Source organism: Hirundo rustica, chromosome Z (genome assembly GCF_015227805.2).
Source record: "Hirundo rustica isolate bHirRus1 chromosome Z, bHirRus1.pri.v3, whole genome shotgun sequence".
In the NCBI taxonomy this organism is placed as follows: domain Eukaryota; kingdom Metazoa; phylum Chordata; class Aves; order Passeriformes; family Hirundinidae; genus Hirundo; species Hirundo rustica.
This window is the reverse complement of record NC_053488.1, coordinates 80968155-81112333: the sequence shown is the minus strand read 5'-3', so window position 1 is coordinate 81112333 and position 144179 is coordinate 80968155. Positions and strand designations below refer to the sequence as shown.

The following is a 144179-nucleotide window of genomic DNA, read 5'->3' as shown; positions in this document are numbered from 1 at the left end:
ATAGTCACTCTAGATATCTCTAAGGGGGAATACCATCACATTTTTAATCACATGTAGCTCCTATTTATCCTACCCACATTTTTAATATTCCATTTTAAAGAGCTCTGTCTGCATGGAGTGTTCTCAGTGCATCCCTATATGTGATAGGCTTTCCCTCCCTCCCCTATGACATCATTTATTTTTCTTTTTATGGTTTTTTACTTTCCTCTTTTTGCCCAGTAACCACAGGCAGTCAGGATTTCTCCCAAGAGCACTTGAGAGTACCACAGGGCATTGGTTATTCAAGGCCAAGATTTTAGCTGTAGCCATGAGTTTTAATGAGGGTTTAAGGGGCCTCAAAAATTTGAGGTTCCTGTGTTAATGCTGTAATAATTATCTGTCTACGAGCTGCTGCTGACACCTATTTTTATCATACTGAAGGAAGTGTATATCAGATTTTATCCTCTGTTATTATCTACTCATGTTATTAAGCCTTCATTAAGATTCATGTCCAAATGAAGCAGGGAACCATTAAAGCAAGCTGGGGAAAGATGTACACACTGAGAAATTCAGATGGTGAGAGCTGAGATCTCCTCTCTTGGTAAAATGCCAGCTCATGATTGGAACCAATTATTTTAATTACTAAAAAAATGAGGGAAACAATGCAGTGGTTCAGGGGCACAATCCTGGATTGCTCAAATTCCTTGGGAAACCTTTTCATCCACGTTGGTTTGTGAGGATTTTTCCTCTTTCCAAGTCCCATGGGAGTTGCTCAAAGACAAAAGCTTGGGTAGAGTCATAACCACAGTGTGCTGGGCTGGCTCTAGAGGCAAAGCAAAGTGCAAGGACAACACTTAATCTTTCCAGAAAATAAAGAAGTTTTTGGTGCAGCTTCTGTAGAGCCATGGCCTGAGTGGCTGTGAGTTCCTGGGCTGTTGGGTAAGAGAGCCTTGCGTGTCTCCAGCTTCTCACAGCTCCTACTCAGCTTTGGAAAGAAATATCAAGTCATGTAACAACTTTCTTCCAGATCTGGGGCCAGAATCTCAGCTGGTGTAAGTCAGCAGAGCTCCACTGACATTATTAGTGCTCCAGTGATTCACACCAGCTGTGGATCTGGTCTTCCGTCTTAATTTATGAACTAAATGTCAGGAAATATGAAATGATCTCTTATAGTCAGCAGTTCTCCAGATGTGTTAATGGAGTTTAAGTTTACCAAAAGGCAAGACTTCAAAAAAAGATCCAACAAAAGAATAAACTTTCAGGAAGAATGCCTTACTTACAGGCTTCTTGGTAAGAGAGGGCTGTGCAACTCGCTACAATTTAAAGAAGTTAACTCAGTTATGCATCAGGATATGGTAATACAGCCTTTCTGAGAAACCCAAAATAATTTCACAGCACAAAGCAGGCTGTTGGCATTCAGTGAGCAGCTGCCATGCGAGTGGGAATCACCAAGTCTTAAGACCAAAATTAATTTTCTGATGAGCTTTGTGCGAAGAGCATAATGCTTCCTCTCTGCAAGTGGGGTTGGGTTTATTCAGAGGCACAGTGCTGCAGCTTTTGGAGATTAAATGACGACCATGTTGTTACAAGGACACAGAAGCTTAATAGTTCTCACTGTGCAATGTGAAAACTCAACAGTGGCTTGGCTTAAAGATGTGATTTCATGGATGGTGTTGAAAACTGTTATTTTAGCCAATGAGGATGGAATGGTTGTTGATGCTGCTTAAGCCCTGTCAGGCTTCCTTGTCCAAATCAGAAAACTCTGGAACAGCTGAAACCTCACAACCAACAAATGTGGGATCTCAGAGGTCTTTTGATTCTTTTGAATGAATAATTCAAATATATAATAATATATATGGATGATATGAATATATATGAATAATATATGAGCATATGCTCCAAAAAAACCCCCAAAGCCACCATACCTGAAATATCCTGTGGTGGCACAAAGGCCTCCACAGCCTAATTTATTTGCTAATGAGACCTTTCAGAATTAATTTAAATGATCAGTGTGTGGCTCCACACTGTGTGGTTCACATATGTTGTTCTCATTGGGGATAAACTTGAAAAGGTAAAAAAACAGTACACCTTCAGTGATTGAACCTGATAACCCTCTGTTGGGGTCTGGTGCCTGTCTTTTATTTTTAAGTAAGTTGCTGCTCTAGCCACCAGAGCAGCATGGGAGGCTCTGAGGTCATTGGTGAAGGGTCCAATTCCTGCAAGTCTGTTTCACAGCTAATCCCAGTGACTTTTGGTGAGGCAAATACCTGCTTTGGTGTCACTGCATGCCAAAAGGAATATAAAAGGTGTTTGGCACAATTAATTCAGGCCTGAAAAAGAGTGTTTTGGAAGAGTTGTCAGAGAAAGCTCGTTAGATTTTCAGAGAAAGTAATTACCATAATCTGACTATAGCAATATATTGAATTTAGAGGGGTGTTCAGAACTGGAGTGGCAGAGAGAGTGGTGAGGAAACCCTTCTGCATGCTGAAGAGCTCTTAGGAAGTGGCAGCATCCAAGGCTCAGCATTTACTGGGCTTTTGCTGATTGCTCTGGGGCACAATGGGGATGAAATGAAACTCATTCCCCAGATCCAGGAAACACAGAATGTTCAGAACTCTGAGTCTCCAAGGGCTTGATGAACTTGAAGTGGAAGTCATGCAATGCCTCGTGTCTTGGAGACCTCATTCCTTTTGAAATTGCTGTGTTTTACAGACATTTCTGCTCCCTAGAGATTCCTAAGCAGGAGCTATGGAAAAATTTGGTTCTGAAAACTGCTGAATTTGACCAACAGTATTGACTTTATCACACGGAGCAGTGGAAGGCAAATGCTGGAATCAGTCTTTCATGAAATCAGGATTTCATTACATGCCTCATTTCACTGAGTCCTCACAGGGCAACACTGGAGGGTAGAACTCTTTACCACTTCTGTCTATTTCTTCCCATCCTAGGTAATGTATGATTTTTTTCACCTTTTTGTCAGTTTTGCAGCAGTGAAATAAACCTGGACATGAACCCTCAACTGCTGTGAAGCTCCACCCAGCCCCAAATCCTGCAGTACACCACACCAAGTCTGATCCCTGCTTCCCTTACCCATTTCCTGCATCCAGGTCCTGAGCCAAGGTCAGGAGATTACATCTTATTTTCAAGGCAGTGACTATATGCTGGAATTCCAGTGACTGATTCTGGTCACACACACCCCTGTAATTGATAAATCTCCTCTAAACTCACAGAAAAAAAGATTTCTCTGCAGGATTCAGTTTGTTGTGGGTTTTTTTTTTTGTGGTTTCAATAATATATAATAATATAAGAGTGTAATTTATATAAGAACAATTCCTACAAGGACCAGAAGCTGTTGCAAATGCTGCTTTTTTTTTTGGAAAACACAGGATACATCACTTTTGCAAGGCACAAGGGCAGAGCTGTTTTTACTGGAATCATGTCTTGGAGAGAGAGCAGAAATAGGGAACGTGGTCTTGTTGCATGATTTCTGCATCTGTGCTGCTCTTCCTAGCTCTCCATGTGGAAATCGTGAGTGAAATTCTCAAGGTGTTTAAAAAACTTCCAACAGAGCAGCTGAAGCGGTGACATTTATAAACTGAATTTCCTGTGCTTGCTTTGCCACTGCCACCCCAGCGAGTGATTAGGTCCCACAGAAACCACTTTTCTCTTAGATGTAACCTGAAAAAACCCAAAATACATTGGAATTACTTATATCTGTTTCCAAATTTGTCTCACACCCTTCTGCTTTTTGTTTCCAGGCCTGGCCCGGCCTCACAGGCGACGTCGGGGCAGCGTTGCCCAGATTGGGATCTGGAAACCCTGCAGAACTCCTGTGAGCCAGAGGACCTCTTCAAGGACATGTAGCCACATGTGGACTGGGGGAAGGGGACACTGGTGCTTCCAGCATGGAAATGTTATAAACTAAAACACATTTTTTTACAAAGCAAAGCCAAAATCTTTGCTCTGGGGCTCTAAACCCTCCTGCACTGTGCTTCTATTCTTTCAGACCCTTGGCCTGCTACCCCTCATTTGGGTGGGGGTCTAAAAGTTGAGTTTAGCCTCTGTGTAGACCTTTTATCACCTGTATGTGAGAAGGGAGTGGATGTGTTTTTGCATCCTCACAGCTTCTGACTGTGTTCAGGAGCAACCATTTCCCAAACACCAGGCATAAAGTGATTCCAAACTGTTGCTGTACTCAACCCTTCCCAGCTCAGCCCAGGCATGATCTGGATAAATCAGCTTTATCTGAGGTGCCGGTGTGACTTTAGAATGGTCTGTTTTGATTCAAAGCATACAAGGAAATGTCCTTTTACTTGAGGGATTCTCTGTGGCACTATGCATTATAAGGTATTCTTGCTTTTGGGTGTAAAGTGCTACTAAAGTTGGTATTGACTCTATTTTAACTTTCTGTAGAAACCCACAGTGTTTAAAATTGTGATTTTTGATAATTCAGCTTTTTCCTTAAGGTGATTTCTAAAAAAACCCAAACCCCCCAAAAATTAAAATGCACTTGAAAAATAAATTTGTCTTTATTTGTTAGACGTTATGAGTAAAGGTAGTAGTTACCAAAGCATGTTAATACCTGAGCTTGTCTTGCCCCAAACTGATGCATTCCTTTAAATTTAAGGCTTCACCAAAAAGACAGAGTTAACATGCATTTACTTCCAGTGGTGAAAAGAAGAGCTAAACATGGACCTCACGTTTCTGCTTTGCAGTTTCAAGAGCCTGAATCCATTCTTGTTTAAGACAGAAGGATCCAGTTCTTTCTGCAGGAGGAATCCCGCTGAAGACAGTCATAGAAATCTTCTGTGCTCTGTGGTTTGCAAAGCTCTTTGATAAAATTCTTGATATTTTTGAAGTGGCTCTTATTCTGCCAGAATTCCATCTTATATTCAATTAAAAGCATCCCTGTCAGTATTTGCAGGCTTCATACAAGAACATGGGGATCTGGGAATATTATATTTAAGTATTCCTCTCTGAAAAAACAAGGTCACAGCGTTTTAAATTCTCAAAGGGCTTTGGGACAGTGTTATAAATCACACGGCAGAAATAAGAATGGCCAAAATATTTTGCTTGCTAAAAAGACTTTGTGCCTGGGAAGTGACAGGGCCACAAAAGAGCCATTCATGCACCCATTCATAGGCACAGCCTGATTTAAAATCTTCCAGTGCTGATCTGACAATGCTTTCAGTAAAAGCTTGTATATGGTTTCAGTTTTAAAGTGAAAACGTTCCATGATTTAACCCAGAGTGCCAGAGCTTGGCTTGATTGTGCCTGCAGCAGAAAATGGAGGTAAATGGAGCTGAACATCCCACAAAACTCCTCACTTTCAGGAAGCTGTTGGGATTCTAATAGTAAAATGTTGTTGTGTAAATAGGAAATGGTACACGCTGTTGGCACGTGTAATAAGGTGTGTGTCAGAGTGGGGGGAGGTGTTTTGTTTTGTTGGGGTTTTTTGGTTTTGGTTTGGTTTGGGGTTTGGTTTTTGGTTTTTTTTAGAGGTTTGCAAAGTCAGGCCAGGAGCTGAGCAGAAAATTACATGGTGGAGGATACACACCTTGGTCTGTGTGAGCTCAGTCTGGGGAGGGAAGCCCTGGTGCAAAGCCAGTTTCCACCCAGCTGAGGCTGTTTGCACACACACAGGCACCTCTTCTCCCCGGGAAGCTTCCTGATAATGTGTCAGTGTCCTCAGCCATGTGGGAAATGGTGGTGAAATCCTCCTTTCTTAAGATTTATTTGAGAAACTACTGGGGTTTTTTAAAGAAGTTTCCATTTTCCAGTCGACTTTGAAGGGGAAAAACCTGCCAGTCTCAAAATCAATTCAGATCTGTGTTGGTCTTTCATTGTGTGAGAGCAGAGGTAGTATTGCAAAAACTGCAGGAAATCAGTGAAACTTCTTCGGGGAGTGCCTTTGTCTGTGACAGAAGTGGGGATATCTGCTTTTTCTTGAAACTCTTTTCCCACTGCATGTAGATAGACCCAACAGTCCAATTGACCAAGACAGGTGAAATCTATGTCAGATTGACTCATGTTCTTTTGGAAGGCAACTCTGTGCTAATGCCTCATAATATGATTTTTTAAAAACCTACTAAATTAATATAATACTTGATGTTGCTTGGTTGTCTCTGAGAAATGCCAAGGTCTTTGCCAAACCTCCACAAACCGTTCTGGGTTTAATCCTCACTCCATTCACCCTCCTTTTTAGAAGATCTACCATATTTAGACTTGTTTTGTTTTGTTTTGTTTTGTGAACAGGGTTCTCTAACTCAAGGTTTATAAGACCATGTTTTCCAGGTGCGCCAGTGAAGCTGCCAGTGAGATGTCACATCACTCAATTGCCTCTCTCCTACCCAAAATGACAGGAGACAAAATAGAGAAAAATGCCCAGAAATGAGTTTTTCAAGGCAGGAACTTAACTAAAGTTAGGATTCTTAATTTACATTTCTCCTTGATATTGATCTACAAATGATTTCCCAGGTAATATTTTTTTTTCACTAGTTTAAACTGTATATTTGGGGGAAGATAAAACATGCAGTTGTTTTACAGAAGGAAAAAACATGTTTTCAGTAAAGGTTTGAACTCATCTAGAGTTTTATACCTTTAATGTAACTGCTTGAACAGAATGTATGTTGTCATGCAAAACAATTTGTTATTTGATGTCTGAGTTCATCCAGAAAATTTTGAAAAGCACAGCTCAAAAATATTTTTCTTCAAGCGAAGAACAAGAAAGTTCTGGACCAAAAAAGCCACCCGAAAAACCCCATCAATTCTTGAGGAAGTGCTGCATAAAGTGTTGCCTTTGGCATGATAATGTTAGTTTGATTTTGAGATAATGTTTTGACAATCTGTATCACTACTTTAACTACCTTCTCACTATTATTCCCAAAAGCAGACACTCATGTGTGTGTCTGTGTGTGCATCATATTCTCCCTCTCTTTGTGTCTGTGATATATAAATGACTGTGTGTAAAAATGTGATTCTCTGGAAATATTTAGTGTGGTGTGGCTGGCTCTGACAGCTCCTGCAGTTTGATCCATCAGCCTGGAGGTGCTTGATGAGAGAAAATGTCTTTACAGGTGGAGATTCAGGTGCTGATAAATGTTTAAGGCAAAGCTTCTTTTTTTCTCCTGTTTTTCTGGGAAAAATAAAATATGGGAATGGTGAAGTCAAAATGGAAGGAGAACAAGGCAATAAAAACATGTCCAGGCTGCTTAGAGACTGAAGGTGATACACTTGAACTTCTTCTGAGCAATCCTAATTGAAAAAAATGCCCAGGATCTGGTTACCCTACTGAGAGAGGATCAACCATCTACCCTCTCAGCAAGGGCCTGTACCACTTTCTTACTAAATATTTTCCTGCTCTAATTTTATTATAATTCCCTTTGCAAATTCTGCCTTCTCATAAAATCTTTCTCCTAAATTTTCTTTTGATGATTTGTCATCCTCCATCTCAACTTTTTTTTCCTTATAAAGTTGGTCAACATCTAAATTTTCATCCTTTTCTGACCATTAAACAATTTCTCTGCTGTTAGAATTACACTCCAGAATAATTTTAATTCATAAAAGTCGTCAGGATTAATATGCTACTGTTAGGAAACTGAAATGATATTTTTAAAGGCTAGCATTTTTAAGAAGGAAAACACAGCCGGAGGAAGATTGTTTCTGGAGATCCTCAGGGGTGAATCTTGAGGTCAATCTCATTGAGCATTTTTACCAGTGACACTGGAATAAAAACTAGGAATTGCAGTAAAACCTCTTGAAAATGTGGATATGGGAAGCCTGGCATTTTCTGGTCTTGAATTTTGTGCTGTCCCACTAGGCAGAGGTGACAACAGTAACCACAAATCACTTTTTTTTTTTTTTTTTTTTTTACCATTTTACTTTCAGGTTCCTTCTTGGGAAGGAAACAAAGCTCAGTTTGGGGTGTTTTTTTTTCTGGCTCTGTTTGCCTTGTACAGAAATATTTAACCAAGGAAAATTTTGCCATCATTCCTGCAGCCTCACAGAGTCACTGGACGGGTGATTTTGGAAAGGGACTGTGAAGATCGTCTCTGTAAAGGCTTTCTTGTGAGTCTCAGCTTTTTGGGAATCAAACCAGTGGCTCTTCATTGGAACACCCTTCCTGGGTAGGAAACAAACACATGAAACCACTTTAATAGTGAAGCTGAAAGTGCTGTTCTTAGTATCTTCCTCTCACACACAGAGCTGTTTGTTCATTTGAGAGAGGTAAAATTTGATGGTAAGATTCATGTCCAGAGGTAGACATCACTCTGTGAAGGGCATTTATGCATTTAAATATCTGTTTTTATGCAGCTGTTACTGTAGTACTGATTTAATAATCATCAGTACAGCATGTAGCACCCATGTTGCTCTGAGTAAATGATATAATACCACATTGTCCTTCTTTTCCAGCTTAATTAATTATGACTTTGAAGTCCTGCATCTCATTTCTAGTGCATGGTTCTGATTCCTATTGGTTGAGAGACCAGGGTTAAACTCTGGGTTTAATCAGTTTAATCTTAATCTTAATCTTTAAACCTACCTCAATATCCTCATGTAGTCCTTTCTTTCTGAGAAAGACCCTCCTTGGCTTCCAAGGTAGTTGAAAGATGATGTTAAAACTCAATTTTAAACAAAAGCTAGAGTTCTAGGCAGAAAAGGCTGGAGAAAAACCTGTCCTCCAGGCTCACATCCATGTAAAAATAGAGAAAGGCAATAAAATATGTTTACATGATTATTTACAAGCCTGCTCACCTCAGGTTTATGAAGACACTGGGAGAGCTTTTTATGCAGCAAAGAAATGAAGTGGAGGAGCACAGGAGTTCTTACATTAAATAGTAATTTAAAATGTATCAAAATGTGCAATACTGTGCTTAAGGTTTTGCAAGCAGGTATTGGCAATACTCTCTGACAGCATTTCCACACAGTGAGCACATGGTTAATTTCCCTTACTGGGGAGGGGAAAAAATGATCTTCAACCTGTTGCCACATTCTGTGAGTTTTGTGAGATGTTTACAGTTCTGTAGCTGAGTTCTCACGTTTGTACCATAAACAACCATTGTTTTTCACGTTCCTTTCTGATGAGAGTCAACTGATTGACTTCTAGCTCGGCCAGTGGGATGGAGAGGTAGTAATCTTGTTCTCCAATCCCCTGGTCATTGTTTGGAATCTACATAAGTGAGGTCTTGGTAAATAGTGAAGTTTTTTCTTCAGCCTTCTTCTTGGAGTCAGATTGTGTGACTATCCATGTCCTCTAGTGATATCACCCTTCCTGGTACCTGGCAGGCCCTGGTCAGGCAGAAAGCGTCACCTCATATCCCTGAGGATGAATGTGCCCTTTACCCTCCTGTTATCCATGAATTATTCACATGGGAGTGGGGAAAGCTCTTGGCTTGGGTCAGGCCATCCCCAACTCCTCTGCCCTGAAAATTGCAGTGGGGTGATTCTAAATCCAGGGAAAAAAAAGCGAAAATTCACCATGGAATGGATCCTTTCTACTCGTGAGTTGAAGGCATCCGTGTGCTCCATTTTTTTCAGCCTGTCTTAGCTCAGCTTTGTTCGGCTGGTAATGTTCAAGGCTTGCCTGGCTAACCACATTTATTTTACAAGCTGTGGCAGGTCTGTGGGAAAAGAACAGCCTAGGGTCTGGTCCTGAGCAGCTCCTCGTGGTGGAGGAGACAAAACCCTGCATCCTACTCCCTGTGACTGCCTTGTTTCAGCCTCATGACTCCATCCTTCCCACCACAGAGCCAAAACCCAGAGAGATGGGAAATGAAATCAGCTGTCTACGAGCTGGACTAATAAATATCTATAAAAAACAAGAGCGTCTTCCTAAGAACAAAAGAGCAATTGAGACATTTTAACCCAAATCTCCACAATAAATTAATCAGAGCTGATTTAGGGCAAGAAATATTTTTTTGCTGCAGAGGCATGGAGGAAGTGAAATAATTTCTGCCTAGCACTTGGCCTCTTGCAGCCTGTCTCGTTCCTGCTCATGCAAGCCTTGGAAAGATTGAACAGGGCTCCTCGTGACAGCTCCCAGGAATGTTGTGTCTTCCACTTTGACTTCAGCTGAGCTCCACAGCCAAGCTGGATGATGATTTATTATAACTGCTCCATAGTAAGATGCTGTGAGCCCAGAATAAGCTGTTGTTTTGCAATGTTGGGTTTTTTTTCCTCCTTCTTAAATCTTGATTTTGCTTTCTGTTTTGTGTAGAGGAAAAAGCTGGTGATTTTCTCCAAGTGGAGATGCTGCAAGGGCCTTTTCTGTTGCAGTCTCCAGTTTCAGTGGATGGCTCAGCTGCCTTCAGATGAGGTTTTCTTCATCTTTCAGGAGGTGTATTTGCTCAGTTAAGCCTAACCAGAGGTGTATGTGGACCTATGTTCCTCCTGAGTAGCACGGGTCCTCACCGTGAAACCTTCAGACTTGCTCAGGACTCCTGCCAGAGGGAAACCTCTCAAGTCAAACTCCCCAAATTAGAGAGCCCAAAACAAAGTTTGATGCACAAAAGCCACGGGCAAGGTCTCAAAACAATGAAATGTGTGAGGCTGACCCTATCTGATTTTATCAGTCAAGACCCTAAAATGAGAAATTTAGCTTAAACAGCAAAAGAAGATGCACAAGCCAAGCCAAGCCAAGCCCTGCCCCGCCCCCCCAAAAAAAAAAAAAAAAAGAAAAAGAAAGAAAGATGTAGTCTCTGGTTTCACAAAAAATATATGTAGGTTCCACACCACAACAGGTTCTTCATATCCTTTCCCTTCTCTTCAGTGGAGGATAAGAGGATAAGTGATTTGGAGGGAAATTTTTAAAAATCAGGCTGAAACAGAGGTAGGCACATTCTGGCCAGCTTTTTACTGTTTTGTAGTGATTTCTGTTTCACAGCTCAGGGGGAAATTCTCAGATTGATGTTCACACCTCGCAGGGCTGGCCCAAGTCCCTTTGTTCCCCTATTGCTTGTGACTGTGGCACCCTCACCCTGCCCCTCACCGGGGCTGAGTTGCCAAATAAGTTCCTCCACACCCAGCCTTGAAATTACAATTTGAATAGAAAACTGTCTCATAATGAAATCCCTTTGAGGCCCTTGAAAATGTCTCTATAAATTCTACTGACAGGGGTGTTTTTTCTTTATTTGCCTGGTTAGATTTTTGCTGTAGCCCTTTTGTAATGAATTGCTTTCCATTCTGGCACAAAATTACTTGAGAGAGTTTTGCTGGGGAGGGAGATGAATGAGTCAAGTCCTCACCACACTGCAGTCAACCCCTGTGCAGACTTCAGGGGAGCAAGGGTGTGAGCTGTGTGCTTTCTTAAGAAAAATAGCATCTTTAAAGTGCATAAAACTGGCCAAGGTGGCAGATTAGGGTGGTCGGGTGATGACCCCTCTAAACAGGTAAGCCACTCATGGCTGGAGGGCAGTGAAGTGGTTCACCTCAAATTTACAAAGACATTGGGAGAGCTTTTATGCAGCAAGGAAATAAGGAGACAGAGACACACAGGTGTTCTTACATTAAATAGTCATTAAAAATATATCAAAATGTGAAATACTCTGCTCAAGTTTTTGCGTTCTTGCTGTATTAGAAAGGCAAATGCCTAGAGGCACTTTAGGGACAGGAGGGCTCTTGTTGTTTAGGGTGATGTGTGGCAAGGGCTTTGCCTTTGCTGTCCTTTGGAGGTTTGGGTTAATCCTTGAAAAACAGGAAGCTGATCGTTTTATTTGTAGGAGGGAAGAGCCCAGGCTGAAGCCTGTGGTACCACAAGTGGCCCCAGTCCTTGAGATGGGCACAGTTCTAGAGATCCTCCCTCTCCTCCTGATCTCTTTGCTGAGGGATGTCTACGTTACCCAGGTGTGGCAAAAAAAGGCCTTGGGATGACTTCTGGGTTAAACTCACCTCTTAGTTTCCCTCAGTTTATTTTAATATGGGGTTGGCTGGAGACCCGCACAACATCCCACCAAAACCTCCCTCCACTCCAAATCATTTGATGGATTGTTCTGTGATTGTCCAAAATAATAAGCAGAAATGCTGGGCCCCATTTTGATATCCCCAGATGTCTGCCATCCACAGAGGGGGTGTGAGAGGGCTGTGGCATGGACAAAACAGGTTTGGAAGGCAGCAAAAGGCAGTGGGAATGCTTGAGGCAGTGACAACAAAGCTTCAAGCAGAACTGAAGGGGAACAAACAAACAAACTGAGCAAATGAAAACAAACCGCAGGAAGCAGCTCCTGGTGCAAGCCCTGGAGCTCGCTGCCAGCAGGCAGGGTGGGTGCTGAGAGCCAGCACAGCTCCCACAGGGAATGGGACAAGTGCTCTGGAAAAGGGTCACCAAGTGACGGCCTGGGAGGTCCCTGTGGCTGGCAGTGTCTGGGGGCTAGGAGAGCGCAAGGGGAGAAGTATTCCTATTCCTATTCCTATTCCTATTCCTATTCCTATTCCTATTCCTATTCCTATTCCTATTCCTATTGCTATTCCCATTCCTATTCCTATTCCTATTCCTATTCCTATTTATTGTCCTGCTGTTGTGAGCAAATATGAGTAGGCAGTGCCTGTCCTGTGGGTAGAGATCACCGACAGGTCACTGTGTGCCCTGCCTGGGGAGGAAAGCAGCTGCAAGAAAACCAGGAAATTCCTAAACACACAGGTGTTGTGATGGTCCTGGGAAATGCTGCTGGGTGGATTTATGGGAAGGTGGGTGGTTATGTCCTCCCTGCCCTCCTCTCACCTGTGTAGCCCTCTCTGGGCCATACAGCAGCACTGAATGTGGTCCTTGTGTCCTTCTATTGAGGTCAGAGCTGAGTCTAGATTTTCACCAAACAATCTCCTTTTCAGCCCCCAGAGATTAAAGTACTGCTGTGACAAGGTATTGGACACAACAGTGAGTCGTGTTCCAGCCAGGGCCAGAAAGTTTCATATTCAGATATTTAAATGTGACATTTTCAGGAGATCATATAATCGCTTTTTAAATTGTGTGTGTGTGTGTTTTCCACCACTGCAGGAGAAAAGCCTTTGCTATACAAGTCAACACCTGGGCAGCTGCTGCATGAACAGGTTTCAGCCCAAAAAAGAGAGATATCAGGCACAGATCAGGTTCAGAGAGCATCCTTAGGCTTCTTGTTGTTGGTCAGCAGAAGGAAAATGTGGTTTTTATTCCAAGAGCTGCAACCTTACAGCTGGACAAGGTCTAACTTGTGTTACAGTCTCTTGTCTACCAGTATGTCTTGTAAAACATCTTGGTCTCCACTTACTTTTTACACATTTCACAGAATCACAGAATGTCTAGGTTGGAAGAGACCTCCAAGATCGTTGAGTCCAACCCATGCTCTAACACCTCAACTAGATCATGGCATCGAGTGCCACATCCAGTCTTTTTTTAAGCACATCCAGGGGTGGTGACTCCACCACCTCCCTTGGGAGACCATTCCAGTATTTTATCATTCTTTCCATGAAAAACTTTTTCCTGATATCGAACCTATATTTCCCTTGGTGCAGGTTGAGACTGTGTCCTCTTGTTCTGTCAGTTGCTGCCTGGAGAAAGAGACCAACCCCCAGCTGACCACAGCCACCCTTCAGGAAGTTGTAGAGTGTGATAAGGTGACCCCTGAGTCTCCTTTTCTCCAGGCTAAACAACCCCAGCTCCCTGAGCTGTTCCTCACAGGGTTTGTGCTCCAAGCCCCTCACCAGCCTCGTTGCCCTCCTCTGGACTCACTCAAGCATCACAACGTCCCTCCGAAACTGAGGGGCCCAGAGCTGGACACAGCACTCGAGGTGTGGCCTCACCAGTGCCAGGTACAGGGGAAGAATGACCTCCCTGCTCCTGCTGGCCACACCATTCCTGATCCAGGCCAGGATGCCACTGGCCCTCTTGGCCACCTGGGCACACTGCCGGCTCATGTTCAGCTGCTGTCACCAGTACCCCCAGGTCCCTTTCCTCCTGGGCACTATCCAGCCACACCGTCCCCAGCCTATAACATTGCAGGGGGTTATTGTGGCCAAAATGCAGGACTTGACACCTGGGTTTATTAAACTTCATTTGCATCACATTGTGTGGTGCAAAAAACATTTCTTGTGTTTCATCCTGAGAGACACATTTCAGTAATTGTATTTGGTTTGTGTGGCCAAGTGCTTTTGGACTGAAGTGTGGTGTTCTCGAGACTTTGTTATTATGGCTGTTGATTTAATCGTAGATGGGTAATAACAAGCCTAGTCCCAGGGAATTAGCCCCACCCAGTAGCTGCCTACTCTCTTTTAGAATCACAGAATCCAAGGATCCTTGAGGCTAGAGAACCCCTCTCAGACACTGAGTCCAAGCTGTGCCCAATCCCTACCTTGTCCCCAGCCCAGAACACTGAGTGCCACATCCAGCCCTTCCTTGGACACCTCCAGGGATGGGGACTCCAAACCTCCCTGGGCAGCCCCTGTCAATTCCTGACCACCTTTTCCATGGGGAATTTCCTGCTGGTGTCCAACCTGAGCCTCTCCTGGCCCAGCCTGAGGCCATTCCCTCTCCTCCTGTCTCTGTGCCCTGGGAGCAGAGCCCGACCCCTTCAACTGTCCCCTCCTGTCAGGAAGCTGTGCAGAGCCACAGGGTCCCTCCTGAGCCTCCTTTCCTCCAGGCTGAGCTCCTTTCCCAGCTCACTCAGCTGCTGCTGGGGCTCCAGACCCTTGCCCAGCTCTATTCCCTTCTCTGGACATGCTCCAGCCCCTCAGTTTTTTGTTGTGAGTGGCCCAGAGCTGCCCCCAGTGTTCCCCTTGGCAGTGCCAGCACAGGGACAGTCATTGTCCTGTTCCTGCTGCCCCCAGTTCCTGACACTCCCCTCCTCCCAGTGCCCTCCACACTGTCACATCAGTGGAGAAGGTGTTTGCAGTGCAGTTGTTTTCTGAGCTGCCTTCACTGACATACCTGAGCCAGCAGCTCAGAGAGGAGGATTGGTCTCGGTGCCTTGCTCTCCTGTTCATATCTTGCACAAGTTCATCAAAATTATGAACATGTTGTGAAATGAAAATATATATAATTCCGGCTTATCTGGTGTAAAACTAGCTTAGTCATGCTGAGATAGGGGCTGTCTACATCTGTTAATTATACCCTGACAGGCCTCAGCTTGAGACTCATGAGACATCACAGGGTTTTCTGAGATCTCTTGATAGAAACCTTTTTCCCCAAAGTGCAGGAGCAGGGGCCAGAAGGATTTTTTTGTTCTTTAGCACTGTGTTGGGTCTGTTGTTCAGAGGGTGAGTTACACCTGACCAGGGCATTGGTTTCTCTGCCAGGCAAGTCACAGAGCCCCGTGCAACCCAAAGGCCTAACTTTGAGGGGAATTTTCATTGCAGAAACTCTGGGAAATAATATTACCATTTACTGGTTAAGCATTTTTGCTGTTCTGATTTTAAGAATGCTGTGGAGAGTCCAACAAGGAAGTGTTAAACCTTCTGTAAGAGACACATATGGGAGAGGGGTTGCAAAGCACAAGCCAATGCTGGATATCTAAAGCCCAGAGAGAGAACAGATGTTTTACCACCTGCACACTCTTTCCTACCAGAAAATAATTCAGATTTAGATGCTCCAGACTGGATGAGTTTTTATTTCTTTATTTCTTTTTCTAAAAACTGACTTACAATCTCCATAAAGTGTAAACAGAGGAGGAGGGGAAGGCTTTAGTATTATACCCTAGGTTTGTACAGTGCTTACAGAAAAATGTTTAAATGAAGTTTGGGTCTCCTGGGGTTAATAATGTATGGTTAGTGTAGGGTTGTTATGAAAAGAACATAGTTACAGTGAGAGCATATGGCCAAATAAAAGAAGGAATCCAGCCTTTCAGAGATGCTGTTCTCATGGAGTGGGAAAAGCAAGGCTGATTGGAGCACAGAAATGCTGTAAGCTGCTTGTTTTCCTCCCAGAATATTAGGATTCTGCTTCAATGGTGGTTTTTGGTGGGGTGCAGTATTTCAGTTCCGAGGGGAGAGGTTTTAGAGAGGCACCTGAGGGATGTGCAAGCAGTGTAACACAAAATCCCTGATCACTAAAGGGGTGAGGAAAAATTTAGACTGGGGTGAAATCCAACAAGTGCTCTTCCTCAGGGAGGCAGGAGGTGATGGAGATCGTTCCAGGGGGATTCTTCATTCTTCTCTGTGTGCTGGTGGATCAGAATTCAGGAGACTGGCAGGAAAGTCAGACACAAAGAGATTGAATGAAGGGATGTGGCATGATCTGCGAGTGTCGATCCGAGCAAACAAGCAAAATTAATTTTACATTACCACAGACTCACAGAATGATCTGGGTGCGAAGGGACCTTAAAGGTCACCTGGTCCAGCCCCTTGGAGTGGTCAGGGACACCTTCCTGCTAGGCTCAGGAGAGCCCACCCCTGCCTCGTAGGGCACAGAGCTGCGGAATACTCCCAATCCCAAACAGCCAAAGGAGAGTTTACTTTAAAGAGATAAACAGGAGGAGGCAGCTTTTAAAAGAATTCCATTGACCACTGACCTGAAAACATGTAGCTTTCCATAAAAATGCTGGCAAGCTAAAGAGGAGCGAATATTTAAATTCTGTGAATATACTTCCTGCAGCACCGAGAATAATAATTAATTTGGGGGGGTGTTATGCAACGGGGATGTGTGGGATAGGGAAAGGCCTGGATTTCTAGGTTGAATCACCACACAGTCCACTGTTACTGTGTGGACAACTTTACCCTCTGAAATGAGCCCAGAGCAGATGCCCTGACTGCTGCTCACTGTTCAAGGACTTCCTAAAGACAGATTCTAACTCTGGCTACACAAAACAAGCCCACACAGAATAGAAAGCTCCTATTTCAATGCCTCAAATTTAAAGTCTTAGTGGCATAGCAGTAGTCTGCAAACACTGAAAAAGGCGTGTAAGAAAACCAAATGTGGAACTAATCATGATTTTGTTGATTTTTTGGAAAGTGGGGGCTAGGTTGGTTTTTTGCTTGATTTAGATCAGTTTTGATGTATGTTTAAGACAATTGTGTGGGAGAGTGTGTTAGTGGTTGCCCTATTAGTCAGTTCTGGTTTTCACTGGCAGAGACCAGAAATTAATTTAGTAATATCTGCAGTTAATACGTGGAAATCTAACTCACTGATAAAATAGAGCTGATCTGTACCTTTCCAGCTAATAAAATTAATGTGGTTACTATTTTTTTTTTTTTTTAATCTTGATCCTACCTAAACACCATCTTAGCAACAGGTAACTGAATTCTAGCCAACTTCTTATTTAGGTAAATAGGCTGGTAAGTGACAGATATCTTGGGCATTGGAGAAGATGCTGCCCTACAATCAAACAGGGAAATTGTTTCTATTTCCCCTTCCAACTGCTGGATTCATTATTAATGGGAAATAACCCCTTTCTGAGCTGTGTTTATAACTATAGCTGTCCACAAGACATGAATTAGTCAGTTAAAACTGGATAGTTTTTTTTTTCTATGAAACACAGAGATGTGGTGACATTGTAGCATGTTAGAAAGCTAAATTTAATTTTTGCCAAGTCATTTGTCTTAAAAAAACAAACAAAAAAACCCCAACAAAGTCCAGGAAAAACTGGAATCAGGAAAAAAATCGAAATCCAAGCATTACTTCAGATTATTTTGGGGATTTCTATTTAGGCAGGATTTTTGTTCCACATTTCCTTTAATTTAGGAGCCTAAATCCAAAGCAAAGTAATTTTTCAGGAATGAGAACATATTGCTTAATCCCAAAGTAATTTTTGAGTTCACTGTGAACAGCTGAATTTGGATCAGCCTGAAATGAAGTGGTTTTGTTGTTGTTGTTGTTTGTTTGTTTGACTGGGTTTTTGTTTTGTCTGGTTTTTTTTTAATTTGTCCTTTATTTTTTTTGTTGCAAGCCATCAGTTAAAACCCAAGGGTGTGTTCTCTCTTCAGCTCTGGTGGCAGGTGGGAAGTGTCACTGGAGGTGTGGGGATTTACTCATATGGAGAAGTGAGGAGAAGTTGATTTTTCCCCATCCTCCTCAGCCACCCTGACTCTCCTGCTCTCGAGGACTTCTGAATGTATTTAGGAAAGGTGAAGCACAAAAGCTGCTGCAGAGGTGAGGTCATCTTTGAGGAAGAGTTGCCTTAAAAGTTACATCTTCAACACCAGCTGAAGTTTTTTCAAAATAAAATCTTAATTTATTGTTTTTATACTTGAAATAATTTTGTTGTTGTTGTTTGCATTTTTGTAATTTTTTTTTTTCAAATACCCTGAAGTAGAACTCGCATTGACTAACAGCGACTGATAGAAATGCCATGCTTGTAAAATGGACGCTTCCTGGTGGCAAAACATCAGAATTTTGGTACTTGACCTCTGTCTGGTGGCCAGTTATGGCTCAGCAAGGAACCCTTTGGGACCCTTTTCATACCTTTCTTTAAATGAGCAGAGCTTTTGCTGGCACCACCCAGACTTTTTCCATTGGAGAAAAACTACATCATCATTAAAATTAAAAAAAAAAAAAAAAAAAAAAAAAAAATTCCAATGCCACCATATAAGTGGTATTTTTTGTTATCTTGTTTGTTAGTTGGGTTTCTAAGAGTTTCTTGGGGGGGGGGGGGGTCTGGTTTTTTGTTTGTTTGTTTGTTTGTTTTTTCCTTAAAAATTCAGTCCCAAACTGGCTGATGAATATTACAGTTGCTTTCAAAACATGGAACAAATGGATTCTACAAACATCGGCCAACAGCTACACTCTAGTATTTGTTTTAAATGCAAGAGAGACAAGTGTGAGCTGAGAAATTAAAGCCCATAAATCTACCCTGTTCACATTGCCAGTTTATTTAAGTGATACACTGTTATGTTAGTTGAAGTGATCATAGAAGAGTGCTAATAGCAAGTGATTAGTTACCCAGGCATATTTATTTAAGAAATATAATGGATTAAAAGTCTTCTGGTCAGAGTAGATACTCCATCATCTTTAAAGTAAAATAATTCCTGCAATCTGTGACTCCTTTTGTCATAATTCAGGCTTTAAACCCATGAATCACGACTGAATTGCTGTTGACTGAGCTGTAGGCAGAGAAATTTCTAACGACGATAAAAAGGTGGAAATTTATGATTGCTGAACTTATTTTCCTCTGCAGGTTTGAAAAGAGAACATTACAATGTTCATTTCTAATGTGTGTGTGTCCCTTCCATCCCCCCACCCCCACCCCTAGCCCCCGTCTCTGACATTTTACAATTTAAAATTACTCCTCAGCACCTGAAAGTACTACGGCACTGTATGTAATAAAACCATTTGCTTTGCATTTTGGTGGTTACTCAGTGGAAAATGATACACGTGAAAGAGGCAGCAGTAACATTTCTGTGACCACTGAACATTAAACTCTTTTTTCATTGCATTGACATTCTGCATAAGGGTTGTGAATGTGAATGTAATTCTGGACCATAGAGTGGTGTGTGTGAGGCTAATTAAAATAACAGAGTATAGAAGGAAAGAGAACAGAAATTGCAGGTACCGTGTGCTGATGCTTCAGCACCCAAGCCTGCAGAAATGGGGTCATTAAAGGATGATTTTGGTTGTCAGGATCTGAACTATTTCCCTCATGTTTCTCATGGCAGTCTTTTTGACTTCTTTGCCAGGACATGCCGTCGGAATGGCATCTCTACAAGGTTTATTATTTAATGTAATTCTCAACAGACACAGAACCCAATCAAGCTCCAAATGCATCCATTTGAAAAGTGATAATCACAGAATCATTCATTGGTTTGGGCTACAGGACCTTGAAGCCCATCCAGTCCACACTCCTGCCACGGGCAGGGACACCTTCCACCGTCCCAGGCTGCTCCAAGCCCCAGTGTCCAGCCTGGCCTTGGACACTGCCAGGGATCCAGGGGCAGCCACAGCTTCTCTGGGCACCCTGTGCCAGGGCCTGCCCACCCTCACAGGGAACAATTCCTTGCCCATATCCCATCCATCCCTGCCCTCTGGCACTGGGAAGCCATTCCCCGTGTCCTGTCCCTCCAGCCCTTGTCCATTGTCTCTCTCCATCTTTCCTGCAGCCCCTTCAGGCACCGCAAGGCCACACTGAGGTCACCCCAAAGCTTCTCCTGTCCGGGCTGAACAATGCCAGCTCTCGCAGCCTTTCCTCCCAGCAGAGCTGCTCCATCCCTCTGCCCATCCTGGAGCCTCCTCTGGCCTGGCTGCAGCGGCTCCAGCTCCTTTCTGTGCTGGGTCCCAGGTAGGGACCCAGGAAGGCAGAGAAAAGGAGGAGAAACCCTCCCTGCCATGATGCCCACACTGGTTTGGTGGAGACTGGGATGTGTTGGGCCTTCTGGGCTGTGAGCACACACTGTTGGCTCAAATCCAGCTTTTCACCCACAAGAACCCCCAAGTCCTTCTCTGCAGAGCTGCTCTCAGTGATTTCTTCCCCCAGTCTGTGCTTGGGCCTGGGATTACCCCAACCCAGGGCCAGCACCAGCCCTGGCCTGGTTAAACCTCCTGAGGTCCCCATGAGCTACTCCTGGGGGTGTCCAGGTCCCTCTGGATGCCATCCTGTCCCTCAGGGGTGTCACTACACCCTCAACTTGGTCTCACCTGCAAACTGCTGGGGCTTTGCTCTATTCATCTCCTTTGGTGAAGGTGCTGAGTGCCAAGACAGAGCCCTGAGGACTCCCTGGACACAAATCTTTGGTGAAGCCACACTAGCTGTCTCAAATCACCTCCTTCTCTTGCACATACCATAACATTGCTTCCATGGGGATATTTTCATCTCCTTCCAAGGCACAGAGATGAGGCTTTCTGTTCTGTAGGTCCCCAGGTCTTCCCTTCCCCCTTTTCAAAAAGATGAGTGATATTTCCCATTTTCCAGTCACTGGGGGCTTTACCTAAGTGCTGTGACTTTTCAGATATGATGGAGGGTGGTTTGGCAACACCAGCCAGCTCCCTCAGGGTGCTGGGATGCATCTCATCAGGCCACAGAGATGTTGTCACTGTCCAGTTTCATCAAGTGATGCCCAAATTCTCTTTGCTAGCAGTGGTAGGGGCTTTGCTCTCTCCTTGGCCTTCCTTTCTCACTTCTGCACATACAGAATCTCATCTTGTTACCTGTCACATCCCTTGCCAAGTCCTGTCCCGCCTGTGCCTTGGCTCTCCTGACTCCATCCCTACACACCAGAGCCATACCCCTGTTTTCTTCCCCATGTCCCTGCTCCCACTGGCTCTGCATTTTGTCCTCATTCCTCTGTGTGAGGGGTTTAGAGAAATGAAATTACAGTTGTTGTGGTCTTGATTTCTTTGTGCTGGAGTGGTGAGGTGTGTTTTATGCCACGTCCACCTCTGTGTTTTTTCAAGATACTGAATATTTACCACTTATGTTTGTCCCTGGAGATGGGTCACCCTTTCAGTGCCATTGTGGGTGCAGGTTAAGAGTGGGTAACTGAAAAGTCTTTTAAGAATGAATGATAAGATTGATTGGACAATGCCTCAGGCCAGGAAGTGGCTGCAAAATTAAAATATCTGCTCTTTTTTCATTAGTCTGGCTGCTGATAGAGTGTCTGTAGCTCTAAAAAAGGGGCTGGGTGTACAAGTTTTAATCTGAATAGGTCATTGTGTGAGTCCCTCTCTGTAAGAGCTTTCATTTGCTATCTGGGACCCAATAATGGAACTGCTCTGTGTGTGGGAGCTCTTCTGGAAGTCAGGAGTATGAAAAACATTCTTGTCTGCCTTGCTGCATGGTGGTGTAAGTGTTAATTTATGGGCAATATGTGAGCAGAAGGTCTCTAATATCAAATCCTCGTGAAGGACACGTGATCTGTGGTGAAACTAAAGCTCCTTTACACTGAGCACCAGCAGAAGCTGTGGTCACAGCTTCTCAGTTTTGATCCCACCTGTGCAGAACCTTTGCTGGAGTCTGTGGAAATTTCTCCTATCTCTCCAGATGACAATGCACAGCCCTGTCTCCTAATGAGAAGATTTCAGTCCAAAACTGACCATTCTCCTGAGTCAGTCATCAGCAAAATGCTCACAAAACTACAATCCTGTTAGTCTCCTTCCATTAACCCCCACTCAAAAAACACCTCACCTGTATGCACAAAAGTGTATTTGTAGGGTTACCTACATCAACCCTAACAAAGAAAAAAACCCCACAACCCAGCTCATTTAGATTATTAAGGAATTATTAAATAGGGTTGTATTCCTCTGTGTTTAAAATAATATCTATTTTTGCTGTCCCAGGGACAAAAAAAAAGAAACAAAACAAAGAAACAAAACCAACCAACCAACCAAACAAACAAACAATCAAGCAAAAAAAACCCCGAAAAAACAACACCAAAAAAACGGATTCTGACATTTTGTAGAAGCAGCAAAGGTACCTCCTACTCGTTTTGACAAGCTATTGTATACAAGCTATTAACACACTGATTTGTGGCCCGATAGAATGAATGCCCAGGTGGTCTCTGGCCTCCCAAAGGAGCTGCTGCTCCCTCCCTTCAGGCAAAAAGGGCCACTTAGATTAATGCTGCCTTATCTCAGCCTCCTTCAAAGCCAGCCCGAGTCAGAGCAGGGCTCAGCTTTCAGCTGGCAAACCCAGAGCTGTGGACTAAGCCCCTGGACTGGATGTCAATGCTTTTTTTTTTTTTTTTTTTTTTCTGAGGGTAATGTCACGGTGTGTGGTGAACGCCTGCATGGGCACAGGTACATGAACTCACACAACCCCCCTGTCCTATCTGAGCCTGCTAAATTAATTGTGACATTAAACGAGGAGCTTATTACCAGCTTCTGGGAAGGCTTAAACATCTGGCCTTGGAAACATGCATTTCAGAAAGATAGCATTTTTCTATTTTAAATGCTTTCAGGTTTCCTTTTATAGAAGCCTGCGCAGAGTCAACATATTCCTTTTGTCTGACATTTTACTGAACACACCACAACATAAAGCTCTTCAAGGTTAGTGGAAGATACCTGAGAAAGTTCAAAATACTTCAGATTAAGACCTAGATATACATTCAAAAAAGAAACAAGAGATAAAAATACTTTCAATGTTTTCTTCTTTTAAAAAATTAGGCTATTCTATTACTCAAGTCAAATACTGAACTCTAATATATAAAGCCTAATAATAAAATCTAATAATAACCAATACAACTGCAATGAAAACAATGAAAATGTGGTAGAAGTGTAAGTTCTAGCTGTGTGGTTACATATACTCATCCCACAAGCAAAAAAAAATTGCAAATTAAATCTTAGGAATCCCCTTGGCTTCTTGGGAAATGAGAAAAATTGAAGTTAAGACTTTGATGACTCCATGGCAGTAGTTGAGGGAGCACCCTCCTATGAACCAATGAATACTGAAGAATATAAGAAATAAAATATTTTTTTCTTGATTTAAAAGTTTGCCGTCACTTTTCTGCACAAATCGTTAACTCTGATGCAAAAATTATGTCAAAGTGCTTGAGAAAGGTATTTCTATCCCTGTTATGACGGTTGACTTTCAGTCCTAAAAGTCAATGAGTATCTTTGTAGCTTTTCAGCACCCAAGGATCTTCTATAGTTGGGTAATTAATACATTCCAACAGCAGGACAGGAGCTCAAATGGATGACACTTATATATCCCACAGGCATTTTAACTGTGACCCAAACCATAGTGAATGGCTTTTTATTACTTTATATCTTAGGGGGAATTTTTAAGCTACCTCCTAAAATTATCTCTATTATCTATGCAACAGTTTAAAGATTTCCTCGACTTTCCTACCTAAGAAAAGAGCTTTATTGTTCTTAGCTGTCTGTGCTGAGGCAGAATTGACCCCGTTTCTGTGTCAAAGCAAAAAGTTTTAGCACAAGGCAATGAAAGTGTAAATCTCTTCTTCCTCTATTTGCCCTGCTCAACCCTCCCCTCTCTTTGGTTTCACAGTTGCTTAATACAATTAGGAGGAACAAGGTTTGTGGAGCAGATACCAGCAGGGGTATTAGCACCCATGAGTCAGTGCCCCTCGTGCTGATGGATGCGATCGTGATTCCAGAGGCAGGTTCAGTGCGGTTGAGTGCCCCTCAGACACAATCAGCCACTGGGAGCTCTGGGCATTTGGGGAACCACCCTGTGGAAGCAGGTGTTGACAAGACCTCAGATCCTGCTCTCCATCAGTGCATGGTGATACTGTGAGGGTTTGTGTGTGTGGGACCTCAAACACTGCCCAAAAGCCAGGATTTTCTCAGCTTTTGAGTCAAATAGAAGGAGTGTTTGCCCAAGAGAAGGAGAGGCCCTGGCAGGAAGCAGGGGTGTTGTACATTCAAGAAAGACATGTACGAACAGAAGGGGCTGGGCAAACTCTGCAAGGAGAAGCAAAGCTCCATGGAAACATTTCTATAGCTGCTGCTGACAAGGGCAGCAGGTTTTTCAAGGACTAACTGGGCTCCAGGACCTTCACTGGCCCCAAAGCGCCTTTCCAGAGGGTCTGCTGATTCAGTCTGCATCCCTACAGCCCTGTCAGGCATCCAGAATCCCACTGCCTGCCCAGGGAAAAATCACAACCACAACCACCAGCAAGTCGTCAGGCCCAGAGCACTTCCCAGGGACCTCACCAGTGACAGACTCCCCGGTTTCAGCCCCATATTCGCAATCTAGAACTCGCTTTTTCTCTGCAGCTTTCAAATAGTGTAGGGTTTAAAAATGCCCTCACCTTTTACCCACCCAGAATTTTGCACCAAGCTTTTATTATTTTTTTATTTCTTGCACACCTGGGTTCCATATAAGGCCATTATTGCTGACTGTGGCCGCTGTGACATAATTAGTGTTTGCTCATAAGGCACTGGCCCTGCAGTACAGAGTGGCGCAGTGAAAGTCCTCAGTGAGATGCTGAAAGCAGCAGAATGGGCTGGAATAAGTTAGGAAGTTTTAACAGGCATTAATCCTGGGGGATACTCGGGGGCAGAAACAATCCAAGCCTCTGTGAATCGGAGTGAAATGATTGCAGGGGAGCAGAGGTTACGCTGCGTGGAAGGTTTTGCTAGAAACCACTCAGCCTTTCAGAGCATGGAAAACAAAATTGCAACAAAATGAGCAAAACCTGAGAGGAATTTTTCCAGCCTCTCTTTGTGTTCCTTTAAGCCTATGAGAATTTATTAAATGGTTCCACAAGTGGGAAATTGTGTCTTTCCGTTTTTTATTAAAAAACACACAAACATCTCTGTGAAACTGAGCATCTCGAGGTACTCAACAGAAAAATATACAGACCTGCTCTGAAAACAAAAGTCTGAATCCTCCTGTGACAGCATGAGAATAATTAACACAGCTAAACATGGAGGAAAAGGGCTGGGCACAAAAACCATGCAAGACTTGGCAAATTCAAGTGTTGCAAAGTTGAAAGCTACAATTTGACCAAAAAAAAAAAAAAAAAAAAAAAAAAAAAAAAAAAAAAAAAAAAAATTGAGCTGGCAAAGATGCATGGATAAAAAGTGAAAGGGGCAATGGAAGTGTGCAGGTATGAGTGGATATCTGGTTGCATCACACATGATAAACATGGTGATGTACACTTTGAAAAAAAAAGTGGGGGGGGAAAGTAAAAATCCTGTCTGGTTCCCTTTTCCCATTTGCATCCCACATGCTTCCGCTGAGCCACTCAGAGCTGTGTAAAAGAGCCTACTGTTCAGCAGTAACTGGGGAGTCAGGGGCGGCTCCTGGGCCTGGAAAAAGCCACATTTCACTTATCTTTCCTCCCCTCCTCGCGCCCAGATGCTTTGCAAAACAAACAAACTACATATCTACATATCATAGCCAAAACTGCATATCAGACTACATCCACTGAAAGCCTCACTGTCTGGGGCTGTGGGGTTCAGCAAACCTTGGCGAGGCTGTCCTTGAGCCTGCTGCTTGATTTATGTTTTCAGATGGAAACTATATGAAGCTCTTAGTTATGCCTGGTCTTCTGCCAAAAAATAAGTTTGACCCAAACTGGGCTTTATAGAAACCTAAAGTGCAAGGTGAAGTGTCACATAATCCACTGTAAAACCTGGGTGTATATATATATATATATATATATATATATATATATTTTAAATAAAGAAAGCATACATTTTTCTTAGACTGAATTGTGAAGTTTTCACTAATTTTTAGGCTTTCTCAGTGGCTGCTGTGAGAGGAGTATCTGGAAGGCCCAAATCGGCTTTCCTGTCTTGTCTTTTTTCATGTCACATTGGTGGAGTCTGATACCAAGGCAACAGAGTGAAGTGAGACCAAAATTCGTCTGTTTTCAGTAACAAGCACTATCTCTAGAGGAAAGAACACAACTTTACACACATGTAGTAGGCTAAGAAATTCCAACAGAGGCAAAGAAATCATTGTGAGGATCAGAGCATCTTAAAAAAAAAAAAAAAAAAAAAAAAAGAAAAATGCGGGCACAGGGGAGATAAGATGAGACAAAGAATATTCATCAGTCAGTCGTGCCTTTAAGAAAATATACTGTGCATCAGGTTCCGTGCCCTGTAGCCGATTAAACAGAGAGGGTGATGTTCATTAGCGGCATCAGACGAGCGTTAATTACTGTAATTTGTAGGATAGGAAGTGCCACCTAGTGGCAAGGAGCGCGCCGCCACGGGAGCGCATCCCGCATCCCGCATCCCGCATCCCGCATCCCGCATCCCGGCTGCCAGGGGTTCCCCAAATCTGCCAAAAACTCCCGACTAACGCAGCCTATTAATGGTTTGTCAAGTGCCAGTGGGAATCACAGCTCCGGACAAACACAAGGGGCCTCCTAGTCTAATTTAGCCAGGACAATAGGTCCCAGAGACCCAAGATGGATATCCCGGTGCAGATGCATTCCTTTTAATTCTCTTTGGTTTACCAAATAGGAATTCCTCTAGGAAACCTCAACAAAGAAGTGGATTAATGAGAACCCTAGCAAAGAGTGTTTGCTGTATAAGCAATTCCGAGCCTAAGTAAAGCAAGGGGCAAAGTCTGATCAGCGTTTAGTACCAAACTCAAATAAATTCTGACAGAAGTGGGTGAAAAATGCACCAGCTGCAGGTCAGCAAGAAACGCTAACAACCCTCAAATGCTTGCCTGCCTACTTTCATTAGAAAGCAAACAGGGAGAAAAACAAACACTTATTTTCTTCTGTTGTTCTGTGGAGTTTGTTTTGACACTCCTCCTCCCTCAGCTGTAGTGTTCCCTGGTTTCCCCTGTTTTCATGGCATCTTGCTGTTCCTCAACCCCCTTTTCCTCTGCCTGGGCAGCTCCCTCTGCCAGGTCCATTCCCTATCTTTGCTGTGCCAAAGGCTCCTCAAATTTCCTGCTTTGCTTTCATGCATAGAATGAGGAAGAGTCTCCTGTCCCAAGCTGCTTCCCTGGAGTGTGGCAAGGAGATTCTCTCTCTTCTTGGACTGCCCTGGGTCTGCAGTGCTAAAGCTTGCTGAATGGAACAGAGGGAGGTTGTTGTGCTTCAGAGAGATTTGTTGTAGCAGCTTGGTCATAACCATCTTCAAATGGTAAAGCTGTTTGTTTCACTGGACGCAAAACGGTGAGATATCCTAGGGTGCTGGTGGTCGTGAAGCTGTGAAACAGGGGATGCTGCTGCTGGGTACTATTACTACTGGTTTCAGCAGAAATATTTCAATCCCACAGCTTCCCCTATCCCTGGTGCATCTGAGCCAGGGGAAGAAAAAGATAAGGTGATCAAACAGCTCCTTCCTGTAATATGCTGTGCAAGGGTGTAGCTGAGACCAAAGACAAGAAAGAGAAATACATCACCTCCCCATTTGAGCAGACCTGGACCACCTCTCACCCTTCAAAATCAAGCACCAGGCAGGTCGTGTCATCTATATTTATGGTTTCTTGGCTCACAGGACTATTGGGAAGGACCAGCAGCCATCACAAATTTCCACATGGCAGAGTCTAGGGGAGACCTTGAGCCCCCAGTGGGAGAGCCCCTTATCTGCTTGCCATCAGCCCTATTTGCAGATTCACCACCCCAAACAGATAGCAGCAGCTGCTTTCTGGGCACTCCTGGGCATGGAAATGTCCGAAGCCTCTGGGACCATAGTGCTGAAGGGTTGTGCTCAGCTAGGCAATGGGAGCTGTTGCACTCATAGCAAGTATGGGTATGGAAAAATCTCACAAAGTTTATGGTACTTCTGTCTGCTTTTATACTAAAAAAAGGTATTTTCTAGCTCCTACGGCTGATGCAGTGAATGTGACCATTGTTCCCATTTTCCCTCATCCTGGGAGACACCGCTTGCGGCAGCAGAGAAAACCTTTCACTGAACGTCTGAATACTAGAAACACTTCTTTTCATCCTTCCTTTAGCAGGGTAAAATTGGCATGTGTGTCACCAAAACTTGGTGAGAAACCCTTGACGGCAGCCAAGACCAAGTAATAGCAGAGAACTGGGAATGGTGTGGGGAGAATATGGAGCTTGAAGCTCTTGGCGTACATCACAAATCAGTTCTCATTCATTGACAGTCCTGGGCTTCCCAAAACACTGAGCCCATCTTTCTCACAAACAGTAAAATTATATGACTTTTTTTTTTTTTTCTTTTTTCTTTTTTTTTCCCCTCTGATTATTTTTGTTTGGTGTTTAGGTCTTCAGGGCAAGGTTACATCCTCTTTCCAAATTTTCTCTGCTCCCAACACAATTCATGTTCTGTGTAAAACTGAAACAAGCTTCAAGAATGTTACATTTCCTTAGCTGAGGCCTTCAAAAAACGAAAAAAATAATTAAAAATCAGAGAATATTCAATGAAGTTGTGTAGTTTCCAACAGGGAAGGACTGAGTTTTTCTCTCTGCTTTCATACCCATTCTTTCACTACTGAACAAAAAACTACCATTTCCTTTGTAGGAAGTGATAGGGTTTTTTTTTGTTGTTGTTTGTTTGTTTTGTTTTGTTTTGTTGTTTTTTGTTTTTGTTTTGTTTTGTTTTTTGTTTGTTTTTTTGCGGGGGGGGGGAACAAATGTTTACAGCTACCCCAAGAATCTTAGAAATTGTGCCAAGACATATTTGCAGATATGTCTGTCTCTTCTTCTTTTTTTTTTTTTTTTTTTTTTTAATGTGTTATTTTGTTTGTTTGTTTTAAATGGCATTGTATATAAAGATATTATCTTGGACATGTCTGAGAGCCAATCAAAGTTGTGAGATGCCAGGACAGGATCAGATCTTTCAACCCAAATTTACACTCTTTTACCCAAGGGCTGCTATGACTCTTCCTGCAGACATGGATGTTTTCACCTTTCCTTGCCTGTTAACAGCTACCAAGATTTCCACCTTTCCATTTTGTTCAACAAAAAGGAGTCCCCAGAGAAGAAAAGCAGAGATTTTCCTGCATGGTGTGGGGTCAAGGAAAAAGCCTAAACTCCCTATTTCCTCCACTTTTTAGGGTGTTCCTGATCTATTTAATTTCTTTGTTTCCCCTTTATACGTAGAGAAGAAACTGTTGACTGACACTCGTGGAATCAGCAGGATCTTTCCAGTGACTTCAGTAGGTTTTGGATTAATCACATTGTGAATGTTTGTTATTGCTTTAGCCAAGGATGAGAAGGCCCAGGAAGAAGAGATTAGTTAAGAAAATATCTCCTAATCCATTTCAGGAGTTTGCCCTATCAGTGAGGAACCAGACCCAGTGAGTTTATTCTTTGCACAATGGTGGTACCTTCATATCATGAAGAAAAAAACAAAATGAAACAAGAGTATGAAAAGCCCATTTCTTTTGGTAACAGTAAGAGAACAAACCCACATTTGATTATTCAGGATTACTTCTACACTCAATTTTATGATGCAGCCACAGAGTTATCAAAACAAAAATAATGCAAGGCCAGGATGGAGTTTATCAGAGGAAGCTCAGGATTAGCACAACACTTGACTATGGCTCAAGCCACCCTGTGCTGATAAGTTTCTTGGTTTCTTTCCCCCTTTCTTGCCTTGTGCTGCATTTGGTCCTCACAAGGATCAGCCTTGAGAAGGACCTTGGTGGTGGCCTGCCCACACTGACCACTCCTCCCCAAAATCACAAAGCAGCTATTCTTTGAGGAGCCAGACCCGGCTGTGGGAAGCAGACTGCTCTTTCAGCCTGACCTGGAGACACAGCCTGACACTTACACCAGCCAGAAGCAAACACCACCAGCTTCCTGACACAGCTTTTGGGGGGATTAGCCGTGGAAACATAAAACATCCCAGTCTGGCCCCTCGTCCTTGGAGTCAAGGCAGAAACACTGAGTCAGAACAGAGGGCAGCATCAGAACACAGGAGGAAAACGTCATTGCCTTAGTCATCATCATCCAGTGCTGCTGAAAGCCTGGACCTTCTCATGATAAATCCTGTCCTGGAAACTGACTATCTCAGGGCAGATAGTGCTGTGTCTGCATCGTTACATTTAATGCAGAAATAATACCTAGCCATCAATTGTGGCTTGTTCTGCTACCAAATGAAACACTCTATTCCTGGTTTTTCATAGCTGAGTGCTCTCCCCTCTGCTGAAGAAATATGGAGTAAAAATAGGTGGAGAAGGGTTTTGCCACAAAAGAAACATTGACATAAGCCATCAAGTGTTTTGTTTGAGAAAGTGGTTGTGTACACTATGGTTACTACTGCTGCTAAGCCTGACTCCTTTGGAGAGTTTTAATTTGCCTCTGAAAATATATTTAACTTTGTAGGAAAGGGAAGTACCAGGGAAAAAAAGCTTTTCTTAAATGTGGAATCTGAGAACTTGCAAAAACTCTATTGTTTTGGGAGATTTTATGGTTTCTGAAAGCATGCTGGGTTTTAGATAACCGAATCACTGCAGAATGAGGAAGGAGCCTACATATCTGTAGCTTTGAGAGGAAAATTGGGCCAATGGACTCATTTTCAGCACAGCTGCCACGGCACAACCCTTGGCGAGTAGATGGGAGTGGGAAGTTGGATCGTCAGAGCCACTGGCCAGGTGGAATAACTTTGAAAGGATCTTTGATTTTGCCCAAACTGACCTTAGTACTCTTGACATGTAAATTACATTAATTACTTCCTTTACTTTCATGTAAGGATTTTTTCATACACAGCAGCTCAGGAGGAGAAAAGAACATAGAAGACACAAAGAAAAGGTGATTGTGAAGCCACAAAAGATGGCTTAAGAAAACCTATGCCAGACAAATTAGTTTTTCCTTGAGAGACTGTGTTTCAGATCCACAATATTCTTTCAAGTGACGGGAAGCGGGTTTTTTTCCACAGATGTTCAGTTTGATATTTGCACATTGGCTGTAGCCATGGTCTAATTAATTTCAGATATTTGAAAACAATGGTTTCTCATAAAGAACCATTTAGGGCCTGTGTTTCACATTTAAAATGATAATCACTGTTGAGTCAGTAACATAAAACCTGCTTAAGAAGTGTGTAATGAAAATAGTATTTTTCTTCATCTCTGGACTAAGATGTAGCTGGGAGGATTATTTTTTTTTCTCAACTGATATTGCTTTAGGATGGGGACAAAGCCTAAACATTTTCCCTTTTGTTGGGTTTTCTCACACAAATCCGAACATCTGAAAACAATAATTTGTCATGGGAGACTTTGGCAGCCTCAGTAAAGGTTTACTTTTTCTATTTTGCCTAAAATATTTACAAAGAAAAATATCTGACATTCACAGTAAATCAGACAATATTTCAGGCCCCTGACATAATCCATAGAGGCAGTTTGCGTGGTCTCCAAGAGGAGGAAAGGAGATCCCCTTTCTGGACAGTTTTTTGGTCCGGTGCAGAAAGCTTGGCTCCCGAAGAAAGTGGGGAGGGTTAAATAAAGTGGGATGAAAACACCGAGGGGTTGCAGCTGTCTGTTTTTCCAGCTTGATCCTTTCCTCACTTTCCTCACTTTCCTCATCCTGAAAAGCCCCGAGGGTCTGCGGTGTAACACACCCTCCTTCCGCCGGGTTTTTCTCTCTCTGGAGGGCTGGGGATGCCCAGGAGGAGTTCCTTATCCCTCCCTCCCTTCCCAGCCGCACAGGAGCCCTGCGACCACCTCTGCCCGTGCCTTTGTCTGGCCGGCCCCAAAGCCTTCCCCGTGCCCAGGAACCTCCATCCCACCGCAGGAAGGACTTGGGGGAGCGCGGAGCCCCCTCCCGCCTCCTCTCCTTGCGGCCCCGCCGCCGGGAGAGTGAGGAAAGGGAAGCTCCGCGCCTCCAGCCCCGGGGCCCCGAGGCTCCGCGGGGGCTCCGGGAGCTCCGTGCCGGGCGGAGAGGAGGAAGAAGAGGAGGAGGAGGAGGAGCAGGAGCAGGAGGAGCAGGAGGAGCAGGAGGAAGGCGGGGAGCGGGTTTGGGAGGAGAGGGAAGGGGGTGGGTTCTGCATCCTCCTCTTTCTTCCCAGCTTCGAGACCGAGCGGCTTCGGCCGGCCGGTTCTCATCAGCGCTCCGGCAGTCCGGGGAGGTGGGAGAGAAAAGGGGAGGGGGGGAGTGACTTTTTTCTTAAAAAAAAAAAAAAAAGAAAAAAAAGGAAAAAAGAAAAAAGAAGAAGAAGGAAAAAAAAAAAAAGTCTATTTTCTTTCCCATCGTGAGGAAAAAAAAAAAAAAAAAAAAAAAAAAAAAAAAAAAAAAAAAAAAAAAAAAAAAAAAAAAAAAAAAAGGGGTGCCAGCAGCGAGCCGACCCGAGGCTGGTTGGCCCCAGTCTATAACTACTGGTTTCTTGTTGGTGCTTCTAGGGCAGAGAGCCGCGCTACCACCCGGCCCTACTCCCTGCTCAGATTTCTGGTCAGACTCAGTATCCCCCCATCCATGCCCTGGAGAGGTGGTCAGTGCTTCAGCTGGACACCAGCACAGCCGTTTCCCAGTGGGAGCAGAAACCTGCAGCTTCCCTCGTGGAGTTATGCTGTTGCAGCCACAGCCGCGAGAGGATGCTCCAGAGCAGAGCAAAGATCTCCACAAAGCAGGGGCAGCAGTGTCACCCTCTTCTCTTCCCATCCTTTGCCAGGAGAAGTTGTTCAGTCTCCAGTGGACAGGAGTCAAGAAGTGATGAAGAAGCAAGGTCAGGGCTGCAGAAGTGGCTCCTATTCTGTTAAATGTCACCCCTCCTGCCTGAAGCCAAGGCAGGGAACAGAGTAGGTGAAGCTGGGAAGTTGGGGCCACGGAAGGCATGAAGGGCGGCTTGACTGTGGTGTCTGGTCATTTAGAAGTTCCTTGTTTGTCCTGGAGGGTGGCCTGGACAAAGGGAGACACCCAATGCCTTGCAGGATGTCCTGCTCTCCTTTCCAGAGGCAGGGATGGAAGCAGGATGGTCTCCCACCTCTTCACCTAGAAAAGGGAGTGGGCCAGAGAGATTCCTACCTTACGCATATATCTTCAGAGGGTTTGTCTGCAGCCTGGGAAGGCTGAGATTGTGTGAAGAGAGGGAACAGTGCCCTCACCGTGCGTCTCACCCAACCCCCTTATGTCTGCGGGGGGCAGAAGAGGCTTGTTTGAACCAGTGTTGGAGAGATTCAATGTCAGTATCCTTTCACCACAACACTGTGCGGAGGAAGTGTGCACTGCCTCAGCAGTGACACTGTACACGGCAAGGCAGGCAAGGCTGCCAGAAAGAGAACTGCAAAGCCTCTGTGTGAAATTTGCATCAAACACCCTCAAAAACGTGCCCCACAACAGTTTATAGTGCCTATTTGAAAACAGTGTTGTGTTTCTGTCAACTCTTCTGATACACGAGGTTCAAGGATTGAGAAACCTCGTCCCAGCATGGGCCAGGTCCAGTGTCTTTAGGTGTGGCAGTGCCCAGGAGGCACTTGCACCATGCAGGGGCTGACCCAGGCACCAGGGGCTGGGGCGACCGGTGCTGCTGGGAGGTGGCAGTGGTGGGAGAGAAGTCTCTCTTCGACATCCCAAGTAAGCAATTGTGTCTTTACTCCGTATAAGGAGGAAAAACAAACAAGGTCTGCAAGCTAAGGATTTATCCAGCTCTGTTCACCCAGACCACAGCTCACACAAAGCTGATCTGGTTTAAGCCTCCAGGTCTCCATTTCTCCCTGCTTGGCTGCCATTTCTTCCGCCTCCCATCCCTCCAGCTTGGCATCAAGGTTTGTCTTTGGAAACAAGGGCTTTCGGCTTGTCTGAAACCCTCTGTCAGTATAACTCTGGGGACACATCAGTTGCAACAGTAAGAGTAAGAGTAGCTGAAGAAAAACTCCTTCTGCCTTTTCCGAGTCATACCTGGGGCTGCCAAAAACGTGCCCAGAGCAGTGCAATCAGACACACCTATTTCTCCAGGCTTTTCTTTTCTGGCTCCAGCTTTACACCTTCTTGGAGGGGGACTTCTGGCATCTGCTTCTCTGAGAGGGAGCAAGCCAGAGGAACTGCTTTTGCCAGCACTTGGTGCCTGGTGAGGGTGCCTTAATTGTCTCCCACATACTGAGATAGGTATATTTTGGGATGGGGGCTGCCTGGAGAGCACACCAGACCCTTTATTAACTGGTTAACATCCCTCGTAAAAGGGTGGTTTAGAGTTCTGCTTATGACTTCATCTCTGAGAAGTTTGGACAGCAAATGCAGAGTCTAATCTTAAAAAAAAAAAAAAAAGAAAAAAAAAAAAGAAAAAGAGAGAGAGAGAGAGAGAGAGAGAGAGAAAGAAAAAGTGGCTGGAGATACATGGGTGGAGAAGCTTGGCTCGGGCGGCTGCCGATGTGAGGCTGCTTGTGAATTGGCATCAGCAGGGGAAGTTTGGAACCAGCACCAATTTATTCTTTCTTTGCAACCTCCGCTGAGACTGGGGAGGCAAAGGAGAAAAAGGCATTTCGGTCCCAGTCACTTTCCCCATTTCAACCGGCTTCGGGAGCCAGGGTGGAGGAGGTCTCTCCATTCTCTTCCCGGTTAATTGTCTAATTGGGGAACAATGCGCCTCTCGCACCCGCCTGCTCCTCTCCGGAGGGCTCCGGGCGAGCTCGGAGGGACCCATCCCGCCGCACCGGGCTGCGGGTCCCCGCTCCGGGTCTGGGGACCGGGGGGAGCCCCGAGGGGGCGGCCGGGCCGTGCTGGGCCGGGCCGGGGGCGGGGGGGCCCCGCTCCGCGGAGGCAGGCGCTGGGGGCTCTCCTGCGCCCAGCAGCTGCGGGAGCTTTGGAAATTGCAAGGAGGCTCTCGCAGAGCTTGTGAACCCTCCTCTCCCCGAGCCAGCGCCCCTCCTCTGCAGCGCTGACGGTACAACGATATAATAATGATGGGTGGCTGAGGCTCGCATTTGAACTTGCAGGCTCGCTCCCTTTGCCCACAGCTCGGTCCCGGCTCCGCGGCTCGGAGAGTCAGGTGCTCGCCGGCGGGAACCGAGCGAAGGAGGAGAGACCGAGCTCCGGCACAAGGGGAGACCCCGGAACCACCGACTCCTTCCAGCACCAACGAGGGGATTTACTCTTTCATGCGGCCACTGGGATCTCTGGACTAGCCCAGCCACCACGTTGTGATTTTTTGAGATCTCTGCGATACGCTACCTTTTAAGGTAACTGTAACTCTTTTATTGCGGGTTGCTTTTTAGTGGTTTTTTTTTCCTCCCCCCTCCTCCTTTTACATATATATATGTATGTATGTATGTATGTATGTATGTATGTATATGACCGCCAGCAAACACCTAGTCTAAGATTTAAAACAATTGTTTTATTGCTTATACCAACAAAGAGTTTGAACTGCAAATCTTAAGAGGGAGGAAATAGCGATGATTGGCGAATTTAAACAACCTAGGGTAAGTTCAACGACACGCCAGGGAAAGAGGAGAAGGAGGGATGCTCGGGGGACCCCCCCCAAAAAAACCCCCAAACAAACAACAAAAAAAAAAAGTGCAAAGAGGAGAACAAAGAAAACTAGGGAATGGAACACTTTGGGGTGGGAGCACTGACAGAATTGTTCGGTGCTGGTGGTTGGGATGGCTGGGAAGGTAGAGCCGCACCTTGGCGTGCGACGAGGCTCCGGAGGGAGACGAGAGGAAGCTGGTCCTTACGGGTGTTAAGTATACAAAGCGCCCGTGTGGCAGGAGCGATGAGAACAGACCTTTCTCCTCGGCCACCAGTATCCTGGCGCTAGGAAAAGGGTGTGCTCTGTGTCCTCCACTCCTGTATGCTCCCCACATCCTTTTTTTTTTTTTTTTTTTTTTTTTTTTTCCCCCACAAATTCCTTCTCCTGATGTTCCTGGAAAGCTGCTCGCAGGGCAGAGCGGCTCTGAGGTGCTCAGCATCTTCTCTCCAGAGGAGCGGAGAGCAGGGTGCCCCGAACCACATTTTCTCTGCGGAAAGGGGGGCGGTGGGTGAGGAGGATCGCGAGGTCAGTGGAGCAAAACGCCCCCTCTTACACCCACGTCCAGTTTCTGGGGCACGGGCTTTGCCTTCCCCTTCCGCTGCCCGGGATTTTGCCTTTGTGTTACAAAGGAAAAGTGATAGCACGGTGGAGGGCAAGCAGGCAGTTAGTTCCGACGGCGGGAAGGAGCAGGGGTGTGCGCGGGGACGGCAGCGGGACCGCGGGCAGCCTCCGCCGGCCCCCGGCACCGTCCCCACACAAAGGGGCGGCGGGCGGGGGCCGGGGCCGGCCCTCATTGTCCCCCTGGTCACGTCCTCCCGGCCACCCCCTCTCCCTTCCTCCCTGCACCGGCTCTCGGGATTAAGCCCCAGTGGCTTTTTTTTTTTTTTTTTTTTTTTTTTTTTTCCCTCTCTCTCTCTCTTTTCCCCTTCTCCCTTTTTATCATCCGCTTCCTCGTTTTTTCTTGCTTTCCCCGATTCTCTTTCTTTCTCTTTTCTTCCTTCTTTCCCTTCTTCCTCTTTCGCCCTCCTTCCTCCTTGCCTTCTTTTTCCCGGTTTTCCCCTTCTCCTTCCCTCGTTACTCCCCTTTTTTCCCCCCTTCTTCTCGTTTCTTCCCCCTTCGCTTTCTTCCCTTTCCCCACGTTTTTTCCACCTTCCCCCGTTTTTACCCTGTCCCTCCCCTTTTCCTCCCTTTCCTTTCTTTCCCTTTCCTTCCCCTTTCCCTCTTTTTTCTCTTTCTCACTCCATCTTCCCCCGCCCCCGTTTTTGGTGGTTTTTTTTTTTTTTTTTTTTTTTTTTTTTTTTTTTTTTTTTTTTAATTGAGTCTTGAGAGTTGAAACGCTCTTCAAAAAGAAAAAACAAAAACCCAAAAACACATCCCAGGATGGGAGACGTAAATGTTGGGTGGCTTCAGGGATTGCCCTTATTTCCTCGCTTTTTTAATTTTTTTTTTTTTTTTTTTTCGCCTTTCGGTCTGAGCGAAAGGGGAAGTTTCCTCCCCCACAAGGAGCGAGCGAGTCCCGGCGGGGCGAGCCCGGGACGGGCGGGCGCGGTCCCGCGCTGCCGGGGCGGGGGGAGGCGATGCCAGGGCTGGGCTTTGGGCGGGGAGCCTGTGTGTCGCGTGTCCGCCGGGGGCCCGCAGGTTTCGTCCTGGTTTTGGGGCCTCGGGCTCGTCACCGTCGTGGGGCCTCGGGCTCGGTCCCGGTTTGTGGTCGTGGGCCTGGTCCCGGCCCAGAGGCGCGGCCGCTGTCGAGGAACGGGGCGGGCGCGGCGGGCTCCCAGCGCCCCCTGGCGGCGAGCGGCGGCATGGCAGCCCCCGCTGCCGCCGGTTTCCCGCCAGAGGGCTCCGGGTACGTCAGCGTGAGGGGAAAAAAAAGGCCAAACTCCCCCAGATCACCGCTGTAATAAAATAATTTTAAATACCCAAGGCCTCCTTGAGAAAAGCCCCTGTAGCCGCTGTTTGTCGCACTCCCCATCCAACCCTGGGAGTTCTCTGCGCAAGTAGTGGGTCCCGAGGAGGCTCCAGGATGAGCAGAGGGATGGAGCAGCTCTGCTGGGAGGAAAGGCTGCGAGAGCTGGCATTGTTCAGCCCGGACAGGGGAAGCTTTGGGGTGACCTCAGTGTGGCCTTGCGGTGCCTGAAGGGGCTGCAGGAAAGATGGAGAGAGACAATGGACAAGGGCTGGAGGGACAGGACACGGGGAATGGCTTCCCAGTGCCAGAGGGCAGGGATGGATGGGATGTGGGGAAGGAATTGTTCCCTGTGAGGGTGGGCAGGCCCTGGCACAGGGTGCCCAGAGAAGCTGTGGCTGCCCCTGGATCCCTGGCAGTGTCCAAGGCCAGGCTGGACACTGGGGCTTGGAGCAGGCTGGGACAGTGGAAGGTGTCCCTGCCCGTGGCAGGGTGTGACACTGGGTGATATTTGAGGCCCCTTCCAACCCAAACCATTCTGTGAGTCTGTGATTCTGTGGCACAGGAGCAGGCAGTGCTCGATGGGCAGCGCTGGACAGCAGGGTGGGATTGTCATGTTTCCAGCTCTGGGCAACCCTCAGTACCTGTACTCGAGGTGTGAGGTGGTGCCAGGGCTCTGGGGATGGCAAAGTGAGGTGAGGGCACCCACAGACACCCTTGTGCCCAGTAGTGGCAGTGGGTGAACCCCAAGAGGTGCTGAGGAACCCCTGTTTGAGCCCACAGCGGGTCCTGGTGCCTAACCCCATGATGGCAGTGCACCTATGTGCGCCATGAGTAACACCTTCACCTCTTTTCGACCTCTTCCTCCCTTCACCAGTGCGGGTGCTTGAGAGACGTGGGCAGGAGAGGCTCTCAGTTCTCCTGGAACAAGCTCATCAGGGCACCAATCCTGGCAGAGGTCAAGGTGCACTCGGCGAATGCTTTCCATGACAGGGTAGAATTGTCAGAGTGTCCTGTGCAGGGCCAGGAGCTGGACTTGGTGATCTGTGAGTGTCCAGCTTGGGCTATTCAATGTATCTGGAAGGCAGGAGCGGAAAGGTGGAGCTGGAGGGATGCAAAAGAAGCGTGGTGTGCTCATTGCTCCTCCACGCGCTGCCTCTGGCAGTTTGCCACTGTGTCTCTGCGTGGCTGTCCCAGAGCCTGGAGCTGCTCTTGGCATTAAAGCATGGAGCTGTGAGGGATGTCCTGAGGCAGCAGCTGCTGAAGCCAGGAGCTCCAGAACATGCTGTGCTCTGGTCATTACTTCTGTCTGTGCTCCAGCTTGCAGGCAGCACCGCAAGGGCTCAGTCTGGAGGAGTTTCCCCCACAGCTGCTGGAGGTGATGAGGCAGGGATGACGCAGACACCCCAAAGATCTCTGCGGCCTTGGGAGGGCCTTTCCAAGGGATAATGGGCCAAGCAGGGGCCCTGATGAATCGGATGCAGGCTGATGTGCCATGTATTGGCACAGTGGGCTAATTAATCATGCGGCAGAAAGGTGGTGAAGCTGGCAAAGTTAAGTAGGCAGCACTGATGGTGAGGTGGATACATGTCAGCAATTAACAGTACCAAGACTGCAGAAGTAAAAGAAAGCACAGAATTTGAGGAAGGATGGCACCTGTGAAGTTTTCAGAGTTTGGAAGGTAGCAAGGGATGTGCTATGCCTGGGATTGGTAATTTCCAGCTTGTTGGGGTTCCACTGGAAACTGTAATTTACTGTTTTACCCATTACAATGAGCAGCCTCCCTTCTCTAGTGCCAGGTTCTATCAGGTCCCACTTTTTTTTTTTTTTTCCCCCCCTTTCCTTTTTTTCTCTTAATCTTTTATGTCATTCTGACTTTCACTATGAGGGTCAGATGGGCAGAGGCTGCTTTTTAAATATTTAAGAAACATATCCAGATTTCTCAATGCAGCTGTAGAACATGTGCAGGACCAATTTCAGCGTGACCTGAGAAGTTGCAGGCTTTAGAGACATTGCTACCTCTATGAAAATGGCTAATTCCTCATTGTCTCAGAGAGAAATTGTCTTCAGAGAAACTGGGAGTATTTTTGGATGGTAATCTTTAGTCTCTTCCACACCAGGACACTTCACTTTCTGAACCTGGAGTTTTAAACAGAAAGAGAGACATGATGTTCTCCCATCTGGTTAAATTAAAATAGCATTGGTGTGAGATCAAGCTTACACTGCAAACTAAACATAAGCTTGAAACTGGTCCACAAGTTTACTGCTCATGTGAGTTTTTGCTGTAGTAAGGGAAGGTAGCAATGCCTGCAAAATTAGGAGCTGTGCTCTTTCCCCACAGAGAGAACCCCTACTGCTAGTTTTTAAAGATGTGACATTTGTCCAGGACTTTGGCATCTCTTGGTTAAAAGATGCTGCACTCAGCTTGCATCCCATTTAGAAATGTAACACAAATTCCTACTGTAGATCTATTTGCCTGTAGTAGCTCCTAATAAAATGGATCAACCCAGCTGGAAACCAGCCAACGTGCAACCCAAGTTTGGTCACGTCAAGTGAGGTACTTTTTTAGCAGAAGGTGGAAATTAAACACTTACTCAAGTCTTGCAGCTTGAGTTGGCAAGATTTGCTCACTGTGTCCGTTGTGTTATGGATTTCTTTTACTATGGTTGTAGTGACACCAAGGGGAAAAAAAAAAAACCTTGTGGAAAAAGATATAGTTAGATGGATTTTGGCTAATTGTAGTGGATTTAGGGGCAGTACAGCAGACTCCTGTGAAGCACAGAGTGTGGGAATGGGAAACACAAACCTGTTTTAGAGCAGGGATTTGGCTCTGAAGGCTACAAGAGAGGTTGCAGCCTCTGCCAGCAGAAGGGCAGGAGGCAGGAGCAGTCACATCCAAGAGCGTGGAAATGTGAGCAGGAATCAGGGTGAGGTGTAATCAGCAACCTCTCTCTCACCTCTGTGTCCTGAGGAGGATTTTTGGCACCAGGTCTGCAGAGCTCTGTCTCCTCCTAAGTCAGGCTGCCCTGTGGGGCTGAGCAAGATGCCACTGTTATGGTCTGCGTGTTTGGAGAGGATGGCAGGGGTAATTGCACGTTTAATTTTGGCAGCTGGAGTGGAGCAGCACTCGGTAACCCAGGAGTGTTCATGGGAACACACCAAGGCCTGGAGCATGAAAACCATAAGGTGTGGAGGGTTGTGTGGGGGTCACAATCCTGACTGACCCTAAGGGCTGAAAATCAGACCATTCTTCCAGGGTTTTTCATTGCTTAAGCGAGCATTTCAGGATAAAGAAGATTTATAAAAATTTAAGAGGTGGTTTTCCAAGAGTGAAATAAAGATTTTTGGCTAGTGTCTCATATTAAGCTTTGTGCTCAAACAGTGTGATTTTTTTGGAGCTATCCAAGCCCTTGGTGCAGCAGGTGTAATTCCTGCCCTAATGGGTGAAAGGCCAGGAGCCATCACAGCCAGGAATGCCCTCTTCTGTTCCCATGGATACCTTGAAAATTCCCCCTCCACGGTTGCCTTTTTGTCCCTGTGGCTGTGCATGTTCTGTTGGGCGACTGGAAGCATAGCAGCAAGGTTTGTGTTCTTACTAAACATGGAAACAGTGGTGTTATAACAGCAATTGCAATGAGCTTCCAAGGGCAACAGACTTCCACTGGCACAAGCCAGGCACCCAGGTACACCAGGTCAGAGCCAGGGAAGTGAGCCAGGTGGTGGCTGCAAAACGTAACCAGCCCCATTGAGGTGCAACACCACCATTGACGTGAAAAAGAAAACACTTTGTTCTTTTTCTTGTCCAGTTTCTTTGATTCTTTTGATGCTGGTTCCAAAAGGCAAGGTTGCCTTAAGGGGAAGGAGGGAGATAAAACTTATGGGTAAACATGGAGAGCTAAACTTATAAACATTCTGTTCTGGACCTTGGCTTCGCTGTGGATGTGGCCAGTGTATGACGCATGGGAGCACATGTGGGCAGAATATCTCAAAATTTCTGGAGCAACTTAGCTCTCACAAGAACCAGAACTTTGTCTTGCAGGCAGGTCCTTCACTCAGCACCTTGGAAGGTGGAGAATTCAGTCAGTCTTCTTTTCAAACTCTCATCAGAGCTCTTGTGTTACTGTCGTAATTTCACTGCAATGGTTTTTGTGCTTGAGGCTTCCAGCATTTTTGGGACACAAGGGTTGCTTGAAGCTCCTTCTGCACATCTGTATGCTCAGACTGACATCACTTTTTCTTTCAGTTGTTGTGTAGTAATGAGGATCATTTAAGTGTTTATCTAAGCAAGCATGTGACTGTATTCCAGAGCTGGTCTATTGCATTCAAAGGATTTGATGTCTGCCGCTCTGATCTTGTGCAACCTCCTTGCTCATAACAACCTTCAACAGGGAGTTTGCACCAGGGCACAGTATAGAATTTTAAAGTTAGCTAATAAATAGTCACTTTTGTTTTCTTCGCATGCAGCTTGGCTTGTGTAAATGTAGGAAGACATAAAAGTCTGGCTGAGTGGTATTTGGGGGTAGGTCAGGGTCTTCAGAAGAAGTTTTATGGCATGTAAGTCTTAAACTGAATGAAGTCCTCGTTCTAGTTTTGGACTCAGTTGAGAAAAGTGCAAATTCCATGAAGTTCATGTTGCAAAATAAGTGATATCACTCTCTACACTCAGCTGTCCTGAATGGCTGCAACAGAGATGGGGCGTCCTTGGCAGCGTGCAGCCTGCTCTGTGGAAAGCAGCTGCATTTCTCCCTCCACGCCCAGGGAATAGGTTGTAGCAAATGTTTCGCAGTGCAACCAGCTGGGTCTGGCCATCCATATACAGGGAATGAAAGGCTCTGGGGTTTTCATCCCTGTTGGACGGGAATTTTTAACTTGCCTCGCTGGAAGGGCTTGGTTGGAGATGTTTTGCGCCTTTCCCGTGCTACTCAGACGTTACAGGATGTCTGCCAGTTCACACAGACTCATGCGGAGTTTGGGCTGCAGCTGTGAGCTGTGGAGGGAACTGTCCTGAGGTTGAACACGTCACCAGGAGTTTTCTGAAGTTGCCTCTCTGTGTGTCTTTGCTGTCATGTTCAGTGAAGTCTGTGGAGTTTTTAAAAATGGAGTTTTAAATTGTACATGTGTTCAGTGCAGGTTCCTTTGTTATAACACAGACATGTACATATCTATTAAATTTCTGCTTCATTAATTTTTAAGGCAGTTCAACTGCAAGCTCTCTTGAACAGGAAAGACCTGTAAACTTGGTTACTTGTCCAAGTGAAGAGCTCAGGTAGCAGATTTTGCAGCAATATCAGGAAAATCAAGGTCATGATAAAAATTTGTTGGTGTTTTGACAAGCTGCTGCTGAAAGTAATTTCTTACGTCGGGTTGTTCATAGCATATATGTGTAACTATATGGATGAGGGCCTATTTGTAATCCCTTTGTAGTTGTTGGTGTTTGTGCATCTTGCAATACTTTTGTAACTTTGGGGATATTTACAGGTTCAACATGTAACTATGAACTGAAATGAAAACTGAGAAATAATGTTGTGAATGTGCAATTTATTATTGCGTACATATGATACATGTGAAGGGCTTTCCAGCTCTTGGAAGGTGAAAAGGAAGGTGAGAAGGGAATCCAAAGGGAACTGACATGTCAGAGAATTGCTCAGGATTCAACAACCTGAAACCCATCATAAATCTGTATTCCATAGAGGCTTGTGGTCATTATAACCAATTTCCACCATAAATTGTTAGATGAAGGTGCCCTGAAAGTAGGAAGGACTGCTTCTGATACCAGTGACAAATATTGATGTGCTGAGTTACAACCTTTGCTAAGGACAATAAGTGCAATAATAACCACTTGCTCCTTTGTTCTTCATTCCTAGGTCAAGATGTTGTTAAGTATAAAAAGTATCTTATGGATGTGCTCTACGTTAGTTATAACATATATGCTACCTAAAGGTAAGTCTTCTGTACATAGAACATTTAATTAAAATTAATTTAGTGGTCTAATTGGTAGAGCATCTCACAGGACTGAGGAAACAGTCAAAACTCAGGAAATTTAATTTCTTTGCCTCTGCCATGATGCATCATGTCACTACTTTTGTTTCTGTGTCCTCCTCAAGGTGTTAATGATTTAAATCTGTTGTGCTTGGGTTGCCATGAGCTAAGCTGGGGCAGGTCCCTTGGCTGCTGGGGTCTGGAGCAAAGAGGTGTTAGGGCAGCTGCAGGTTTGGGTGGAAAGGAAGGAGGCCTTACTACCTCTCTTGGTGATTACATGCTAGAACTGAAGTATGTATCAGTGTGTGGTTGCCATGGTTATTTGAAAGTTTAGATCAGGCCTTCAGTAAGGAAAATATCCCAACAGCTGCTGCAGACTCACAAAATTGGGAAAGCAGCTTTCTCAAGTCTCAAAGCAAGATTTTTCTTTATTTTCTTTCTCCCTTCTTTCCAGGAACTCCTCAAACTGATTGTAGCCTTTGGGAAAATCAAATTTACCACATTTTTTTCCACCTAGCTGGAACACTTGCTAGTAACATCTTTAGGTAGCCCTGAATGATAAAGAAAAGGACTGGTTCATTAGCAGAACCAAGTAAAAAACCAAACAAAAAACCCCAAACAAAGAAACAAAACAAGCAAACAAACCCCCCCCCCCCCCAACCCCCAAACAAACAAACAAACAAAACCTCAACAAACAGATTTAGATTGGATATAAGAAAGAAAGGTCTGGATCTGACCACAGACCTGACTCACTGCCTTGCACAAATTCAGTATACAGGGATATGGGGACTGTGAGGGTAGCACTGTATGTGGGGAGAAATCGCATAGATCCTTGGAGTTATAGAATGTGGGATGTCATCTTTACGTGTCCTCTCTCTTACTTCACATTTTATTACATTTTAAATAGCTCATCTTATCTTCAGAGTGGAATTTTTGGTACTTTGGAGGTTTTTTTTATGAATGTCCCATTCTTTGGAATGTAGATAAGGTGGTAACCCATCCTTATCTGCCCAATTTTTATTGAAGAAATTCAGAAGGACCCTGATGTTCCTAGAACACACTGTGAACTTTGTGGGGTTTCCTTTTTAAGCTGGGGGCCATTCTTTTGCCCTACAGAGTCTTAACCATTTTCAAACTATGGCCATGGTGAGGAGGACAAGGGTGAAAAGATTTTCCTTTTCCATGGATTGATCTAATTCATCCCAAAGAATCTGTGGGATCAACTCATACCCTTACCTTTTGTAAAAAAGTCAGTTTGTGCAATAATACTTTTGAGGATGAGTGTTAGAAAACTACACACAGTCTTTATTAGTATGGCTTTTTTTTTTTTTTAAGTACTCTAACAAGAAAATATGTATCAGCATTCTGAAGGACAGACATCCTAGGTTTCAACCTCTTCTTTTTACATCCTTAGTTTGGATTTAAAATTGAAGCCTTTAAATCTTTTGTGAAACACCTATTCCCTACTTATCACTATGTGGTTTACAAGCTGAACCTCGTGGTTAAAACTCCTCGTGGTAGGAGTTTTTCCTACTTGATTTGGGTGGCCATTTGTGGCATAATGTTGAGTTGTGCAACATTAGAGAGATTTACTTTTGCCTGGCTCCTTGTGAGTGTCTTGCAGGCTATAAAAGTAGTTCTTTACTCTGTGTGTCCTTCTCTTATTCTGCTTGCTCAGACCACAAACCACCTGGTAAAGGACTCAGGGAATGTTTTTGTTTGGTTTCAGCCCATTACCTGTCAGTGTTTCCTATAAGTTAAACTCATTTTAATTCATTATTTTCTTCACAAAAAGAATTGCGGTAAATAGAAAAGCTTCTCTTAGGCTCAATGCTAGTAGCTGGATTGACCAAACATGCAATCTCACTGATCCTTTCTCTTTCTGCTGCTAGACAGGGCAATTTATCATATGTCCCAGTGGGTTGTTGATGAACTGAAAAATGAGATGCAACATTTTTCTTTTTTTTTTTTTTCTCACATATTTAGCTAAAAATAAATAGAATATTTATTCTTTCAGCATGTGGGATTTGTCTGCATAGTCAGTAGCAACATTCTGTTCAGTTAAACTCAATTATGTGGCAAATTCACTCCTCTAAGCAATGTCACACCATGCAGGTCACTCTTTTATTCAGACTGCTTGTCCACTGCAGACCTACTGGCCTGGTCATTGTGGTTAATGTGATAGAGAAGGGCAGAAGTCTGTCCTTTTTAAAAACTATCTAGACTCCTACTTTAATAATTTTGTAACATTTACCACAGAACAAGCCTACACAATTTGGAGAAATAGACTTTGTTCTCAAGCAAGAATTCCTTTCTTCCCACCTCAAAAGGAAGACATCCAGTGATGTGTCATTGGCCTATCACATCCCATTGATAGGGTCAGACATGGAATATAAGCTTAGCAAAAATGCTAAAGGGAAAAAAAAAGGTTGTATGGATTACTATAAGATACTGACAGCTTCTGCATTGTTCAGTAAATTCTGCTAGACTAACTAATTTGGACTTCTGCAAGAAATCAAGCTTTTTGGAACTGTGCAGGAAAAACATTTAATATTGTTTTTCAGATGTTATGTCAGCCATGTTATTTTTCTGTAGGGAAGAACTTTCTCCTCCTCCTTTCTCCTTCTCCTTTTCTTCCATCTCCTCTTCCTCTTCCTCCTCCTCCTCTTCCTCCTCCTCCTCCTCCTTCTTGTCTTCTCCTCCTTCTTCCCTCCTCTCACCACAAAAAGTAGGTTTTTATAAAGTGTTATCGCACTTTATTAATGCTTTCTAAAGTTGGACAGAACTGCAGCTACACAGAATCTTCTGTTCTGGGAAGTAGCGCTCAGGCAGGATATAGTTTGTGTATCAGGATGCTATGTGTTGTTTACCAAGGCTTCTAGCTGGCTGATGTGAAGACATGAATTTTAAAAGGAGGAAATTTCCTCAGGGTTCAGCACTGATATTCCAGGTCACTCATAATCAGAAACAATGTTCTTAAAAAGTTTATTAAAATTCTGTCAGTCAGTATAATTATAATTTAGTCATTCTTCATTTAAGAAGAAAGTTCCCGTAAGATGTATAGATGACAAGAGATCATAATAAGTTCTAAATATTTTGAGACTGATTTTAATCTCCCACCTGTGCAATTTGGCAGTAATTCCATCACAACTGATACAACTGAGAATCCATTCTGTTTCTTTATCTCTAAGCACTATAACTCTGTGAAGTTTCAACAAAATAAATGTGAAATAAAAGATCTCTGGTTTCATCAGTTTTGATACTGCCATCCTGAATTGTGTACCCAAGGAATTATAGTTTGGTAGGCATGGATGGGAAGGACTGGCAACTTCCATTCAGAATTCTGTGTCTTACTTGTCAGTCCATTTTTCTCTTTTTCTGACTAATAACCCTTGTACTGAACTTGTTTCAATAATACCATTAAGACTGACTTTGTCTTGTGGAAAACCATCTGTCTCTGCTAAAAGTAATCAGGTTAATGAGCAACTTTCCTTTTTACTTCTTTCTCCCCTCCCATTTTTTTCTGTTTTCTTTTTCTTTTTTCCTTTTTTCCCCCCCCTCCTTTTTTTTTTTTTTTTTTTTTTTTTTTTTTTTCCCTCTTCCCTTTTTGCTCCTCTTCTTTAATTCTCTCCATCTGCTCACCCTTCCATTCCATCATCCAATCTTCTACTCTTTATGGAGAAATTTTATTTTTTATTGTAGAGAAACAGGTAATTTTCATGTGCTGATGTCTCCTGTTTCATGTATCACCCTGTCGATGGCTATTGTTACTATATTTCTGAACTTTATGAATCCTAGCTCCCTTTAAAATAATGGTGACCATGTTCTACCTTTCAAAAATGTTAGTGAAAGACTGTGAAAGAGGTAAAACAGTTACTGTTGTGCATCAGCTTTTAATCTTCATTAAGCCATTATGGGTGATGAAATAACATCACATAAAAAAGGTAAATCCATCAGAATCCCTCTCTTCAGTTGCAGTGTGCAGCTTGGATGAACAGTAGTCTACTTCGCCCTCGGGATATTGTCAGATGGAAGCATTTCACTGTGAAATGTTTGCAGCTGGAGATGACATAAAAAATGATAAAAGTCCTGATCATGTCAAGTCTAAACCAAGTAGGGACTTTCTGTGTGCTTTACTTCCTCCTTTGCTTTTACATCCTGAAATATTTCATTTCTGCGATGTGTTAAAGGCCCTGAGGCTATAAGGAAACAACTTTGAAAGGGTGACTATTTGTGAGACTCTCACTGGAAAGGCTTTTGTTTCAACATGTGTGCAATAAAAATAATTAACCCCTGAGAGAACGCTGGGGTCAGGGGTGACAAGGGTGCAAAGCCATGGGCTGTGCTTCCTTCTGAGGTCAGTAACAGCTGCTGTGAGGCGAGGTAAGGTGTGAACTCCAGCAGCTTCCCTGCATTCAGAGTTTTGGCCAGAGAGGTAACGCATCATTTTTCCATCAGTGGTCTTCCTTCTGTGAATTGAAGAAACAGCTCTTACAGTTCATCTGTAACCTAAAATTTCAGACCAGTTTCCGAAGTTTAATTATTTGGTGACCATATTAAATGGAGAAAATAAGTCAGAATTAAATTTTCTCAAAGAGAAACGTGCTCAGTCATCAGCCCAATGTGTACCAAGATTGATACAAACTCTTTTTCAGCTTATACTCCCCAGCCCTGTTACAAATCAACTAATATTCATGGATTTCAGGCTTTGCATTAGTGAATCATTAATTAACAGTGAAATATATCTGTTTCTGATTTTGCTGTTACACTAATGTGATTTCTCCTTTCTCTCTCTTTTCTCTCTCCCCTTTTTCTAGTTAAAGCAGAAAAAAAAACCTTGGTCAAGGGATCTCTCTCTGGAACTTCAGTCCTGCCATGCTTCTTTTCAACCACACCCACCATATCCTCCAGCTACGCCGCCGAGTACCTCCGGATCAAATGGTCCAAGGTAGAACTGGACAAAAGTGGGAAGGATGCCAAGGAAACCACGGTCCTGGTGGCCCAAAATGGCAACATCAAAATAGGCCAGAGCTACAAGGACAGGGTGTCTGTCCCTAGCCATTCGGAGGAGACCGGGGACGCCTCGCTGACCTTCTCCAAGCTGCGTGCCAGTGATGCTGGGGTCTATCGCTGCGATGTCATGTACGGAGTTGAGGACACACAGGGCATCGTCTCTCTGGCTGTTGAGGGTAAGGATCTGTGTATTTCATTTGTAGCCAACAGTGATTCCAGTTAAAGCAGCAAAACTTAATAATTTAAAATTAAATTAAAATAAAAATTAGAGAAGATTTAAAGGAATGTCTCTAGAAATTTGCCCTTTGATCAGGGTGAAAAGAAGTAACTTATGATGGAAAGGATGAAAACTCAGGATGAAAACTGAAGCTTTGGTTGGCTTGTCTTGATGTCTCAAACAACACCACCAAAAGTGGTAGCAACTCTTTCTGGGAAAGGAGCATCAAACATGAAGGAAGTGCTTCTTTTTGCCCACTAATTAATTTTTGATGGGCAGAAGAAAAACTCACCTCGGAGAAGCTGCAAGAAAAGAAGTAGGGAGGTGTTTGCTAAATGTGTGGCAGGCAGTGATAACAGTTTGCTTGTCATCTCTATTAGGAAATAGCCTCCAAAATTTTGAGAGGGAGAAGTCTATGTGTTGGAAGACAGAAGAGACAGGAGTTTCAGAACTGTTGATGTTGGAGAAGACATCTAAGATTATCAAGTCCAAGCATTAACCCAGCACAGCCATGTTCACTACTAATCCAGGACATCCAATGCCACACTCAAATATTTTTGGAACTCTCCCAGTGATGATGACACCCACCACCTCCCTGGGAATGTATTCCAATGTCTGACCACACTTTCAGTGAAATTCTATTTCCTAATGTCCAACCTAACCCTCCCCTGGCACAGTTTAATGCTGTTCCCTCTTCTCCTGTCCCTGTTCCCCGGGAGCAGAGCCCCCCTGGCTATCCCCTCCTGTCAGGAAGCTGTGCAGAGCCACAGGGTCCCCCCTGAGCCTCCTTTTCTCCAGGCTGAGCCCCTTTCCAGCTCCCTCAGCTGCTCCTGGGGCTCCAGACCCTTGCCCAGCTCTATTCCCTTCCCCAGAAATGCTTCAACCCATCAATTTCTTTTTGTGAATGGCCCAGAGCTGCCCCCAGGATACAAGGTGGTCCTTTAGCAGTGCCAGCACAGGAACAGTCACTGCCCTGTGGCTGGGACAGCCCACGGGCTATTGGCCTTTTGTCCCCCTGGGCACCTCTGGGCTCATGTCCATCTGCGGTCACCAACACCCCCTGGGCCTTTCCCATCTTTCTGGCCCTTCTGCCGCAGCCTGGAGTGTTCAATGGGTTTAAGCAAAACAAAAGAGTGAGTGGCCAAAGGAGCATGTGATGTGTAGGTGTTTTTCCCCTCGGAGCCTGCTCATGGAGCATGGCACAGAGGCTGCCTCAGAGCTCTGTTGGGCTGGCACTGAGCCCGAGCTAATAGACAGTGCTGAAAGGCAGGGCATTAACCCAGGCTCTGTGCTGTGCACACGCAAGTTCTGGACCCAGGTTTCTGCCTGTGCTTAGAACAACACTAAGCTGTGTGGATGGATCTCCTAATAGGAGCCTTGCTTTGGGCCCTGCCTTGCACACTCTTTGCAGCTCGGTGTTTTTTGGAAGTTCAGTATTTACTCAGGTGGATGAATCCCAAAACAAACATTAATATCTGCTGCTGAAAATCATGGCTTTGGCTAAGGCTTTTTTAGTGAGCTTAATAATATATTGTTCTTCCAGTATGCCTAACCTAATGTGAACAGTCTGTTGGCATTGATTTGACAAAAGGATTTGAAGGTGTGGCCTTAATTTGGAAATACAATAAATCAGCGTAGCCATTAATGCCTGCATAACTTCATACACTGTCCTAATAACAAAAGCAAAAGAAATCCTGGTTTGAACATTACTTTTCATAACTAGTGTACCTGGAACTCCTCACCCCTTTTCAAGTGTTCCCTTGACTACATATCTATATCCCCGAGCAGCAGAAGTTTATGACAATAAAATATCAGCTGATTTATGGTGATACTGTGGCTTTTGTAGTTGCTGCTCCTGCAAAAACACTGCAACGTGTTGAACTGATTAGATTTATGATTTTACCTCAATGAAAATTTCACTCCATTTTCTTTCTGCAACTGTTGTTTTCCATGACTACTTAAATGTCAGAATTTCAGGAGAGGAAAAACCTAAGTCTTGATCCAAATGGAAAATTGGTTTGCTAGACCATCATCTGTGCCATCCATTCTCAGTTTTCTCCATTATTTAAACAAATGGCATTTATTAGACTCATATAATTACCTCATGTGAATGTTGCTGTTCAATCTTCTGCTCTATCCTTTATGGTTTCTTATGATTTCAGCTTTTATTTATAAACCAAAAAAACCACATTAGTCCTGAACACAAATAATCTCTGGTGTTTCATTTTGAACCTGCACCCCAAAGGGACACCATTTGAAGAGATGTGATCCCCTGTATTCCCCCTTTTTGCATTCTGCAGCACCAGCCTTTACTGGGGTGCAAGGAGGTATTTCCATGTTAGCTGAGGTAATTCCAGAGCTGAGGGATAGCCTGGTTCAGCACTGTGCTTTGGTCAGCTCTCCTGGGTGGAGCTGGGCTGCTGAAGCTCTGGTAAAATTATCACCATTCTTAAAATTCTGCTCATTTTATGCTCGAATTAAGTAGGCCAAAACTCTTCAGCAGAGTTCTGCTGGAGCAGGTGTAATTCTTCTTTTACCATTGTGATGAATTTATGGTTGTGGTGTTGTTTTTTTTTTTTTTTTTTCGTTTTGTTTTGTTTTGGTTTGGTTTTTGTTTGTTTGTTTGTTTGTTTTTTAAATTTTATTTTATTTTATGCTTCTTTGGGCATTTTTAAACTAGTTCAGGACTTTTGTTCTATGTATTTTCAGGGTCTCAATTTGTTTTATGGGCACTCCCTAACTTTAAACTTTCAAACAAAAAGCATAATGTAGCATCAATGAAGTCAGGAAGATAAGATTAGACAGCTGGCCTGCTTGTTTCTTAATTTAACCTTCATGACATAATAGATAGCTGGGAGAGCTAATTTGAATAAAATTACTGTAATTGTCATTTCTCTCCTTTAGGTATGCTGGGAAAAACTGTTATTGAATACACTGTGCATCAAATAAATGTAATTTGTCAGTGAAGGAATGTATTGGAATGAAAAATGGGATTTCTGAGGATGACTAATTTTCTTAGTAGTGTAAAAATTTCCCCAGTTTAAGCTGAATAGTGGGCATTAGTCACTGAAAGAACTTCTAATGCCTAATTATTTATTATGGCTGGGTCTTAAGCCCAAGACTGTACAGAAGTTGTAACTGTGAACTTATTTTTTTTCTGTTGAGCTATCACAACAGACAAATTTGATAACTTGCATGCAAATATCCATTTAATTTGCTGGTTTAGATGCCAAATGAACTTCTCAAGTCAGATTCATATGTTATTAGCAACAAACTGTTCAGTCAAAAGATCTGGCTGTCCCAGAGCCCTATTCCAATGATAGCAGCTGATATCAAAGTGCAAACTTAAGTATTTTCCCATGGAATTACCCTCACAGAGACTTTTGTTATTCTATCCTGAACAGGTATGGATTTGATTTTTCCCATTTGTTTTTTGAATGTCTGTAGATTTTCATTATCCATGAGTTAACTCCTGGTTAAGCCACCACTTAACCCCAGCTGATTATCTTAGTTATCATTCACAAGGAAGCTATGTTTCATCCCACATTGACTTTGTCTCTGCAGTGCATATTACTGCTACATCCTTTTTTGACAGGTAAAAGTTTTCTGAAGAATGACAGGATTATGGAAATTGGTTTAATTCTGTGGCCTTCTTTTGCCTTGGTTATAGAAATTAGGGCTGCCAGCTACTTGGGTATCATTAGCTGCTTATATTTAGAAATAGATGACCTTTAGGGTCCCTTTCATCCCAAACCATTTAATGATTCTGTCTCAGAGACGTCATCAATACACTGTGAATTCACATGGGATCCTTTATCTCCTAAGCAGGGCTTGACTGTGTGTGCATCGAACAGAGATCAAATATTTAGATCTGAATATCTGTTTAAATGTCTCATCTTAAAGCAAAAACCCTGAATTGTCTTGTTTAATTCTAGGAGTGTGCGAAGTTGTGTTTTGGCTGGGGTTGCTCTGTGTGCACAGCCCTGGGGATCTGGGAAAGCCACAGCAAAGTGTAGGAGGAGGATGACATGTTGGGTTACTTGATCCAGCTTTCCTCTGACATTGCAAGTCTCCACATTCTGCGCTGAGCCATGTCCCCAAACCCAGCGGAGAACACCCGTCCACAGGGGCCTGGTGCTCTCCACACTTCACCCCTGAGACCAGGGTTACTATTTCACATTTTGCGCTTGGTGAGGGTGTAAGAAAGAGGGGGGAAACACTTAATTTAACCCATGCAGGAAGTTTGGGGCAGCCAGGTGCCCCAATTATTCATGCTTGCAGGGCTGTCCTTGGGGCAGGCAGCTTTGCAAGATCACTGGAGGGGGATTTTCCTCACACTGGATGCCCCCTTTCCTGTTATTGATCTTGGGGAATGCTTTCCTGACACCCTGGTTGCTGCTATAATTACACTGACATCCCAGATAGGGATTTTTTTGTGTTCAAAATGAATTTAACAGCTTGGGAGAGTTAAATGCTTCAGCTTCTCACAAGGAGAGGAATGAATAATCTTAGAATGTTGAATAGGAATGGACCCACTAAGCTCATCCAAGTCCAGTCGTGGATACATAGAACAAGTCTTTCATATAATTTTCACTTCCACGTGTTTTCTTTTCTACCTTCTGTGCGTGTTCCTCCAAAATTTTCACTTTGTCTCAGAAGCGACTCTTCCTTTGTCACATTCTGTAATTTGATCTCTCTACCCCATTTTGTGGTTTTCTTTTAACCTTTCTTTGTGTTGCTAAGCCCACAGTTCAAACGGTCTCACACTGGGAGTCCTTGGCCTCTCAGCTTTTCTGTATTCCTGGGTGAGGTAAGCTCTCTGCACTAAATATCCCAGGTCACTAATTAGGGAGGTTTGTAGAAGACTCCTTTAGATTCAACTTGTAACCTTCAGGTGAAGCTACTTTGGGTGAGTTGAATTCCAGAAAGGATTTTATAAAAAGTACTATTTTATCTTTCTATGTCCACATTTATTCTGTCTCTCTGGTTGTAATGAAGACCACTTTTATAAAATACATTTGAGCTGCCTTGTAAAAATTTGACCTAGAAATTAAATGACAACAGTACTTTTCATTCTGGAACATTTCTGAATATTTAATGAAATATTTGTTTTGTGTGGTGCTATGACATTGGACAATTAAGAAGAGCATGTATAATCCAATGTATTCAAAATTAAGAAGCCCGAACAAACCACTCATTTGAGCTGATTTTTTGTTCTCCTCCTTGGATATAATTGGATTTAAAGGGATCAAAGTGGTAAATGGGATCCTGCTAGTTTACTTAGCTTTTGTCATAGCTTCTCAATGAATATTTTTTTACCAAAAGTGGAAGCAATTTATTCTTTTCTAACTGATATATTGGGAATTCACTCTTTTTGTGGGCTTCATTTTCTCAGTTTCTATTTGATTCTGCTGCAAATCTGAAAGACTTATATTTTTCCCCCAATTTTTGTGTGTGTGTGTGTGTGTGTGTGTGTGTGTGTGTGTGTGTGTTTTCTTGTTAAAGCCTGTAAAGCTTTAATCCGAAGCTTAAGATACTGATCGTGTTAATAGAAAGAAACAAGAATTAGGGAGGCAGCTGTAGATGGTAATTCCCATTTTCATTTTTATGCAAACTTGTCTTTCCTGCAAGCATTATAATGATAATAAATGAAAGTTTTTTCCGATTTGGGAACGGTGCCACTCAGTGATGCTGTTAGCACTGGGAGATGGTGTGCTGACAACCTAATTGATCTATTCTCTCCTTTAATCGCTTTAGTAGGCATTTGAAGAGGTGCTTTTACCTAATCTTTCGGATTTACCTGTCTTGAAACCTTACCACCTCTCGATGTTGAACTTCCGTGTAAATTATCACGAGCAGCTGTATTTTTCAACTCGTGTTTTACTCTCCTGCCTAGTGGATCCTGTAAAACCTTCCAGGCAAGGGAAGAGCACAATTGGAAGCGGCCATCAAAGGGATGGCAGAGGGAAATTAATTTCTGGGCGATAAAGACGCAGTCTACATGCAAGGCATGCCAGGAAGAGGGAAGGAAATGTTCTGGCCAAGGTGCTGTATCCCTGTTGCAGGGTTCTGGAGCATGGCAGCCTCTGGGTGTACAGGTTGGAGTAGTTCTGCCTCGGGCTGGATGCAGGAGCTGCGGCGGTAGAGTAATAAAGGATAAAACCGCAGGTGAAGCTCAGCATTGATCCCTCCTCTCATTATTTGGAGCTGTTCAGAGGAGTCCCTGTGCCCCTCCACCTGTGTGCTGTGAAGATGGACCCAAACATCCTGCACAGGGGAGCAAAGTGTGAGCCGGTGCAGTGTCTGTCCCTGGCAGGGCTGGGGAAAGGCGCTTTCCCTCCCCACCGTGAGTTCCCTGAGGCACTTGGCAAGGCGGGCCTCTTCTAAGGTTGCCAAAGCACAAGACCGCGGTCAGAAGATGAGTGCAAAGCCTAGGGGGTGAGACACAAACGAATTATTTATGCAGAGAACTGAAAATGCTGCCCTATTCCTTCCTTTCATACAGTGCTCAGTCCTGTAACCCATATTTTCGGGGTGTACTTGTAATGTAAATTGCCTTCTACATTAAGGCTAGGGAGGATCTGAACTATGAACTGAACTGAGTGGTAGCTCTGGCAGTGGGGTGGGGGTTATTTCAGGGATCTGCACCACGGTGTCCAAGGTCTGAAGACAAAAATTAACAGGATAACAAGCACTGCCTTTACAATCTCTTCCCTTTAGGTATTTGCTGTGTGAGGCAGCTTCTGAGATTCAGGCTTTATGTTGCCGCATCCAACACTGCATGTGGCAGCAGCGTGAGCTCACTAGCGAAAGTGAACTATAATTTATTAACCATACCGGGAGCTAATAAACTAGCTTCTTCTGCAGTTCCACAGGGTTGTGATACATGATATATAATAAAGCTGCAACCCAAAGAGGTGTAACCACAGAACCACGCTTTTACCCATGGAAACCATTGTTTGTTAAAAGCTAAACACTTCACATTTTTATTTTCTGGTCTAAGATATGAGATAAATGACAAAAAGACGTTCACTCTTGCTCTGACAGAATTGAATTTTGGATGTTTCAAATTGCTTTCCTATGAGTGCTGTTTCTTGCTGCTACTCCTTCCTGTAATTACACTGGTTTTGTTTGCCAGATGTTCAGTGGCAACATTATACCGCTGCACTCTGTTTTCCAGTTGCTTTATTTGTTCCTTGGACAACTCCTTTCTTGCCTTTTCTTTTGGGGAGGAAATAGACAAAGGAGGGAAAAAATCCTTTACAAATGTTCTAAAGTGCAAAGACTGGGACAATGGGTCTTGCCCCTCTGTCTGTCTAACTGAAACAATGAAAGTCCTGCACTTTAATCTTCTTAGCCCCAGGGGTCTTCTAATTATTGCAGCTGTTGCACAGGCTTATGCATAGTGACGTCCTCCTTCCCATTCATCTCGGAGGCTCTTTCATGTCCATCAGCTCCTCACTGGAAACGGAGGAGCCTGCAGCTCTGAGAATAGGTGAAGTTTACCTTGTGGATCAGGGCGAGGAGAACAAAGCATTCCCCAAGTTCCTTTCCAGGATTTACAAATGACCGAAGGCTCTTCTTTGCCTCTGCGAAATCCACTTTAAATTGGCTGGGATATTAACTCTTTAGTCCTGCCTTGTTCAGGTGTCACAAGGCTGTGCCAGGGTAGGAAGGGCAGTGGTGCTTCCAACATGGGAAAAAAAGAGAAGGAATGAGAGGTGAAAAGAGCTGGTTGTGGAAAATGCACTCATATGTTTAAACATCAGGAAATTAAAAAAAAACCCACCCAAAAAACAACAAACAAACAAACAAAACCCCAACCCCCCACCAGCTTTAGAGAAATATGTTGCCATCCCCTCTAAGGTAATAGACCTTTTGGTGGCTGTACTGAGAAGCAGCAACTCTTGTGCCCATTTTGAAGTCATATACTATCACATTATCAATCTTGGAAAAAAATATACAGAAAAGAGACAATTAATCCAAATTCACATAAAATACATTTTAATTAGGATTAAAACAACAAACTGAGTTAACAAATTGCTTCATATATTTGGGCATTCCTGACTCAGCATCAAATATGCTTTATTACAGAAACACCAATGTTATATTAAAAAAAAAAAAAAAGTTTTAAAATGTTTGTATATGTTCAAAAATAACATACAGTAAAGCCAGATGCACAGCTTGTGAATAATATTATGGGTTCATAATTATGATACAGGGGAAATATTTTATCTACTTCTTTTTAGAGCTCTGTAAATGTTGTCCATTTTAAAATTCTAGATCGAGAACGCTAAGCAGGCCACCTGAACTCCAGTTTTTATTTACTAGTGTTACTAATATAGCAATCCTCATTTATACCAGCAGGTGCTCTGCTCACAGTTTCAACTACTACTACTAAATTATGACTATATTAAAATAGGGATTTTTATGCATTCCACATGTTAAAAAATATATAAGTCTCCAGATAATATTTTTGTGATTTTAAGGTTTAAATGCCGATGTTGCCTAACTCTGTGTTCTGGAGTGGTTTAGCAGTGAGGCTGTGGGGAGCAGTGTCCCCCATCCACACTGAAATGCTCCTTTGCCTCCCAGCACAGGATGAAGATGTCCTTTGGAAGCTGTCCCTGTCCTCTGCTTGTTCTTGAAATCTGCCCAGAAATTGTTTGGAACAGTGTTGTGGGGCCTGAGCCAAATAATGCAGTGAAATAACCAACAATTTAACACCTTTAATGACTGAATTTCAGGCACCTGGAAAGTTTAATGTAATGATACAAACACAGCCATAATTTTCCGGGGTGTTTTCTTTCCTTGCCACTGTTGCTAAACAACACTTGGATCCATTTGAGGATGAAATTACACTGTTGTTTGGAAGAAGCTGTTTGCGATGGATTTTGTCAGTTCTGGAAGGCATTTTATGGGAATGCTGGTGGTCTGCACACTTCCAGTTAGTGGCTGCAGCTGGTGTGTGACTCCCTATTAAATGATGAAATATGGGGATTCCCAGCCTTTCCTCTTTTATTTCCTGTTTCTCTGCAAGTGGCTTTGATAAAAAATTATGTCTGATGGCTGAGTAGCTTTCAGATAATATTTTCTGTATTAATTTCTTGGTGAATCACGACAAGAAGAAAAATATGTACTCTCTACTTATTTGCCATATGCAGATTTTTGATGACTGGCAAAATTTTACTGAATTTGTCTGCATGAGAAAAAGATTTCTAAATAAGTTGGAAATTCTTGTATCAGCAATTTGCTAAGTGGCATGTATTTCTGTTTGTTTGTAAACTAGCAGACTTTCTTTATCTTTCAACAATGCTCTAATAGCAAAGACTTGTTGTAAAATTAATTATTGCCACAGTATCACCATTCCCCCCAACTCTATTACAGTATGTTGTTTTGTCATAATAAAATACTCTAGTAAAACCATCAGAGAAGAGGAACATTTAATGGTTTAGGGGCTTGTGGGTTTTTTTTTGTTTGTTTGTGTTTTTTTTTTTTTTTGGGGGGGGGGTTGGTTTTGGTTCTTTTTGGTTCTTTTTTTTTGGTTTTGTTTGGTTTGGGTTGGTTTTTGTTTTGTTTTTTTGTGGGTTTTTTTTTTTTTTTTTTTTTTTTTTTTTTGTTTGGTTTGGTTTTTCTCCATTCTGTAGATGTTTTATAGTGTTGAAACTTCTGAGTATTTTAGAGCACAATTAGTTAGGTGTTGCAAGGGACATGCCTTTGATGCTAAACTGTAAAAGACAGTGGTAACTGGGGGAAATGATTTTGTAAGGTGGGATGACTGTTTTCCGCCTCTTCAGTGCCCTTTATATTTTGTTCTAGCTGTTCTCAGTTTCAGTGGGAATTGTGTGTCTGTCGAAAACAAAAATGTGTCTTATAGACAGATCCTGTTTTAAACAAAACTATCTTCACACCAGGCCTCCCTCTCCAAAGGTCTGATGTGCTCCAGGAACTGCTGAAATTGTCAAAGTCCTTTTCAGAACCAGAAAAAACCCCAATAAAATCATGCTTTGTTTTGTTTGTACCATTTGTGGTGTATGTGCAGGAAAATATGGCTATGGAAAATTGACCAAAATCCACATAGTGATAAATGATATATTTGTAGTGATCTTTGATGTGTATATATGGACACCAGGCCCATTATTATTAACAAATCTTCTTCAAAAATCACATTTTTGGGGGTAGTCTGTCATTACTGGTAGCAACCACTAGAGGGGGAACATAATTTATACCATAATATCTCACCTTTTTGTACTATTTTTCATTCTACCCATCTGTTTCCATAATTGTGACAACACCTAAGTACAGTTGCAGAGTGGTGATGGTTGCAGAAACAATGCAAAATGTGCCGCTGACAGGGAGTTTTTTGCCTTCTCAGGTGTCGTGTTTCACTACCGGGCCGCCACGAGCAGGTATACCCTGAATTTCACGCAGGCCCACCAGACCTGCCGGGACAACGGCGCCGTCATGGCCAGCCCGGAGCAGCTGAAAGCAGCTTATGAGGATGGATTTGAGCAGTGTGATGCTGGCTGGGTGTCCGACCAGACTGTCAGGTGAGGCTTTCAAAATGCCCCTTCATGCTTATCCTCAAAATTTGTGTGCCTCGCCTGTGCAGACCTAAACTGCTGTCTTGCCATAATTGATGCATTGGAATGGCTACCTAGAACAGAGGCTAGACATGATTGAGAGTATAAAGTGGATATTTATTAAAGGCCTTCAATAGATACACATTGACCAGTCAGAAGCCTCCAAGAGGCTACGCCCAAGGTGGATGTCGCTCATGAGTTTTTCACACAATTGTAAGTTTGGTCCACTTACCTATCAGGGGTTAATCCTCCAACTACAGCTTCAGGCAATGAAGTTGTTTACCTCCAGTTTGCTCCCCCCCAATTCACTTCTACTTATACTATTTTGGGCCTGAGGCTGTAGGATGTCCTTGGATTTCAGGCCTAGAATTGTTTTGTCTGACCAAAATGTGAAGACAGTAAGTAACACTCTATATGATAAAGTCTAGAGTTATACACTAACGAAGTACAGGATTTGAAAATACAAAGGCTAAAATCCTAAGGCATCATAATGATAAATTTTCTGCATTTCCAGGTATCCAATTAGACATCCAAGAGTTGGCTGCTTTGGAGATAAGATGGGAAAGAAAGGAGTCAGGACGTATGGGCGCCGCTTCCCTAATGAGACTTATGATGTTTATTGCTACGTGGAGCGCATGGAAGGTGAGATGGCTCTGCAACACCTGCAGAACTTAAAAAGTGACTGGGGAGCGTAACGTGGATGAGCAGAGAAGGAGAAAATTCCATTTAAATAAGTTTTGGCTGCTCTGGATCTCAAGGGAATTGTTGAATGGAGGGAACCTATGGTTTGTGGTCTTGCTGGTTCTAAATAAAAGCCAGTGTGGAGTCTACAAAGAGGCAGTCAGGGTTCAAGCTGCCTGTAGTTAGTGCAGTAGATCTCACAAAATCTGCTGTTGAAGTGTCTTTGTTTTTGAATGTTATATAAAAATATTTTCAAAGAAAGGCATTTAATGTTTGAGAAACTATCTTTGCTATATATGTCTATACAAAGATAGATGTAGTAGGTGTGCTAAGGGTACTATAGTTCATTAAGCATGTAATTAAGTCTCTTTATATGTCCGTGGAATAAAATTGAGAGATATTGATTTGCCATACATGTTTAATAGTATCTTTTTAATAATGGGCCATCTCAGATTATGAAAGAGACAAACAAGAAAAAATACTTAGTAGTTTCTGGGTCTTGTTTAGTGAAGTTATTACAGAGATACTTTGCAAGCAGGACTAAAGTATATTTTCCACTTCCTACAGTGCCCTGAGTGCATTACACTGCTTCTGTTTGACAGGGTTTTATTTCATGCCAGTTCAACAGCTTTTTTTTTTTTTTAAAAACCCTGATGATTCCTAACTAAACATCTTCAGGGATGATCCTTGGCTGTTACATATTTAATTTAGTGCTCCTAAAGTCATCAGCACAATAAATCAGCCTTGGCTCTAGGCAAGCCTCCCTTTGTAAGTGTATGTATTTTTTTAAAAAACAATTGCAAAATGCAGGTGCTCAGTGTTTGCTTGTAATCTGTCTTAGATAATATATGGATTAGGTCATGCAAATTTTTCTCCTGATTGTGACTTATAGAGATTTTAGTTACTGAAATTAATGTTTTATTTTTAGTAGCTAAAGATCTGTCCTAGAAAATTTGGAGCTTTATGGAATATAAGCAGCAAAGCATCCAGAAAACATATATGCTTGAGAATTTGTAACTTGAACTTGAAAATTTAGTGACAGAATTTTGTGAGTGCCTTTCATTTTCTTAATTTTAGTTATGTCCTCTTTACATCTGTCAGTAAGCAGCACCTGTGAACATCTACAATTCATGACATTTGATCCTCCATCCATCCTTGATGGGATTGGACTCTGAATCTCCTCAAAATCAATGCTTTTAAATTCAGTTTGTGTCTTTCCTAGCTTACAAAAAGAAGGTTTAGACTGTTGGGGAGGAGGAAGCCAAAAAACCCTATAAATATGATTGCCTATATTCTGAGAATGTGAAACCTGTAGGTGAGATAGAATTGAAAGTAAGTTTTGATGTTTGAGATGTCCTAGCTACTGGATGTCTGGGAAAACAGTTACGTGACCAGCTGAAGGTCACCTCCAGCCAGACCCAGGTCAAATGGAATGTTCTGTCTCACCCCCAATGTACGGTTCATCCCACACCTGTAACCCTCCCCTGAAGCATCAGGTATCTGTAACCCCATTGGCCCAAGCCCAGTTCCAGCCCACCTTGAGACCCCTGATAAGAGGTCCTGAGGGCGCTGGACTTTCTCTTTGCCTGGCACCCTTCCCCGAGGACTTTCCTCTCTTGGAATTTCCTCTCCCTACCTCTCCCTTCCCCCATTCCCTAGGCCTTCCCACGAGCTGCGCCTGGCAGCTCAGAGCAAGGCCGCATATCCTTTACAATAAACCTCATCTTCTAAAACCCCGCTTCAGAGATCTCTCTTCTTCATTCATCCACACCGTCCTGGAGTCCTCAGCAGCAGGAGGAAGCGGTTTCCACATTAGACAAAAACCTAATCTGTATAATTACTGGTGAAGAACAATCCCTTGTTCCTTTCCCTTTTCAAGGACAGAGAAGTGTAATTAATGCAGAGAAGGTTTTCCTGAGTGCACGTGAGACATCAGTTTCTCAGGGTCAAAAGTTATCACTAAACTTTTAAAAATAAAACTTAAGTCAAAACTGAAGCATTTTTCACTGAGGCTGATGGTATCTGCTTGGAACAACCTGGAACCAGACTGTTGTGTGATTCAAATAGATTGCAGTGACTGTGCAGTTTTCATGGATGAAAATGCACAGATCCTCAATTTCTCATGGACATTAATTGGTTCTTATTCCTCATAAAATTTTTATTTGCCAAGATTTTTGACCTAGTTTTCCTCTCTGGATGCATCTACACTTCTAGCCTGCAGCTGTGGCCTGTTAGCTGGACTGTGGTGACATGATCTGCTCCCATATGAAATGTCCAGATTTTAACAAATATATAAGCTAGAGTGCAATATTGTAGAGATTTGGTTCATTATTTTACGTTCATTATATTGAACAAGTTTAATGCCAGATTATTATAATAGTTAGCCAAAGACATTCCTCACACTCCTCAACTTTTCCCTATTGCTTTTGTTTGTTTGTTTGTTGGTCATTTTTTGTTTGGTTTTCTTTTTTGTTTTAATGGATTCCTTTTGTTTGTTTTGGGGTTTTTTTAGGTATTTTTGGTTGGTTTGTTGGTTTGCGTGTGTGTGTTTTGTGATTTTATTATTTTCTCATTCTCTCAGAAGTTTTAAAATGATCAGAAGTGTGACAACAACTTCTGTGACTTTCAGGAGGATTTTATGGGTATAGGGCATAGAAACAGTAAAAGCAGGTTCTCTTGACATGCAGAGGAGTTAAATTTTTCTGTTTGGATGAGGAGAAACAGGCACAGGCTAGGAAGACGTGCCACATTGTAGTGTAGAGCAGGATAAACCATTCCTCAGTGCCTTCACAGAAACTTGAGCCCCTGAGCCTTTTTCAGGTAGGGCTGAGGAGCCAAGGTGGCTTTGTCCGCATAACAGGAGAAGTTTCTGTTAGGACAGAGGTTAATTTCAAGTGAGGAGGAGCTTGTAAGAAGACACACTGCATCTAGGAGTTTATACTTCAGAACAACTCACCCATGGAAGATGGAAATTTAGACAGAATGTCAATGCAGTTATTGGAAGGTCGAACTAAACTAAATTGCTGTGTTGGTAGGAAACTTATAGTTCAAGACCTAAAATTGTGCCAGATTTTTGACAGCCCTGTTCACCAAAGGTTGATCCTGAAAGGTGTGACCTTTAGCTCCTGACTTAATTCATAACAAAATGAATCCATGGCACTTAGGTGTGCTTAAATGCAACTTTTTCCATGTGAATTTTAAAGCTCATATCTGTGTACCCTGCCCTGATTTGAAGCCAAATCTATTAGAATTGCTTGTACTAAAGAGGTCCTTATTTGGAGGGTCTGTGTCAGTGGAGGAATGACTATTCATGGCACAAGCCTGACTAATGATATCAAAATTTGGGCTATAACGAGGATGTCACCATGGAAGTCATTGAACACTTATAAGTCTGTTGGCTGCTGTTGGTGTGCTACCCCAGAAGGCCATAAATGGTGGTGGGAATTCTTGCAATGCATTTTAAAATAAATGTGCATTGAATTTGCAGTACTAATTTGGGTATTTGCACTGAGGATTTGTAGGAGCAAATCCATCTCAATTTTATTCCTTTTTGGCCATATGGAATCAGAAAGTTAGCCAGAGACCTGGATTTCTCCTTAAATCACAAACTATTAGCTTAAATTGAAACCAGTTATCTAGGCTAACTCTTACCATTTCCTTGTTCTGAGGAAAGCCAGAGAGATTAATGACTGCACAATTCTAATTTAAATAGTATGAGTTTTGCTACAACAGTCAGAAGAAAACTGTGGGAAAGATTGAAAATTTCTGAGCTCCTGGAGATAAAAATGAGAACCTGGAGTCAAAATGTCATTAAAAAGGTACTAGGCATGGTGTTTTATTGCAAACTGTTTTACATTCCTCATATTTCATCACTTATTTCAGCATACCAAGCACTAACAGAAACATTTAGGGTATTTTAACTGCAGGAAGTGATTTATGATTAAAGATTTTAAAGTGATTGAGCTGCAGAGGTTTGGGTGAGGATCTCTTAACATCACCAGCTGAAGGGGCGTCTCCTCTGGTATAATCCCTTGGATGGAGATAGGTGGTGGGTGAGGAAGAATTTGAATTCTTCAGACAAGGAGTGTGTGGTTAATTTGGCCATGCTGTGGTGTCAGAAATGGAGATAGAACCATCACCGAACCCCACTGGTGGAGTGAGTGCCTGTGCTGAGCCAAAGCACAAACCACCCCATCAGGATTGTCTCCTGGCCAGGCTCCCTCAGAACTCATGTATGCCTGACAAGTGATTGTCATATGCAGATGGGGCACTCACGCTGACAGAGTTATTTTTGGGGTGTCTAGGGAAGATTGTACAGCTTTCCTTCCATGCCCCATCTCCTCCCCACAGTGAGCGCAGGGAAGAAGGATAAAAACCAAAACCAGATGTCCTTTGAATACTTTCCACCTACTCTCATGCGGTTTTGCTGTTGTCATGGAAATTTCTGTGAGAATGATAGTCATAATTAAAGGAGTCATAGTCTAATATGTGGCCTCAGGTGAGAAGTTTCTTCTGTATTTTGGGCAGCTGAAGATCTCTGGAGTCTATTCTGATATTGGACCAACAACTAGATTAGGTTTCAAAACTGGGCCACAGAGAAAACACGTTTTTTTCTCTGCTTCAGGGCCTGTGGTAGAATTATGAGCCTTTCCATTATACTGGACACTTATCCAGCCTTGGATTATGTGACTTCACGCAGGGTTAAGGTCTCAAGAGGATTCATCCAGTGGGTCTGCAGAGAATAGACTCAAGACATTCAGGAAAGTTAAAGCATTGCTGCTGTGTATCAAAAGGAATCAACTGACTTGTTCTGACATGCAAGAGAAAAAGACTTCTTCATCTTGTCCAGCCTCCTGCTTTAAAGTTGAACCAAGCTGCTTAGATGTTTGTGGTTTTCCAGCCCTGCAGATTGGTTTTGGTAATTAGTGACTTTGTTAAGAACACCTCTTTATTACCCTAGTGTGTCAGAGAACCAGCTCTGCACAGCAGAGAAGGAGAGGAGAGGCATATGGAAGTTCTTGGTCCTGAAGGCACAAGGGTAAATGTTTTGGTCCTCAAAGTAGTCATGGTATTCCTGCTTCTTTGCACAATTGACTATATCCTAGGAATGAAGTTGTGAACAGATTCCATGCTTTTGAAGAAAAGAAAGTTGTGATGGCAGTCTCATGACTGCCTAGGCTTTGACTTGCTGTCCAGGTGAGAAGCAGTAACCACAGGTTACAAGTGCAGGTGAGAAAATGCCCTTAAAATGCTCTATATAACATCAGAAAAGATGACATTTTGTCACTCTTAGACAGCTTTTGTCTCTGATGACCCAGGGCACCCTGATCTGCAGCTGTAGTCACAGAATCCAGGAGCTCTAACACTCCCAAAAGGCATCTCTGCTTGATGGACTTGGTGGGCTCCAACTCTCAGAAACAAATGAATAGTTCTGGTGGGAAATAGTGTCTCTTCTCAAACAAAACTGTCACCAAGGTGCTAAAATGAAAAGGAACTGAAAAGGTGTTTTTTTTTTTTTTTTTTTTTTTTTAAATTAAATTGTGAGAGTTAAGTATTTCCTCCTATGGGAATGGTTAGCTTTTCATATCATTAATACACCTCTGCATTTTCTGACGTCTGGCTTTTGGATGACGGTGGATGTTGTAGAATCTGAGCACCTGACCACAAGGTAAAGCTCATGAGCAGCAAATTCCAGATGGGACAGTGATAATCACACAGTCACACAATCATTAAGACTAGGTAAGAAGTCTTCTGAGATCATTAAGTCCAACCATCAACCCAGCACCACTGCCCCAGTCAATACAGGTTTTGTGTTGACCCCTGGCTTTGGTTCTAGCCTACCGTTCTTCCCACCTTGTTTTTAAGTTGTGTGATTCATGACATTCACACCTACCAACATGCTCAGCTGCCCAAGATATCCCCTGAGGAGAGAAAGTGAATCAAAGCAATGAAACTTGCTATAAAATCTGCTGATAAGATTTGTAAAACTTATTCTTGTAGAATTTAAACCTTTTCCTGAGGGATTGTAGGTGAATCAGCTTTTGTCTTCAAGAGGAAAATCTGACTTCTTCATCTGCCCCAATGTTTTGGGAAGAGATGGAAAAAACCTGAATTTCATCAGTTATCTCTTTTGACCAAGCAAAGCAAGCACGTGTAAGAGGAAAATCCTGGGGATTCTTGGAGTGCTGTGACCGCTGAGGCAGCTCATCAGCCTGGAGCTTGGTTTGGAGCAGGAGCCAGCAATAGCACACATTATATTATTGTCTGCAGCCTAAACAGTGTCACGTTCTCCACCCCACCCCCTGGTACTGCAGAACCAGTTTTTCTTCATTTGCTGGCCTAAGCCCTTGGCTTTGCCTGCACAGTATAGCTGAGTTACTCAGGGTGTGCTCCACCTATAAAAACAATGTACATGTCTGTTTAACACACACAGAATTGAATTTGCCCAGCCTGGTGCTGGTGGCTATGTAATTTGTTTGTTGAGCAGGTGAGTTTTCTCTTAATTTCCTTGTTTTCAGACTTTTGGCTGGGAAATTGAGGGGCTTCCAGTCATCTTAATAAAAACACTGTGAGACTGTGGCAGTATCAGTCCTCTTGTTAATTGTGGAAGCTGTTGTGCTTTCAAAAACAGGAGTAAATTGTAGAGGCTGCATGGATTAAGTACATTTAATTAACTTCAGAATTATTTTAGTTGGTTTTTAGAAGACGTTTCTGTGCAAGTCTTGAGTAATTTTCTCTTTGATACTTTGAAGGAATCAGGATGTTTCAGCCACATGCTAGAAGTGAATGAGATCAAGAAATTCCAGAAAACCCCCCCATATTTTAATTTTTTTTTCTAAGGTGGTTTGAGAATCTTGCAGAATCAGAACAAACTTTCAAGTGTTTCTAGATTCATATATCAAGCAAGGCCTTTATTAAACTTTATTAACAGTTATTAAACTTTCCTTGGTTTTCGCATTTCATCCCAACAATTATTAAGCACCTTAAGTGCTCATTTAATCATAGAGAATTTTAATCTATTTTCAAACTGGAGAGACAAATTGAGGAATCATAGCTCATAGAGTAAATTACTGCTATTTGTAATATGACTTTTGCCCATTACTTGTTTTTTTTAAAATTAAGAATCATAAAAAAATGCTCTCTAACTACAACAATTACCAAGATGACATGTTTTAACATCTTTGCCCTTTATCTTATCATTAACATTCCTGAAATAAATGTGCATTTACTTGGTATATGATGGAATTTTGCTGATTGCTCTGCTGCCTTTTTGCCTCCTTTGTGAGGTTACTGTCACAGATTCTTAAATGTACCAATTAGGTGTCAAATACTTTGGATTTCACTCATTGGGTTGTTTTGTTTAGGATATATTTTTTTCTGAAATATGTGGGGGTTTTGTTTTATGTTTTCTTTTCCTTATTTTGCTTTCCGTTGTGTTGGTTTGGTTTTGTTTTTTGTAAAACAATCCTTGAAAAAGATGGTAGCTGTTTGACAGCAGCTGATTTTAAGAGATGAACAAAAAAACCTCATGTGGGGTTAGTAGAATATATTCAATGCGGAGAAAGGTACGATACCCATTTTTAAGTGTGCAGGATTATCACTATTGCAGATGCAGGTGTACTCCAAGGCAAATTTGAGGCAGACTTCTGCCTAGAAAGTGCAGCCTGGGTGAGTCAGTTCTCTGCAAAGCAACCTCTCTTAAAGAAGAACCCTGAATAATGAAATCTTACACCAAGACTTAACCCTTCACAAAATTTCTCTGCCTTAACTGAATGCAGATGACAGCTCAGAGGAATAAATAGAACAAACTTTAATGATGTTGTGTACGAGCTCCATTTGGAGCCAGTAATCCAAATCACTTGGTGAAAAATTTGCTTTTTTAATAATCTTGCACTGTTTACTCACTTTCCTGTGTATTCTATAAGTTTCTCTCAGAAGTAATGTTGTTGGATGGCCTACAATTATTTTTTTTGTTTACAGAAGTCATGACAATTCATTGTTTTATACTTTTCTCACCTCCTCATCTAACTGGACCGATATCTGCTATATAATTGCAATTAAATTGCATTTTAACTACTAATTTTCATATACATCATGTCTGCTGTGAGAGGATCAGTGAACAGTCCTCAGAGCAGAGATGGTGCTGCTTTTGGGACAGAACTGTGGGATAACTGCATCCATCACTGTGTGCTGGACATGGCACCAGAGCTGGCAGGCAGATGCAGAAGGATGTAACAAAAAATGTTCATTATTTGTGTGGTCTGAAGACCTGATTGAACCATTCTGAGGATAAATGGCTCCTTGCTTCCCTTATCTGTCCCTCTCCAATTAGACATGCTCTGTCCCTCTACCTCCAAGCTGGAAGCTGCGCACAATGTATATAAGGCAAATTACACTCTGAGATTGGTGCTACAGCTGTAATAACAAAACAGAGCCTCTACTTAGGAGGAAAAAGAAAGCTGGCACCTTGTCTTCTTTCACACTTGCATACCTTTCAGTCCCCAAACAAGTGCAATATTGATGTGAATGAAACTGCTTGGGGTGATGTAGTTTCTGTCTGCATTTTTCTGTGCTCCCTTCAGACCTGTGCAGGGGTTAAGACAGATTGCATGGCCAGTGTGGAAAAGCAGTGTTTTCCTGCAAGAGTGGCTGTTGTGTCCTGGCCTGTTGTGGCTGAGGGAGGGCATCGCTGTCTTGCAACAGATATTGTGAATTTGCGCTGCTGGTTTGAATACTCTCATTTTAGGTCTGGCTGGTTTCATTTAAAGTCTAAGCAAAAATTGGAAGAGGGTCAGTTTACTGCTTCATGAGAGGCTTGATTTTTCTTTAGAGTGTTTGGGTGAATGTGGTGACCAAGAAAAGGTGATTTACCTTGGAAGCAAAATATTAGATGTGCTATTTGCTTTGTTTTAGTTTCCAACTGGATGGCTATTACTTACAAACTGTTATTCCTTGGAAGCCGAACTACACTATCAACATTCTAGACTAATTCAACTACGCCACACAAAGAGGGCTTTGTGCATGCAACATGTCTTTTGCATTTCCTCACCTTTGTTTCCACATGGGGCAAGATAAAAGCTGATGGGAATCTGACATTAGAAGCTGTGCTAGAAAAGCCAGTGAAGAATATTTCCTATTTTTTGGGTGTTTGAAGTGAGATTCTAGCAATGCCTAAGAGGGCCAGGTAGGAGGCTTGCAGAAGTAGATTTGCTTTACGGTAAAAGTAAATTCTGAGGGACCGGATTTAATTAACTCAGTTGAGCTGCAAAATCTACTCTAACAGGGGTGACAGTGGAGCTTCAGGGCTGCTGTTACCTCTGCTAGAGATGAAGGAAGGGACTCAGTGTCCAGCCACAGTGTACTTCATGGCATAAAGTTTGCTTATAAATGCTCATTCTTTGTGGCAGCTTAACTTTCAAATTTAAGCCTGGAACATTCGGTTTACAACTATCTGATTGTTTTTCTTTTTAAGGACAAAAATTACTTGTGTTTTGGGAAAAAGCTCCAACTTTGCAGGACCCTGGAGCCGGAGAGGACAAGAATTGATTGATGGTGGAACATGCTACTCAGCCTTTGTTACTGTTTTTTGTTTCCTCCTCCAGATGAAGTGGTCCATGTCTCAGCCCCCCAGAAGTTCACCTTCGAGGAAGCTAGGGAGCTGTGTGAGGAGAGAGGCGGTGTCCTGGCTTCCGTGGGGAACCTCTATGTGGCCTGGAGGAACGGCTTTGACCAGTGTGACTACGGGTGGCTGGCGGATGGCAGTGTCCGGTACCCAGCCTCCGTGGCACGGCCCCAGTGCGGTGGGGGTTTACTTGGGGTGAGAACCCTGTATCGCTATGAGAACCAAACAGGCTTCCCTTACCCCGATAGCAAGTTTGATGCCTACTGCTATGAACGTAAGCATTTTTTTTCTTTTTTTTTTTTTTGTCATGATTTCCAGCATGCTTGCCGCGGGAAGTGGTTTCATCATTGCGCATTTTGTTTCGGTTCTTGCAGCCCACATGTGTTTTTAGAAACTAAAATGAATGTCTTAAAGTAACACTGGCAGGTGAAGACAATGCAGAGTTTTAAGGTAAGATTTCAGCCTGAGAAGTGTTTTGACTGTGAGTCTGTGGGTGCTCCATATTTTGGTGCCTGAGTGCACCTTGGTATCTTTGCATCTTGTCAGTTGACACAAGACAGACATTCAAAGCCCCTCTGGGCATGTCACCTTCTCACCTTCTCCAGGTGACTCTGCCATGACAGGGGCTGGACTATATGATCTCCAGAGGCCATTTCCAACCACATCTGTTCTGTAGTTCTGTCCTAAAGGTGAACAATGGATACTCTGTCTCCAGTGATGGCAGCAAGAGAAGCTGCTGTGCTTGGGCTGTGTACAAGGCTGGCCACTTTCAGGTCTCTCAGATGCCAGTAATTTGTGGTTTGTCTCTGGATCCCAGGCATGTTGTCCTGGGATCCACATTTTTTCTCTTTCTTACTCAGTGTTTCATGGGCCAGTGGGTGGTCTAAATTGCCTTTATTACTGCTGCTTGTTTTCCTCCTGGTATTTTCACAGGCACTTCAGCCACTTGCCACATTCACATGGTAGATTTCACCAATCTAAACCAGATGTCGTCCACACCTGTCAGCTTTCTTTTGGGGTCATATATTGCTCTGTAACATCATCTATCTTCACTGCCAGCCACCTGGCTCAGCTGTTCTGGTGCAGCCACTCCTTGCATAGGTTCCTATTGTCCTAAAAGGTTTACCAGCTTCCCAGCTGAATATCCTGCTTCCCTGAGACTTGCAGCCTCAGCACAGGGGGTTTGGACAGCTCAACTTTTTCCCTGAAAGCCTCTCTGTCCAAGGAAGTTCCTTGTGGCAAATAGCACAACTGACATTAACGTGTTGAGTTAAAAGTTCAGAACTTGGTCATTAACTATGAATATTTAGGTTTTTTGGACTCAGTCCAGTGACTGTAACTCAGAGCTACTTGAAATGTGCAGTTTGTACTGTCTCCATTTTTGTGGATGATGAACTTACTGCAGCTGCAGATCCTTCTAGCTCAAGCACTGAAGAGTCATTTATGAACAAAACTTACTCTTTGAGAACAAATCCTGACATCTGCTGCAACATTATGGTCTGGCTGTTCTCAGACACTGTTGGTTTGTTGTTTTAATTTTCCTTTATAGTTTGTGGGTATAATGTTCCAAAACTTTGCATGTGGAAATAGTCCTAATGGAACTGCTTACAGGAAAAAGGACTTAAGTTCAGGAGTCCGTGCTTCAATCTGCCGAGCAGCATTTTGTCATATCACTCCTTCTGTTCCTACTCCAAATTGTTTATGACCTGTTTAAAGTGTTGTGGATAAAAAAGACTTTAATGAGGGTATATTTCATAAGTCCCTCTAAAAGACTGGGGTAAGAACTGAACATTTTGCCTGTAATCGTCTTTAGTTAGGACAAATTCCAACCCGCTGTTTGTTTTTGTGAATTTTGCCACTTTCAAGCAAAATGTGCCTTTACAATGTTCTTTCCAGAAGTTTTAGTTAGCACAGTTTGTGGTAACATACCGTTTGTTCTAAAAGTGACCTTGATAGGTATTGGGTTGTTGCCTGTTATATAAAGGCTTTTCCTGCAAAGTCTTGCCCTTGGTATATAAAGAATAAATATTTCATCACATTGCAACCCAGGAATAGACAGTTCAGGACTATCAAACATTTTACAAGAGAAAATAAGACTAAACAAACCAAAACAATTTGGTAGAGACTGAGCTCTCTCTAGCACTTTTAATTACAAACAACAGCATATCAGAATTAATTAAACCCTGCTGGCTAGAGGACTCAGGTTTTGCCAGATACATCTGGCTTTGTGTAGGGAAAGGCAGAGGTGTCATGCTGTACCCTCCTTCAGGGTGCCAAAAATTTCTGAAGTCACTGAAAGCTCTGTCTCCCTCTCAGAAGGTGCTTAGGGTCTCACAAGAACCAGCTGCAACTCCTCACTGCTTTTGCTAAAAGATTTATGCAAGTGGTGAGTAATGAGACTCCCTGCCCAGCATCTTGGTCCTCCACATCTCAAGCAGCTGCCTGGTGCAGTGGCTTTAGAGTGAGTCACTCTCTCCTCCTGGGGCCTTGGAGCCAGTCCTTTCTTTGGGGTAGAAAAAGGGAGAGGATTAAAAAAGAAATTGCTCTGTATGAGAGCAGAAGGCATGAATTTAAGCCCTTTGTTTCAAATCATCTTTTGTCTGGAAGTTTCTTTCAAAATTTCCCATTATCTCAGATTCAAAGTTTCAGTCCATCACAAAATCCACTGACCCCCAGCCCTGCCTGCTTTGGGGTGGACATTAAGCTTTCACACAGTGCTTCCCGCAGTGCCTGACAGCAGGACTGTCCTACCAGGAGCTGGGCTCTCAGTGAAACCCCAGTCCCCTGCTCACAGCTCTCACTGTGTCTCACATTGCATAGGTGTATCTCCGTCCTCACCTGGACACGCAGACACACCACAGCACATCTGTGCCAAAACAGGCAGCTGATTCAGTCTTCAGAAAGCAAGTTGTGAATTTGAGAAAGGGGATATCTCCTTCTTCATTCCTGCCCAGGCTCCTCACTCCTGTTTCGTGATTATGAGTCTCTGCGGTGGAAAATCTCAAAATATAAATTTTAATTTGTGGTTTTAAGAAACCTCAATCTTGTATTTTGAGCATTTTGCTTGCTTTTAAAGAGGACTCATATTTATTGAAATACTTGAAAAACACAGGGAGTAAACTCAATTTGAAAATGACATTCACTAGTTTCAGTATATCAGCCAACCTTTTAAAGGACAATTTTTAAAGTACAGTTAAGTTCAGGATTTTGACTTCAGCCATGTTATGGGTACAAAATTACATTGTATGAAGTGTCTTGACTTTATAGAAATAAGAGTGGTCCAGACTAATAATATATGATTTAAAATCAAAAAGTCTTGTTAAAAAACCCTGAAACTTTCTCCCCTTTGATCACAAGTGCTTTTCACTCTTCAAAAACCACATGGGTGTAAGTTTCTGAAACATTATCTCTGTGTTTCATTTCATGCCTCCAAGGCTTTTGCCAGACCTTTTCTTTCTTTCTTTTTTTTTTTTTTTTTTTTTTTTTTTTTTTTTTTTTTTTTTTCCTCTGAGAGATACTTAATCATGTACCTGATGGGGCCTGAAATTGTTTCAAATTAGACACATGATTAAGTACTTGAAGCTCCTTGGAGGCCATAATCAGAGGGAAAATTTTTCAAGTGTTAACATATAGGGCTTACATTCACATGTTTAAATTAAAAAATAGAAAAAATAAAAGATAAAAATTAGAACAGCAGTTGCTGAGCACTTATGGTAATTTGTAAGAGATGAAAACATTTTATCATTCAGAAAATCCATTTTAATAAACACATATTTAATAATTAGTTCTTTCAGAGAGCTATAGGGGGTTTATTTAATGATGTACTTCTGCCTCCCAGATTCTCCAGGCCTAATTCACTGGAGTTTGTAGAAATCTTGTCACAGACTTCAGCTGACTTTGGATGGGCCTTTTTATTCCACAGCACCTGTAGAACAAATTACAGAAATGCACTAATCAAAGGGCATTTGGATTTTTAACTTACATACCTTCAGCAAAGCTGAACTTGATGATCTTCATACACAGAAGTGGTTGAATTTTTTGAAACATAGATCCCTTTTTTTCTGAGAAACACTGATTTATTAAAACTAAAATCTTTCATAGACCTATATTGGTCTTGGCAAATCTTTCAGCAAAACATTTTTTACTTGACACAAAACATGTGTTGATGGTTTTGCTCTGGATTTGTCCATTCTCTTTCCCATTTTCCTCTCTTATTCTGACTTTGTTTCATGCACCTTTATTGCTTCTCTTTCATTATACCACTTTGGTTTGGCATTGTGATTTAATTTTAGCTGGAGATTGGAAAATTCCAGTTCTGGGATGGAGTTCCCATTTGTGTTCTTCGGGAATGGAGTCCACACTGCTTTGATTGTTTCAATACAGCCCCATCGAGAGTAGATCCAAGTCCACTGCTACTTGAGGCCGAGGGCCTCTTGCTTTGATGCTTCATCCATCTAAAACTCACAATCAGAGCACGATTTCATAGAAGAAATATAGGAGATTATGGCCTTCTCAGAGTTTTGAGCCGTTCTGCAGCAGGAGCCACCGTGATGGTAGGCTCAGCCTCAGGAAACATCCACAGTGCTCCTCTCATCCAGCAGCAGGAAGGATAAAGACTTTTAAGCACAGCTCAAAAGCTGGCAGGAGAAATGTCTTCCCCTTCTGCTGCACGTGACTTAACTTGGAAAACCTTGAATAGCTGGGCAGCTCTGTCCTTCTCCACAGCAACTGTCAGTAGCTGCGTGTCCCAGCTATTTCCTGGATGAGGGAATTATTTCCAGCCTGATGTCAGGGGCTGTGTTATGGGAGATCTGTGGATTTCTGATCAGTTTGGGACTGGACGCAGAATAAAGAAGACATAGGACATGGTGACACATGAGGAGCAAAGTTGCCAATCTGAAGGGAAAAAATCCCAAAAAGAAATGTATCTCAGAAGAAGGACAGTACAATGCTTCCAGTGTTCAAGTGCAGAAAACATGAATTGATTTTGCTCTTTGTCGCCTTTGCTCCATTACCACTGTAGGGTCTGGATGTCACCCACAGCACACAGGGGTGATTTCCCTCCTTTCACACCAGCTCTGGGGAGCAGAGCACCAAGAATTCTGCTGTCATATCTTACTCAAGTGACAATCTTGGCTCTTTTTGTTCTTCAATTTTTTTTTTTTTTTGTGGTCGCAAAGCAAAGATTATAGCTTTTATCTGGTGCTGGGTTATAGATTTGATTAGGAAGAGCTGACTAAAGAGGCTTGCTGATTTTTTTTGTTTGTTTGTTTTGTCCTCTTTGGCAGTTTCATAATAAAATAATGTCGAAAGCGAAATGCTGATTGCTTTTTTTTTTTTTTTTTTTTTTTTTTTTTTTTTTTTTTTTTTTTTTTGTGGATAGATTGGCAGGTTATTCATTCACAGAACTACACTTGCATGTGGGGAAACTGGGAGATAGCATAATGTATCTCTCCCCCTTCAACTTCTGACTTCAGAAGTTATGAAATAGCAAGTGGTTTTACTTAAGAGTATTTGTGTTCACAGAAATAAAAAAGTTGCTGCTTCTGCTGTTTTGTTAGCTGGAAGAAAAGACCTTGGACAATGGTGTGAAGAGGATGCAAAACTTTTCATTATAAGTTTTTCTTGCAAATAAGAGAGACTGACAGCTTTCAAATTTCTTGTTGTCTTAAGAATCCCATTGGTTTTCTCTAATATGGCACATGCTTTGTAAGCAGGAATAGATCCTACATTTAGATTTTCATATTTTTCTCATTACATTTACCTTTTGATTTCGATGTCAAAACAGCATAGGTGAGTGGGAGTATACACCTGGAGTTACAGGGAAATTCTCACAGCTGCACTGTCAGATTTTGAATTCTGCTACCAAAAGTCTCATTATTTATGAACAAAATCCCACATTCCCTGTGCACCACTGCTTCTTGAAAGGCGTGAATGAGCAGGTACTGGATCAGTGCCATGATCAGAGGTTTCTTGTTCAGTCTGTAACTGAGAGCACCTTTTTTTTTTTTTTTTTTTTTTTTTTTTTTTTTTTTTTTTTTAAATATGTTCTTAATCTTAGACTTGTTCAGTTTGGAAGGTTCTGCTAGTCATTTAAACTCCAGCTGGCAAAACTTTTGGACTCAGGGGAACATTCAAGGCTGTCTTCTCAGCCAGAGTTGGTAGCAGGGAAGGAACAGACACCAAGAAGAAACTGAACGAATTAAGATATTAAAATATGTACAAATTAAGCAAAGCAACTCTCTTTATTGTCATTGTGCTTAAATTTGGCTCAAAAATTTCAAATATTAATTTTGAGTGTCTCAACATTTCTTATATTTTGTAATAATTTATTTTGGCTGTTATTCACAGAAAGAATTCATTATTTCCAGCTTTTGTTCCAACTTAAAGCAACTTCTGTTGTTTTGGCTGTTAGCAATGATTCAAAAAAACCCTCTGTCTTTAGGGTCTATGTCCTTCCAGGTTCTTAGGTACATACCTGAATGTAAACAGATAAACAGTGTGTCTGAGTGAAGAAAAATTGCTCAAATGATTCAAGTTAGGCACCTGGGTAGACCTGGTAATGTTGAAAAACCATGTATATAAATTACAATACATATAATTTTAAAAATACGCATTTCTCCTCCAAAAAGTACACCAATACTAATCCCAAATTAAGCAGCACAGAACATACTAAAATCCTTATATGGTAATTGCAAAGTTAAACCATGTCTGAAGTTGTAGAGTTTGATTTCCTTGGAAAAATAGTAAGCTTCAATATTGCTCCATAATTTTGAATCTTAGTTTAAAGCATGATGGAAAAGAAGAGGAAGAAAATGCATTACAGCAAAAGCATAAAATAAATAAATGGAGAATGAAAAAAGTATAGCATCTCTGCAAAGTCATACAGCTCTTCCAAAATCAGCTTCATGTATGGTGTTCAATGTAGAAGGAATCGATTTAAAAAAAAAAAAAAAGAAAAAAAGTCTTTGATATGAGCAGCTGTTGGTGAGATAATTTGCTTTCTTGCTGCTAATATGTTCATGAATTTTATTAGGAAAATCTGCCTCATGTCTTGAACCAGAAGGAGGACAAAGGAGATAGCATATTGCATGCATGATGCAAGGGGTACAGTAATGCAAAACATCTGGGTGGAGAGGAGGACAGCTCAAGCTAGTGTTGTAGATTAAAAAAAGGCAACCTTCCCTTTGTTTATTTCTTTTTTTTTTTTTTCCCCCACACCGAAAAATAATAACATGGATAGATTTCTCATTGAAGAAGCGCTGTCAGGATTTTTTTATTCAGTCAAATAAGTTTGCAATCCTAAATGATGTGTGTGAAAAAACTTACATATAATTGTTTTGACAAAGTGACTTTAGAGGACCTCTAGTTGATTTTAACCAGAGCTGAATTGCACAGAGTTTCCATGGGAGAAAACCTGGCTGTTGATAAACTCTTAAAAAATATGGGCTCTACTTATAACAGTCTATAAAGGTAATATTTATTGATTCAGTTATTAATATAAGCAAACCAAATACGCTTGGTGTTTTTTCAGGTTGGCATAATAAGTGTGTAACTATTCTGTCAAGTCATTAGCAGATAATAAGTCATGAATAATAAATATCTGCATCCCAGGCATAAATATGTGAACTCTTGGGACTTCCAAGAATTTCTTGGAAATCTGGAAGCTGCATAAGTGGTTGTGAGTAATTGTACACAATTTCCCAGCAGTGATGAAGTAAAGTCACCTTTTTATTCCACAGATTTTAAAAAAATTATCCATGTTGCCCTCATTTTTGTCCATCTCTGTTAGAGAGTATTAATGTTTCCATCTTCGTTCAGAGAGTGATCCTGATCGTCACTCAAAGTAAGGCATCTGGGGCCAGAGTGTTTGTGTTGGCTGCAAAGCCAATTCCATCCACATTAAGGAAACTCATCCTGTGATTAGATTGAGACTTTGCTGCCTCCTTTCCATTTTTCCATAAAAAAAAAAAAAAAAAAAAAAAAAAAAAAAAAAAAAGAAAGCTATTGGGGAATATTGGTGAATTTTTTGGTGGAGATTTAACAGCTACCACTCAGCAGCACATACCACTTGTGCATCCTTCATTTCCCAAGCTGTGAAGCAGAACTTGTGTGGTTTAAACCAGCCCTATGCAAGCGGAGAGGGGAGGAAAAAATGACAAGAATTCATTGATTCTTTATTGTGTGAGCACTGTCTCACAGATTGAAAATAGCAACAAACATCCACTCTAGGCTGTGGAACACCAAACACAAAAACCTCTCACATTCAGGCTGTGCTTTGCTTACTGGAGTTTCAAGATCTTTACTCCTTCTTGCTCTTCCAAATATTTTAATTTGAATATATATATGTAGCTAAATCTTCTTTCTAAAACCACAAAATTTTTAATGTGTGGTAGGGAAAGGAATCTGCTCCTTTTTTTTCTGCTGGCAAAGAACACCATCTCTTCTAAACTCAGCGGCATCATATTTTCTTGCCCTCATAATTTCCTTTTCACTTTCATATCTCATTCTGGAAAGCTGAAATATCAACCCTTTTACCTCATTTTCCTACTCTGTAATTCTACATGTTCTTCTAGAAATCTTGAGCAGTCATCCTCTGACCAGTCCCGCCCGCTTCAGGGTGAATCAAACAGGTCTCTTGCAAAGGCAGCATTTTCAATGCTGAGTGTGTGAAACTGAACAAATACTTGTGTGACTGACTCACACATGCAGAATTCATATCTGCAGCTATCAAAGGGGTACCTAATTAGCCATGGGTGTTTGAAAAAACCTGATTTGTGCATGCATACTCCCTATGTTAAAGAACAAACTGAAAAATAATTAACAGTTTTGATATCTGTGTGAGAGGGGAAGAGACTTATTTGATCTATTACAAGCTAAGCAAGATTTTATTTTGCAAGAAGTTCTAGATATAGTCATGTCTGTCTGGTAAACAGTGAGTCCTCATTAGCACAGACTGTTTACTGCATTCTTCATATGCTTGGTGTGATTTAAAAGCTGTATTTTGATGTGTATTTGCATCCTTACAAAGTTTTTGACTCTCAGTCTCCTATCAGTTAACAGCGTTGGTTTAAGGCATTCACATCTTCCATACATCTGTTCCCATTGCCCTTCTGAAGATTACTGACCTGGAAAAACTGGCAGAAGGGAAGATGGTTCCAACCTAGCCTTTTTCTGAGGAAAACCTCTTTTCTGTGCACTCACTTTTCCCAGGAATTTAAAATCTGCTGACACACCTTGCAGTCTTGGAACATATTTCCTTTTCAGATAGCATGGAAATGTGGGCTAAATAGACAAACAGAAAAACTACTAGGTTGTTTAAAACATCACAATTTGGTTCACTGGAAGGATCTCTCTTTGTGCCTCCTGTTCATCTAGGATAGCAACTCCCTTACCTTTCCCATCATCCAGAAGGTTCAACTCTTCGCCTTTGCATGTTCAACACTCCCATGGAGGCATTTCTGTGTGTGGAGGAGTTTCAGATATGCATCTTTGAAGTGTTTTCCAAAGATCAACATCATTTTAGTAGTATTAAGTTTATGATCTTATGGTTCAACATTCTCACCTTTCCCCACAAAAAATTTCTCCCAGCATAATTTAAAGGCAGGGCAGCAGCAGTATTTTCTGGTGGCATGCTTGATCCTGCTGCTTGAGAAGACTCTCACTGCAGTGAGGATTCCTTTTTGCAGTTTGTAATTATGTGCTGAAAATAAACTGAAGCAATATTTCACTCCCTTTATACATCTCAGTTGGATGCTGCATAAAGCTTTGAAGAAAACCCACAGCTCTACTCATTTGTGACATCTTGAAATAAACTTTTATGTCCCCAGATCAGTACCTGGCTGGTCACACATGTAACACAAGGACTTCTAGGGGTAATTATATAAACCACAAATATGAAGAATATTGCTACTTTTTTCACTTCATCTGACTTTAAGTTAGGCATTCTGCAGCTTTACAGTATGTTATTGCATGTCATTAAATACTCTAAAGAACTACCTAAAGCCTTTAAATGTTACACTTATTTTCCAGCATGGCATTTAGGTTTTTTAGGGAACAGTTGAATGAATTAAAGTAACTCGTGTACTGACTGTACTTTTGTTTGTTTGTTTGTTTGTTTAAAGCTAAAAAAGTCACAACAGAGCCTACGACTATTGAGCCTGTGACATCCCTGAGACCTGACAGCATGAAATGGTCACCTGCTGGGGCTCCTCTTGAAACTCCCATCTCTGAGACTCCACTTACTGAAGTGCCTGCCACCCAAACAGTTTCTTTGGAGGAAACAACCCCAGAGTCTGAAGAAGAAACAGAAGTGACTACTGATTTGGCTGAGGAGAAAAGGGAGATGGAGGTGCTTATGGAGAACATTCCGTTAACCACTCTTCTACCTCAGACTGTCACTGACGGTGAAATATTCACTTATGATACACTGGGAAGGACTGAATATGATGTCTCAGCCAGGCTAACAGACACCACATCCCCAGATTTGGAACTGGATCACACTTACTCGGAAGCAGAGTTGCCCGAGGAAAAAGGTAGGTCTGAAAGCATTGAGGACGCTTTCTTGACCTCTGTAATTTTTCAGGATAGCACAGCTGTAGCTAAGAGTTCCACTGGTTTTTGGGAAGATGTTGAAACAGGAGATGCACAAAAGTATGATGCTGATAATCAGACTGAACAAATAGAAGTGGGTCCTCTGAGGACAGCTACAGACAACTTCTTACAGACTTCTCGGAGGGAGGCTGCCAGGACAGGGACTTCAGATTCATTAACAAAAGGGAATGTGTCTCACAGTGCCCACCTCATAAAAGCACCCACAAAAAAAACAATGGAGGCAAAATCTGATGAGAAACTTACAACTGTTGTAATCCCTAAAACTTTGCTCTCTGATGAGTCTGGAGAGAGGGAGGTCAGTGAGAGCATTCACACTGCTCTGCCTGGCACAGATTCTGGGGTGGCTGCTGGTCATGCCCCAGGATCAGAAGTGCCTGCTGCCTCAGAGACAGTCCTAGATGAGCATGCAGTAACCACTGGACAGTTTCCTCCAGTGAAAGAGTCAACACCATGGGTTAAATTTAGCTCTGCGACAGTGTTTGACAGTGAGACCTCAGCTCAAGGGAGCAGAGAGGACCTGAGGGATGTGCAGCCCACCGTGGCATCTAGAGCACCTGTATCCTTTTCTGTGTCACCTGCTGATCAAACAGAATCTGAGGCCATCTCAGGAAGCACCGATGCGGTGCCAAGCTTTGGAGAAGGCACCATGTCTCTTATCCCCTCATCTCAGCAGACAGAAGCATCAGCCCTCTTAGAGGAGCAGGAGAAAACAAAACAGCCAGAGATTAGGACAACAGATGTGAAGGTCCCTCATTCCATAGCCACCCTTTCTCCTTGCATTACAGCAGAATCTGAGGGATGTTCTGCAAGGGAGAAGATCACACAGGCCCCTCCAGGTTCTGGCACATCGCTGCCAACAGATAAAGAGAAGGGGTATATGACAGAAGAGTCATCTCACACTGGAAGAGTGATTGAGTTTGCTACAGAGGATGGCTTCTCTGGAATGGAGCCTACATCATCTCCAGGGCACAATGTGGAATCCACAGTGCATCCAGGAGCTCCAATTTCAGCAGCTACAGATGCAACTGAGATGAACAGAGAGCCAGCAGAGACCACAAGGGATGAAGAAGTGGTATCAGCTGATTTTGGTCAGAGTAGATACACTACAAGTGTATCCCACAGCAGCAGCTCCTTGGATTTGGAAATGACCACAGTATCCAAAATACCGGTGGAAAAAAGTAGCAAAACCATGGGGTCTTTTAGCTCCTCGAGTGTAACTGTATTGCCAAGTGCTGTGCCCACAGCTGTGGGGGTAACTGAGCATGAAGGAGATGAGACATCAGGGACAAAGGGAACTCTTAAATTTACAGATGTAACAAAGGTAGATACTGCATTTCCACAGAAGGAATATGGTGCTTCCCTAGTTCCAGTTACTGTAGAAAGTGAGGTCACTAAAGATATGCTGATTACTGATCAGACTCCTTTTGATGATATCTTTCATACAGAAGCAACAGAAACAACTGCAAAACATAGCAAGGTGCTCCCAGAGCTCTCCACACTGGACCAAGGTTTGGAACCAAGAACTGCCACAGAGCCCACACTTTCTGTGGCATCTGCCCACACACATGGACCAGAGATGTCACCAGGATCTGAATGGCCTCGAACAGCCATTCAGGAGACGCAGGATGAGACAGGCTCAGCTTATGATGAGACATACCCAGCCACAGAGGTACCTGTGCCTGGAGTGATGTTCACAGACCGTGGTGTAGTTCTGGGACCTGAGGAAACCAGCAGCTGGTTGCACCTCACAGTGACTCCAACAGCTGAAACTGCTCCTGACCAGGATGAGGAGGTCACTGAGGTGATGCCCATAACCGCTGGAAGTGAACCAAAGACACATGACAGCCCAGGAGCCCCCACCAGGGAGGAAGATGATGCAGTAAGCTGGGATTCTGTGCCACCCTCCCATACGATGCCAGCAGGAAGTCCCACCGTGGAAAGCTTTACTAGCCTGACTCTGGGGGCTTCTCCAGGCCAGGCTACAGAAGGTTCAGGAATGACTACAGAACCTGAGAAAACCAGGCCAGCTGCATTTGCAGCTACTGCAACAGATAAGGCAACGATTCTCAGCAGCACAATGACACCTTCCATTGGTGCTGTAGACAAAATACAGCCTACAACTGCAACCAAGCCTTTTGTCACTTATAAGTCTCCACGCATCATTCCTGAGGAGGAAGAGGAAGTAACAAGCCATGACATCATCATAATTGATGAATCTATTTCTCCCAGAAAACCCACTGCTGAGGATGATCTGCCAGGAAAGATGTTAGAGCCAGAAATTGATAAGGAATATTTCACAGCATCAACTGCCACTGCAGTGGCACGACCTACCGCTCCACCCCAAGTGAAGGAGGCCACAGAGGCCTTGCAACCTCAGGAGGTGTCTCCTTCTACTTCACACCCTGATAATGACATAAGATTGTATGTTATTCAAATCACAGGCAATGACACAGGTAAGATTTTGCCTTTTAGACCTGCAGTCCATCAGGGTGGACAGTGTCATGACAAACAGGTGTGCTTTAGAATATGCTGGAGATGTTCCTTGGATCACTGAAGGATGCAAAATACCACTTTTTTCTAGACAGCAACTTACTAAATATTGGTAGGTTTCTTTTTCTATCTGTTAAAAGACCCTCAGAAATGTATTTTATATATATTGCGTGGTAAGAATGATTTCTATGTAAGAATGAATATGAAACTATTTTATTTCTTTTTAAAAGTCATGATGGCTATGGTCCAGTTTTCTTTTTTAATGTTGTCAAGTCACCAATTTAACTCCAGCTGTCTGTGAAAAAAGCATTTTAATTTCACAGCTTCCATTCCATGCATTACTAGTCCTAAACAAAGCACTAGATTATTTTAACATTCCATTGGTCTGTAGCAATTAACAATGCCATGTACAGTGTAATCAGATAAAAAATGGTTAAAGCACTCTACTGCCTCCTGTGATTTGGAGGAATGGTTTTTTTCATGTTTTCTTATAGCATATCATAGCATTTTCAAAATCCATCTTAGAGAGTATGTGGTGCAAATTGATACAATATTTAATTCTGCTGCATTTTTTAGCTGATGGTTCTGTACATGTGTATGTAGCTTCAATTCCATGGGTATCCAGAACAGAAACTTCTAAAGTAGCAATGAACTGTTGGGGTTGATGATGAATTTGTCTCCATAATGCAAATGTTGAAGGGTGTGCTGCTTTATGTTAAAGAAGCCTGTCAACTGACTATTTAAGATGTCACAGTAAAACATTACATTTTAAAATTAAAGGAACTGACAAGCAGTGCAAAGCACAGAATTTCTGTTAGGTTAAATGTTTTATTGTATTTAATTATCTTATGGTTGAATAATAATTATTTTATTTTTTTTGAAGGAACACAGTAAAAAATGGATTTTTTTTGTCATATACCTTAACTACATGCATGGCTTTTGAATGGTTGTGTCAGGAACAGTTTTCTCTTTGGTTCTTGGCCATAACCTCCGTGCCTCTGAAGAACTCATCCAGCAGAATTCATAATTTATGGGAGTCTTCTGGATGGTTTTGTCAGGTTTGTTCTCGGTAGACTTCCATTCAAAAATCAAAAACCAGTACTGTTTTTTTCTTGAGATATTCCATATCCTGGTTGGACATTTCATACCTTGGTTTGATATCTTTTTTCATGTAATGCTTATTTTCTTACTTTATATTACAGGATGCAAATCTGCACAAGTTATATCAATAGGAGCTTAGCCTTCTATTTCAGAAAATGATAGTTATGAAACTTTTGTTTCTGTAGTATATTATCATTATTTTGTCTTTGTATGTTACCAGTGCCTTGAGAGTCCCCATTAAGTGATACAAGTGCAGTAAGTCAGAGCAGATGGGTAATTTCTGAGAAGAAGACTTAACTCACATATTAAGTCTTTTTGTACCTGTGGAAATTCCCTTAATTTGACTTAATAATGAGTAGCTGGTCTAAGTAATAGTGACATTGTTTTTTCTTATTAGAATTTTAGATTAGATTAGATTTTTGAGTTATGCTACAGTTCATTTCATATGGGAGAGGGGGTTGTGCTGGGCAGGTCTGTGTTCCAGGTGATGGAAAGATGGCTTGGATGGGCTAGGATGTAGGATTTATCTGCATTTACATCAAGAAGAGCTATTTTATTTTATTTTATTTTATTTTATTTTTTTTTTTTAATTTTTTTTTCAGAATAGTGTGGGTACTATGATTCATTAAATTAGGATATGGTTCAAAGCGGATTATCTAAAGGACAGTGGATCAGTGTGCAGATGCTCTTCATAGCTGTTCTTACTCTGCCTTGGGTGATCAGGTCTTTAGGACAAACTTTCTTCAGGATTTGTTGTCTTCATCTTCACAAACTTTCAAAGCTGTGTATGCATTTCCCAGGTATAGATCTGCACACGTGTCAGGGTGTTCATAAGCAGACTTGAAGCTATAAATCCTCAAAAATCTGCCTTTAAGAATTATTTAGTCTGTGAGGAGAGGAAAAAAAAGTTTATTTTCTTGAAATTCTATTAAATCCTTCATATGGCATTATCTGTGTTCTCTTTAAACACATAGAGCCTCATCATGTGTCTAGTTGTCACGAGGCTGAAAAGGAGTTTCCATCATTTTTCTGTTTTCAGGCCTTGGCAGTGAGAATTCCTCCAGTTAGATACCCATAGACAAAAGGCACCCTCTACCTGCTTAATCCAAAATCAGTTAGAACTACCAAAGATTTATTCTCTCTGAGGATTTGGATTGATTTCTTTTATTGCTACAAAAATGAAAGACAACATGTGAAAAATCCTGTCAGGCCCAGTTTCCCTTCATTGTTCCTTTGTCCATACACTTTCCTTTGTGCTGAAGAAAAGGAGTATAGAGAGTAATGAAGAGGAATGAATCTGGCAAATATTACCAACATATGCCTTTCACTAGGATGAAACTTACTCTATCACTCCTTATTTGAAAATTGATCCACTATCATAAAGAACTACATAAACTCTACCTCCGGCTTTTTATTCTTATCTGATTGGACACTATAAATACAGTTTGCATCATTACATCTATGATAAAACAAAAGTTTTTCCTCCTTTGGCATATTTTCAAGGTAATACATCTTAGCATTTTTAGATAAAGTTAATCTGTGAGGGTTATAAACAAATGCCTGCACTGATTTTCAAGTCAAGAGTCCAAAAGTGCCTCCTAAGAAAGGACAGCTTACTTACAAAAGCCCTTCAAGAAATAACCATTTCAAATAGGAGTAATGAGAGGTTTTATATAGATGGTATTGTCTATAAATGAATATATTTTCCTTTTTGTGTTTGCAGAAATACTGGAACTATTTATGAGATTATTCTTTCCCCATCATTCTTCACCTCCTTGCTATTTAGCTTTTGCCAGAAGCAAGTTTAACAGTGAGGCAGGGCTCAGCAGAAATTCAGCACCATGTTTTTTTTTCTATCACGCAATTACAATAAAACCCTTGCTATTACACAGCTGAATATTACTCCCTGCAGCTCTATTTGCCATCCACAGTGTGAGCACAATAATATTTAAGTGCTCTTTGGAGGTGCCATTCGGCTTTGTTAGGCATGAGTAGAGTTTTACACAGAAAGCCTGTGCTGAATGTGTGAATGCTTGAGATTCTGAGGTATTTTTAGCAGTTTCCATCAAGCAGGACGAAGGGCCTGTGGTACTGGGAGCAACCCTGGCTCAGGTGAGCTCACCTGTGGCCAAGCACAGGAGGAAGAAGAGGCAGGAAGGATTGGTTGTGCCTTTATTCTCCTTCTCAAACCCTCACCAGACTGGCACCAACTTCTCTGAAGAACTTTGAAGTCTTTGGGCTGGAATGTGCTATTGATATATGGAGTGTGTTATGGATGGATGGGATTTGGGGGGGTTATTATTTTGGGGGGATATTATTCTTCATTATTATTGCAGGCTGAAGTTGCACTCGAACGGTGTTGAGTTAAATTCAGTCAAATTAAGTGGCAAGGATATTATTCTGTCTCATATACACATTCCCCTTAATATGAAGTAGTACTATATATAACTGGAAGGTGCTATTAAACATTATCTTTTCTAAGACTTTACATTTATTAGAGCTGAAAAAGGTTTTCCTAGAGGACTTATTTTCTTATCCTACAGGTAAATAGCTTTACTCCTAGCTTTTAAAATGCATGCTTGCAATCAATGAAAACTTTCACTTTGGAGGCCTGGTGGAGGGTCAAGAGGTCAAGTTCAATTTAAATTCTGGAGGATGTGTTCTAAGGCTGATAAGAAAGAACACAGAGCTGAACAGAAAAAGCTGTTTATTTATGTAAGAATACAGCAGTTTTCCTTGAGAAAATGTACAAAAAATCCACACACTCCCATGTGGGCAAACTTGAGTCAAGTGCACAAATTAATCTGGGAAATAGGACTTGTTTTTTCTGACAGCCCATGGACAGACTTAGGGGAGGTGTTTCAATTAATGAGGAAAATAGCCTTGCGCATAAGGAAACATCACCTTTTATTCTACAAAAAGGACCATGCACATATTTCAGAATGGAGGGGGCCTCGGACTTTCATCCACAGGAGTGGAACCAGGAACTTCTCCCTCGGAATCATGGAGTGAGGAAGCCAAATACCCCTGCAGTGCGAGATGTTACCACGTTCACAACTTCCCATGGCACCAGATGGGACACAGGATTTTGTCTTTCACAGTAAGGGTTTGCCACCTTGTGCCCTGTTGTGTCCTCACAGCTCTAATGTTTCCTAGTGGTGAGGGCTGCTGCTGTTGCTGGAAGGTCATGGATTAGCAGCTGGGAAAGAAAAAAAAAAACCACCAAACCTGAAGGAACTTTTCAGTTCATAAAGCTTTTATGAGCTTAAAAATGCTTGTGGGGGTGTTGTTTAACATTGGTTGAGGGGATGCTGGAAACATAACTCCTATCTGAATCAGGAGTAATTTGCACACCTGCATTTTTTGGAGAGATTTGAAAGTCTCTATTTAGTGAATTTAGCATCAAAGTGCTTGTTGGACTCTGGAACTCACACCAGCTCTGTCTGGTTTCTTGTCCCCTCCAGCTTTAAAGAGACCGAAATTGCAGGAATTTGCAGGATTTGCTTTGTAGATGTGAATTTTATGGAAAGAGGTTACAAACCTTTGTGTTTCAACATGTAATTCTCTGACATGCATATTTCTGTCTTAGCAGTGTGAGAGGGCATGTGAAATTTGAATGAAATGCAGAATGGTAATGAGTCATAGTCATAAACCTTAACAAAGGAGGCAGAATAGAGTCTTTTCAGGTCCATCTTAGGTCTTGCCTTAAAATTCATTTAATCTTGTAGTCTTCACAGCTATTTCTGGAGGGCTGTCAAAGATCGTCATGGCTCTCTTTAAGCCTGATTCTAATATCTAGCTTGAATTGCTTCTTGGCCAGTTTATACTCATGTTTATTCTTGCCAGCATTGTCTTTAGCCTGAATAGGTCTTTTTTCTTCCTGACACTTATCCCTTGATACTTTTATTTCTCTGCTCAGTCACAGAGAATGACCATGTCCCCATTTTGCAGCCCTCTTCTTTGGTGACTCCTGAGGGGGGTGTGGGAGTGGGAGTGGGAATGTGCTGGTGCTGTGCAGGGAGGGAAGATGCTGGCTCTATCCCAGGGGCTGGGGGTTTGGGATGATCAGAGCAGAGGAGGGACAGGAGCAGCAAGCCCCACACTGCCTCTTCCAGCCATTGCAAGAGACAACCTAAAACTTTGCACCATCCGGGTTTGCATCTCTCTTCATTGTGGCCACATTGTTCTCCTTTAAGATGATTTTTTTTTTTTTTTTTTTTTTTTTTTTTTTCCTCCCCCCTGAATGGAGGGCTGAGATTGTCTCTTTATTAATTGTAATGTTCTAAAGTTCATTTCCCAGGGAAGCAGGTCTGACTGAAGTAATTTTCATGTCCTGAATGATTGAACTCTCTGCATTATTCATAAAACCTGCTGTAAAGATAGCCACGTTCTTCCCATGCTTGGAGTAAATGAAGTGTTAAACGCTGAGTAATGTGGCCAGATACTGATATCATCTTCCCCAGTGTAATTACACCTCAGTAATTCCAATGAGGTGATTGGGAGCAGAACTGCTGTGGGGATGTGGGGATAGCAGATATCATAATGTCTTCATAACAGTTTGCAACTTCTGGGTCACTGTAAAATTAGGTGATTATTTTTCTTCAGAACTTGTTTGAGTTCAATCCAGACTGGTAGATCTATTGTTTAACTAAACCAGTTGGCATTTTTCTATATTAGAACACTATTTTTTTTTTCCTGGGGATGTGGAAGGTTTTTTCAAATAGATTGTACACCATCTCATATAAATTATATATAAAATTGAACAGTGATGATGCCCTGTATGAAACTAAACAAAGAGCAAAAACTTAGCAAAACTAATAACCAAGCAATTTTAATAAATTCAAGTTTTCTCAAAAAACTTGAAATTAAATTAAAATTAAAATTAAATTAAATTAAAACTTTTCTCAAAACAAAGGAGAAAAGAAAAATCAAACCAACCCAAACAAGCTCATATCAAGCAGAGCTGAAACTTGACACTTAGATAGTTTCACAAGAAGCTAAAGCTGAATTATCAAATGGTCTTTAGACCAAAATTGCTGGCTCTTCCTGAAGAAAGACTTATTATAGAACAATAATTTCTTTTTCCACATTCCTTTCTAGACTTCCATAGACACAAGGAACAGTGCCCTCACATTAAACACTCTTCAGAGGATGCCTACACATTCCCTCCTGTTTTTGCATTGTATCCAAGGAGATGTCTCAGATCTAGACATAGGGATTACACATTTCCAGCTTTCTTATAGCTCTTTGTTTATTCATGAGAGAAATGAAGGAATTTTATTCATAGGTACAATGTAGTTTTTCATACTTCTGTTGTGAAGAACAGGAATCCTTTTAGAGGTTTTGTTACATGTGGAGAAAGCCTTAAAAAAGCCTAATGCAGAAAAGATGAGCTATCTTTTACACAGAGATTCAATATGATTTAATTTTTTTGAGGAAAATGGTTTTCTGTACTGAAGTTTTCTGAATGTGTCCAGATTGTAGCTTTCTTAGTATGGCTTATTCAATGGTCTTTTTTTTGCAGTTCTTCTGCACGTTTTCAGTTTAATGAGTGGATTAATCCTTGCTAATTGAGCCAGTCTTTTTAAATCTTCCTTGTTTTTTGAAGTTATTAGGTTATAAATTTGATCAATAATATACAAAATAACCCCAGTGTCTTTCAGAATATTTTCCAGCCACAAGTGAGGAGGGGCTGCTGTGTATTGTGTGTTGTCTTTGGGAACATGATGCTGAAGGTATCAATCTTTCTTTATAGAATATATTTTTTTCCAAGCTGCTCAGTGTATTAGGACTTTTCTGACAAGTCTTGTATTACTGCTTTTCTTAAATGAGGAGGATTCAGTACAAAAACTTCCTGCTTCCTGAAGAGGAGAAAAGCAGTCGAAATCTTATTGCTGGTCAGGAGTGTCTTCCAGTAGTCCCTGCCTGCCTAGGTATTTACCTGCCTGCTAGACTTCATTACCTTTTTGATACTCATCATGAGCTCAAAGAGTGCACAAGAAACATTAATTTTTAACTTTAAACCATACTCTTGGATTTTATATGTAGCACTTCATCAAGCAGGATTCTCATAGTTTCAGTGGGAGGTTTCTTGGCATTAGAAAAGTAATTCCCACATATTTGATGCAATTTTTTTGTTGTTTTTCCCAAAATAGCAACAAAGAATATGCCTATAGGTACATAGAGTAGCACTGAGACTTTTGATTGTATTTAATTGTGGATCTTTTCCTAAACCATTGTCTTTCTTGACAGTGGTGAGTAAAATGATTCTGGCCTTGCTTATATATTCACTACTCTGGGTTGTAGTAAGTTTCCAGTCACCTGCCTAGTTAAATACTGAACATTTCGAAGCAAAATTCATGAGTCCTTGGGAAATGCTGTGGACACTTGGTCCAACTGACAGGACTGAGGATTGACCCAAAATATTCTTCAGACAAGTATTTATTCACATCTTAATTGAACTGTTTGACTTCATGACATATATATATATACTAAAAAATATTTTTTTCAGTTTATTCTGATCACTTACAGAGCCTGTCAGGTGTGAACTAATTCTGCAGCAATATTACCATGTTAACACAGGATGGAGTTTGTGGCAGTAATTTATAGTCAAAATATGTCTCCCTCTGCTGAATTTTAGTGGTGCAGTGAGATTACCACAGCAAGACATCTATTTTTAGCTGTAGTTGGTTTAAAACCATTGTTCTCAAGTACCATCCAATGGAAGTGTCATTTCCAAAATCCCCTAAGTGTTTCTAAAAACAAATTAATATTTTTCCAGAACAAAGGCTCCAGTTTTGCCAGGGAAAAACAAAACAAAACATTAAAGAAAACTGAGATGAGAAAAGATATTGAAAGAAAAAATTATGTGATTCTATGGTTAAACAAACACTCATGACCTGTATGCACTGTTTGAAATAGTGTCTGGTAGAGAGACACATTTGTGTCACTCCAGCTGCAGCAGAGAGGAGCTTACAGACTTATGCTGATCTGAGAACCTCTGGTTTGTCCCTAGGCTGCTCTGGGTGTTTTACAACCAAAACAATTTTATTAACCCCTGTAGGTAGATTAAAAAAAAACACACACACACACACACAAAAAAAAACAAACAAAAAAAAACCCAAACAAACAAACAAACAAACAAAAACAAAAAAAAACCCAAACAAAACCCCACTTTTTTTTTTTTTTTTTTTTTTTTTTTTTTTTTTTTTCCCCAGAAGTAAGGGATGATACTGAGAATAACCCATTGAAGCTGCAATTGTAGAATCCACTCTGTATCTTCTGAATAATATTTGCAAAACACAAGACTCAGGTCTATATGCAAAAATCCTTGTGCGACATACGTCAATATTTATGTATGTAAACACTCTAATTATGTATTCTAACACTCATTTGAGTTTAAGAAGTTATGAAGATACTGTAGTACCTTGAGCTATCACTGCCGCTTCTGTAGCAACTCAATTGATTTTACACATCCAGAAGGGTCCAGGACAAGACTGATTTGCCCCAAACAAAATTTTATTTATATTTCAATGAAGAAAAGTGAAACTTAAAAAAAATAATTGCCATGAGAATGTGTTACCACATAAATAATAGCTCAAGATAATGCCCCAAAAGAGCAGGGTCTGCAGCTAAAGAATGTGATTTTCAGTGCTTGCTACACGACCAGTGGGCTTGTGCAGGCGTTAAATTAGAAGTGTGCTTATGAAGTATTTGAAAAAATGCTTGAGAAATAGTAGGAGATAAAATGCCAGAAAATCATCATGATAACTGGAATAAAATTCTCCAGATAGCTGTAAAAAGAGAATTTTGGGGTACAGTAGGTAGGGTAATTGTCATCATAGCTTCAGTTCTTAGAAAAAAAGACATTTCGTATGCTCCTTCCTGCCTTCCTGCCTTCCACCTTCCCCTCCCTCCCCTCCCCCCCTCCTCTTTTTTCCTCCTCCTTTCTGCCTTGATCCCTGTCTCCCTCCCTTCCTCTTTTCCTCTTTTACTTTCTCCTCTCACAAACATACATTCACATATACAAATGCTGCTGTCTGTTTTAGAGCTTGAACAGCAGAATATTTTCTGGCTTTATTTTTGCCACATAAAATTCCTCTTGTGAGACAAATCAAGAAAGTAAAATTTAGTACATGCTTAGTATGTAAACCAACCTTTATCACTCCTAAAATAATATGGTGTCAACCTAGGTTTTTTTCCCCAACTGCCACATTAAGGAGTATACTGTAAGTTTTTTTTCCCAAAGCCAAGTGGTTTGGTATTACTGGAAAAAGGAAGAGGGGAAAGAATATTTCTTTCAGCCCTGAGCAGCCACATGAGCAGTCAAAGGGTGGACATATTATATGAGATTCTACATGTAGTATTCTGACTTTTGCCCAAATTTATGTTGTGGTAAGCCAATTTTTGATTCTTCTTGGAGTGGACACTGTCCCCACATCTTGGTAGGGCCAGAACTGGTTCTTTCTTGTGCCAGCTGTGTCCTGGCAGAAGCATTTGAGGTTCTTTCAGTTAGCAGGATGTAAATATAACAAAGGGATGGTGGGGAAGTGAGACAGGAAAGCCCAAAATTCATTGAAATCTCAGTGTTTCCACCTCAGTTGTGGAATATCACACATGAAATAATGGATGAAGTCATTCTGGTGAGCAGCTGCTCTTTCCCAACCAGCTTTTCCTGCAGAGTTGGACTTCCTTCTACACACACCCAGGCGCATCAGCTAAATCAGATACAGTCTGACTCCTTGCTTGCTTTTGTGTTCCATCTGGAGAAAAATAATTTCTTCCATGGCAGTTGTTTGGGTTTGGGTTGTTTAGCCCTGCAGAGCTTTAGAATTGTCTTCTTCATAGGCAGTGAGGGAAATGTTGTCATTGGAAGGATGCTCATCCCCAGGACTGCACAGGAGGAGGCACCTTGGGCTGGAGTCATGTTTTGTTAGTGACATATTGGATCAGAAAGGAAGTGGGAATGACTGCCCTCAGAATGTTGCATGACAAATACCCAGGCATTATCCAGAGAGCTGTATCCTTCCTGTGCTGGGGCTCAGCCTTGACATGGCAAAGCTGACATTTTTAACAACTTGACATTTCACTCAGTCTGCTTCTTTTTAACAATTTTATTGTCTGGTGGGGGGAGAAGAACAAAGGAAATGCCAGGGATTGCCAGAGGGCTTCATTATATGCTTTTATAATAAAACAGCTCCTTTCTTTCTGACACGGTTTCTGCATCATCTTGTCTGTTGCTCTGGAGTTTAGCAGGGGTGAGTGAGCCCAGAGCCCTGTGCAGAGCAGATGTCCACCTAAGTGGCATCCACTTTCCACAGGTACCTCAGGCTGAGGCCAGCAGCTCCACTCTGGGGTCCTGGCATGGCTGTGAAAAGGCTTCAGGGCAGGAATGTGCCAGAAATTGATACTCGTGGATTTTGCATTAAAACACCCAAATATGGTAAAGCAGACAGACTGGATAAGTGAATTTCAGTAGGCAAGACTGACCACCCACCTTGAATTACTTTAAACTCCTACCCAGCCAGCTGTGCAAAAGTTACTCCTTACAATTACTTTCTTCCAGAAGTTTTCTTAAGTCATGGAGACTTTTATGCAAGGTAAATTTAAATATGCGTGTGTAATGTAATAATATGTTTTGACTCTCAGAGTGATAACAAAACATAATTTTTGATAAAATTTAGAAGGTAAAAAAACCCCCAAACAATCCAAACCACAAATTATTGAAACCTGCCCTACATTATAATGATTTATAAAGGGAGCCAAATTTAACAAAACTTTAGAAATATATATATGTCCATCTGGGAAACACTTTATAGTGAACTAAATAAAACATTTTGTTTATTTAGAATGAACACTAAGCAAGAGCTGGATTTTACAAGACCTTGTCATGTATACTAGTCATGTTAATGTGAGGTAGAATGATTAAAAGCATCAAAATTTTGACCATCCTTCAGTGGGATAATGATACTACAAGGTGGCACAAGCTAGAGGAATTGCATTTTCCAAAGGCTTACGCTCAGAATTTTGGTTCAGCAGGAAATATCTGTATTTCAATTTTTTTTTTTTTTAATTAAATGAAAAGAACGATATACATTAAAAACCCCAAACCTCTTCTGTGAAACAAAACAGCCCAAAAGATGCTATCAGATTGATTTATTTCTGTAAATTTGAATGGTTTTGTTCCAATTGGAACGTAATATCTTAAAGGGAACAAACACCCTACTTAATAGAAAAGTTTTGAAATATTTTTTTTTTCTTTTTTGTATTGGGGACAGCTTTTCAAATCATTTTTTCATTTCCTCACTATGCTTTTAAAACAGAATATATTCAATGAATCTTACAAATGAAACTGGTACATTCCTGTGGAATTGGTTGAGGGTTTGTGGTTTTTTCCTTACTGTAAGAGTTTCAGCAAGCCATGGTCATAAAGCTGCTCGAATCCACCCAGACTACAGATCAAGTTCCTAGTAGAGCTGAGGTACAGGGGAGACACTGCATGGCATAAAGTTGTTTAAGCCTTTCCTCATTCTAGATCCTCTCCCAAGCCCGGGTGTGAGGCTTCACTGGTCTTTGAGAGGATTTGAACTATCTCCACTCTCTTCTGCTTTAAGGACTCCTCGTTGTTTTCCAGGTGTAGCAGAGTATGGATTTTAGCTGCCCATAGGCTCTCTCAGGTGGGTAACATTTATGATCCCACCATGAGCATCCCCAAAATGTGCAGGGGTTTTGAAACAGCTCATTAAAACCACATGCATCTTTATGTGTGTTTTATCATTGTCTTCACAGAACCATAGAAAATGGAATGGTTTTTGTTGGGACTGACCTTTAAGCCCATCCCATTCCACTCCCTGACATAGGCAGGGACACCTTCCATGGTCACAGGACACTCCAAGTCTCAATGTCCAGCCTGGCCTTGGACACTGCCAGGGATCCAGGGGCAGCCACAGCTTCTCTGGGCACGCTGTGCCAGAGCTTCCTCACCCTGCCAGGGAACAATTCCTTCCCCATATCCCATCCATCCCTGCCCTCTGGCACTGGGAAGCCATTCCCCGTGTCCTGTCCCTCCAGCCCTTGTCCATTGTCTCTCTCCATCTTTCCTGCAGCCCCTTCAGGCACCGCAAGGCCACACTGAGGTCACCCCAAAGCTTCTCCTGTCCAGGCTGAACAATGCCAGCTCTCGCAGCCTTTCCTCCCAGCAGAGCTGCTCCATCCCTCTGATCAACTCTGGCTTTCTCTATTGCTCTTTCCAACAATAACTAATAACTTTTTAATTTTGATATAACTATTGAAGCCAACCCCAAAAAATTCTTATTATCAAGTGCAGGAAATAATTGGACTAATGCAAACTCTTTTGATTTTTCATGCAAACCTATCTCATGATTATGGGTTCTTGATGGTGAATGTTATGGATTTTGTGTTAGTGTCACATTATTCAGTGAAGTACTTTTGAAACAGAGTCCAAAATTGTTTTAGTCTTCTATCTAAAATCTCTTTATTTGTTTCCTGTTTAACTGTATTCTTGTCAAAATATAGGGCCTGATTTAAAATCCACAGAACATTTTACGTGAATTTCATTACTTTATCAGACCTCTAGCCTTCTAAAAAAGACTGAACTGTAATACTGCTCACAAATAACTCAGCATGTGGCTCTGAAGAAATAAGTGGACAAACTGCAGGAGTGTGAAATTCCATCATCTGCAGGATGCCAGATTAGATGTTAAGAGTCCCATTTTGAAAGGGATTTAACAAAACCATAAGTCTTCTGAATGAAATATTTTGTGTTTCAAAAGTTTGGAAAACATCATAATATGTTTTCTATTAAATTCCCTATTAATTCTTCAGATACTTATCTGGTAGATTTTGAGAGACAAAATGCTTTTTATTGCCTGCCCTCTCAAAATGGTCTTGGAAAAGATCTTTGTAGAATATTAAAAGTCTTCTCAAGAAAAGAAACACTGCTGCGCGTAACATATTTTTGTATGTGTGCAGGCATTACCTTGTGCACCAGTAACAGGGAGGCAACTTTTCTGTTTGATCCACTGAAATACTGACATGGGCTTGGAACCAGTCATGATGATTGGAGGGGTTGTAATGAGAATTAATGACACCTTGGTCTGTGGCTCTGTGGTTCTATGCAGTAGCAGGCTAAAATCACCCTGTAGCCAGCGGGATTTAATTTCTTTCATTTAAGAACTGTTACTGAAATAGATGCCTGTTCCTTCATTTAGAACATCTAGATGTATTAAGTGGATTAAGAAACACTCTAGGCTAGATATACCTGTCCTTTCCATCTCCATTTCAGTGAATACCTCATCACTCCCCTCCAAAAGAGGCTTTGCTGATAAAACTCTCCAAGGACTTGTTTGGGTTGGCACTCTGAGCTGACAACCCTTGGCTTTGCTCCTTTTTAGCTACTTGTTTTCACTTTCCTTCTTCTGCAGCCAGAATAACAAAGTACCTCTTTGAGAAAGGGCTCTTTTTGGCTTGTTTTCCATGAGCTACAGATAAGCACATTTGATAGCCAAACTCCTTCCCTTTAAAGCCCTGGTTTAATTTCTTTTTTAGTAGTCTTGGATCTGTATTTGTTTACCTGCAGCAGGAATGGGTGTGAAATAAACGAGGGTAGCATAAGTCAATGGCATCTGGACAGTTTAAAACTAATTCAAGTGTCTGTTTTCCTGCCCTCAGGGTCTAAAAAACCAGTTCAACAGATAAAGACTTTTTCTTCTATATTCACATTTTATGGTAGTTTTCATCCCAGTGTCTTATATCCAGTTGACAAGGATGTATGAGCCACATCATTATGTAGATTATTTGCCACATCAGGAGAGCATTTTTCATAGCTCCTAACCCTGAGCAACCTGAATGCTAACGCTGAATAATCAAATCTGTGGGGAAAAAAAGGAATTTCTAATTAAAAAAAAACACCAAAAAACAAAAAACAAACCAATCAATTACATTCATTACTATCTCCAGAAAAGCTCGTTATTTTTTCTTTGGAAAAAACAAAACATTCAAAAAAACCCCCACCCCAAAGATACTTATTGTTTGATGAAAGAGCCTCCTGAAATTTTATTATCAGAATATCATACCTTTTGCTAAGATTCTTTTATGTGGACTCTTGTGAAAAAGCTGACAAAATAAAAGTAGGGTCTGATAGAGATCTCTGCATGTGTAAGAATTTGTATTTGTCTTCTAGGTGAATTTGGAACAGATGTTGTTCACTAAATTTATTGCCTACCATAAAATGACTTAGCGTGAGCTACTAATTTGAGGAACTCCCAGATGTGCACTGCTGCAAAAATATTGCACTTTTGGTCAGAGCTTGTTAGTCATGGTGCCCTCCTACAAATTACAGTCCATGAAGTCCCATCCAGGCTTTATAATTTATTTATTTTTTTAAACGTACAATTTTTGTGAGAAAGCTGTACATTTTATTTCATGGTTTTAGTTGCTGTATGTGAAACCATAAATTAATCTTTATGGCATACCAGTCTATACACCAGGCTGTTTATGCGCGTCCCTTCTTTGGCTGTTCATGCAACACAAGGCACCTTTCCTGGCCATTCAAATTTCTGAGCGCGGTTCTCTGGTTCTGCGTGTGGGTGCAGTTATTTTACAGTGAATTTACCAAAAATCAGAAACACTCAGAGCCCTCTATCAGCTCTGTCTTGCAATTCCTCTCTCACTGACTGAATTCCCATGGGTTTTTGCATGCACAGGTTTGAAGGGAAGTGTGAAGTTCTGTCTTGTCACCGTGAAACACAAAGAAATCACACGAAGACAAGAGATTTCTGCAGAGGTTCTTCTGATCCAGCTTCCAGCTGAAAGGGTGGAGAGAAGACACCCCTTTGTTTATTCTTTTACTTTTATACATTTGTGGGTCTAGCAGAAGATTGGCTTTTTGGGGTTTCCACCCCTCAGCCTCAGTGGCCAGACGAATTGTCAGTTACAATTGTTTTCAGGTTAGAAATATGCAAACAAAGGACAAAGAATGAAAAACAAAGGATTTGTTTATATTACTTCTGTGGGAAAGGTAGAAGAACTGCTCTAATATTCTACAGTAACTAAAAGATCTGACTCCATTTATGAAAATCAAAAGGCTAATAAAAAACTCAGAAAAACCAGGGTAACACTGTCTCAGTTGAAACTTCTGCTTTTAGTAAGACATGGTTTCTCAGTATGGCTTTTTGCTGAAATTCATAGATTCTGAAAGGATAGTTATTAGACATGCTCCTCAAAGTTGTACTCCCAGTCTTGGAAAGATTACCAAATTCCTGCTGCTTTTCACAAAATTTGAAATGGAGGTCTGGGAAATCTTAAATAAATGGCTGCAGAGAATTTATTCTTCTGTGGCATTGGGCAGCCTTCATAAATATTTCTAATTTACTGGAGAAAAGTACTCATTCTTTACAAGTATTTCATAAAATAATTCCCAACAAGCACACGTGAGGGAGAGAGAGGAAATCTCAGTTCTCTAGCCATCTAATAGAACTGTCATAGCACAGGATAAACACCAGGCTTCTCTGGGCAATGTACAACAGCCAAGCAGGCACAAGGTTAAAAACAACCATTTTTGTTTCACTGGGAGCACTGAGCTTAGCACTGTACAAACTTGACATCGTAGTTGAAATAAACAATGCCAAAGGTGATTTATTCTCTGTATTCTTCAATTGGAGCTTTAGCAAAGCTGAGATCCAGTAATATTTCATGAGTTTAGCTGTAAACACAGCATGAGATATTAGAACATTAATTCTCAATGGAGTTGCAGTGACCTTTTCAAAACCGAATTGAAGTCAATTTGCACACACAAGCCAGCCCAGGCCAAAGAATCATAAACCTTTTGTAGTGCTCTGTGTCAGTTTAATTTGATTGAATACATTCTTTTCGAGAATGATCACCTAATGACTCTGTCTCTGAGGACTCAGTAGTCACAGAGGGTAAATGATCTTTATAGGTAGGGGAATTAAATTTATGAGGTGCTTTACCTCAGGTTCTCATTGCTTTATGAGTTGTAGATAGTTTTAGTGGGGAAGACTTGATTCAAAAATTGAGCTATGTCACATACCATAGATATTTTCAGGAAGCAATGGTTGCTGATAGTGCTCTAAGGCAGGAGTCCTTTTTAGTTGGTTCAGATCCTCTCCTGGCAGACATGGGAAAAACTCCATTGGCCATTCTTGTACCATCAAGAAAGTAACCCTCTCTGGCCAAAATGGTTATAAACATAGATCTAAAGAAAGAGACACTCATGGGGTAGGATTGCGGCACAAGGTTTCCAATTTCAAGTCAGTTGAACTTGAAATGTTGGCCAAGCTTGAAATATGGGGCTTTTTTTCTGAGCATCCTTTCTTTTATTATTATTTTTAATTTCATTTTAGGTAGGATAGCTCCCATTGTCTGGAACAGAAGGTTTGAGGTAATGCTTGTGCAGAAAGGGCAAGTTTTAAAAGTGTCCATGGAATTTAGGATCATAAATCTTGGAGGAATTCATGAGGCTTTCTGCAGCAAAAATCTTGTCTTCTCAGGTCTTCTTTCCTACTCTTTATCTGCTTGGCCACTTAGAAAAAAACTGTGAGAGTTTTGCAATTTGTGGGAATGTGTAAATAATTCAGAGTAAATGGTAAACAGAAGAAAATTACTGGACTTCAGTCTTGTTACCCTCTGAGTGGGAGCTGCCCTTTGAATCTGGTTTTTTTTGTTTGTTTGTTTGTTTTTTTGTTGTTTTTGTTTTGTTTGTTTTATTTTATTTTGTTGTTGGTTGTTGTTGTTGTTGTTTTTAAAATTTGCTGCATAATGCTTTAAAATTCCAAATAGCAACAACTTTGTAGAGCAAGTCTTTATTCACTGACCTAGGGTCCAAGTCTAGTGAAGAGTGATTGATGTAGATGTTATGGTGTTCCTAGTAATTTGAATTACTCTATACTAAAAGGAAAATGGAGATGCAGACGGAAGTTTTTATGTCTTATTTTATTTTAGACTTTGCCTTGCTTATCTTTGTCTAGGTTCAGTTATTGGTGGAGGTTAATTAGTGTCTAAATCCAGGGAAGCAGTTGCAGCAGGTTGGTCTGAAAAATGGTTTTCGTCTTGTCCATTCCACATTTTTGCTGAAAATGCAGGAGAAGGTAACTCAAGCATCAGTTTGTGCCCAAGGGCACATGGCAATCAGCAGTACTGAGTGATCAGTGTGTTCAACATGCAGAGAGGCTCCAGCTAGAAAGTCACACCATGGCAGAGTTTAACTTTGTATCAACAGAAGAACACACTGAATTTACAACATATTGTTGAATTTCAGGGTTGGTTTTTTTTGGTTGTTGTTGGTTTTTTTTGTTTGTTTGTTTTTAGGGTTTTTACTTTTTCTCCCAAGGATTGCTTGTACTTCATGCGTCTACTGTTACTTAGGGATTATGAAAAGCTCTTTTTTTCTTGCAGATCACCCGGTGAATGAATTTTTGGATCTGTTCAATCGCCACATGCTTCCTCATGCAATAGATGAAACCCACATTGATGCAGAGTCAGCTCAGACTGAACCCTGTACTTCAGACTCTGTGCAGGATTCATCTGAATATATAATATTGGATCCTTTCTTTCCAAACTATGCAGAGTTTGAAGAAGATGAAGACTGTGAAAATACTACTGATGTTACAACTCCTCCAGCTTTGCAGTTCATCAACGGGAAGCAACAAGTTACAAGTGCACCTAAGAGCACAAAAGCTGAGGAAGCGAGGAGTGACCAAATTGAAAGTGTTGCACATTCCAAAAATGTAACCTTTTCTCAAATCAATGAGACTAACACATTTATAATAAATGAATCTGAAGCTTCTGGTACAATGCATCCAAGCAAAGCTGGAGAAGTAATAGGGGCATTTGAGGTTACACAACCAACATCAGGGGCCGCAATGTTAGAACCTGTTTATAGTGGGGAGTCTGAAGTTGTTACAACAGATAAACCAATAGCCATCACTTCTTCACATGAGCAATCTCTGCAGAACAGTAGAGAGACCATGACATGGCAGGGAACTGGGGAGACCTCTCCTAAGGATAGCAAAAACCTGCTTTTCATTTCTAGTGAATCCTCTGGAGATAGCTCCACTGAATCTGATCTGTCCACTTCCGTCTTAGAAATCGTGACAGGGTCAAGAAAGAAAGATGATGAAAAAAATTCTGGTATAACATCTTTTCCTGATGCATTTACTGTGGAAAGTTCTGCTGTAACTGCTTCTCTGGAGGCAGTTTTTATTCCTGCTATGGTAGACAATGGTGTAACTGACCTTATTTCAGAAGAGGCAACCCCTGCTCCAGAAGACCAATATAAAACAACTGTTAAACTTAATGCAAATTCCTCCACTGAAAATATTCTGGAAACAAGTCACACAGCAAAGCCTGAGAGGAGTGCTGCTTCTTTTATGGTTCTAGAAGGTTCTGGAGATGTGAGAGATAGCATCACTGTAACTTCAGCCATGACAGAGGAAGTAGCAGTAACAGAAACACTTTCAGTGCAAGACATTTCTTTGGGCTCCAGCACAGCACTGCTGACAGAATTTTCTGTAATTGATTCAGAAATCACCTCTGCTTTGCCCAGAGCTATAAGTACTCCTTATTCTGCTTTTGATCAAAGTCCTGAAGTAACTGTTGCCACCAACTCTGTGTCTGAGCTCATTACGGAAAAAGTATTTGCCAGTTCTCTCGTAACTGAAAAGAGTATAGATGATGAAAAAGAAATACTTGCCACTGTTTATTCAGGTCACCAAAATTCAGCTACTCCTGCAGAGGAAAATTTGGATTTGAATGAACTTGGGAGCACTACAAGTGAAGCTGGAACTGTAAGTCAAGAGCCACTCAGAAAAACAGTACCAGATACCATAAGTTCTGAAATCAAAAAGGTCACCACCATTCCTCTCTTGAGAGAGAAGCTGTTTGTAAATGAAGGATCAGCAGAAGAGCCAGCACATATATTTTCAGGGGGTCCCACAAGCAAAGTGGTAAGTATTGGCTCCCCATTTATTGATCCAGGTTCTGGAGACATAGATTTTATCATTGAGTCTGCTACTTTGACTTCAGTTCCCTTAAGGCTTCTCACAGAAACAAAACCAAAAAGGTATGAAGGTAAAGTTTACAGCACAGATGATGCTTCACCAAAGGATGCAACAACAGAATATGAAAAACATGCAAGAACAGATCAATCTGCAGCAACAACTTTGAGTACTGTGTCAGAGAGCTTCACAGAGGGGTCTGGAGTAGAAAGTCAGATGTCCCTGGATATGTTTAGTACAAGAAAACCAGGAGAACCAAACATGGAAACAAAACCAACCTACACAGCTCCTTCTGACATAAAATCTGGTTCTATAAAAGAGACAACATCTCACATTGCACCAGGAGTTGAAACTGGACATTCAGAAATGGGTGAGGCCACATCATCTCCAGAATCAGTGATCAGTAACAACTCTCATGAGGATGTGGTGACACATGGTACTGGCAGTATAAAAACAGTAGCTGAATCTACAGAAAGCAAAGATGCAAAAGTTGTTTCTTCAACTGTCTCTTTGGGCAAGATTTTCCTGATTGAGCATGGCTCTGGAGAAGAATTCAAAGATGACAGCAGCACCACAAAACTTATGTCTAACGGACCTACGGAAGAAATATTTGGAGGTCATTTCTCAATTACTGACCAGGGATCTGGAGAACCAGACACATCCACTAGTTCATTTGCAAAATCAGATGTTGCCCCTAGTGGGAGACCAGAAACATGGGAAGAGGATGACAAACAAGCTGTCAGTACATCACCTCTGGATCTTGCCTTCACTACAGATCCTGATGAGCAGGTCACAAGTTCTGAACATGAGGTGACCTCCATGGGAACTGCAGGGGACATGCAAACTGAAGAGAAAACTGTTGATGAGCTGACAGTGAGAACTTTTTCTACCAAGATTCCTTTGATGGAAGAGATACATTCTGGAGAAGAAGGGCCAATTGAAATTACACCAAAAGCTATGGAATCTTCTGAAGAAACAACAACAGACCTGTTCTTTAAAAGTACACAGACTAGCCATGAGCATCTGGGATTTTTAGATGTTCCGACTCTCAGCCCATATCTGGAAGAAAAGGAATTAGAAACTGAACCAGTTAAAAAAATACTTTTGCCATTTAATGATGACAAAGTAACTGAGCCTGTGACAATTGAAAGGAAATACACAAGCTCTCCAGTCACAATTATAGAGCAAGAAGAGGAGCTGGTGCAAAATATTTTCCCTACAAAAGATATTCCCAGAACATTCCTGACACCTAAGGAAGAAAAACTGTCAAATAACGAGCTCATTGGTGATCCACTGTTTTCAGGGCAGGGGTCGGGAGATGACCTTGCTGTTCTTCCTTCTGTAGTGCCATTTATTGTCAAGGAAATCAAGAGTACCTCTAGTCCTCAAACTTCTCACCCTGCAAATATGGGACCTCAGCTTTACACTGACATGACACAAGACTTTGAAAGAGGAAGCACTCCAGCAAATATTGAAGTTAATGAAGAAGTCACAAGTGCTGTAGCTGAGCTGCTGCCAGAAACTGGAGATCTATTTCCCACCTCCATGTTCCCCAGTTCCCCAGCTTTAGCAGAACACAGTTCCAGAAGTTTCATCTCTAAAGAGATTGAAGACACCACACAATATTTTCTTGCAAATGAAGAACCTCAGGAAAAGGAAACTGACTATAGGAGAGGAGAAAACGAAACAGATAGGACAACACCTACTTCTGAAGATATTTCTCAGGAGGAAAATTCACATTTTCTGATTAAAGGAGGTACAACTCCTGTATCTGTTATACTGAGTGGAACTCCAAATCCTGAAGCAGAGGAATCTCTTGTAACATCAACAACAAAAATACGAGGCAGAGTATTACCTGACAGCTCTGGGGAAGGATCTGGCTGGCTTGGCGTTTCAGATTCATCTTCCCCTGATATGTTTACTCATTTCTCAATACCCACTGTATCTAAAGTAGAACTAAATGTTTCATCTAGTGTTCCTGGACGTGTTTATTCCAAACTTTTGACCACAGAGACACCAAGAGATGGATCATTGACTGCAGTCACAGGACTAGCCTCCCTTTTTACAGAAGAGACAGAGGTTGTGGCAAATCCATCTACTGATCATCCAAAGACAGCCTCATCAGAAGAACTAGCTAGTGACACTGGGTTATACGAAAAAATTATTCCCATGATTGATGACAAAAGAAGTGTTATATTGAATGTTTCTGTTTATGGTGATATTACCCTGATTGAAGAACGACTGCAAAACCCACCAGAAGAAACAACTATTATAGACATGGATCACTCAAAATCAATGCCTGAGGACATAATAAGTGTGCAGACAATGCCAAATCCTGTAACACAGTCAACATATAGCTATGATGATAGCATGACAGCTGAAGGGGAGAAATATTATTCCACTCCAAAGTTTTCCATAGCCAAAGAAAATACACTTGGATCGGGTGATAATCTTCCTCTGACTACTTCCAGGGCACCAAGTAGAGAGTTGGTGACTTCTGGGCACAGACCAACCTCAGATGACATGGATTTGGGTTCAGGGAATGACATGAGTTTTGCAACAGAAACTCTCACCACCAAGGAACTCTCTGAACTGGGCATTTTCCTTCCTACAGTGCCATCTCTATCAAGGCCTCACGTGCTTCAAGAGTCTAAAACGGTTGTAACCAGCACCACTGAAAACACCCATGAGCCAAGTTCAGCAAGCAACCAAGTAATAGCAGATCAAAGTGAGACAACCTCTGGCTTTTCTGGGATGGGCCAAGAAGAACTGGCTGATAATCAGCCTGTGGTTTCTTCTCTTACACCAGTTGTATCTGGTGAGCCAGAAAAGGCTTTGACAACTGGAGACCTTGAGCTAAGTGTTGTGACCACACAGCCTACGTCCCAGCTGACAACTGTGTCACCTACTAAGAGTACAGGGAACCATCCTACAGTGTACACAAACACAAAATCAGCATCAGCAGAGTATGAGGAAACAGATCCAATGAGCTTTTATTCTGTTCCTCAAACTCCTACATCCTCAGTAACTGTTCACTTAGTAAACAGAGTATCTGAATACCCTGAGGTAATCATTACGAGCACATCATCATCATCAAGGGATTCACATCCATCCAATCATTCATCAGGAGGAACATTCAAAGAGGTTAGTTCCGATATTACAGCAACGTATAAACCACCCACAACTGACTCTCTTGACACAACAGAGTCCTCTCTGCTGGAGCTTTCTCCCGAGCCTTTTTCAGACAGCACAAGCATGGAAAGCACTTCTCACTTTGGTAGGCTTCTAACAAGTGGGACAGAGAAGACAGAAACTCCTGTAAGTGATTTAGCTGGTGAGGAAGAAGCTGCTGTTTCTGGAGATTCTCCATCAATACGTGTCTTGCCTACTGCTTTTCTGAATTTTGGAGAAAGAGTAAGCACAGATGTCTCAAAAGTCAGCACAACAAAAGCCGAAGATTCCTCAGGGAGAGTCAGTAATCCCCACCAGGAGGAAGACAGGAGTACTGAGAGCCAGAACCCCTGGCTCATGTCCACAACTGTTTCAGACTCACCCAACAGCATTGAAAGTGAAGGATTTAAACCTGGCCAGGAAGCAGTTACAATGCAAACCTTGCCCTCCCAGCTTTTAGATGGAGGCACAGAAACACAGTCAGCTTTGTTTGGTCAGGAGATCACAACTATCGCTTCTAACATTGCAACAAACAGCACTGCCCCTGGAAACAGTCCCTACAAAAACGAGCCATCAACACTGAGCTCTGAGGAGCCAAACACTGTGGAAGCTGTAACTTCATCATTTTCCCTTCTGGAAGTCACGAACGGGTCAGATTTTGTGATTGGCACCAGTGTGGGCTCTGTCGAAGGCACAGCAGTGCAAATTCCAGGTAACTTCCCAAATATGATCCCTATCGTGTTATGTATGTTGTGGTACTTGTGAAGGTGTTGCCTGGGCTTTGGTAAGAGGTGTGACAATCAGAGCTCCTCATGAAATGACAACAGACCTCATCACCCTCCAGCTGAGAAGTCAGCCTGGTTGTGACTCCTACAAAGTGGAGAAGGATGGGGGTGTGCAAAAAACCCCAAGCCCAGTGACTTTCCATTAGTGTTTGCATTGTGGAACTCTGCATCAGACTGGAGGTAACCAGACAGTTCTAAAAGAGAGGAAGGTAACATTGGTTGTGGTAGGGAAATCAGCTGGAGTGATTTCATTTGCCTGTTTCCAACAGGTGATTTTAACTGATGGTTTTTCTTGTGAGCATGGTGATAGTTCTTGCACAATTGGTTTCTATGAAGGGTTGTTTTAAACACCTTGCAGTTGACTTAGAATATGCAACAGTGAACATTTTACGATCAGAATTTTCTATAAAAATAAACTTCTCTTGACCTACAAGATAGCTTTCCACACAAGAGAAAACCAAGACCTTCTTTTCAGCCCGTCTGTACCTTTAAGTGGTTGATACAGTGTCAGTCTCTTAAAAATTACAAAACTTCTTGTTAGACAACATTTGTCACAGTATTTTGTTTTCTAAGGTGGTATCGGGCACCAGTTAATCAAATAATGGGTGATGCCAGTAGTGTCACTTCAATTCAAATTTTATCTAGATACAATTGAGAAAAGCACTAGACTGGTTTGATTTAATTAATTTTCCTCAAATAATCCAGGTAGTTGATAATTTGAAAATATTTGCAGTGGAAATATTAAGCCTGTAAAAGGAGAGACAGATGGCAAACACACAAAAAACGCCATTAAGGTGCTTAACAGAGCCCTACATTTGTGACTTTCAGTGAAGCAGTCCTAAAAAAAGCACCCTATTGAACAGATGGGATCAGATTCTTTCCAAAAACCTCCAAGGTAAAATCCTTAACTACTTAGTTACAAACCTAAACTTACGCATGCAGGATTTTCTTCTGGAAGCTTTCAGCTGAACCTTCTGCATTTCCTCCACCCAGGCAGGGAACTTGGTACTGTAAGAAGACTTTGAATCACTAATTTGCAATGGTAAAATAAATAGTCTTACTTTTTTTTTTTTTTTTTTTTTTTTTTTTTTTTTTTTTTTTTTTTCCCATTAATCATTGTCAGAATGTTGGGATAACAAGACCAAAAATTCTTATTTTTTCTCATGCTTCTGATTTACAGAACTCTCTTATCCACTTTGTAAGTTTTCAAAGCCAGGGCTTTATTTTTGTGTATCAGGACTGTCTTCAGGATTTTCCTCTCACTGTGAGAAACTAACTGTTAGGAATGGTTTAGTGTGGATTTGTTTGTGTGAGTGAGTGCTACTAGGCATGAAATCAAATGCAAATACCCAGGTATCTAAACTCAGTGGAAATAAACATCACTGGAAGGCACAAAGCTCTTCAAGGAAATGGTATTTAAACACTAACTCGTGTAACAACTGAAGATTTCACAGCAGGTAAGTTATCTAAATGTTCAGTCCAATTACAAATGTATTCAGTGCCTTTGTTTGTATTCTTTAAGTGTATTTTTAAGAAAGGCAGGTGAGAAACCCACAAGTGAGAAAAGAAATTTGACTTTGTGGGCATTGATGGATTAAATATAAGCAGCTAGTCAGTATGTTCTGCGTACCCTGTCATTCTGCATAAACTAACCCTGTTCAAGAAAAAAGCATTTTCCATTCATTTTGCATATGTTTAACTGTTTTCAGCTATAATTAATTGTCATGTCATGCCAACTAAATCCTCAACAGAGTATCATGACTGCCAAATATAGTACAAATTGCTCTAGGGAAAAAAAAAAAGAAGTGATTCCAAGAGTAATTTACTTTGGTTCGTAGTAAATGCCGTATGGTTGTTAAAGTTGGACGTAGTGATGCCTGAAGACCAGCTTTACTGTTTTATAAATCTTATTTTGAGTAGTTGAATAGAGTTTCTATAACTACAGTAAAGCCTGCACCACCAATGCAGCAATCAAGAAGGATTTTTTCTTCCTCCTGAAAATCACAAATACACTATTTCCTTGAAACTAGGGAGTAAAATTCTTTTTTCTACTTGTTTAACAGGACAAGATCCCTGCAAGAGCAGCCCCTGCCTCAATGGTGGTACCTGCTACCCACGTGGTTCCTTCTACATCTGCACATGTCTGCCAGGTTTCAACGGGGAGCAGTGTGAATTAGGTAAACTGGTGCCATCAGGGTGCTGATTACCTCTAGTTTAAAGCTTTTGTATATGAGATCTGGTGTGCTTTAAGGTTGAATGCTGTATGGACATTTGAAAAATTCTACACTGAAGCTTTATTTCAGGACAATTAAATGGAGAGTTCCCCATTGTCTCTCCCCTTTTCCCTCTCCACATAAAGTGCACAGATTTGCTCACACACACAGGGGTTAAAGGAACTGTAAATGAACTGCAGGAGCTGGAATTCACAGCATTGAATTCAGAAACACACGAAATAAAACTAAATAGACATTAATGTTTGGGATAGTTCCCTAAGAGCTTCCCATGGTTTTTTGAAAAACTGGTAAGATAAATAAATCCCAAATGTGAATGAGAAGCTGAGCACTGAACACAAACTTGAAAATTTTTGCAGGAAATTTTAAATAATATCATAATCATATGTATCTTTTGTACAAGTTAGTATTTTGGTAACAATTTTAGCAGAGGAATCTTTTCCAGTTGCCTGTGGCAATCTTTGCATCTCCTGTGACTGTAGATTTCAAGCGGACTCACCTGTGTGGTTCAGGATAATAAATTTTCATCCAGAAAACCAGCCAAAGTATGATAAAATGACTGTCACAAGTAAGACCTAGCACAGGAATTGACCAAAGCACATTTTAAAATAGAAATATATATATTTTTAAGCCTTCTACATGATGCAGCAATTTATCTTATTTGTTTGTTGGTTTGTAGATATGTCCAGTTTCTCTCTTACATTATAATGAGTCAACTACAACCAGAAGTTCATTCTTGGACGGAGATGTCTGCAAAATCTATATTGAAGTTTATGCTGTGATTGTTTCAGAGGAACAGCACACATTAGGAAATTTCATATGATCTTTACGAGGGGACACACTAGTTTATAACTGGTGCAAAAGCAACCCGTGCAGAGAATAATGATATAAAATGAACTTGTGTTCCAATTTAAAAGGTGAAGACAAGATTTTAGCAGCTAGAGAAGGCAGGGACAGACATGTTAGTTATTTACTGTGCAAGGCTATGAGTACTATGGTGTTTAGTCCTTATCTCAATAAGATTAGAAAAGAAAGAAGTGAGAAATGCAAACCAAGGAGATTTCAGAGCCTGCTGCTCTGCAGACTGAAATTAGCAGTCTGTTTAATGCTACCATGATAAGATTTCCAATAGTTGAGTTTCGTGAAGATATTAGAAGTCCCTGGTGGTTAATGGGAATTTTTCTTGTGCCAGGGTCACACACACACAAGTCAGATTTTCCAAAAGGAGAACGTCGCATGACATTCCACTTTTGTATCCACAGAGTGACCTCTGGGATCTTTTGCAATACTTCATTTTTCTGCTCTGAACTGGTCCCAGTCACCAGCCTGACTAAGGCTGCAGAACTTTTCCCTCCTGGGAGTGGGGTGGGTGATGAAACCACTTTTATTTTTTGCTGCAGATATTGATGAGTGCCAGTCCAACCCGTGCCGGAATGGAGCCACGTGCATTGACGGCCTCAACACCTTCACCTGCCTGTGCCTGCCCAGCTACATTGGGGCCCTCTGTGAGCAAGGTAAGGGATGTTCCCTCACCTGTGTTGCTGGATGCCCATTTCCAGCCCCAAATTCTTCTGTAGTAAAAAGGCAAACCTCCTAAAAATGAGAAGGTGGAAGAAACCGACAAAAATCTGGAGGAAGTCACCAGGGGTGAGGAAAGTTCCTAATTTTTGTTAGACTTCCCTGACTTATGATTCAGGTTTCTTTCCCATCTCTCACTTTGTACAAGCCCTATCCACGTGCTAACCTGAGTGGAAGCCATGTTGCCATGTACAAAACATAAACAAATATATGGGGCAATTTCTGTGCCAAAACAACAGCTCTCAGGTTTTGCTTTTCAGCAACAGTTTTCAGGTGGCTCCAAGCCTGCTTGCTTCTGCTGGCTTGCAGACTGCTGCGAAGACACATTTCAGGACTCTCTCATTACTGTTGTGATGCTTAATGAGTGGGAGCAGAGTTACTTTGTGGCTCAGTTTCTCTCATAAAAAATTACATGTGGTGTGAAAGACATATCATAACCCATCACTTCCAAAAAACATCAGTGAGATGCAGGAATAGTTTAGTGAATAAAACAGATTATATATTCATCCTCTGGGGACTACAGCTTTGACAACCCACAGTTTTTGAAACTATTTGTGCTCAGATTATTTTAGGAAGAGTAGGTGCAGGATTATCATTACATGGAGATTGTAAAAAGCTTTCTAAGCTGGACAGCTGAAATAAGATTGAATATCCAAGTGCCTGTAGTTAGAAAATTGTCTGCAAGAAACCCCACTGCATTTACAGGAAACATTAAGCAAGACGCTTACTCAATATGTGGGAGGAGGAATAGGGTAGCAACATTTGTCCTGTCAATAAAATTAATGAAGGCATTTCCTTGGGAAAAATAAATTGTGTATTACAATGTGCTTGCTAAACTTATGAAACTATTTTTGTTCCTTTTCCTTCAGCTGAATGATTTTGGTCACAGGTGAATGAACGAAATCTTTAGATTTTTTTGGTTAATATAGTGTATTTTCATGTTTGTTTCTTAGCTTCAGTGAAGAGCAGTTTGCAAACACTTCCAGCTCAACCTACAGAGATCAGTTTGTTAGAGATGAAAAATCTCAGAGATGGTCAGCTCCAGTATTTTCACTGTTTAACCTTTTCAGCAGTCTGGCTAACCTTGTAAATGTAGAAAGGTCTCTGAATCTTGTCTCCCAAATTAAAAATTGACAGTGTTTTCACACCAAAAGAAATAAATGTTCTCACTCCCTTCCTCCTGCCCTTCATTCCAGCAAATCCATAGCAGTGAGTGGCTCTGAGTGCCATGGTAGCTTTAAGCTGCTTTTTATGACCAACCTGAGAGTGCATTTTAGGTGGTTAATGGGAACATTTCCTAGTTTGTCAGTCAGAACTAGAGCTGCGTTGTCTCAGCTTCGGAATTTAAATTTCCTCCACTTAAAGTCCTGCAGTGGTTTGGGACTTGGGAAAAGGTTTTAGTGCCAAATTTCCACTCCACCAGACAAAATAAAACTGTGTTGGCAATTCAGACATGGTTGTCTGGCAAGCAGGCTTTTTTTCAAGGCATCAGTCCTGACCTCACTAGATTTAAAGACCAGCCAGGTTGACAGCATGTGCACCTCGGTGCCACAGGAAAGGTGAAGCTCAGCACACTGAGATTATAATATATTTTTTTTTACTTCAAATAAATTATTCATTTTAGAAATCTTAAAAAAAATAATCAGGCTGAAGGGATTTCTTAGGCACAGTGCTGAGCATTCAGAATGACAAGGGAGGGAATGGGAGCAGGGAGCGTGCACTGCCTTTGGAAATGAAGCTCAGAGTAGGAGATCACCACATCTACACCCACTATACTGGTACAGAAGAAAATGCAGAGTTCAGACTTTCACCCAAATGCCTCTGTGGGACTGCTCTGGACTAAGGGATCTTCGACAGGGGTATCATGCTTGTGTCAGCATTTGGAGGGAAGTGACCAGGGGACAGCACAGCTGCATGTCAGGGACCTCTGGCAGGTGGTGAAGTTAAAGGAACCTTCTGGGTGATCTAATCCAGATTGAGGCAAATCACTCCTGAGGCCCAGGGAGCTGGAAATGGCTCCCTGACAGCCCTTCCTCTTGCCAGGTGGAAAGAGTTCAGCAGTCTGAGCCTGGGAACATCTTCTTGAAGAGAGCTGAATTTGTCAGATGTTAGAAATAGTGCAGCTGAAAATTCCTTGAAAAGTTTGCCTTTAAACTAGATTGTTAGCTCAGTTAGGACCGCATAACTTCTGGTGCAGGTAGGCTTAGAAGGGGTAATATCCTCTTCTGCCCAGCACCTGTACCTTTTCAAAGGAAACATGCATATTGTGCTTGTCACCTGTTGACATTTTAACATTGCCCCTTAAAATTCATAAATACCCTCGAAACACTCTTCCAAAGAGTGACAGGAGACTAGAGTAAATCTCAGTGTGAGTTTTATTCTGGGACAGCCTTTCAGTCTTTTCATTGTCATCCCTCTGTGTAAAGCCCTTATGACAGCTCTCAGGAAATGATAGACACTTGCAATCTGAACCTCAGTTTTTAGGGTGAGCTCTCTTTATGAGAACTGGGCTTGTTTGGTTGGGGTTGAAGTAGTTGAGAAGGGCTCAGGGAAAAGATACTTTCTGAAAACAGATGGTCTCTTACTGATGTCTATCAGCTGAAAAGGGATTATTCTGGATATTTACTACAGAAATGGTTTTCTCCTTGAGATGTGTGGGCTAAGTGGTCTCCAGCATTTCCTCATTAGCTGAACGCAGAGAATCACTGATAAAATTCACAGCTAAGTAAGACTCATTATGTTCTGGTACCTGTGTCAGCCTTTATTTCCTTTAGGACTCTTCTGGAATTTCTTTAAAGACGATGGACCTATTGTTTGCAGCTTTTGAAAAAGCAGTGCCTATTTATGTAACAAACCTACAGAAAAGTGTGGTGGTTTTTTTTTTTTTTTTTTTTTTTTTTTTTTTAATGCAGTGTTTAAGGATGTTGTTACACGTGTTCAGTTGCAGCTACAGAGAATAGAAGTTGTGAGAGTAACTCCTTGTACACACCGCTGAACCCCCCTGTAAATTGCCATAAACAGCAGACAAGCCTTAAAGTACAGCAAATATGGTGAACAATGTTTCAGTCTTTCCATCACATGCTGGAATAAGGTTACAGGAGCCTGTGACTGTGACACAATGATTGTGAATTATTGCATTCAATAAGTGCTTGCACCTACTCTGCTCACTGTGGTTGGGCCAGAAAATTTACAGCCACCTGCAATTAGTGTCTACTGGTTCAGTAAAGGCACTAAAAATTTATATCCATAGGGAACTCTTTTACCTTTTTGTCGCCCTTTCAGCATTCTTAATTGAGTAAAGGTTGCACACTGAGGACAAAACTCTGCAGAGACGAAACACTTTTACTTGCCTAGTTTACATTTTTCATCCTCTACCATCTTGAATCTTCCTTTCCCTTTCATTTTTTCCCTCTTCTCACCAACCTTTCCTCTAAAAAAAAACCCAAAACCAACCCCCAAAAATGCCAACAACAGCAAACATCAAAAGCAAAATCCCGCCCCCCCCCAAACAAACCTCAGAGTCCCCAACCACTTCCCCAGCCCTAAACAAAAAAATCCTCTTTTCCACCTTCTAAAAACATAATGTATTTTATAGCCATAATTTCTGGGTTTTTTTGTTTTGTTTTGTTTTGTTTGTCTGTTTTTTTTTTGTTTTTTTTTAAGATTTGGGACACACATAGGTGCAGAAGTTACCTAACTTTTCTCTTTGTCAGTGTTTGGCACCTTTTGCCTTCAGAGAAATCGTGTTATTTATAATTCATGCTCAGGCCATTATATCTAACTTTGTAATCACAGTCCTCTCTGTGTTGTCTTTTCAAGCCTCTTTGCCTCCCCAGTGTGCCTTTCCACAGATCTTCTCTCAAATCCTTCGCTTCTTCCCTAGAAGGGGTCTGGGAAGGCTTAATTAGAACAGCCTGGAAATCCTCTCTGACCACGTTTTTCTCAGCTCCTTGTTATTATCTGATTTGTTTCCTGTGGGACAAAGGACTCCACAAACAAGATAAATAATAAAATCTTAAGAGCCTTTGCAAAGGACATACTTCTGTTAGTCAGCCTTGTGTGGTTAAACAAATGTTCTAGAAATCCCAAGGCAGACCAAACTTTAAAAATTACCTAGATGCCAGAGATTAAAGCTGTGTCTGCAGCCTGCACCTCACACAGACTACAAAGAGGGAAAAGATTAAAAAACCTAACAATATGGTTATATAGATTACATTCCTTTTGTCATAGCTGGGCTGACTCAAGGAACAAGCAGTTTCTACTGCTTGCTCAGCTTCCTGGAAATAGAAGGGAGATAATCAGTGTAAGCTTTATTACGCTTTTGCATTTGGTAAATTTATGTCTACTGATGACTTTTGGGAAATTATTTTGATATCACACTCCTAAGACAATGACTACGCTATTAGCATCAGAGAAATTCTGATAAGCCTCTGACATTATATGTTTGCACTTTGAAATCCATTTAGGTACATGTAAAATCTAGTTTGTGTCATTGGAGATTTTAAAACTTTCTTTGAAAAAATAGACAATTTGATGTGCCAGGATGGAAATGGCTTCTTCCTGCTGTGAATTAAAACCTATGCTGTGAAAAACTGTTTTTTAGATGGTAGGAGCTCAAACCTAAATAATCCATTGGTAAAGGTATTTGCAGCCATCAGCTCTTGCATGCACTGCAATATTTGGCTGTTTCTGTAGTCAGGCAAAAAGACCACTTTTGGCTAAAACATATTATTGACCACCGACCGCACTGACTTACTGAAAATGAGAAATGCAGCTTCCAGCCCAGAATTTCTCCATAACTCTGGAAAGGCTGCAACAATTTGCTTCAGACACCATTTCGCTTGGGGGACTGATAAAATTTCTCGGGAAGTGGCCGGTTGCTGGTGGGTGGGTGGGGGAGACCCAGCCTTGTGCTTTCTGTTCCTCAGCATCCTGAGGCTCCTCAGGGTGAGCTGTCCCGTGCTGAGATAGCTGAGGCTGAAACATGCTGTAATCTTGTGCTGAAATGTCCTTTATGATGCCATTGCATCTGTCATGGCTCAAAACTCTCTGCCTTTCTTCTATTGTTCCTCCCGCTCCTCCCTAAAACTCCCTCTTATCACTGGCAAGTCCTTCCCATCCTCAAGCACAGCTCAGACACATTTAGACACCTCACTTGTTTTGCCCATCTTATTAATGCTGATTTTTTTCCTGTGATTCATCCCTGCAGAAGCAAACTTGGAACAGAAACTCTTGTTTTTGGCCATCTGTTTACAGCTACCTAACCTTGACAGAATAATTAACATTGAATCCACGGGTTGTTCCTGTTCCAAGGCTTGCGTTTATTTCTCTTTGGGCTGAAAAGATATAGTGGCTGTTGTGAATTCTCTCTGTGATGCATTCTTATCAGCACCATGTCTCATGCAAGCACAGACAACGTGCAATTTCATTACTTTGTATTTCAGCTTTGCAAACCTCCTAACAAATTGATGCCTAAAGCTGACTTCATCAAGGAAGATGGGTTTTAGGGGAGGATTTGGAGGCATGAGCCCAGAAAGATAATATTGCGCCTTTGCTTCTGTGGGCTGGAAAATCACAATAATTTCCCTTCATATAATTTTCAGTTATCAGTTTCTTCCAAACTTAAGTTAGTACAGTCACTTGAAGAACCATTTGTCCTTGCAAGTAAAAATTCCCATCCCCACATACAGGCTCAGAAAACTAATGAAATGTCGGTTCACTGCAGTCCAACATCCAGTCACTTCATCCATCCAAGGTTATGGATGAAGACGTCCCCCTGAAATTTCCCAGATTCAGCTTAATTCAACCAGTGGAAACCCACAAAGTTTCCAATTGCAATTACATGCCTTAGTTAAGTAATATTCTTGCAGTTTGTGCTGAAAGTGGGTGAACAGAACTACATGAAAGTGAGGTCTCCAAGTTGGGTGTAATGAAACTGGGTAAGCAGAACTACCTGAAAATGAGGTTTCAATGCTGAGTGTTTGATTTTGCATGCCTTAACAAATGTTTTTTTCTCAAAGCTTCGTCCCACAGAAAATCTGTTAGTGTAGGTGACAAGTGCCTGGGTTTGGAGCACTGACCAAATGTGCCTGGTTTTGGTGCATTGACAGGGATGTGCTTTGTCTATTTGCTGCAGACACGGAGACCTGTGACTATGGCTGGCACAAGTTCCAAGGGCAGTGCTACAAGTACTTCGCGCACCGGCGCACGTGGGACACTGCGGAGCGGGAGTGCCGTCTGCAGGGAGCACACCTGACCAGCATCCTGTCCCACGAGGAGCAGATCTTTGTCAACCGTGCGTACCCACGGGGTTCCTCTGCCTCACGTCTCGGGTGCCGCCACACCAGGGAGGCCTGAATGTTTCAGGGAGTGTCCAAAGGAGGGGTGTGGAGATAGGGAAGGGTCTAGACAGGAGCTGAGGTTACTTGGGCAGTTCAGTTGGAGAGGAGGAGGCTGAGGTCAGGCCTCCTTGTGGTCTCCAACATCCTCTGAGGGCCATCGTTGATCTCTGATCTCTGCTCCCTGCGACATGCACAGGACCTGGGGGAATGGCCTGAAGTTGTGTCAGGGGAGGTTTATGTTGCATTTCAGGGAAAGGTTCTTCCCCAGAGGGTGCTGGGCGCTGCCCAGGCTCCCCAGGGAATGGGCACAGCCCTGAGGCTGCCAGAGCTCCAGAGGTGTTTGGACACTGCTCCCAGGGATGCACAGAGGGGATTGTTGGGGTGTCTGTGCAGGGACAGGGGTGGGACTGATGATCCTGTGGGTCCCTTCCAGCTCAGGGGATTCTGTGACTCTAAACAAGAGAGATCACTGAGGATTCAGAAGTGGTGAGATCTCTTCCTCACCAGTCTGCTTTCACATCTGCAACTTAAAACATACTTTTAGAATGTTTAAAAGGCACACTTTATATTATAAATATTTACTTCTGCAGCTAATACAAGTTCTTTATCACTATTAAGTTATTATTAGTTAAATGGAAAATATTTTTTAGGGGGAGGGATGAAAACAGGAACTTTTGTTTTGGCATTGGAAGTTTTTGAAACTTTTTTTTTCTGGAGACTAAAGGTATTTTGTGAATATGACATCAAGCCAATGCCACCACATATCATGTTAGTTAGGCGTAAAGAAATAACTGTGCTGTTGTATTGTAAAATTTAAACAACACTGGTCACAGCCTAACCAAAACTTGAAAAATGTGGATTAGAAATTGTGATTTTAATTTTTTTCTTTTATCCCCTCATATGTGCTCAGGTAGAAAATTAATTCTCCTTGGTAGACATCACTTGGAGTGAAGAGACAGTGTTGTTTAAAACTGTTAGATGAGAATCTGCATTTTTATACACATCCCAAATTAAACCCAAAAAGCTGAAAAAAGAGCCTCTAAACCAGTCATTAACACAAGTAGCAGAATAATCTTAAGAACAGGATGTCTGATTCATTCTGCATAAAATTATTTTCTTTGGTGAAATCTCTTCCATTTATGGGAAGGTTAATAAAAATACCCTTCTGGTTCCCTAGGTATTGGCCATGACTACCAGTGGATTGGCCTCAATGACAAGATGTTTGAGCGTGATTTCCGCTGGACTGATGGTAGCCCACTGGTAAGATGCCTTCGAGCTGAATTCACTGACTCATTTCTTCTTGTGGTGGCTTATCAAATTCCCACTAACAGTGAAGGAAGCTGCATTAAAAAAAGACAACACACCATCCCCCCACCCCCCCCAATAGCAAAAAAATCCCCTGTCACTAAATATGGACCCAAGCAAACAGCCAATATATTCATTTTGGGACGCCTGATATTTTGTGGTTTAGCTCTAAGGTCTTGTTCTTAGTTCCTGTTATTGTATGAGTTGGAACTCTCAAAGGTTTCAAATAGAAATACTCGAAAATGTGAGTCTGCGGTAATTTAAGGGTCTCTGCTGGAGCTGGTTTGTGATCCTCTTGCCTTGCGCAAGGCTATGTGTGGCAATTCTCCTCACTCATCAGGACGCATTTTTGGGTGATGATCTGGCATTCAAGCTCTTGCCTTTGCTGGGTCTCTGGGGTGCACAGAGGAGCTCCACAAGTATTTCTGGAGCTTGCTCTGTGTGGCAGCTCTGCTGCAGCCATCTTTCGCTGTAACCCATAATTCACCCATAAAATTTTAAGATGATGTTGATACCTCTTGCTGACTTAAAACAAAAAGGAAAATCAGCCAAAGGAGAGGGAAAACATCTTTCCCCATCATCAATGAACTTAAATGAAAGAGCTGATAGACATAGGAAATAAACTCTTCCCCATTCAAAATAATCTCTTCTCCAGAAGGAACAGGTGATTTACTTGCTGTTGAGCCCACAGTGAAGAACATTAAGAAAAAGTCCAAACTGGTTATTATTCTCCCTTTCAGTAGTGAACTTTTAAATCAGAGAGCATCTGGACACATCCATTTTTGCTGCAGACCATGTGGCTGCAGCTGGTGTAGAAAGACAACTGGGGAAAGACAGACTTCATTTATTGCTACTTCATGTAAATAACCAGACCTTAAAGTGCTCTGAAATGGTTTATAAATGAGACATTTCTTGGGGACATGGCTGTGGGTGGCAGGTGACAGCAAAGAGGGGTGGGAAATGGTGGTGAAACTTTCTGTTGTCTCACTGGTGGCTCAGCGCACCTGGAGTGGTACCAAGGCACCCATTGGTGATTCCAGATACCAAGTATAAAATAAGATAAATGCATATATATTCAAAGGACAGAGGTGTTGTGCCACCAATGAATCACTCTAGTCTAGTGGAAGGTGTCACTGCCCATGGTCCTTCCCAATCCAAACCATTTTATGATTTTATGAATTTGAGGAAAATTAAAATTAGAGCTGAGATCCTATTTTTTTTTTTTTTTTTAATTCAGGCTACTAATCAAATAGGGGCATTATATTTTTACTGTAAATTTCAATTTTAAGAAATTAAGATATTCTAGGAACAGAATGGTACCATCTGTCCAACAGATTTCTGTTTTGATTCATCTTTTTTTCCACCTCATTTTTCTTTAGTTTTTAACAACTTCCCTCTGTCTCTTCCTTCAGAAACAATTTAGGTGTCTCTTGAAATCATTTATGTTCATTGCTTCAATAGACTTTACTCATAACTTATTCCATATGGTTCCTGGATCCCATGGTTTTGAGCAGCTGCCTCATTTGTTCCTTTTCCCCTGGCTTTTAACTTATTTCTCATACTTTCTAACCACTCTTGTTGTTACAGTGATTTATTATTTGTCTAGTCAGTAATAGGAACGATAACGTAATTAAATATATGCATCCAATCTATTTCCCTAGATGTCCGAAAATTGCAGTGAATTTAAATACTATGCAGGTAGAAAATTTGGGTCTTTTATGTATGTGCAAGTAAGCAGAATTCATGACAACATTAAATGTGCTAGCATAATTTCTGATCATAAAAATCAGAATTATTACACCAACTTTCAGGTTTTAAAATGAATTTCTGAGTTTAGAGGTGGGTCTTGCCTTTAGCCAAAAGTTAAATAGCCTTGATATGTTTTGTTTATCAGGCTGCATCTTTATTCAGCTGTTTCTAGATTTGTTTCCCAACTCTATGCACTCTTCAAAAAAATATTATCTATCCACAATTGTATTCGACACTTCTGCCACAGGGAAAAATTTGTCAAGCCTGCTGGGGATCCCCCTGATATCAGTTTTCTTGGAGATATCATCAGAAAAGTGATTGTGCAGCTACAAGTAGTGCACGTTCATCTTTATCTTGATACTTCCTTGAATTTTTTCCAATAACAGCTTGGTTCAATCCAAAAAGTCATACTTGCATGACTTTATGAAGTTCTATGGATTAAAAATAAACCCCTAACAGTTCTGATGCTTTGTAGACTTAAAAGAAAAAGCATATTAACAACAACAACCACATCAAGACATGTTGTGGGTGACAAATTTCTCTTTCATATGAATTTTCTTTCTGAACAAAAAAAGCCCCTAGAATTGGATATTGGGACTATTTGAAACACAGTCTCCACTACTGGAGACACTGAAACAGATTTATATTACTTTGGTACTCATTTCCCACCAACATAAGGAAACCAACAGAAATATCTTTTGCCAGATATTTTATTGGCATTTTTGGGAAAAGGGATAAAATACCTTTTTTTTTTTTTTTTTTTTTCCCCCCCCCCCCCCCCCCCCCCTTTCTTTCTTTCTTTGCACCTAAAATTCTTTCCAACCAATGGGTTCAATGGAAGGAAAACATTAATTTTTTTTGACATTTTCAGCTCCTGACAGGTTGTGTTTTTCCAGACACTTTTAAACTGAGGCCAAGAACCAGCTACCATTAAACATGATATTTGGGCAAAGCAAGTAAATGAGAATATAGAATTAAGGTTCTTACTGGGAAACCTACACTGAACCTAGAGCAGCCTTGACAGGCTCTCAGCCCTCCTTAAAAAGTCTGTTTAAGCGCCTAATAATGGACTAAGTATAATCAGCCACTTTTGATACCTTGGAATTCTTCCTTTTTTAACCTTATAGAAAATACTCTCTGTTAACAATTCATCAAAACCAGCAGCAGCAGTCAACCCCACTCCAACCCCCCAAAACCCCACCCTGTATTCCTGAGCATATTTTTTGTGCTTCAACTGGAATTTATGTTGAACTTGGAAAAATAATGCCAGTAAGCAAGTTTTGGAAAAGATGAAGAGAGATCTTGTAAATTTACTCTCTGGCTCTCAGAATTCCTGGAGGAAAACATTGGTGTCTTGAATAATGGAGTGAGTACAACTAAATTCAGTGAGAAAGTAAGAAATACTATTTAAATATTTTCAGCCCACATGACTTTTGTCTATATTTTCATGGAGTCTGCCTGTTTTCCATTAAAAAAAAAAACCCAAAAAACCCAAACCCCAAATACCAAAAAAACAAAAAACCCAAACCTCTTAGGACAAGAAAAATTATCCTAATAGAATAGAAACAGGCCCACTCCTAAACCACAATATTGGAGGTTCTGCTCCTGAATAGATAACTTTAGGGGGCTTTTTGATCTACCTCACTGAAATGTCTGATGCATCATTATATGTGATATTTCGGGGGGGGTTGCCAAGTTTATTTCTTAACTATAAAGTGGTTTTAATTCCAAACTAGTTAGCATTTTCCTGCCTTTCAAGCAAAATGGCACAATCTTGTACCAATCTTGCAGCTAAAGCCGCACCATCTGCTGGTAAAACACGCATTTTCAGCAAGTTGTACCCACTGCAATCCAAACACAGGGTTCTTCTGGGCTTGAGAAGAGCAAAATTACTTGAATAAAGTGGTTATGTCCCACTTCCCATGCCCTAAAATTTAATTATCAGCTCAGCTGACACTTTCCATAAAGAAAATGGTTTTCAGGTAACAGGTCTATCATTACAGGATTTTTTTGGCTGGATAAATTTGCTTATATTTGTATTTCTTTTTTTGATTTTTCTTTAAAAAACAAATTTGGATCTTCTTGGCTAAAGCTAGAACTTCAAAGTGCTCCTTGGCTAAGCTTAAGACACGTCGTCCAATAAGCTGAATAAAATAGGCTATAATTACAGTAAGTTGTGGGATCCAATGGCTGATCACATAAATCATTTCTTTTTCTGTTTTGCTGTGCTGTGTCTGGGTGGCAGGGAGAAATATTTTCTCATCTACATTATGCTCCTGCTCTCTGTTTGGCTTTTTAAATTCCCCTTATTTATTTATTTTTCTGTTTTTGAAAGAAAGTACTTTTCAGTTGTTCTGTTGGTTGGGGGAGGTGGAATTCATGTGCCAGAGCTGATAAGCCACACATCAAAACAATTTTTTGGGCAAAATAACACCTTTTTTATATGAATGACAAGGAGTTGTTGGACCCTTCCTTTTTATATGAACAGGAAGGTGTTGTAGGCAGCTGTGTTAGTGCAGAACAAAAAGTGTTTGTCCTTCCAGGAAACCTAGATCCTCACATGTGGGGCAAGTTCAGTGAGAGCTGAAGGAACACTGCCACAAGCTGGGGCTGGGACTAGGAGCATCACCATGAGGTTGTGAGGATGAGCTGGAAGCTGAAAATTTTGGCAGATCTGCCTGGTCCCTGATTTCAGATAATTTGTCCCAAAAGTGAAGGTAGTGAGAGCAGGTCCTGAGGTGTGTTCAGAGAACTCACAGCACCCCTGTTCTTTTGGAGTTTTGTTATTCATGACTTCCTGAAAATCAAGCCAATTTCTGCTCAAGACATTTCAGGTATGATTACATTGATAGATTCAAGAGGCAGGAGAGAGCAGTATAGGTTTTTTAGAGACTGTTTTGCTAGCTCTGCTTTTCTTCTATTCAGGGTAGTTATAGGACTGTTCTGTTTGCTTTGGTGTAGGAGAATATTATTTTCCCTCTGATTTACATTCTACACTGCAATGAAAATTGCTATATATAGTCTGTATTTACATTTAGAAAATTACAGAGTCTAAATTGTTCTTGCACTTTACTGTAGACTTTTCTTCCAGCATTTCTCTAAAAGTGAACAGTTCTTCTGAGTATGTATCAAGGACAATCTTCATCCCATAATTATCTCTAAGGCTCTAAGGAGTAAAAACAAACACATTTCGGAAAAAAACATACTGGTGCAGGAGAAGGAAGCAAGGTCCAGACACTCACACAACTGAGTGAGCAGAAGAATTTGCCTACTTGTATATTTTTATACTTTAAATGTGATGCAATACAAATTACAGAACAACAAAACTTATCAGCAGAGGCATTTAATAATTCATCAAAGGGAGAGAGGACACAACAGGAAACTTGAAAATACGCCAGCAAAATTGAATTTAAATAATTCACTTAGTTCTGTGAATGGTAACTTTTACAGCTGTAAAGCACACCCATCCAAACAGGGGAAAAAAAAAAATAAAAAAATCTGGTGTTGCTTTTGGCAGCTCACCCTTTGTGTTTGCTAAGGACCCTTGTGAGCAGGCACAGCAGACAAGGAGCCCTTTGGAGCTATTCATGTTATGGATTAAGCACATACAGCAACTTGGGGCTGTGCCCAGGGCCCCCGCCCCATGAGGGGGGTTATTCACATCCCCTGGAAAACGCTGCTGATAATTAGTGCTTTGTAGGGCAGTGAGCTCACTGCCATTACATAAGATTAGTGCTGTAATAAGGAGCTGGCCAGTGTCTGTGGCCAGATTGTCTGTCATTGGGAGAATGCTGCCAGCCAGGAAAGGGACGGGGCATATTGCCAGTTTTAAAGCTGTCCAGAGACCCTGCCTTGGTTTTTCCTCCCCTTCACCAGAGGGGTGTTTATGCTTTGTTTTCTGCCAAGCTGGTTCCTCAGGTTGTCAGTGCTAGGTAATGATATTAAAATTAAAAATTTATAAAAAATTTTAAAAAAAGGAAGGAAATCAACCCAGAAGCTTAATTCTGGTAAAAGCAAAGCACTCTTTTTTCTTCCCTGTATTGGTCGGTGAATCAGAAGGCTTTAACTTGAGCAAATCTGTAACTGCACCCCCTCTCAGAAAGAGTAACTTCATTGAACACACACGCAGAAAAAACCCAAAACCTTCAAAAGGCTTGGAGTATTGTACTGAAGGAGCCTGCCTCTGAGGGTTAAGTAAAGCAAACAAACTAAAAAAGTGCTGTAGTCAGCTGCAAACAAAAAGCTCATTGTACCCGTGTCCCACAGGATCCTTGGAGAAAGAGATTTTAAACCTACCAAATGTTTTGGTTCTGTGCTGCAGTCAGTCATTACAGCCTCTTTTTAAGATGCTCATTTGACCCATGCTTAAATGGAGGAGAACTATATAATGTTATTAATGACAGGTATATTTTTGGTTCAGGGTGTCGTAATGAGGGCCTCTTGAACAAAATAGGGTTTTGTCTTGTTTTTACCAGGGAGGTCAGCAGTTACTTCAGAGATCTGTTACTATTGGGCTGAAATTACTCCTTAGTCTGGGCTAAAAATTCTTGAACAGCTTCAAACCTGAAGTAATTGTTGACAAACTGCAGTGTGTATATATATATATATATATATATATATATATATATATATATATATATATATATATATATATATATATATATATGTTTTTTTCCCCAGTGGCTCTCCTGGTAGCTGTGCACAAAATGATTAAATCACACCCCACACAATTTGCATCACGCTGCTTATATATATTCATGTCAAAGTGACTCCAAAACAAACATGAATTACACCAAACCAGCACTTACCACCCTACCTTCTTTGCCACTCATTTTTAATATTATTTCTCAGCTGCTAAATTGACTTCTGAGAGCCCATCACACCCAGCATACCCTCAAATTTGAACTGTACAGTATATGATGAAAGCTACTATTCTGAAAACAAAACATGGTAATGAGCAGTTGAAAGTCCAAGGCTTCTTTTAGCTTTGAAAAAGTTAATGAAAAAGTTGTCTTTTCGGAATAATTTTGGAGCACTACAGTCTTTGGCGAAAGTAGACAGCGCCACCTAGTGGGAGGTTTTACTGCCGTAGTCGCCGTTTTCTGCTTCCCATAGAAAAATGGTCATTCTATGGTACAGTTTTAAAAACATCCCAGAGCTAATCATCTACTCCACCATACAATCATTTCTTCCCAAAACTATAGGCCTGATGGTGCTTTTATTTTTCAGTTTCATCAGGTAGCCTTTTTTCCACTGGTTGAATTTCAATGAATTAGATTTCTTTCCCAAATTATTTCTTTTTGCAGACCTCTTCCTTTTACTGAATCTGCAATCCCTTCTTGTAATTGTAAAAAAATCTTGTAAAAACCCCCATAGATGCACATGAATGTATGTTTTCTAGAGTCCCTTTCTTTTTTGCAAACTGCTGCACAGGACTCATAAAGTTTTTCAATACCTTCCATATCTCTGTTACCGAAAAAACCAACCCCTGCAAGTGAAATCTTTTACAGAAGTACCTAGCAAAGCTCCTTCTGGGAGTTTGTCTTGCTCACAGTGTGACTCAGTCTTGGGGAGTGTTGGGTTCCTGCCTGGTCCAAACCCTGCCAGTTTCACAAATCCTATGCAAATAAAACTCAGATTAGGAGCTAAAGGGAAGGCATTCAACCAGAACCTAAAAATAAATCAGGATCGCTACGTGATTTTTGTGTGGACTTGTGGATTGTCTTCAAATTGATTTGAGTTTCTCCCAGCAAAGATTTATGCACACACTTGGTCCCTCCTTCAGGCAATTATTTTAGGGTCTGTCTGAATCCTGCATATGACCTTCGCTGTGATCATCCCCCTTAAGACATGACCCATGCCTTTAAATCAAGGTATATGCTTACGCTCTCATTGAATGGATTTTTTAATCTCCAGAACACTTTTGGTGAGTTTTGTCAGAGACGGCTTCCGTCCATAAAATTAAACAGAAAAATCCTTTGCAGGACTGGGGGGAATTTTAGTGGAACAGAGCTTGCACTACAAAATAAATTATTGTCTTTCCCATGTAAAAATGCATTTAAATACCGGGTTACCTTAATGGAAGTATTTTATACATTGCCAAATCTTCACAGAAATCTGGTTGATTATTTTTTTCCTGTGGAAAAGAAATGCAATCCTGTTTAAACTTTCCAAGTGTCTCCTGTAACAGCATCAGTGCTGTACAGCTGCATGAGTCACAAATGAGGGTTTCCTGGACTGATGCATGTGCTCATTGTAACCTCATCCTGATCTTGTTGAAGTTCAGCCACCAAGTAATTCTTGAGACTCACTGAAAGTGAGATGAAATTTTTACTTAAACTGTCCAATTATAACAACCCCCAGAGTAAGGGACTCATTCAGGGCCTTTCCTGATAAAGACCTCTCAGACTTTGTCTGCTATTGTGTTGGAAAAAAAAAAAAAAGGAAAAGTGTATTCCTGTTCTTATCAAAGCTATGGCAGGAGAAGAAAAGGGTGATAGTAAGGTTTGCAATGGTGATTTCAGCTTAGTGATAAATACCAGGCAGGAAATGTTGCTTCACTTTTAGACAAAATGGCACAGAAAGTACTCAATCAGCCAGTCCCTACCTCTTCATGTTGTTTTTTCTTTAATTTGCCTCATTAGTCTTGCATTAAGGAGGAATCAGATAGGGAAGCAGCCAGAACAAAAGAAAATAAAAATCACAACTGCAAGCTCCAAAAAGTGCCACGACAGATTTGTAAAGACAGCTTATTTGAACATGCTGAAAACGTTTCTTTTCCACAGAAGGAAGAGCCTTAACCTGTAAATCTAAATAGGTCTATTTCAAGTAAATTATTTCCTAGATTCAGTTGTGTGCAGAAGATTACTGGCCTTTATACAATACCGAGGTCAGGCAGTAAAGTTTTGTTGGCGGTCAGTGTTTTTTTCTTGTGGTTCATTAAACACAATGCCTGTTGACTATTTTGGAATGCAAAATCCGAGTGATGGATCTCAGGCACTTGATGAGCCTTTTGGAGACAAAGGAAGGGCTGAAATTTCCACAGGACTGTCTCAAAGCTGAGATACTCCTGTATTCACCTGAGTAGTGCAAGCGCATGAAAGAGCTGAGTGGATTATCCATGAATAAGGAAATGAGCCTATCAAGAAAGGCTATTTATCTGAGAATTTAAATAACAAATCTCCCACGAGGTGGGATCTTGTCCCTGATGGGAAGATTATGCTCCTTCTGTTTAATTAGCAGCCATCTGAATGAGAATAGGTAGTGACTGGCTAATAAAGTTTTCTGCTTTACAGCTCTTGGTATAGTCCTGGCTTTTTTAGCTCATTTTATGTGACAAGTCAGTCTGCCACCCAACAGGACTGTGAGTTTGTGCAGCACCATATAAGGAAATCCTCCCCCAAAAATATGGAACTTAATAGAAGGTCCTCATGGGCTTTTGAACCCGTCGTAAAGAAACACCTCCTGTAAGGCAAGAGAATACATTTTCCCTGTTTTATGGGCTGTGAGTGGCCAGCCAAGTGCATTATCTAGTGCCAAGTAGGAAGCCTGAAGAGCTGAATCCTAACTCAACTCCAGCTCTAAGTCATGGACCATCCACACTCTGAAGGAAAATTTTCAGGGCCTTTTAGCAGTGAAAGCCATAAGAAAGAAATCCACTGTGACAGAGAAGGCTTTGATTTCATCAATAAACCCCAAAAACGACAAGATTAACTAATTATTACAGTATAGTTAAAAGCAAAAACAATATAAGCTCCAGTTTTCATTCTGAAATGATGGTCAGGCAGATTCCTCAAGGAAGGTACAGGGACCAAATTCCTGTCCCTGGGGCTAGGTCCTGCAGTCACCTGATTACACAGAAACCTCATTTTTTTTTAGGAAAAGTTCCCAACCACCCTGCCATTGAGAGTGTTAGAACTTTGTAGAGTGGGTGGTGCAGTGGTGTCTGCCTGAGGTCTGTGCTTGATGTAGGATGGGTGGTGGCAAATAATATAGAGAATAAAAAAAATCAGTAAATTTTGGTATCAGTTGGATGGGGCTTGGAGCAACTTGGTCTGGTGGAAGATGCCCCTGCCCTTGGCAGGGTTTGGGACTGGATGATTTTAAAGGTTTCTTTAAGCCCAAATCATTTTGAGATTCTGTGATTGCTCTGAACTTCCCTCTCCACAGACACCTCAGCTGAAGGACAACTGTGGTCAGCCAAACCTCCCCTGAAGTACATTTTGAGTCTTGTACCTAATTAGGATTATATGTCCAGAAATGTACATTCTAGAAGTGCTTTGCATTTTAATACAGAGAAAAAAAATCCTGTTTGTTCTGGTAATGTTGCTTAAAAACCAGAGTAGTGACAGTTTCTAGGTCACTCTGTGCAGTCACCCAGTATCAGTATTTCTGATGAGGACTAAAAACCTTACAGCAACTTTTCTTCCATATATTCTCTAAGTATTTGATTCTATTTAGGTTTTGTCTTATGAATGATACTGCTAAGAGCACTGTCAAAGTTTTTTTCCCATTATTTTTTTGCTGATATGGGTTTACTGGAGTTGGTACAGTCACCCAGATCTGCACGAGTGAAAACCAGATTCATGCCTATGCTCATGCAAAGATCTAATTCATAAGAGAAAAGCGAAATATTAGTTTATTTGTCTAGTAGCCTATTCCACTCAAATTGTGAGAATCTCCTTGTATCACTGTCCCATTATCAGTGTCTAAATAAGGAATTGAAAAACTACAGAGGGGCTGGGTGGAGACCTAAGAAAGCAATTCAGCAGTCTGGAACTTCCTCTACTAAGCAATTTTGGCAGCAGACCCAGGCAAAATCAGAGCTTCTCAGCCAAAATAAATCTGTGCAATGATGATATCAGATGTGAGGTAAGAGCAAGTCATGCTGGAGGATATCAGACATTCTTGAAAAAACCACAGGGCCTAGATGTAATACTTTGCCACTACACCGCAGCCCGGCCAGTTAAGCAAACACAAATTTTGGAGTCACTTTGGCAAGGCAAGTAAGAGAATATGGAGTCTGTGTGCTGAGGGTGGGAGCTGGCAGGCCACTGAGCACCTCCAGCTCACATGCTCCCAATAGCCACTAAGTATTCTTCATTCCCACACTCTCATCCCTATGGAAGCAAGCAGCTCTGCAGTATCACTTCCACAAGTAACAGCTGCAAGGCTTGTTGAAATCTTTCCTTGGCTCTCAGGACATTATTGATGAAACTTTCTGCCACTAACCGTACACTTTTCTTTAATTTTTATGTGTATCTAAGCACAAGTTCTTGAAAGCGAATGGATTCTAGACTTGAGAAAATGAATTGCTGTGCACTGTAATTTGGGACTGTTAAACACTGAAAAGTTGAGATGGAGTTAATTTAGTTCCATATGAAAAGGGGGATGTTAGAAGTAATAAATTCAGTGCGGAACAAATTTATTCTGACTGTGCTGGTTAAATTGCCTAGATAATTAAAACCTATGATGGGTAAGATGACACGTGGTAGGAAAAAGTTAAATATTTAATTCATTTTCCTTTCATAGTTAGATTCATTTTAAGGTAAATACTACTTGTGTGGGGTGTGTTAACTTTATTTCTAAAATGTCTTCACCCAGGCAGTGAATAGGCGTTATTTTGTAAAGTTAAGAAAATGGGAAGCTAAACTTTTATGACATTTATATGGGCCAGCTCTAGTCAGGAAGATGTAAGCACTGAGAAAAATATAAGCATTGTAGAAACTGTGTCATTTTGCCCATACATGGGGCTAGTTGCCTGGTTAATGTCTGGCATTTATGTGCATTCCAGTTCTTACAGATATCTATTTTTATCCTTCCTTAAATTCTTCCTGGCATGACACAACAGAAATCCCAGAGAAAATCATTAGGAGTTGTTTCCAAATATTCTCTCACTTTTCTTGACATAACTTTATGCAAATCTCAGACTCCTGTGCTTTGTTTGCAAACAAGGTGAGGGATTATCCCACCTCTGCTGGCTGCCAGGACAGGAGGCTGTATGTCCCCTGACAAGAAATGCCGCACAAGTTTCAATCAGTCTGAAAATGTTCTACTTTTCCTGCTGACTGATTGTAAAAACAGACTGAATCCTCCCAAATTTTCATCCAAAAATGACATTGTCCTCATATTTCACAGCCGCTGGAAGGCTCTTTTTGTGACTTTGTTTGTTTTGCACGTACCAAACCCCATATTTCTACTTCTAAAAGTAGTGTGTTTTGAAGAAGCACTTCCGGCTTTTATACATATATTTTCATGGATGTTTGGGGCTGTTTTTTCAACAGAGGGCAGAGTTTGGATCACCATTTCTAAAGCTGAGAAGCTGCTGTCTGGGCTCAGTCTGCCACCTAGTATTTTTAGTGGAAACACCAATCTCCAGTGGTTTTTGGAGGCCAGATTTTGACTCTTTCACTTATGTTGCACCTGATTCTGTATGTCGTCCTGTGGAATGACTTCATTAACTGAATGAAGTCATCCAATGTAATAAACATAATCCAAGTCTGAGAAGTTAGTCCGTAATTTCTGATTTAGTAGATGTGCACTAATGAGAGTCATGGGCTATTTACTCTATTTTCTTGCATTATATTTCATGACATTTATGTAGGAAAGAGTGTATTTGACACACTTAGGATCCAGTTTTCCTTGTGTCTCTTTGTTTTGTTCATCTGACATCAGTTTACTATAAATGAGAAGTTAGACCAGAATATTTTTCCCCTTGAGATAACCTTTAATATAGTGGGAGGATATAAATCTACCTTTGTTTAGCCCATTCCAGCGGCCTGAATTAAGCAGCTTTTCACCACAGGTGATATCATGTCCTCTTCTGTTAATGTAAATACTCTCCAGCACTGGGAATGATGGTTTCGTTTCTCTTTTCTGCAGCAATATGAGAACTGGAGACCAAACCAGCCAGACAGCTTCTTTTCTGCTGGAGAAGACTGTGTTGTTATAATCTGGCACGAGAATGGGCAGTGGAATGATGTCCCATGCAATTATCACCTTACTTATACCTGCAAGAAAGGAACAGGTACAAACTTTGCAGTGACAAAAGCATAATTTGCTAAATTGCCATTTAATACTTTTTACCATATTCTCTGGACCTTGATGGATCCATCAGTTTCCAGTCCTTTTGAACAGTCCTGAAAAAAAGGACTTTTTCCTTAAATGCTTGTAGTAACTTCACTGGTTTTCAGGTTTCTGAAAAACAACTTCTTGTATGAGTATGCCAACTTTTTGTCTTGAATTTACATTTAGAATGTAAACCAAAAAGGCAATACTGACCTTAATATCTGCCATTTTCCAATTTCCATCACTATTGGTTTTGGTTTAAAAGACTGGAGATCTACAGGGCGGACTGATCCCCCTGTCTTTGTCTGGATGTTCCTCTTGGGAGTCCAGCTGAGCTCCCTTGTCTCCTGCCCTTAGCCTGGGCCCAGAGGGCAGACCCAATTCAAACTGGGCCCACAAATTGAAGTTTCGGGTGATGTTCTCCCTTCCAGTGGCTTGTGGCCAGCCTCCTGTTGTGGAAAATGCAAAGACCTTTGGGAAGATGAAGCCTCGTTATGAGATCAACTCCCTCATCAGATATCACTGCAAGGATGGTTTCATCCAACGTCACATCCCGACCATCCGGTGCCAGGGGAATGGACGATGGGATATGCCCAAAATTACTTGCATGAACCGTGAGTTCTCTGAAAGCAAACCATGACAAATCAGTAACAGCGGGCTAATTTAAGTTAATAAGTAATGAATGTGTATTTTAAGAAAGGAGCAAATCTGGTAGGAGAGATTATGGCAAAAAACCCCAAAGCCTCTAAAACTAATGGAAATTTTCTGTTTCTACTGATGCCTTAGAGTGGCTACCTAGAACAGAGGCTAGACAAGATTAAGAAAATAAAGTGAGTATTTATTAAAGGCCTTCAGTAGAGACACCTTGGACAGTCAGAAGCCTCCCAGAGGCTATACCCAAGACAGATGTCGCTCACAAGTTTTTCAGAAAATTGTAAATTTTGTCTATTTACATATTGGGAGTTATTCTCCAATTCCAGCTTCAGGTAATGAAGTCATTTACCCCCAGTTTTCTCTCCCCCAATTCACTTTTGTTTATACTTTTTGGGGCCTGAGGCTGTCCTTGAATCTCAGGCCTAGCAGAGTTGTTTTGTCTGACCAAAATGGGAAGACACTTAACATACACTTTATATGGCGTTTAGAGATATACAGTACTACAGTTCAGAATTTGAAAAATATAAAAGCTAAAATTCAAAGGCATCACTACAGAAGGCATTAAGATTATTTTGAAGTTAGAAAATCCTGGAATCAACAGGTTCCTAATTGTGCTAATGGTTCTTTCTGCAACTGTGTATATGCCTGAAATACTGCCACATCTCCAGTTAATAATTTGTTAACCCTCTAATTAACCAAGAGTAAAGGCAACTGTGTTGTGAAGTTTAGCCACCCCATTTGCAGCTTAATTTTAAACCAATTTCCCTTTTTCTTCCTCCTCTCCTCCCTTCTCCCTGCAGCCTCCACATACCAAAGGACTTACTCTAAGAAATACTACTACAAACACTCCTCATCAGGCAAGGGGACATCGTTGAACTCGTCCAAGCACTACCACCGCTGGATCAGGACGTGGCAGGACTCAAGGCGCTGAGAGCTAAATGGTGAATTGGGGATTTCCACCATTTCAGCCAAAGTCATAACTTTCTGTGCCTTTTTCTATCACTTATAGGAGTATTATCGAATCGTTTTGAAACTTTGGACTGCAGTATTCACGATGCGTTTTGCAAAAAAAAAAAAGAAAAAATAAAAATTACGGTGTTTATCAGAAAATTTAAGAAATAAATAAAAAAGAGGAGAAGTACTTATGGGGATAAAAGGAAACCATTTCCAGCCTATAAAGATTATTAGTTTTCTATATGCCATCAGTGTGGACCATTTAATGATATGTACCAGCCTTCTGCAATATTTAAACAGCTCAATTTTAGCACCAATGAAAATGTAAATAAGATGATTTTAATGTTGTTTGACTGTGTGTTGTTTTTAAAATCCTGTATATAAAATGAAAAGTCACACTAATTTCAGGCATATTTATGGTTAGAATGGCCTCAGAGGTCTTCAGTCATTTATGATGTTGTTTCTGTGTTGTTTACCTAGGCTGGAAATGGTTGAAATAAAGACTTCACTGACTGAAATTTGTAGTTATCAGGTGAAGATAAACACACAAGTGACATGACTTTTTTTTTTTTTTTTTTTTTTTTTAAATGGGAACTGTGCCAATTCCCACCCAGGGTACAGTTTGTGTCTCATGAGGTGAAAAGTTTAGATAGATAACATAAAAGTGGCACAAAGCATCAGCTAGGGACTGCAATATGGAACATCTTTTCTGCTCTCCGTTCCAGCTTCAGCACACCTGAGAAAGGGCTGCATGGAGGAGTAGTGTATGACGAGGAGAGCCAGTAAAATTCCAAGTGCTAATACATTAACTTTATCAACCAGGGCCACTTTTTCTTTTTTTTTTTTTTTTTTTTTTTTTTTTTTTTTTTTTTTTTTTTTTTTTAAGGAAAAAAAAAGAAAAAAATTGCTTTCATGATATTAACCACAAGGTCTATATTACAGGTCTCTGCATTCTAAAATGGAGGTAGACCTGGTGTTTGGGGGATTTTTCTTTTGTAGAAAACAAACAAAAATCAAAAAAGTAAATAATTTTGTATATATAACCATTTTTTAATCTTTTTATAAAGTAATGAATGTTTGTGTATGAATGCTGCAGCTGTGAAGCGTACATAAATAAATGAAGTAAGCCATACTGATTTAATTTATTGGATGTTATTTTACCCATACAAAGAAGATTCAAAGAGCTCACTAGTGCAGTATTAGCCCCTGAGCTCCACTTTTGGAACCATCTTTCAGTTCAGCTTGCTCTTTTTACCTGGAGAACAAACATTCCTGCTAAACAGGATCATTTGTTTGTGGCTAGATGGGTGAGAAATGTGTGTGACCTACAGAAGAATCAGGATCTTGGCTTTCTCTAAAGAAATGTGTGCACAGATTGGTTCTAGGTTGTAGTTTGGTGCAGTGTGTTCGTAGGAATTTTCTGTTATGATTTCTTGCCCTGGTCAGTGCCGCTACTGGCCTTGATATGTACAGTGAGTGTAGGAGGCGATGTTTGAAACAACCTCTCCATGGAAAGGACTGTTATTCCTGCAAAGTGCCTTGCACACCTTTGGGCACAGGACAAAAAACACAAATAAGTTGGAAAAAAAAAAAAAAAAAAAAAGAAAAGGAAAAGCATAATAATAATTAGGAAAAAAAAAAAAAAAAAACAAAAAACCAATGTGAAAATAAAGTAAGTTCCTTAGGATGTACCTTTTAAAATAACACAAGAAACACACAAAGGCACAAGGTTTATGCCTTTGTGTTCCTGTGGGGTTGTGATGGGAAAAAATAACTGAGAGGGGAAGGAGAAGAGTTGAAACCCAGCCAACATAGCAGAGCTGGAATGACCATGCCACAGCTAGCTGGGAGCTGAAACCAGAGCTCAGACAACATCCCCTGGCCCTGAGGAATGGCCCCTTGGTGGGGCGTCCCCGCGTTGGCCAGTCTGTTCCTCACCCCTCGCCCCCAAACAATGCACATAATACTTTTCTCTATTTATATTATTATCTTGTATAGTGTATAATGTGAATGTCTGGGGTGGGGTGGGGGGGGGGTTGTGAATGAAAGTCTAAAATCTTTGTAACTTTTATATTTGCTTCTGTTTCACCAAAGAAACAAGGTTTTGCTATACTGTGACTTGTCTTGTTATTGCATGTCTTCCTGTTTAAATCTATGCAATGTGATTTTTTTCATATGAATACAACTAGAGTGTCAGGTACTTCACAATTGCCATGGGCTTGGTCAAGTGCCCGCTGGAGTCAAAGAGTCAGCTGGCTGAACTTTAGTAGGTGCTGGATTTGACTTTATATGAGCAGCTTTAGGGGATATTTTAAGATATACATTGTATGTTTTGAAGTCAATTATTGCTTGTAAAAGTCAAGGCTCTGTTCATAAATATACACTAATCTACACATCACTTCCTTGTACCAGAAACACACAGAACAGAAAATATATTTTAACACTTTACAAACTTTCTCACCATATGTATAAAAAACCCTGCATAGATTTGTTGTTTTCTTGTCTACTTGTTGGATTTAAACAATGTTGTAAGACATTCAGATAACATTGTGATTGTAGTTTTAATTAGGTTAGATGCAGTGCTTATATCGATTTTTTTTCACCTCCTTTTATTATACATAATAAAATAAGACTGACAACATTCTTTATTAAAAAAACAAACAGACAAACAAACCACACCAAAAAAAAAAAAAAAAAAAAAAGTGAGAGAAGCTTGTTTATTTAGACAGGGAATGGTGCATTATTCAGCTCTGGAGAATTTTTATAATACTGATGTAAACCCCAAAATGTTTCTGTACCAACGTCCTGCAAAATGCTAATACTTGTGTCACAGAGTTTGCTCTGCTGTGAAGCCAGGGTACTACTGTGACAAATGCCATCATTCCTTCACCTGGAGCATCCCTGAACTCCAGTCTGTGGCACAATGTTTGGGTTGGAGTGGAGGGATAGAAGACAAAACCAGAGAAATCAAAAGGGTCTGGAGTGCCAGGGCAAAAGGAGATGGCTTCAAAGTGAGAGAGGGCAGGGTTAGATGGGATGTTGGGAAGGAATTCCTCCCTGGGAGGGAGGGGAGGCCCTGGCACAGGGTGCCCAGGGGAGTTGTCCTGGCAGTGTCCCAGGCCAGGTTGGACACTGGGGCTTGGAGCAGCCTGGGATAGTGGAAAGTGTCCCTGCCTAATGCAGGGGATGGAAGTGGATGGGCTTTAAGGCCCTTTTCAACCCAAACTATTCTATGGTTCTAAGATCTGAATACAGACTTTACATTTTTTTGTGCCCATGACAGTCTCTGCAGAGCACCCATTGCTGCTCTGAATATCCTCCTGTCCTTTTTGATGCTGACAGTGAATTCCTGGAGTGCACCCCAGAGGTTGACATCACACAGGGCAGAGATCAGCCAGGACAACACTTTTGGGAGACCTTCTCAAACAACAAGAGAAGGTGATGGTTGGGACACAAATTCCTGCTTTCCAGCTACACCCTAATAGATGCACAACTTCATGAAATTAGATAGAGGCATCTCCATGATGGCCGAACTCTTTTGGTTTAATGGGATCTTCTGCCTGAGTCATCACAATTCATCAGTCTGGAGATGGAGGAACTCTAGGAGAATACAGTCTCTGGAATTGCAGCAGTGGGGCTGGCAGGATGCAGGCAGGGTGGTAGGAGGCTGCCAGTGGAAAGGATTTGCTGCCAAGAGGGCATCAGAAATTGCTTTGCCAGGGCCATGGCTGGAGGAACGCTGAAGTTCACCATGTGGGTATGGTTAAGGTCAATGTGATACCTTTTCTAAGAGGAAATTCTTCATTTCTGTAAGTGACATCTCTGCCCTGAGCACAAGCAGACACCACCCCTGGGCCACGGGAGTTGAAACAGCTGGTACTAAAGGCAAATCCATTATTTTCCAGAGAAAACACACAGCTTGTGTTACAGATTTAAAGCAGTGACGTGTGCAGGACTCCATGACCACATTGTTCTTCCTGATGAATGATGAAAAAGGTGCAAACAATGCTTGGAGGAAACATGGACAAAAGCTTGAAGGCCACACAAAGCTGTTAGCATGGCAGAGACAAGGAGTAAGGACAGAAAGATCATCCAGAAAAATATGTATCTTTTCAGCTCTTCAGCAGCAGACCTGGAAAGAAGCTTAAGGGCTTGTGCACTGCAATTTGATGACAAATATTGTTTCCTACAGCAAATAAATATTTTCAAGTGGGGAAGCCATCTGCTGTTACTGCTGTAGAGGCTCAGTCACTGTGTAAATGCTGATAAAACAGAGAAGCAGAATCTTGAGTTCTACAAGTGAGGAATTTATTGCTGGGGCAGGAACAGATTCATGACAGCACCAAAATGCCTCCAGATTTCCAGGTGCCAAAAGGTGGGAGAAATGTAATGAAGCTGAAAATGTCCCAGCAGCTACCTTCTGTGGTGGTTGGAGGAGAAAGTAAAAGGAAGACAAACACTGTTGGTGGTCCTGCATGCATGCAGCAGTGTAAGGAGCAAGGCTGCTGGGATTAAGCTCTGGAAGTTACATCATGCAGTGGTGAGCAGCCCCGTGGCAGTAAAAGTCCTTTTTGAGACAGGAGGGCAATAGGTTTAGGGAAAGGAATAAATGGTGTGGTTGTCTCTGGTAGCAGGAGAATGGCAGGAATTTAGGTCCTGTGTTTCTTACAGTCTTTGAGGTGATAATTGCACATAATATTCCTACTTGGTAGGGGAAAAGAGCAAAGCAGAGGTTTGGCACAGGTCACATAAAAAGATCTGCAGAAGACCTGAGTGTTCACTAAAGGCCCTGTTCTTTCACAGGTTTGAAAAAATAAAAAGAGGAAAAAGAAAAAAATTGCTTTTCTAAGCAGGTGATTGAAGATTTAATTGCAAAAGGCAGCAGGATCCCAGTTTACTCTTTTCAGAGCTAGGACAAACTTTGGGCTCACCCAAGTACCATGACTTTATCAAAATAAATATTTGTAATAAGCTTGGGAAAGGAGGAAGAAGCATCATATATTGCTGGTGATGCTGTTTGCTTGCTGAATGAGGGATCCTTTTGTCTCCCCCTGAAGGGAACTTCTTCCACCTCTGCCTAAAACAGGGCAGCTTCCAGATGTGCTAAAATCCTTAGCAAGGACCCAAAATTCAGGTAATTGAAAAGATCTTGGATTACCAAAGATCAGAAATTCTTACCAAGGATCAAAAATTCCGAAATACATGGATCTTTTATTACATGGCAGGGTAACATCCCCTGTGTTTCCCAAAAGTGCAGTTCCACAGGAATATGTGCTCTGTTAACAAAACGTGGATTTTGGTGAATTTTAAACCATGCCACAGCCAGACTGATATTTGCAGCTGGAAAAGGGTTGATGGCAAAAGGCTGAAATGCCATATCTTCCCCTTTGCCTTTGGGGGAAATAAAATTGTTTTTTTCCTCAGCAGCCTGAACAGGTTGTGCTGGTTTTCTCATCTTTTCAGGTTATAAAGAGAATCTTGAACACAAGACAGAGGTGTTGATTGTCCCAAAGACATTACACTTCCTTAAACCTTGCAGAACCCATCTCCCTTATCCCTGCAAGAGGATCTGGAGCAAAGTTCTGTCCCCTTGCATTCTGCCATCACCCACAAAGCAGTGGATGAGGCCTTAAGGGAAAAGATGTGATTTGGAATACTCGTGTTTTGATCCCTTCTCCCACGCATCCTTCCCATGCCCTCAGCCCAGCTCACTTCCTGTGGAAAAGCTTTTCAGGCTGCCATTTTCACAGGCAGAGTAAGAAGGGTTAAAATCATCAGAAAATGATGTTGTTGTGAAGGGGAATTGTGATGGCAGAGTGTCTTGGTTTGAAAAGACAGGTATCTGCGAGAGAGAGGCAGGTCTCTCTAGAAATGGGGAATTCCAATCCCTTCCCTCCGTGTTATTATAATTTGGAAGATCTAAAAAAACCCCAAACTTTTCAGTCAGAGCTATGGGGAAAGGAATAACAGTCCTTTACTAGTAAATATAACAGGACAGACAAACGACAACAGCAATTATAATAATAATAAAACAGAACCAAGACCCTCGAGGAGTCTTGTCTCACAAGTCCTGGGCAGTCTGATCTCTTGGGACGCCAAGAGCACCAAACTGAAATGGTGGAAACTCTGGGGCTGATGGCTGGAAACGGTGGGGTGTCCCCAGCAGGCAGGGGGTGTCCTGGCAGGCAAAGTGAGCAGTGCTGAAGACACCGCAGCGGCTGGACCCAGGCTGACCCAAAATCCAGCAGGGCAGGCGAAGAGCTCTGAATTCCCGGGCATCCAGCAGACGACAGAATTCCCAGGACCGGACTCCTCTGCCAACCATGGACTTCACACAGCCAGTCTCTTGACCATCCTCCCCGGAAAAACCGAGAGCAGCCAAAACCCCCACCCTCAGCTCCCGGGAGCCTTTCCCTGACCCAAACAAACTAAGTGACCCGCTTCTTTTGTACGGGGCAAGCACCCTTTTAAGCATCAGTATTTAGTCTCCTAGCAACTTATGGGGGGAAAAATTCCACAGGAAAACTTAATCCCCAACACAGAGATGAAAATGCAGGAAGGGTGATGGGAGGAAAAGTTTGTGGGTATTGATTTGAAAATGGAAAATCAATCTGAGCTAGCTTTGCATTAGGCAGGAATTTGAACTCATGCCAATAATTTCAGACCAACCAGACAGTGACATCCCCAGGAAATGCACATCAATAGAGCAGCTATATATGATAAAAACATATGCTATTTTAGTTTTTGATAAACTGGCCTAAATGTATTTGTACTTTAGTGGTAGCTTTTGTTTGCATTATACAGTGACAGGTGTTTTTCTTTAAAAAAAAAAGCTACTTCAATCCTTCAGTACTTCTTTTTTTTTTAAGACAAAACCTTTGAGCCTGTGCTTGGACAAACGGGCTACACTTCCTGTCACTCTATTGAAAATTGTTAGAAACAGAAGTTTGCACTTGCAAATCAAAACATTTGAGTTTAAAATGACAGGCTGTGTGGACACAGGGATTTTTTAAAGTTGAAGTGACAAATATTGCTGGAATGAAATGTCTTCTGAAGATAAGAGCTTTGGACCTCCAGCATCACCTAATGCTGCTCTTGGGAGGAGGGTGGGAGATTCTTCCTGAAGAAGAGATCCCAGATGTGGAACTTAGGGAAAAATTTGGGCTTTAGACTACAGAAGACTTTTGAGATTGGCAATATACTGGATACTGGCTAGCTAGATCGGCCCAAAAGCCAAAGGGGCAGATACCCACTTGATTTTGGCTGTAAAACACCCAGTTTCACACCTCTGTGCTGTTCTATGGCAAGCACAGCTAAGAGTCTGACCTACCTGCACAGCTTGTTGAGTGTTTTAGGGTCACCTTGGGAGCTGTTCCTGTGTTCATTATCCTTGGGGCACAGCAGCACCGAGGTTTAACACTAACCTCTTCACCCCCTTTCCCTCAAACCCACTGCTGACATTTTGTTCTGAGAGAAACTCACTTTTTCTGCTCCCCTACACCACTCAGAAAATGTTTATATGGTATATTAGGAACAATTTCTTCACTGAAAGGTAGGGATTGGGCACAGCTTGGACTCGATGTCTTGGAGGGGTTCTCCAAGCTAAACGATTCTGTAAAATCTAGTCTGTGAAATCACAGAATTAAGGCACAAGGAGGTGTTCTATGCAGCCTCCCCTTAAAAATAGGGAAAAGCATCAAATTTAGCACAATATTTGGAAACAGCTTTTACAAATCTAATTCAAATTAATAACATGTCTGATTCATGAGTAAGTAAGGAGGAGCTGGAGACTGGAGAAATATTATGAAAAGCTCATTTTCTCGTGTTCTGTTTTGGTGGATGTTAGCAAGTGCCCTTCCAAGACCAGCCTCTCCACACTCAGGAATGAGATAAACTCCAGGAAGGATTGAACTATATGGATTTTATTCACAATTAAAACATCTTCAACTTCACACATGCAGAAATATTAAACTCTTATAACTGTGCCCAAGGGTAAAAGATCTCTGGGTGAAACAGCCAGTGTGGTGACAGTAACAGAATGGAAATTTTTGCATTTTAAGGGGACGTATCTCTGTTTTCTACCACTCCTGCAGCTGCCTAACATCTGAGATACCCTCACTCAGGGAGTTAAATGTGAAAAAGCTTTATTTTTTTCTGTATTATTTATTTTAAAAATAAAATTACTTGCTGAAAGTTCAAAAGTGAGACAAAAAACTCGGGACAAAAGGAAAATTAATCAGGATTCTTTTTTGCCCAAAATCTCAAGAAGAAAAATACTTGAACAGAAGAAATATTGATATCTTTACGGAGAATTATTACCTTAAATATTATTTGTTTTGATGATAGATTCCCAAGTGAATAAGAGGCTTTTAATTTCTGGGAGATTATCAAGATGAGGTAGAATTTTAAGATGTACTGCAGATCTGTGGCATATATTTTTATTCACTGATAATTAATATTGCTATTCAGCTATTGAAAGGATTCCTTTGGCTGGCTATAATGCCAATTTTATATCATTACCAGTTTTATGTAATCTGATCTGACACGGATCAGGGCCGGGAAGGAAAAAAATACAATAGATTAAAGAACGACTGTACTAATTTCTAATCAGTGTACAAGCAATGCCAAAAAGCCATAATTTTTATAGCATCATCCTGCAGGTAAATACCTACACCCAAGGATCCTGAAGAAATTCATTAATATAAAGAACTTGGTCGTAAAAGATTTTAAACCTCCACACCCTTTGTTCTTCATTTAGATCTGGGCTTGTGCAAACAAATTTCCGACACAAAATCTTTCAGCACACCTGAGATTTCAGGCTTTGCTCCAATATTCGTTGTTGTCATAGAGTATGTGATTTTGCAGCATGATTAACATTAGGCCCAGAGGCAATGTTTATCAGCATAAAGTCAAAAACAAATTATGAGACTTCATTGACTTTCTTCATTGTGTGTGCAGGAGCAAGTTCAGAATGGCAGGGTCGAAGCGCTAAACACGACTATCAGCAAGATCAAATACTTAAGCAGAAAATGTATCATGAGGAAAGTCTTTGTCGTGAGCACAGACCAAATTTTAATTTTTAAAGCTTCCTTATAAGTCTGTAGAAGTGGCCTTGGGGGTCCTGTGCCCATCCTTGTCTTTCAGCCCCGGCCAGTGCCAGCAGCATCTTGAAATTCCCCTTCCCTTCATGGCTGCATATCAGGATTTTCCCAATTCTCCTCCCATGGTAGTAACCACTTCTTTAATCCGTTCACACAAGAAAATTCTAGAATGCTACCAGTTTTAAAATTTTTTTTAAGGTTTTGCTGGGTATCATGGGTTGGCACAGTTTTGTTTTCCGGTTATAGAGAAATGTGAACTGTTTTTCCCTGCCCGGACTGCGGAGTAGTTTTGTGGGGAGAGGAGAGGGACCTATCAGAAAGCTAGCCAAGATATTGGCAGCTAGCCTGACCAATAAGGATGCTAATGCAACTTCAAAAAGGACATTTAAAACTCTCATTTCCGGCAAGTCGCTCTCTTGCTTCAGAATCAGCCATGGGGTAACGTTGTAGGTGGCGGGCAGCCTGGGGTCGGGCCCTGCTGCCCCTCGGTGCCGCCAGGCCGGGTCCGGCCGGGCCTCCGAGGGCCGCTGCCCGCACAGGGCGGGCCGGGGCCGGCTGAGCCCTTTCCCTGCCGCCGGCCGGGCAGAGGGCGGCTGCAGCTCGGCAGCGCCGGCCACGGGCTCGGGGACACGGCAGAAGGGGCCAAGCCATGGCCCGGCTTAATCGCCGCTGGCAGCGGAGAGAGAAAACCTGCAGCTCCATAACAGCTCTGAGCTGAGCCGCCCTGGATGAGACCGAGGGGTGGAAAAAAGGACATCTACCAGCTTCCTCCATCAGCACGGCTTTGCGTTTTCTTCAGCTCCTGCAGCCCAGGGTTCCTGCGCGTGGCCTTTGCAAACCTGGGCAGATTTAACCCTTTCCTAGCAACATGGAACTTTTAAAGCACATATGTTCCTTGAGAGAAAGAAAAAAGAAAACTGAGGGTACGTAGAACAGACACCGAATGAAGTCAGTTATATTAGAAGTGAAAGAACTGATAATATTGGAATAGGATTGAAGAAGTGGACATTTTTTAACCAGACTTCTCTGGGGTAAACTATGGAGAAATGGACTGTTATTTGTAGCATTTTAGTATTGTTGGGGAGAATGCTAATTCTGATCAAAATTGAGGACTGATGTAATTGAGGTTTATCTGGGAACTTTAAAGCCTCCGCTCCTGGGTTAAAAGGAGGTCTCAGCCTTTGAGACAAAGATGATTTCAGACTAGAAAAAGTATTCGTAAACAGTTCCACAGATATACTGAGAGGCCTTGCTAATAGAACATCAGTGAGCAGTAGCAGATGTGTACTATTTAAGAGCCACTGGACTATTTTGTCTTGTAGCAAGTGTCTCTATGAAAACCCTAGAGAGACTCTTCTCCTAAAGTAATGAGTGATTATGTCTAAATAGTGGAACTGACTGAGAATCAAAAGTTGTGTCTTTCTGTGTTGTTTAATAAGAAATTTAATAGTTTGTAGGGGGAGAGAAGAGTGTTTTAAAGTTTCATTCTGTTTTATTTTGTTTTCTTTTTCTCAACTTTTTTTTTTTTTCATTCTTTTAGTGTGTGTTAAAACTATATTTGTTCATTTTTAAGCTTAAGCCTGCTTTGCTTTTTCTCCTAATATCTCTCTCCCACAGAAAACGAATAAGTACTAAAACCTTTACACTGGGAAACTACTAGGCCAAACATTTCTGCTTTTTAACAAAGTCTGCCTAGCTGAGTGATTTGGAAAAATTAATAAACCCCCCCCCCAAATATTATAGAGCCTATGGTGTAAGAGTTGAATCTGATGCCTTCACAGTACACTGGAAAAAAAAGCTTCTCTGGTGACAGGCAGACACAGGCTCACTCAGAAGTGAACATTGAGGCATAAAGGTTTGCACCAACAACTACAGTGTGCATTTTGTTAATAATTTTATTTTGAACTGACTTGAGAAACTCCAGTGCCTTTTAATATACTTTTTCATTATGACACCTGTTAAAGTTTCTTGAACTGAAAGGGAAAAAAAAAAAAAAAAATTTTCCTGCACTATTTGAGTCTTCATGGTGGCATTTTGTATCCTTTATTAAAGCAGAAAACACCGATGAGAGTGTTAAAAAGTGTGTTTTCAGAGAAAATATTGCTTGGGTTTTTACCGTCTTCATACACTCGTTACCTCAAGAGAAAATTGGACTTTCTTACCAAATCAGGACCAGTTTTCATATTTAACCTTGAAGCAGGAGGGTAGAATGTTTGCCTCCTCTTCAGCAGCCACATGTAAAACTCTCAGCTCCCAGTCTGTCTTCACACAACAATCTTGAAATATCAGGTTATTTTTCCTTCCTTTCTGGGTATTTTGCTGAAGTAACACAAGGCCCATTTAAGGACAAATTGGTCAAGCTCAAGCACACAAAGAGAACACACAAAACTGTTCCCCTTCAGCATAAAAATGTAGTTGTGGTTAAGGCCTTGTACGGTGAATTAAGGGAGAAGAAGGAAAACCAAATTTCTGTGATGGGTCAACTGAGAGAGATTTACAGGGGTGTTTGTAATTTAACAGATTCGACGTAAGGATTAGTGTCTACACATTTTGAGGTTATTATGTTTGCTTTTTTCCTAATCCTATGCAACCACCTAAGGACTGTGATAGGGGATTTGAGTTAAATATCAGTATTTTTTAAGCCAAGACTTTCTAAATTAGTTTCCCAGGCATCTGATTCCCTGCTGCTCCTCTGGAGTTTTATTTCCTGTTAGTAGCTGAATATGGGCAGTTATTTTTATTAGCTCTGTGATTAGTTACAGCCCCCTGCAATATGAGGTATCTCTCAGAATCTGATTTGGCTTCTGGCAGAGACAGGCCAAACCAAAAGTCTCAAGTACTCAATTTGTTGATGTTTCCAGTTCATGAGAAAAAGTGACCTTGTGTGGCTTGTGAATTCATAGTATTTTCTGCCTTTTTTACAAGGAAAATGTGCCATGTGTTGTTCTGCATGGAGGAGGACTATCCTTGGATCTTGTGAAAGTTATCTGCACCTACAGTGGACTACAAGTTACTTTTTGTGCATGGATGGGCCACAAAAATTTGATGATATGAAGGTTCAAGTGAGAGCTCTGCAGTTTGACCTAAATATTTTCTGCATTGAGGGGGAAAAAAGAAAGCACTGCACCCCCAGCAGCTCTTAGTTTTCCTGTTGAAACAGAGGATTGAAAGGGTTTCATTTTCCCCTGCCCTGTAAAAATGTCTTTTTCGAAATTAGATCAGTTAAAGGAATAAAAAATCCTCTACCTTCCTATAACCTTTCCCTTTTTTTGTATCTCTAGACAGCCTTGGCTAAAATAGCAAATTTAATCTTAAGCCAGAAATACCATTTCAAATGGAAACTAGAAACCACATGCTTAAAAGCATATTTTTATTCCTATCAGCCAATCAA

General features: G+C 41.5%; 1 protein-coding gene across 1 annotated transcript; it reads left to right on the top strand.

Annotated features, from left to right (window-relative positions):
- Positions 1–35088: 35088 nt before the first annotated feature.
- On the top strand, positions 35089–132507 carry VCAN (versican). The gene is made up of 15 exons (XM_040090914.2): positions 35089–35321; positions 43382–43457; positions 48314–48685; positions 59102–59276; positions 59824–59951; positions 69593–69886; positions 79737–82679; positions 100252–105735; positions 107872–107985; positions 109440–109553; positions 115754–115912; positions 117136–117218; positions 129894–130038; positions 130511–130693; positions 131534–132507. The coding sequence occupies exons 2-15, from the start codon at positions 43388–43390 to the stop codon at positions 131662–131664; spliced, it is 10395 nt and encodes a 3464-aa protein (XP_039946848.1). The 5' UTR covers positions 35089–35321; positions 43382–43387; the 3' UTR covers positions 131665–132507.
- Positions 132508–144179: the final 11672 nt, after the last annotated feature.

Excerpts from the sequence above, each read along its gene's own strand:
- VCAN (XM_040090914.2), top strand. The coding sequence starts at position 43,388 with ATGTTGTTAAGTATAAAAAGTATCTTATGGATGTGCTCTACGTTAGTT. Across the intron at positions 69,887-79,736 it reads TGATGCCTACTGCTATGAAC|CTAAAAAAGTCACAACAGAG; the intron begins GTAAGCATTTTT and ends GTTTGTTTAAAG. Across the intron at positions 130,039-130,510 it reads TACCTGCAAGAAAGGAACAG|TGGCTTGTGGCCAGCCTCCT; the intron begins GTACAAACTTTG and ends TCTCCCTTCCAG.